This window comes from Phaethon aethereus, assembly GCF_964289735.1.
Source record: "Phaethon aethereus genome assembly, chromosome: 2".
NCBI classification, from domain to species: domain Eukaryota; kingdom Metazoa; phylum Chordata; class Aves; order Phaethontiformes; family Phaethontidae; genus Phaethon; species Phaethon aethereus.
The window spans coordinates 61,853,481-61,997,659 of NC_138582.1; the positions used below are offsets into that span (position 1 = coordinate 61,853,481).

General features: G+C 37.3%; 1 protein-coding gene across 1 annotated transcript; it reads right to left on the minus strand.

The window, feature by feature from the left end:
* Positions 1–27,166: 27,166 nt before the first annotated feature.
* On the minus strand, positions 27,167–69,149 carry LOC309417490 (cadherin-19-like; the record flags this gene model as incomplete). Its single annotated transcript, XM_082014998.1, has 11 exons — positions 27,167–28,048; positions 31,181–31,432; positions 33,412–33,529; positions 44,071–44,192; positions 51,129–51,265; positions 53,724–53,977; positions 55,140–55,324; positions 56,794–56,958; positions 57,612–57,731; positions 64,457–64,751; positions 68,952–69,149. 11 exons carry the CDS (start codon positions 69,147–69,149, stop codon positions 27,558–27,560), a joined length of 2,337 nt encoding a protein of 778 aa, XP_081871124.1. The 3' UTR covers positions 27,167–27,557.
* Between the last annotated feature and the right edge of the window lie 75,030 nt (positions 69,150–144,179).

Below are 144,179 nucleotides of genomic sequence, written 5' to 3' on the forward strand. Positions count from 1 at the left end.
TATAATTGGGTGAAAAAAAATTACTATGCAGAGTTAAAATCTTCTTGTTATTACTGTTATTATTTTCCAAAGGAACTGAATAAAAGGTATTAAATTATACAATTTTTTTTTTAATATATCTCTACTGAATATTGACCTATGCTGGACCTTTTCTTTTTCTTTTTTTTTTCAATACAATGCTATGGGACATTCCAGATATGAATAGACCTTGTTAATGAGCATCTTTCTTCTAATCTTTGTGGTAATTAGGGACTTTGACCCTCACTTCAGGAAAAGTGGGAACATGTAATTAACTCTGTTAAAGTGTGAACTCATGATGAATCAAGTAGCTGAATATGAGTTCTGTTAAATCATAAGAGATTGCTGAATCTCTCGTACTAGGCTTCATCTGCACTGTAAAGGATGTCTGTTTTGAAATTATCAAATGTGATTTCACCCACATGTCATGACTCCATATCAGCTGAGGGGATGATTATGTACTGTTCCTACATTTCTTTGCTATTAATTCCATTACCACACAAATAAAACATAGTTTCGACAACTTGTGGTGACCTATCTGTTTTCTGATAAATGAATGAAGAATGTGGGCTTTCTTGTTGTATGTGCCAAATAGAATAGTATAGTTACAGCTGTAGAAATTCAAACAGGCAAATCAGATGGAAAGAACAATCTGCCTGATCCTTTTGGGGGTAATGAACTGTTGCAAACATGATTTAATTTGAATTGTTTTTTTTCCTATCTGGTGTTTCAGGAAGACATTAATGTGGACAATAATTGTAGTTCTCTTGTTACCCCCATTCAGGTTGCTTTGCTCTGTGTATTTGCTTTGTTATCCTATGATTGTGACATATTGCTTACCTTAATCACATAGGTTAGAATTAATCTTCCTTAAATTTATTTGCCAAAAATTTTGTTGTAATGAAGACCATAGTGAATTTCTGAGTTGAATAAACACATTGCATTTGCATCATACAGGATGAAAGAGACTTCTATAAAAAACTTAGAAGATAGACCAGTTGAACGCAGAGGGTACTTTAAAAAATCAGTCAAAATACTTACTTTAGAGCTTTTCTAATATTTTGTGTGCTCCGTTTGATAGAAATAAACAATTTATTTGTTCAATTGACATACTTTTTATGAACACCTAATGGTCCTGAGAAATTCCTGGACTGTTTGTTAAGACTTTGTCAAGAACACTATCTTTGGGAAAGGGTGGTGGGGAGAGAAGGTGAGAGGCAGACTGCTGAGCTGACTGCTACGTTTCATGCATACAATTCCAGGATCTCAGACGTCTGCAGCAGAGTGCAGGGGGGTTCTCAAACACCTTGTACTATAGGAAAAAGACACCTGCATCTACTGTATCAGAAGTCATTTTATAAGTTTAGAGAAAGTCTGGTTAATTTGTAAATTTTCATAGGCTGGACACTACTTGAGCCAACCTTGGGGATATCTCATATAGGGTTTCCTTTTCTCAGAGTTATGATGTTCTGAGGTATTTTCCAGGTGCTAGTGTGTGGGAAAATCCCACATTTTTATCCAGTAGTGAAAGGAGTGTCATATGAAGTATTAGGCTTGTTCCAAGACTGAATCTTTATGGAGAAGACTAAGTTTGTTTCAGGTTCAGCTGGAGAGCAATTAATTTCAAATTACCAAACATTGTCTAAAATTTTTAGATGCCAATGTCTTTTAGCTACAAGATATTGCTTTAGCACATCTGAACTGAATGAAAGATATGTAGCCAAGAGCCTTTGATTAGTTAAAAAGTTTCATGTTATTATCTTGAATATTCACTATCACAATGTAGATTTTAATGAAGGCACCTAAGAGGTTATTTTGCAAATATCATTATAGCATAAAAATGCAAGAACACAGTGCAGCACTGGCACTTTAAATAATTTGTCGAAGGTCACCTAACAAGCCAGGAAGATGCAGAACCAAAAATCAAATCTGCTGACAAACCTGTGTTTCCTTTTCTAAGGGAGAGGGTTTTCTTCTGATGTCCTTTCCTAGTAAAGCAATATACTCCTCATTAATTTTAAATAAAAGATAAAATCTCTATGTCCCTTCACACTGAGGTACAAAAGAAAACACTAATAAAATACAATTTAGAAAGGAAACATAACATTAGAAGTAATGCTTCAGCCACAGGGCCTTTTTTGAACTGTAGCAAAATACTGAACATTAGATTAGCGTTCCTTCTAATCTTTTAATTTCCTTTTTTTTTTCCCCCCAGACTTTTTAAAATTCAAAATTCAAAGGGGCTGGGGACTTGGTCTCTTGAGTCCAACAAAGAGTTACAATTCTTTTAATAATACTATGCCGCTAGTCTTCTAATCAAAAACAATTTTAGTTTACATTTAAGTATTCCTACCAATAAATCACATCCATCTGATTTCCTCAGTTTTTATTCATTCACCCCCTAGAAAAAGAACATAAGCATATGCTAAACTTTAAAATAAATTCAGCGTTGGTTTGCTTGTTTGGTTGTTTTTCTGAGTCCTTTTTCTTTGCTTGCTTTTTTTTCCAGTGAAACTGATATCAGGGTGTTTTGTTGGAATACAATCTTAGACAAACTGCTACAATGGACACAAAATAGCACTTCTTATTAAAAGAAATGTTAAAAGTAATTGTCTTATTCCTAACTCTATTTGGAAAAAAAAGTCAATGGAAATTGAATGTAATGGAAAACCAGAAAAAAACTGTGTAACTATCACCTATTCAGCTGTACTTACCTCACCTATGGTCTGAATCTTCCATAGATTTTTGAAATATCCCCATATGTATCAATACTTTGTTTCTAAAGGCCAGATCTATGTTACCTTCAAGACTGTGCTTGAGGCCGACTTTACATTTACCCACACTGTCTGGACAGAAATAAGGATTAAGAGACAGACTTAAGGAAACATTCCAGCCACAGAGTACAGAACATGAAATGGTAATTTTATATAAAATCAAACACAACTTATTTTTCAGTCTGGCTAAATGATTCATACCTCATCACCATGGTTCAGTCATTATGCACCTATTATGTCTTTCAGCCTTGTTAGATCACCAGCTTCAGGCAGGAGGATCCCATAAAATTCCGATGTGTTTCTCAAGACACTATAGATCAGATGTGTGCAGGACATTATAGATTATGTTTACAACTCTGAGCTACAGGCAGCCTGATGTAGACACAAAGATTGCAAGCCTCAGTGGAAATTCTGTTCTCATTTCTTGACTAACTCCATTCAGGCTTGCAACTTATGTGCTAAGAAGCTTAGTTCCCAAATATTACATCATTTTGGAGACATGTGAGTAAGATTTCTGTCTTAACTAACAACTGATGACAAATCACCTTTTTTCCTAAAATCCGTGCTGATAATGTTCTGAAGTGCTCTTACAAGGTTGATGCTTTGCCATTTTTGTGTGACTGAAGTGTCTGAACAACACAGCATTTTAATCACAAAGAATGAGAAGGAGGCAAAGTGGCATCTCTACAAAGAGATGGAGCCTCTAAAATATCAGACAAAATTTTGGGAGTGTTGGTGCATAATCTGACTTGCAGAATAACCTCTATCAAAGAGAGTAGATCACTTTGCCTGGCTCAAGTCTCTAGCCCTTGTTCTCGTGGGGGACTTCAACTTGCCAGACATCTGCGGGAAATATAACACAGCAGAGGGGAAACAGTCTAGGAGGTTCCTGGAATGTGTGGAAGATAACTTCCTAACAACACAGCTGCTAAGTGAGCCCACCAGGGGAGGTGCCTGGCTTGACCTGCTGTTTACAAACAGAGAAGAACTGGTGGGAGATGTGGTGGTTGGAGGCCGTCTTGGGCTTAGTGACCATGAAATGATAGAATTCTCAATTTTTAGTGAAGTAAGGAGGGGGGTCAGCAGAACAACTACCACGGACTTCTGGAGGGCAGACTTTGGCCCATTCAGGTCACTGGCTGAGAAAGTCCCTTGGGAGACAGTCCTGAAGGACAAAAGGGTCCAGGAATGCTGCACATTCTTCAAGAAGGAAATCTTAAAGGCACAGGAGCAGGCGGTCCCCATGTGCCGTAAGACCAGCTAGTGGGGAAGACAACAAGCCTGGCTCAGCAGGGAGATTTTGCTGAGACTCAGGGAAAAAAGGAGAGTTTATCACCTTTGGAAGAAGGTGCAGGCAACTCAAGAAGAGTACAAGGATATCGATAGGTCAAGCAGAGAGAAAATTAGAAAGGCAAAAGCCCAGCTAGAACTCAATCTGGCCACGGTCGTAAAGGATAACAAAAAATATTTTTACAAATATATTAACAAAAAGAGAGCCAAGCAGAATCTCCATCCCTTATTGGATGTCAGGGGGAACATGTCACCAAGGCTGGGGTACTTAATGCCTTCTTTGCCTCAGTCTTTAATAGCCAGATGAGGTATCTGCAGGGCATTCAGCTCCCTGAGCTGGAAGAGAGGGATGGAGAGCAGAATAAACTCCCCATAATCCAGGAGGAAGCAATTAAGGACCTGTTAAGCCACCTGGACACTCACAAGTCTATGGGGCCTGATGGGATCCACCCAAGAGTGCTGAGGGAGCTGGCGGATAGACCAGTAGATGTGGCGCTTCGGGACATGGTTCAGTGGACACGGTGGTGTTGGGTTGATTGTTGGACTTGATGATCTTAAAGGTCTTTTCCAACCTTAACGATTTTGTGATTCTGTGATTCTGTGAAATGATTTTTTTTTTTCCCCCTTGGCTACTGGAACTTGGATAAAGAAAAAAACAGGTATTAATTCTATATCATTTATTTCTCTATCGGTTTGGAAAGCCTGAGTTCTCATGTGTACTAATCATGGTGAAAGCCAAATTTTCTGGGTTTTTTTGTAAACACTGCTTATTTTCATAAAGATGCACGTTCTCCTCTCAGTCTCTAAAGATGCACTACTGTATAAAAATGTCAGGAAGCAAGCCTGTACTACAAAATCATTAGCTCTTGCCTTGCTCCTGTTTTGCACCATTTCAGTTGTCCTCAAACTAAAATCTATACCTGAATCAAAGGACAAGACCACTCCTAACAGGGAAAATCACACAGAACCTATGTATAACATTTTGTCTCCTTGTTTCCTTGAAGGCCTTGTATGTACATAGCCAATGTTTGTTGGTGTTTTTTTAATGCTGTTAACATGGGAAGTCATTGAAGCAGACATTGCTGTTTGGGTCACAATTTCTTTACTACTAAGTGCAACAGGAACTCAGCCATGACTGGCCTCCTAGGAGGTATGATAATATGTTTAAAAGTACATTTATAAAATGGAAATTTATCTCTGCACATGTGTCTTACAACTGCTGTTACTGCTGCTGAGAACAAACTTAATTGCACATGAATTGAGAGCAGAACGTTGCAAGTAATGCCAAATGCAAATTAAAAGCTACAGCTCTGCAAATGCAACACATCTTTTTTTCTTGAAAAGAAAAAAAATTAGTATGTGTTCAAGTTTAATGTGGTAGGTATCAAGTAGCTGATTATGCAAATAAGAAGATAAACAGTTTTCCTAATTTTTTTTTTCACTACAAATATCACATCATCAGAATAAACACAATTTTAAAAATAGAGAATAGAAAGGTAGAAGTAGACTACCTGAGACAGGAATATCAAAAAAGAAAAGCAGCTTAAGCTGTTATTTATGGAAACCTTTCTCATTCTCTCATCTAGTCTTGCAAATATAATGTTTGAGGTAAATATGAACAACCAGAGAATCACAACTCAAGGACTGAAAAACAAGCAAAGCTGGAGAAAAAAAGGAGAAAATATTCTTTCAATTAAACTGTACTATAAGAACATGGCAATAACATTTTTAAAAAAAGGCACAGGAATTTTAACACAAAAATGCTGAACATGCTGAAGAGAAAACTGTAAATTTAGGTTTATTTTCATCACAATTTAACCTCAGGTTTTAAAAGTGTGACCTAGTGGAGACAATCAGTAGTAACTCAGAAAAGATAAACAGGTTAATGAGAAGTATATCAAATAATCTCTTTGACTTTACTAGTTTGTTTGCAATAGTGGTTATTATGGCTTTATTGGAGAGCTGTGTTCCCTCTCTAAAGTTCCTTACAGTGAACAAAAGAAGCAAAAACAGTGGGCAGAAATCCTTCAGTCAAAGAGGTACATATACTACTGAAAATGTACTGTCGTGGTTTAGCCCCAGCTGGCAACTAAGCACCACGCAGCCGCTCACTCACCGCTCTCCCGCAGTGGGACGGGGGAGAGAATTAGAAAAAAACCTTGTGGGTTGAGATAAACACGGTTTAATAGGACAGAAAGAGAGAAGGAAACAACAATGATAATACCAACAAAGGAATGTACAAGAACAAGTGATGCCCAATACAGAAATTGCTCACCACCCAGTGATCGACAGCCCGTCCCCGAGCAGCGATTTCCACCCCCCGGCCAACTCCAGTTTATGTACTGGGCATGACGTCGGATGGTAGGGAATATCCCTTTGGCCAGCCTGGGTCAGCTGTCCCGGCTGTGTCCCCTCCCAGCTCCCCGTGCACCCCCAGCCTGCTCGCTGGCCGGCCAGTGCAAGAAGCTGGACTGTCCGTGACTACTTAGCAACAACCCAAAACACCAGCACATTATCAACAGTTCCTCATCCCAAATCCAAAACACAGCCTCACACTGGCTTCTGTGAAGAAAACCAGCTCTATCCTGGCTGAAACCAGGACAGTACTAATGAGAGAAAACCAGTAGGCTTTTCACATTTTGCATAATTAGTTCTTGTGTAGCTACAGTGATGGTATAAAGAGCAAATTTTGGGTGGTGCAGCCTTTTTCATTGATATTAGAAGCCATTTCACACGTTCATGAAGATCTGAGTGATAAGGACACTAAACACTGACAGCAAAGTTGGCATTGTTGAGTTCCACATTCATTTTTTATCTGTGATCTCTGTATTAGATTTCTTCAGTCTCTGAGTCAGAAGGTTTTATTGTTTTTGCCTCCTCTAACCACCAAATACATATATGCCACCAGGCATATGAAATTCAAACTGTGTATTTTCTAACTTTTAAAAATTTCCAAAGACCATGCAGTAAACACGTAGCTGATGGTTTTGCCAACTATTATTCAAGCAGAACACAGTAATATTTTAAATAACTATGTTACTTTTTAAGTTGATGCTTAAAAAAGCCTTCTTTGATTTAGAAAATAACCTAAAAACTGCATAAAGTGACAAAAAAGGGAGGGAAGGAGAGGAAATGATACATGACAGTTTATTCCTCAAACATTTGTAGTATTAGCCATTGCATAGTAATTTTAGAGGTGCCAGTGAAGATATCTTTAGAGTAATAGATACTACTACTTACAAGTGTCAGATGCTATTTATTGGAAGCCAGCAGAGGAAAAAACACAACAAAGAACACCCACCACCCACCCACCCCCTGGAAAAAAACCCTCTCTCTGCCCTCATTATTTGTGATGGTGGATAAGCAAAAAAAGAATCGCTCCAAAATAAAAAAAATAATAGAAGCCAGTATTTGATATGAAAACTGCACACTAACAAGCCGTCCATCAAACTGATTATCTGAAATTTGTAAATAAATTACTGGAAAATGCCCAGCTTCTCTGTAGATTAGTGATGTCACTACTTGGTTCTCATGTTTAGAATTTGCTGCTAATGATTTATTGTCAACTTGAATTTGGAAGCTAGTCTATGAAATCAATGCCTTTATAAAATACTAGAAAAGCATTTCAATGAATGCCAAGTTAAAGCTAATTTTCTTTCTTTGAAATTATAGATAATTTTCCAGAATTTTGTTAAGCTTGGAATATGACACTTCTACAACCTAGAAGCTACAGAAAACTATATTCTAAATGTACCAAATTTTTTATATTTTGCACTTTTTAAACATATTCTAGGGTCAAATTGTATGATAAATTAATTGATGCAAGACTGATAAAGCTATTCTACTTGCTTAGATGTGCCAGGAGAAAGAAAAAAAAAAGGATTTTACAGAATATTTTTAATTCAGGAGCCAATTTTAAAGAAACATATTCTGTTCCATATGAAGCAATAATGTATTACTTAGCCTGTTTTATGGATAGGAAAATCTGTTTTGAGACAATCAGTCAAGATTATTTCAAAGTAACTAGCACTAGGGGATTTTACTGTGAGACTGGCATTTAAATACAGTAGAATGTAAAGCATAGACAAAAAGTAAAATCCTGGAATAACTAATTCTGGAAACCATGTCCAGGCACATGAAGGACAAGTATATGATAGAGAGTAGTCAGCAAGGTATCACAAAGGGGAAGCCATGCTTGAGCAGCCTATATAACTTTCTACAATGAAATGACGGGCTGGGTAGATGAGGGGAGAGTGTGGTTATTGCATACCTAGATTTCAGGAAGGCTTTTGGCTCTGTTTGCTGTAAGACCCTCATAGAGAAGCTGATGAAGTATGAGTTGGAGGAGCGGACAGCAAGGTGGATTGAAAACTAGCTGAGTGTCTGAGCCCAGAGCGTGGAAATCAGTGGCACAAAGTCTAGTTGGAGGCCAGTAACTAGTGTTGTATCCCAGGGTCAATACTGGGTCCAGTCCTGGTCAACACCTTCATTAATGATCTGGATCACGGGGCAGAGCCTACCCTCAGCAAGCCTGTGGATGTCACAAAGCTGGGAGGAGTGGTTGATATGCTGAAGGATTATGCTGCCATCCAGAGGGACCTCAACAGGATCGAGAAAATAGCTGACAGATACCTCATGAAGTTCAGTAAGGAGAAGTGCAAAGTCCAACACCCCGGGAGGAACAACCCATGCACCAAAATATTCTGGGGGCCAACCAGCTGGAAGACAACTTTGCAGAAAAGGACCTGTAGCTCCTGCTGAACACCAAATTGAACATGAGACAGCAATGTACCCTGGTGGCAAAAAAGCCTGATGTATCCTGAGCTGCATCAAGCGAAGTATTAACAGCAGGTCAAGGGAGGTGATCCTTCCTTCTCCTCTACTCAGCACTGATGAGGCCACACCCAGAGTGCTGGGTCCAGTTCTGGGGTCCCCAGTACAGGAGAGATATGGAGCTATGGGACAGAATCTAGCAAAGGGCCACTAAGAAGATGAAGGGACTAGAGCATCTCTCCTATGAGGACAGACCGTGAGCTGCGACTGTTTAGTCTGGAGAAGAGAAGACTCACGGGGATCTTATGAATGTATATAAATAGCTGAAGAGAGGTTGTAAAGAAGACAGACCCAGTCTCCTTTCGGTGGTGCCCAGTGACAGGGCAAGCGGCAATGGGCACATGTGGAAACACAGGAGGTTCCCTCAGAACATCAAGGAACAATTTTTTAGTGTGAGGATGACCGAGCACTGGCACAGGTTGCCTAGAGGGGTTGTGGAAATATTCAAAAGCCAACTGGACACTGTCCTGGGCAACCATCTCTGGGTGTTCCTGCTTCTCCAGGGGGATTGGACCAGATGACCTCGAGAGGTCCCTTCTGACTGCAACAATTATATGAGTCTCTAGAAATACAGCACTGTATGACAACCCATTTCAAATACCTATTTTGCAAAACAGAATGAGAGTGTTTTCAGCATTTCATCCAGACCTTTATAGGTGGCTTCTGGAGATCTCTAGGGGAAACTTAGAAGCTTTCCTCCTTACCAACACTAGATATGGTAGTGCAGATCAATGTCTAAATAATATGGATCTTATACGGAATGCTGTGCATAGTAATCATTCTTCTGAAAAAAAAATCATTCAAAGAAATAGTAGAAGAGTGAAAAATTATAACTGAAGTGTAAAAAAAAATGTTGCAAAATCTCAAAGTCAGAGAAACTTACTGAACTGAGACAAAAGTTTCAGAGGGAAAAGAATAAAGTATAGATATATGTTAAGACTCACACATAAGTAGAAAGAAAATAAAAACTTTTTTGTATTTTAAACTAATATTTTCCTGGAGGATTTTTTTCATATCTAGTGATACTTTCCCTGTTTTTCTTATCAAAACATTTTAAAAAACCCAACAGAAATACAAAAAATATTCAGTTATGTAATTTAAAATTTTAAAGTGTTTGAGCTTTCAATTGTTTAAATAAATAAATATTTAATCTCTTTTTAAAAAGAAAATCAAAATACTACTTTGACATCTGCTTCTTACAGATGCATGTTAATATATAACAGAACAAAAATACTAATGTCTTTTAAAAGCAATGCCAATTAAAATGATAAGACAGCAATCAAGGAGTAAGTTGGTATTGAAACCAGTGCTTGAAAACTTAGAATGAGTGGAACAGAAATGCACCAAAACAACCATTAACACAAAGACTGGCTTCCTCTTCTCTAGGCTCATGCTGTAATCCCATCATCCCTAACAAACTCAAATGAATGTCATGTCATTGTCTCAAATATTCACTAGGAAGACATACATATTATATATATATATGGAGCTCATATAACAGCTGTAAAACCTCTCACCCCAGAAACTTCTACTAAAAAAGAAGACTCATTTCAATGAAACTGAATGAGCAAGCACCATCAGCTGTGATAGCTGATGATAAAAATCCTGTCACATACTGAACAACCAGAATTTGTCATTCCTCCTTGGTGCCAACTGTCTGCCCTGGGATATCAGCCAAGCAACCTGATGGACTCAATGGACCCTTCATGTACAATTTTGCAAAACAGGTTAAGAGGAAAGGATGCCAACTGCATGGGAGCCTCTGTCAGAATTGCCTTACGTAGCATTTTGGAATATTTGGGATTTTTTTTTTTATTTCCCTTAGAGTACAGACAAAGCTTATCATGTTTTAGGGCAGTTCAGTCTGGAACCATGTTCCTTCTGGCTATCAATTTAACTTTTTGAGCACTAGGTTTTTTTGTTTTAGATCAGTCATCAAGCTTAACTTACTGTCATCCAGGTAAACCATTGTGTAGGCAGTGAGGTTTATTCAGAAAACCATGTAGTCTTCAGACAGCCTGAGGTCATTAGGCTAAATAACCTCTGGTTTTGTTCTCTAGCCTTTCTTAGCAGGCAAAACACTGTATGCAAAAACAAATCTCACACTCTGTCTTTGAGAAATAGCCCAAAACTTGTTCCTGTGGCGCTAGGAAACACAACCAAGGTTTTTCATATATAACACAGATGTAGAAATTTATCCCCATCATGCAGAAAGGGGTTTCTCCTCCCCTGCCCTCCCGACAAACAAGTGTCTTTAATTTATGAAGTATATCGCTGCAGTAGGATGAGTCTGACGAGTTGCTGCCGTGTGCCCCCTAGTGCTGTAGGAACGTGCAGCTGCATTCCCTATGGACGGCGCTGCTCAGAGCAAGGCGTTTAGCACAAGCTCTGACCTCATTACCAACAAAGAGGACGAGGTGGGTGCTGCTTGACACTCCTAAGCTCTGCCTCCTTTAAGGGGAAGCTGGTTATTTCATTTACAGTTCCCTTTCTCTGGCCTCTGGCTCTCCTACAGAAACCACTGCAGCACCCGATCAGGAGGAGGGCCACCATGGTGGAAAAACAAACTCAGTCCATAACCCCTTTTAATTCTTTCATTACGGTTTTTTTTTATTATTATAGGAATTCTTCCTCTATTATTTTTTCTTAGAAATAAGTAATGCTGTCTCTTTGTTTGATTTCTCAATTTATGCAGTATTTCAAAGTTCTTCAGTTATAGCAATAACATTCTCCATTGGCTGGGATTGCTTATTCTTCATTCTTTTTATTTATAACAATAATAATGACAAAACAAAACACGCATCTGCTCGACTGCAGTAAATTATATGGCTTTCCATGCTCTGTGCAGAGTAAAAATAGCTGAAGTTTATTTCATAGAGTGAATGTTTTCAGGCTATAGTCTGCCCAACATGAGTACTGCTCAAAGGCAGAATTTAACCTTTGTTCCTTCATGGATGATTTGAAGTGCCCAACTACTCTCTCATAATTTTCAGCAATTTCCAGCACTGAGTTTCTGTAAGTCTATATATGACCAATTAATTATAAAACAGAGCACCACTTGAAGAAACAAGTGATTTATAATGGAAGGTCCACTTCTGCAATTTGCAGTGTTATTGGATGCTGTTAGAATAGTTAACTCACAAAATACTAGTGCCTGTTCCCTTGAGAAGCTGCTCTTTTGAATTTGACCTCTAATAGTATAATAATCCTCAAAGAATAAGTCAGGGCTAGGCTAATATTAGAGAACCTCTCTGCAGAGAGGTATAGGCAGGCAGGTGTGGATATGTCATGGCAACCACATGTAAGTCAGTTATTATTCTGCAGCTGCATACTGGAGCTGGGTTTAGATCAAGTTAGCATACTTTCTTCCTAATAAGTGTTAATTTCTGTGCTTGAATAATGAATACAGTTTCTATATCTACAGCTAGCTCGCCCCTGGACAGCTTAGGGGATGATGGGAATATTCACATGGTACTCTGCACCTGTCTGTTTATTCATACATACATACATATGAACCAGGGTGACAGGAGTGGAACATCTCCTGTGCAGACTCCTACCTGCACCACACTGCTGTTGCCACCTTCCCAGTAGTGTCTCCTACATCAGAGCATACTACACGACTCCTTATGCTGCACTGGGTATCACTTTACTCAGCATTTTTGGTGAATTCATCAAGCCTTCCTGGTCCCTTGCACAGAAACCCTTATTGTCTGTGTATGCAGTAAGGTAAATAATTTTCAGCTATTGAAGGGTATGGATCAATATCGAGACTAACAATTTGTTTTATAGTTAGCTTTACTATGAGTATACTTTTAGTAATTGGAGGTGAAAGCAGCTTATGAGGCAGATAGATGTTGCACTTACAGTAGGATAGATGGGGAAAAAAAGAGGATATGAGTTTGAATATCAAACTGAATTGACAGGCATTTTTGAGACAAAATAACACAGCTTCTTGGAATGACATTGGATTATATATGAGGGCTTTTTTTACCCTATGAGGTTTAAACAAGGCCAAGTGCCAGGTCCTGCACTTGGGTCACAAATACGCCATGCAAATCTACAGGCTTGTGGCCAAGTGGCTGGAGAGCTGCCTGGCAGAAAAGGACCTGGGGGTGCTGATTGACAGCCGGCTGAACATGAGCCAGCAGTGTGCCCACGTGGCCACAAAGGCCAACAGCATCCTGGCCTGTATCAGAACTAGTGTGGCCAGCAGGAGCAGGGAAGTGATCGTGCCCCTGTACTCGGCACTGGTGAAGCCGCACCTCGAATCCTGTGTTATGTTTCGGGCCCCTCACTACAAGAAGGATGCTGAGGTGCTGGAGCGTGTCCAGAGGAGGACAATGAAGCTGGTGAGGAGTCTGGAGCACAAGTCTTATGAGGAGCGGCTGAGGGAACTGGGGTTGTTTAGTCTGGAGAAGAGGAGGCTGAGGGGAGACCTTATTGCTCTCTACAACTACCTGAAAGGGGGTTGTGGCGACGAGGGTGTTGGTCTCTTATCCCAAGTAACTAGTGATAGGACGAGAGCAAATGGCCTCACGTTGCCAGGGGAGATTTAGATTAGATATTAGGAAAAATTTCTTCCCTGACGGAGTGGTCAAACATTGGAACAGGCTCCCCAGGGAGATGGTGGTGTCTCCATCCCTAGAGTTGTTCAAGAAAGGTGTAGACGTGACACTCCAGGATATGGTTTAGTGGGCATGGTGCTGTTGGGTTGATGGTTGGACTTGATGATCTTGAAGGTCCTTTCCAACCTTAATAATTCTGTGATTCTGTGATTCTGTGATTCTGTGATATGGGCCTTAAAAACTCTACAATATTTCCATACCTTTTTAAAGAAGAGTATCACTGTAAAGCATCAAATACTTTAGCCTATCACATACAGAATACTATTAAAAATAAGAAATAAAACCAATATCTCATAGTCAGAGAGCAATCACTTTTTACAGACTCAGTGCTCCAGGCTGCTGTTTGGTGATGGCTGGTCAGCTTGGGATTCAAAAGTCAACCCTTAAAACTGTATCGGTAGACATTTTCTAAGCATGATAGTTCTTATTTCTCTAATGTCCCAAAGTCAATAGAAAGCTTTAAGCCTATAATTTCCCAAAGCTGTTACAAGATCTTTATTAACTTTTAGGTTCTTGTTGTTTACCATTTTTGTCCTCTCCTTCCCCAGCTGAACCCATATGCGTAAGCCACACACAAGTCTGATTTTCTTAACAGTGGATGCTACGTTAACAGTTATGTGTGATTCGACAAAAAAATCACTTGGAAAGGAAAATAACTGAAATATTAAAGTTTGAAATCCTTTTGTGAGTCTGTTTTGAAATTAATCCTTTAGGAAAGAATAAGAATTATTTGCAGAATTTGTTTATCAGAAGCTGAAAAAAAGAAAAATATGTAGAATAAAGACATTTCATATGACAACAGCGTTATTTCTAACGAAAGTGTTCAACTGATAACTGACATAAACTTATTAAAACCTAGAATTAAAAATCACATCCTGCTGCCACTGAAAAGTTAATCACAGTGTGAAGCTAATCCTGGATATCAGGATTTTCCCACCAATAAGCTCTGTGGTATATAAAGTAGACCATACACATCTATGCTTTACATGTTAAGACTTGAACCCATATGAACTATCTTAAGTTGAAAAAAAACAGGAAAAAGAAAGAAAGAAAATGAAAAAAGAACCACAATAATCAGCATTTAAGTTAATATAACAGCATGAAAGGATGTATATAATCATCTACTTAGTGGAAGATTCTTGTGCAGTAATTCTCAGCAAGCACTGGCTCTTCAGATCTCCTGTAAAGCAATAAACATTCATTACTTAAATAGATGAAAAATTATTTTCTGCAATCATCAGAAGCATAAATAAATAAATGAATGCAGCAGACTTACCTGTAGTTCATTAGGATTGTTTCAATACTTTGCAAAATAAGTTCAGCTGATGACAGCTTTCAACACTGCAAATTAGTTAGTCAATAGGACCCCCTGGGAAACTGCCCACAGGGACAAGGTAGCAGAACAGAGGTGGCAGACCTTTAAGGACACTTTCTCTAGAGCCCGAGAGCTCTCGATCCTCGGGTGTAAGAAATCAGGAAAGGAAGGCAAGAGGCTAGCACGGCTTAGTCGCGACCTGCTGGTCAAACTAAAGGGCAAGAAGGAAATGCACAGGTGGTGGAAGCAGGGACAGGTGTCCTGGGATGAGTACAGGGACACTGCCTGGCTGTGTAGGGATGGGGTCAGGAAGGCCAAGGAGCAGATGGAGCTGAACTTGGGAAGGGATGCAAAATATGATAAGAAGGACTTCTATCGATCAGTCCTTCTGTCAGCTAGAAAAGGAATGTCAAAGACAGCTTAATCCCCATCATGAGCAAGACTGGCAAACTGGTAACAACAGATGAAGAGAAAGCTAAGGTACTCATCTACTTCTTTGCTTCAGTCTTCACTTGCAGTCTCTCTTCCCACACCTCTCAAGGGGATGGACTGCAAGGCAGGGACTGGAGGAGCAAAGTCCTCCCGACTGTAAGAGAAGATCAGGTTCAACACCACCTGAGGAACCCGAATATACACAAGTCTATGGGACCTGACAAGATGCATCTGAGAGTCTTGTGGGAACTGGCTGATGTCATTGCCAAGCCACTATCCATGATCTTTGAAAAGTCCTGGCGGTCCGATGAATTCCCTGGAGACTGGAAAAAGATAAACATTGCACCGATCTTTAAAAAAGTTAGCAGGGAAGACCCTGGGAACTACTGACCCATCAGTCTCCCCTCTGTGCCTGAGAAGATCATGGAACAGATTGTCATAGAAGCTATGCTAAGGCACAGGGAGGACAGGGAGGTGATTCGAGACAGTCAACATGACTTCACCAAGGTCAAGTCCTTCCTGATCAACTTAGTGGCCCTTTATGAAGGAGTGACCACATCAGTGGATAAGGAAAGAGTTATGGATGTTGTCTATCTAGAATTCTGTAAGGCCTTTGACACAGTCCCCACAACATTCTTCTCTCTACATTGGAGAGACATGGATTTGATGGGTGGGCTATGGATGAGGAATTGGTTGGATGGTCGCACCCAGAGGGTAGTGGTCAATGGTTCAATGTGCAGAAGGAAGATGGTTGACAAGCGGTGTCCCTCAGGGGTCCATATTGGGACCAGCACTTTTTAATATCTTCATCAATGACATAGTTTGATCAAGTGCGCCCTCAGCAAGTTTGCAGATGACACCAAGCTGAGTGGTGTGGTTGACATGCCTAAGGGACAGGATGCCATCCAGAAGGTCCTGAACAAGCTCGAGAAGTGGGACTGTGTGCACCTCATGAGGTTCAAGAAGGCCAAGTTCAGTGTCCTGAACATGGGTCGGGGCAACCCCTGGTATCAGTACAGGCTGGGGGATGAATGGATTGAGAGCAGCCCTGCCAAGAAGGACTTGGGGGTACTGGTGGGTGAAAAGCTGGACATGAGCCAGCAATGTGCGCTTACAGTCCAGAAGGCCAAGCACAACCTGGGCTTTATCCAAAGAAGCGTGGCCAGCAGGTCAAGGGAGGTCATTCTGCCCCTCTACTCCACTCTGATGAGACCCTACCTGGAGCCCTCAGCATGGGAAAGACATGGACCTGTTGGAGTGGGTCCCGAGGAGGGCCACAAAAATGATCAGAGGTATGGGACACCTCTCCTCTGAAGAAAGGTTGAGAGAGTTGGATTTGTTCAGCCTGGAGAACTGAATGGGGAGACCTCATGGCAGCTTTCAGTACTTAAAGGAGACTTCTAAGAAAGATGGGGACAGACTTTTTAGCAGGGCCTGTAGCAATGGGACAAGGGGTGAAGGCTTTAAAGTGAAAGAGGGTAGATTTAGATTAGATGTAAGGGAGAAAGTTTTCACAATGACTGTGGTGAAACCCTGGCACAGGCTGCCCAGAGAGGTGGTAGATGCCCCATCCCTGGAAACAGTCAAGGTCAGGCTGGACTGGCCTCTGAGCAACCTGATCTAGTTGAGGATGTCCCTTCTCATTGCAGGGGTTGGACTAGATGACCGTAAAAGTCCCTTCCAACCGAAACTGTTCTATGATTCTATGATTATAAATAGCACGAAGACATATTAGAGTTGTGGTTCAAAAACCAATAGCTTAATTCTGCCGCTTTACTCAGATGTTTTGTAATGAGGTGCAGAAAACTAATAGGCAACTAATAAAGTTCTTAATATAGTTTTTAGGCTAGTCTGGCAATGCAGAATAACACTAATATAAAAGTGTTAGGCAATCATCTTCAGAATTTTTTCAGTAGTATAAATCTATAAAACTGCTCAATATTAAATCATATGATTATAGTTTTAATGAGCCCATGAGCTCCTACAGAAACTCAGAATTTCCAGCAGTGCAACTGTTTAGTGATTTTTTTTTTCCCATCCATTAGTCTAAGCAAACCTGCATGAAACATTACCACCGGTAAATAGCTCCATACTTTTAAAAAAATCACCATAAATATCCCCACAATGACATTATTTTAAGGACTTTTCTAATATGGTTTCTCACTGTATGTGTAATTGATTTCTCCAACCTGCGAATCCTGCCTCAGTAAAAAGAAAAATACCTTCTAAGAAAATCAGTAGGCACTTTTTTAGTTTCTACTTGTTTTGCATAGAATAGGGTTAAGTATGCACTGGGGCTTCAGCATATCAGTTTCAGATGGTAGGCATTTAGAACATGTGTTGTAAATTGGATAATTATCTTTTTTGATGAGGAAGCATGCACAGTAAAAAAAGGCATCTGAGGCCAGCAGAAGGAAGTTTTTGAAGGCTAAAGTGTCAAATTGATCTTGGCTGTTGCCTGGAACATGCTCAGACAGTAACTTAAAAAACTGAAGTGTAGATAGCATTGAAGAAAACAGTTGCTCTATCAGAAAAGTATGTTTTCGTATATTTACACTGTTTCCACATAGGTACTTTTGAAAGATCAGAGGATGGATCAGAGGCATAGCATCATTTTAAAACAGTCACAGAGGAAAGAAAATTGATATTTGTATCTCAGCTTCATCTCTAAAGCTTGCCTTTTAATGGCTTTTCAAGATGTCTAAAAGATTTTTTTGTTTATGTCCTTGCTTTTACTTTTTGTTATCAAAGATGCCTTGTGACTTCATTTCTGATTTTTGTTTTGAGTTGCATGACTTTTGTTTTCTTTCTTGTCCTCCCAAATTCTTCCCTAAGGTACAGAATGTAAGTGTTCCCTTCAGCAGCTACTATGAGAGAGAGTAGTAAGGAGATAGGAATAAAAAAATTCCTTCAGTTATACCTGGATTCAATCTAACTTCTTTAGGGTATGCCAACTTCTGAAAAATGGCAGGTAATATTAAATTTCCTGGAAGTCAGGCAATTCTTGTATGTTTTATTGCTTCTAACTGTGATCAAACAAAGAAATAAGCAAGAATTTTTAGGATGATGCTACTTATCTAAGAAAACAGAATTTGTATGCTTTCTCTACCTACATTTGCATATTACAGTGTCGGCAAAAAGTTGTTTGCACCTCTTAAATCACCAAAAAAACAAACAGAAAGCCTATACTTTGAGCTCATCTTTGTACTAACAGCTTTCCAGATAAGCAGATGGTTATGCTACTTATTGTGTACCTTTCCTTTCTCTCGGATAAACTATTTCTGTATGTAACTGTTACATTTGGAGAAAATTATCCCTAAAGTTAAATTGGCTAACACGTTGCTTTCCCTTCTGAGTTAGCTAAGCAAAAGATATGACGGTAAGTATCATATTAACATGTGAAACTCTGTGCTCAAACAGCTGCTACATCTTCCAGTTTACTAGTGGTATTCGGACACCTCTTGTTTTGGTTGTTGTTGGGTTTTTTACATAAATCTTAACAAACTCCTTCTATCTTTCATACAAATAAGTGACCCTTGTCAGAGTAGGACACCTATGAACAGTCCTAGAGTAAGGTTTCCCTAGCATTTCAGCATAGTGCTACCTGTGCCTCTAGCTTCATCAGGTGCCTTTTGAGGCACCCCTACCCTTCAATATATTGAATGTTCCTCCCAGTTTGGTGTTGCCCATGAACTTGCTGAAGGTGCACTCCCTACCATTTGCCAGGGAATTGTTGAAGGTGATAAGCAGTATTAACTCAGTAACAACCCCTAGAACACCTGGAACACCACTAGACTGGACACTGGTGAAGTATAGGCCACAACCCATTGAGACCAGTGATCTAGCCAGTTTCTCACCCATATTGTAGTCCACCCATGCAACCATATTGACCTTTTTCTACTTTAGGTAGAGTACCTCCTAGCTGGCCCATGGGATTAGTCCTGTAACCGGCCCATTCAATTTGTACATCAAACAGCTGTCACCTGGCATGCCAGAAACGCTGGGATTCCTTGCATCATACTGTGTTGCTCTTCCACCAGATATTGGGGTTGTTGAGGTCCACTATGAGAACCAATGGGACTTTGTCTTTTTCTTTTTTTTTCCTATGCAAACTGGCATCAAGAATTGGTTATCTTTTCCTTAAACAATTCCTGTGGACAAGTATTATCCATTTTTAAACATTTTTAAACCGTCAGACTTCAACTGTCAAATTATTTAAAATCATAACCTATATCTACCTGGCTATATCTTTCCCATTATCAAATCCCTAGTAAGGGTTACAAAATTCTTCCCGGCACACTATCATGAGCTTAAGAGCTACAGTAAAATATCTATAACATGCCACACTGAAAGAACAAGATGATGGAAAACATCTCTGATGTCCCAGGTCTCTTCAATAGCAGGAATGTTGTGAGGTGTTTACAAGGTATGTTGTGCCCTGCAACAGGAAAGTGCAGGTCCAAATTTTTCTTTTATTACAGCTTAAGTTGTATAACAGCAGAAGGCTGAGGAACTTTTCATCTGGGGGCAAGGATCTGTGAACAAAAACATGCAGTGAACAGTCAGGAATTTCATATTGCAAATGTTCCCTGAAGAAATAGCAAGGAAGAAAATGTTTCTAGCAATGGCTTACAAATTATGTTAGTTCTAATGTCGGTTACTTTTTCTCTGGTAACTCAGAACAGGAAGGTCAGGGTTATCCTCTCCTTCTTTCAGACTGTATTGGGTTTGCATGGCAAGGATTTGGTAGCAGGGGGCTACAGGGGTGGCTTCTGTGAGAAGTTTCCTCTGTGTCTGACAGAGCCAGCGCCAGCTGGCTCCAAGAAGTACCTGCCACTGGCCAAGGCTGAGCCCATCAGTGACAGTGGTAGCGCCTCTGGGGGAACATAGTTAAGAAGAGGGAAAAAAACGGCATGCAGCCATTTGCAGCCAAAAAATTAACCACAGTCCAGGGAGCTGGACGGTGGACTGAATATTTCAGGATCTACAACTTGTTTCCAGCTCAGGACCTGACCAGCTACATGAATCTTTTGACCTCCCTTGGCCTTGATATAATGTCTCTTTCTCTGCATTTCCTGAAATTTGTGATCGCAGAAGAGCTATCTCCACAAGGAGCTGATCTGGAAACCTTTAGCTGTTAGTAGAATACTATAGAGCAATAATAACTATTCAAGACTGACAGGAACTACTGTCAAAGAAAAATATTAATTAGGTTTTTAAAAATAAACCCAAATATTCGTGAAGGTAAGAAGACAAAGCAGAATCCTTATACACCTACCAGGTTGGGAAAAGCACATGAAGATTTGGGAGTGATTCATCAGTGGGTTAGAGTCCTCAGTGACATGAAGATGTATAAACAGGAGTTGTTTGCTGTGGAAGATCTACAATATCTAAGTCAGTCCATAAGGAAGGATGCCTCTCATTTTGTAGTTCTGGAGAGTGTCCAGCGTGCCTTGAACTTCTGGGATGTCTGAGGGAGTGGCAATACAGGATGGGAAGGAAATTGAATAATTTACACCAATTTTTAAGTGACTAAGGTTAAATGAGATGAACTGAAGTGGATGCAATTGCTTTTAGAAGCTAACTAAGATGTTCTTATATTCAGTGACGGCAAAAGCAGGGTAAGATTTTTGTGAGAATAAGCTGCTTTGATAACAAGAATCTGGGTAAGATATTACTAAAGTTACTATAATCTTTAAGAATTCTCATAAAATATTTGTAAAGTCATTGTAATGATATTTTGAATTCACAAGTGATGTAAGTAAATTGACATTTGCAACCAATGAAATAAGGTTCAACAAATATATTATGAAATGTGTGCATGTTGAATTAGACTGTTGAAATTCTAAAAGGAGATGTTTAAGGGTAACTTCTTTTATCACCTTTTTTACATCTGTTGAACACCTTCTGTGGCCTTGCCAAAGAGTTTGTAAGTATGGAATAAATAATAAATTGGTAACAAGATTTTGTCCTATGAAAATGCTTTAATAATAATTAATATTGGAAATACCTTTGGATTACTGTTTAAATGAATGTAACTTTCAGACAAAAATATTAGTATGGCTGGTCAGAGTCTGACAAAAGAGAATGAGTTGTCAAGTAATTAAACTGTTAGGTAATCTAATCTCAGTCCAGTTTCATGGTCAACATTTTCTTTTGTCTATTGTATTGTCTAGTACAGCTTTGGTTCATGTTTGATTTTTTCTGTTTTTTCTGGCCTTAATCATGTTGGCACTTCATAGTTACTTTAGCAGCTAGAATAATCTTGTCCTGTTTAATTACTCTGTGGGATAAGTGCCCAGTATAATAGTAGGTTATATTAAAAGAACTATTTCTATAGTGGATTATCTTTATTTTTGCCATTACATTTTATCCATTTTCTATTCTCCAGTCTTCAAGGCCATCCAGTTCTTGCTTATATCTCGGGTATTCTCACTATTAATAATGGGGGATATTTTTGACATTTGTAAGGCCAACACACAGAATGAGTGTGTAAAAAATTGTTGTTCCAGCTGTTAAGCTAGTAAAACAGTTTTATGTGATTTTATGTGATTAATTTACACATAACAATATCAGAAGGGATGCATCATATATTTGTGGGTGGGTTTGCATTCCTTTAATCTTGCAGTGATTTCTGTTGTATCCTTTTGGTCAGATATATGTATGCAGATGTTATTGTTTCTCTACAATCATATTTGAACCTCCACATGTGGAGTATTGTTTAAATTATAAACAATAATATTATTAAAGCATTACCTAAATCACAATTAAAATGTTTGGGGAATTAAGAGCCATTGATATCCTGTTCTGGTTTCTGCTATTGGAGAGTTTTGTGAAGTAGTGATGGTTTCTAATTATATTTATTAATATTTACTGTTAGTGCCACATATGACACTGCTTTTGCTAGCAGATATCCTCTTGAGTCTTATGCATGTTTCTGACTATTACTGTTATCTATCTGCCGTAGGCAAAGTCTTTCATACTGATCTAAGCAGTCTCTCTGTATGTATGTTTTATCCTTCTATACACTATAGTTAAACCTTGCTGTTCCTTGGACTCTGTGTACGAGACATAAGGTTGATACAGACCCATATATGAAGAATTTTTTTTCTGAATAAATATGAAAGCATCCAAATTACTGGTGTAAAATATGACGATTTTTATAGACATTAATCCACTCTATTTTTCTTTATAAGATATAGGTTTACCAATTTCCCGGTAGAGAAATTTTACAGACTTTACTAATAGCTACTGTTATGGTTTAGCCCCAGCAGGCAGCTAAGCACCACACAGCTGCTTGCTCATTCCCCAACGGTGGGATGGGGGAGAGAACTGGAAGAGTAAAAGTGAGGAAGTTCATGGTTTGAGATAAAGACAGTTTAACAGGTAAAGCAAAAGCTGCACACGCAAGCAGAGCAAAACAAGGAATCCATTCACCACTCCCCATGGGCAGGCAGGGGTTCAGCCATCTCCAGGGAAGCAGGGCTCCATCACACATAATGGTTACTTGGGAAGACAGACACCAACACTCTGAGTGTCCCTCCACCCCTTCTTTCTTCTTTGCCCCAGCTTTATATACTGAGCATGACATTATATGGTAGGGAATATCCCTTTGGCCAGCCTGGGTCAGCTGTCCCGGCCGTGTCCCCTCCCAGCTCCCCATGCACCCCCAGCCTGCTCACTGGCAGGCCAGCACGAGAAGCTGGACTGTCCTTGACTGCTCAACAACAACCCAAAACATCAGCACGTTATCAACATTTTCTTATCCCAAATCCAAAACATAGCCTTACACTAGCTTCTGTGAAGAAAATTATCTCTATCCTGGCTGAAACCAGGGCAGCTACTGATTTTTTTTTCATATATCTTCTATTCTATTGTTCATATTCTACATCAAGGGTAAAATGTATTCTTTGCCACAATGTAAAATCACATAATTTCCTTCAACTTCTACTCCTCAAGAGAGCATGTATTAGATCTGACTTTGAAGCATAAAATGCACACTGTCTTTTCAAAAATATTTTACTCTCATCTGACACAGTTGCCCCATATATTTAAGAATGAGTGTTAAAACTATCACATTTCCAATGCAAATTTTGAAAGCAAAGCTAGGAGTGTAATGGCAGTATCTATGAGAAAATGTGGTAGGAAAATTACATGAATTAAAGACTAAGATTATCCTCAGTGGCAAGCAGGGTTGATTCTCAGTGTTATGTTAATAAAACACCTACATGATGATATACAAAATGAAAATCAAATGAAAACATTTTATTTTGGGTGAATTGATAGACAAAATACCTTTTTCCATTCAAAACAATGAGTCTGAAGCTGCAATGTGCTATCAAGTGATTTTGTTCTTTTGTTTTTTAACTTTAAACATCTGAATGTTAAGCATTTATTAACATATGCATAATCTTCATTTCCTTGGCTTTTAAATAATAAAACCAATAACACAACAACCTGAATCCCTGAGGACTGAAACAGGAAGCCAGTCTTTTGTGAGGTATTTCACCAGTTCTTAACCTGTCTCATTACCGTGTTACAGAAAAAGAAATATACAGGAACATCTCTTCAAAACATTCATACAGAAAAGCAGTGCGTATGTTAATACTTCCTTTGACCAGTCAATAAGTCTTCCTTATATTCCCTCAGACAGGTCATGAAAAGCTGGTCATGGAAAAATATATTTACCATATGGTTCCATACTTGCACTCTTCACTTCAGCCAATAGCATAGCTAGTTCTAGCTACTAACAGTTTTTAAAAAATGAAGGTAACAGGGTTGTGTTGGGAAAACCATTCCACAGTTTAACAGATCTCGTCATCGGGAACTCTGGTTTATAACTTATCTTTTATTAATTTCACACTATTAATGACTGTGATATCTCTTCTGTGTTTAATTTTGCCTTCCTTGGAATGTTTACATCCTTCAAATAAGCAGACACTTCTACAAAACATTTTTATAGACATTGTTCAGCTAAATTAAGTACAGTATATTAAAAGTAGTGTGAAGTTACTAGGTCAGTTCAGTGATTCTTTTCTCACATGTGGAAATAAATGTTCAGATTTGACTTAGACTGAATACCAGGAACCTGGTAAGATGTGGCCAAGTAACAGCTAGGAGTAACTTCCTCCTTCAGAGCAAACCCCTCCCTTTTCTCTGCTGTGCAAACACAGACTTATGCCTTTTCAGCTAAAGATCTTGCTACAGGCTTGGGGAGGAGTGGCTGGAGAGCTGCCTGGCAGAAAAGGACCTGGGGTGCTGGTTGACAGCCGGCTGAACATGAGCCAACAGTGTGCCCAGGTGGCCAAGAAGGCCAACAGCGTCCTGGCCTGTATCAGAAATAGTGTGGCCAGCAGGAGGAGGGAAGTGATTGTGCCCCTGTACTCGGCACTGGTGAGGCCGCAGCTTGAATCCTGTGTTCAGTTTTGGGCCCCTCACTACAAGAAGGATGTTGAGGTGCTGGAGCGTGTCCAGAGAAGGGCAACGAAGCCGGTGAGGGGTCTGGAGCACAAGTCTGATGAGGAACAGCTGAGAGAACTGGGGTTGTTCAGTCTGGAGAAGAGGAGGCTGAGGGGAGACCTTATCGCTCTCTACAATTACCTGAAAGGGGGTTGTGGTGAGGTGGGAGTTGGTCTCTTCTCCCAAGTAACCAGCGATAGGATGAGAGGAAATGGCCTCAAGTTGTGGCAGGGGAGGTTTAGATTGGATATTAGGAAGAATTTCTTTCCTGAGAGAGTGGTCAAACATTGGAACAGGCTGCCCAGGGAGGTGGTGGAGTCACCATCTCTGGAAGTGTTCAAAAAAGGCTTAGACGTGTCTCTTTAGGACACGGTTTAGTGGGCATGATGGTGTTGGGTTGGTGGTTGGACTTGATGATCTTAAAGGTCTTTTCCAACCTTAATGATTCTGTGATTCTATCATTTAAGATCCATTGTAGGCCATTATTCTGTTTCATATAGAAGTTACTGACAATGGCACACATTGGTTACAAAAATTATATGACAATGGTATGAACTGGTTACAGAAATTATTTTTTGTTAAAGTTCCTTGTAGTAAAAAGAGGAAATTATAAGTGCAAATATGGTTGAGTGTTCAAGGTTATTTCCTCACATAAATGGACAAAATCTCTGGATTGAGAAAGGATCAGACACTTAATCCGTTTTCTACTAAATACAGTCTGAAAGCATGAGGAATTCTATTAATGCTACTGACACCATCTGTGGAATAAGGATTTGTTTAGGGTATAACTCACATAAATCTATAGACCTATTCCTAAAAATGTACTTTTCACTATCTCCAACACGCAGTGCATGTATAGTTGTTCTCTCTTTCTCTATTCCTCTCCATGGAGCAAATTACTAATATGAACAATATTATTTCAAATAAAAGTTATTTTGTCACTCTGAGAGGTATTGAACACAAATGTTAGATTCATTAATACAATGCTTTTACTTGTGCATCTTTTAGAGCTGTTTTGTAGCTGTTCATTCATACTGGCATCCTATGATGACTGGTGAGGACCAGTTTTTCCTTGTGAAGCAGATGCTGCTTCATATGCATCTGGTCAGATGGCCCCCCCCTGTATTTTTCCAGCTATGAATATCATGAATAATGTTTCCGCCCTTACCAGACCTCACATTGGAAATGTCTCCTCATTTTCAAACTCCTCCACATGTTTTATTTTTAGCTTACAGGAATTTAAACTCTGCACTGGCACCTTTCCACTAAACCTATATTGCCTTGGTTTTCTTCAGTGAACAGCAACTGTAGCAATCATTGCAGAGCTTTTATGTTACATGTCTGTTTTGGTTTTTTGTTTGTTTGTTTCTTCTTCCCTTTGCTTAAGTTTTGCCTTGCTCTCTGTAATTCAGTAGCAATTTCCTAAAATCTTACAAAAAAAAAAAAAAAAAAGAGGGGGAGAAACATGTTGCATAATTTTTTTCATCCTGGTAACAGCTTTTTGATGTGGAAATGTATTGGTTGATTATATTATGTAATTTCTGTAAAATAAGTACCTGATGGAAGAGAGGTGAATAAAAAACCAAGCAGGTTGTTTTTTCCAGACAGACTATTTTGAACATATCTGATGGCCCTCAGATCCAAAATTGCTGCCGGGTGGTGCCATAAGAAAAATTAAAAAAAAAATCCTGAGACAATTTTATATTTGTATGTAATGTTTGTAAAAAATATAGTGGGAAATTAATTTTGAGGTCTGACTTCAGTCTTGCAGAATAATTCAGGATCATTTTCAGAAGTGGATTAACATTAAAGCATTTTATTATCTTATTATCTAATGTTACACATAAAGTTTTATAACCAACAGCTTAGCATTTTAAAGATTCTTAATATTGTTATAATAAAACTGACTACTGCAGATAATTTTGTATTCCATAATAAAAAAATAAATCTGTGCTGGTAAATCAGTCATCCTTTAAACTCTTAATAAAAGGAAAAATGCCTGTATTTAGATAGCATTTTGTTCTAAGTACAGTAATATATAATGTGGTCGATTGCAGTATTTACGTTTAATATTGATTCTAACTTGAGCTGATTTCTTTTTTTCTGTCTTATTTGCTAAATTAAGTATTGGTTTATACATTTTGCAATAGCTCCATTAAAAGCTAAAATGGCAACAAATACTTGCTGATGTTGTAACTGGTCTTTATTTTTACACTGGTAGAAAAAGACATTTGTTTCAGTTTTATCATCCTAAGAATAATAAATAGGTTATTCCATGAGCGCTTCTGACAAATGTACTGGAATATCTAGGGTCTACTTTTTTACACAAGTATATTCATATAATGAAGCATTATACAAATATGCGTGTTTAACTTTGGTTAATTAATATATTCAACTGCAACAGCAAAAGTCTGTCTTAACTTTGGAAACAGTTTAAAGCTTATGGATGACAGAATATTTACAATATCCATTTATGGCTTCTACTCCTCCTTTTGTACTTGCAGGACCCAGGTTTCCAGTATCCAGAAAGGGGCCTAGGTATCCAAAGCAGCACAATTTGCATTTGGGTACCTAAATAGCCACCAGATTTTCAAACAGGAGCCTCCATCCCCTCACCTCATGACACGTCTGGTGTGATTTTTCAAAAGATCTCCACATCCAAGACTTTCCAGAAAAAAAAAAAACAAAAACCAAACAACAAACTTGGGCTTTTATTTTTCATGCTTAAATGTGGGATGATGTCCTTTTTAAAAATCCAGTTGGTTGTGGTTGCTGAGATTTAGGAAAATAAAACAAGAAACCAAAGAGTACCTAATCTCCTGCACTTCTGTGGGAAGTATACATGCCTGCAAGCTGTTTAAAGTGAGGTCCCCAGTCTGTAAGGTAGTCATAACTCTGATCCGCATCTGATGTGTTTGAACCTAAAGAGCTGAGGGATCCTGCCAAAGAGCCGTTCCCCTCAAACGCATAGGTCTGAAGTGAATCATATGGAGGAGCGCTAGGATCTATATTTGCTTCTTCAAGCTTTTCTGAAATGAATTGCCTGAAGACTGTGCTGTCAGGGCCAACCTGCAGAGACTGTCTGTAGAGGCTGTGGATTTCTGTGGTGACCTTCTTCCGAGGTTTGTGCGTTCTCATGACAGTGCGGGTCCTCAGTGCTGAAATATCAAAGGCTTCTGTGTCCTCCTCTCCACCTCCTTCATCATCATACCTGACAATATTTTCTCTGAATTCTTCAATTTTCTCTGAAAAGGGAGACTTCTTTCTCTGCTGCCTTATGGCTACAATTGCCAAAAAGAACACTGAACACAAGAAAAGAAGAAAAAAGAAAAAAAAAAAAAGAAAACAAAGAAACAGAAACAGAAAATTTGAATGTGCTTGGAAAGACTTTAAAAAATGGTAACGTTTCTTAGTATCAACGCAATTGCAAAGTGAGGCTATCTTAACAACTTTATAGAGTTGTAATTTTTATGGATTTTATGGTTTTGAGACGAGCATAGTATACAGTGGGAAAATAGCTACGAAGGGACTTATAAAATAGGTGAAAGAATGGAGCAATTATGTTGGTAGATGGGAGTTTGAAACTGATGGAAACACAGGTTATGCTTTTTGAAACTGCTTTGTTTTATCACATAATATATCAATTTCACATTCAGAATTTAAATTCTTAATCCCTCACACTCTGTCAGATCAAAGCCCCAGGAAGATCAAATGAAATAATGAGGCAATGAGCAAGATATCATCCTCAGACGGTTGAATCATTAAATTCCATAGACTATGCAGGTTGTGGTTCAATTATTTCTGTTATGCTGGTTTGGCAATTTGAAGACTATCACTAAATTTTGCATGATGTTGTAGCAGTACTTACCATGGCCTATGAATCAGAGCATCTTTTTTCTCTCATATATGAAAGCTTTTTAAAATTTTGTTTTAAAGCATTCTTTTTTAATCCTACCCCATTTCAATCTTAGCTGAATGGTCCCTTTGAAATAGTCTATGACTTTCACAGAGATTAATGATTACAGTTTTTAAATAAATCTTACTGCAGTTCTATTTAATAAGTAGTTTGTGAACTGTAATTTTATACTCAGGACATAACATGATACAACTACCAACAATGACAGGATTTTCCCTCACTTAGGGATATGAGGGATCTAAAGTAGTTCTTTATTTCCACATATTTACTGTATGCTCTTTCATTTGATTGGGAGATACCAACACAAAACTTAAAAGTATTCGAAAAAAGAATTTCTACAATGTTATTATATATTTACAAAACCCAGATAGTTTTGACTCTCCAAACCCTTTGCATGGTGAACTCTTGTAATGGTACACATGGTGATACTAGAAAATGGAAAAAAATTAAATTTCAGGTTTCAGATACAAGTGAGTTCTCACCAAGACATTCAGTCAGGAAATCAAAGGCCAAACAGGAAATAATTACAGTCAGTTTCTATCCCTTATGCTAAAGAAGATAAGTTATAAACTTGTGGACAGAATACAGAATATGGGTGATTTTTAACTTGTTAAATTTCTTTTCTCACTGTTGCAAAGTCAAAATAATTCCATTAGCTTTATTGGACTTGTCTTTCTTGTCCTCTATTGCTGCTATGGCAGATCAAAACACAGCATCAGAGTAGAGCTCCGAGCCTTCATTTTCAAGTCTCAGCTTTCTTATAGTTAATGATGATATGCTGTGTTGTATGCTGATATTTATAGACTAGTAGAAGTAGAGGTCATATTGGATAATGAGGATAGAAAAGAGAATGTTCTTTACCCAGATATCTTTCATATGGCAAAAAAAAAGGTTTACTTAAAATTGTGTGCATTTCAGTGATATAGGAGTTTAAAAATATTACTATTGTATTTGCTCTCATTAACAAATACATTGAGAGAATAATTTTCACTGAAAGTTTTTGTTTCTTAAGGCAATGTAATTTCTGTTATGATTACTTTTTTCTTGCTGGATGTTATATTTGTGTAGCTAGATATTATGCTGTGATTTTCCTGTTTTGATTCTGATTATATTTTTCCTTTTTTTTTTAGAATTTTATTGAAAAAAAAAATTATGCTAGGTTTTCACTATTTATAATGATGATTTAATATCACACTGCTTAGTGAAATCCTGATTCTATCTTCATTTTCTTACTTTGGAGTTGGTTGTTTGTAGTTTCATTAGTGAAAATATGTTTTTATTAACATAATCCATTGATTGTTTTGTGGTATTTTTGAATATGGCATTTTATGACATATACTGCTATATGGTATAATATGGATATGCCATATTATTACACAGGCAACAAGGATTTGGAAATTTCCCCCTGTTGCTTTATTGGCATCAGCTTGAATTTGGTCTTGAAGCCCATGACCACCATCAGTGACCAAGTTCTAAGGTCAACCATTTTGCCTTGGAAAGCAAACCTACCCATCTCTATCACTTGTCTTTCTTTCCTGGCCTCAGAAGCTACCATACCTTAGCTTCACTAAGAGAGGTACAGAGTTTCAGGATGGTTATTTAACCTTTAGGGAATGATTAGTGCAGTGTGTCTGCTATTATAATGTGTCAGTGTCATCAAATCACTCATTGAACGCTGCAGGAATATGCTTTTGCTGAAAAAAGGCAAATGCATTGTAGCGGCGATAGCTGCATGCTTCACCATCCCCGAGTGCTGTCACTCCAGTATGTCTTGCAGCAGCCATAGCCACATGCTGTGCAGGAACAACCAGCCTCGAGTGGTTGGTCTGATTTTGGAGGTCACTTGCCAGCTGTGCATGACCCTTTGCAGAGGTACAAGCACAACTCCTGTGCACTTAAAATACTCTCAAACCCACTTTTCACATCCACGAGCTCCCAAATGTAATAGGGGTTAGTTTGGTGCCTCCTGAGAGGAAAAAAGACATGTCCAACACTTGGAGAAAAGGCTGTCTGGAGATACGACCTTATTAATTGACAAACTCCCTGTTTGTTTCTGGAATTGCTTTCTGAGTATCAGATTCTCTTTTTCTATTATTTTTTATTCATCTTAGCTCTACATCTGGCATATGTAAGGCTGAATGAGTAGGGTACTGCTCCTTTTAATGTATTCTTATACTAGCCAATTTCTTTGTGTAATGTTGTCTTCAGCTTTGCCTGGGCTCAATACAGACTTTGGACTCCCAAATTTTTATTACTATCAATGCCAGGGGAGTAAGTAGAACCATGACTCAACTAGAGCCAACTTTTAGGACATTGTGTTAGAATTCAAATTTTACTGAAAATTGGAGGGGAGGGGGATACTATAGTTAAGGAAACAGAAAAGAAATGAAACATTTGCCTTATTACAATTTTTCACAACAGCACAGTACTTCCAGTCTTCCAGTCAAGGGAACATCTTTGTCACTTAACCAAGCCCACTGTAAAAGGAAACAAAGTCATTTCTCATACTCATACTTACCTAGGAGTATTAGTATGCAAGCCAAAACAGCAACTAAAGCTTCTGTGCTGAGCCCCAGGGAATACATGAAAGCTCCGTATCGACAGTAGAAGATGTTAACTTCGGTGTCACAGTCACAGACAGTGATGGTGAGAGTATTTGTGCTTGTCAGTGGTGGGGTTCCATTATCCAGAATTAAGATTGGCAAGTAGAAAGAAAACTGCTCTTGCCTCCTGAAGCCACTTTTTGCCGTGAAAATTCCAGCTGTGTTATCTAGAAGATAAATTATTATGCATGATGCACGTTTATCACTTTTTAACAACAACAATAAAACTCCACTAGCATCTGACTTATTTAAAAACAATGGTACTGTGCAAAGCAACATATTAAGGAAGTTACAAAAGTAAAACCAGGCACTGATATGTGGTGGGGTTTTTGTGTTAATGAATAAATTGCATTTATTTTGACATATGTATTCCAGGGGTAATAATAACATTTGACCTAGGAGCTCTGTTTTTAATGTTCAGAGCTAAAAAAATCCCAACGTGTTGAATACCTGACACCTGCTCAGACTAATTAATTGGTTCTTAAAATGGTTCCATGTAACCAGCTGCTAGCAATCCAGCAGTTCACAGATGAAATATAGACAGTTTACCAATCAAAACGCTTCAAAATGTGTCTGGCAGCACACAGAGAAAGCAGGTGGCAAGGGAATGAAGAGAAAGCAAGAAAAAGTCCATTAAAATAGTCCTTTATTTCTTTCCCTGACTCAAACACTGGAGCTAGCTGAGCTCCTACTATCAGCGAAAAGTGGGTAGAGGCTCTCGCCTTCCTTTGTATTTAACTATTAGTATTTAGAAATCAGTTCTGTATATAACCAGTAAGCAGCTTAAGTTCAGCTCCTGCTGCGTATCAACTAATTCAAATCTGAAACTTAGCTTGCTGCAAAACAAATTAACCCTTTCTAGATTTATATATAATGGAAAGAAGAAAAATTTGTGAATATTTACATGTCATAATTCTTTATCATGGCGGGGTAAATTACTGTGTATGCGCAAATATATACGTAGGAAAAAAAAAAGTGTGTTTCTACCATTATCTCTATAATACATCTATACAAACAGCCTACTGAAGTTAACTCCCTCTCATTTAAGTTCTTATAGGTTCTTGTCACAATTTGGAAAGTAGCTTCGAGATAAAATGTTCCAGATCTGTTGAGTCACTTTTGCTTTTGCCTAGGACTATTCACCCAGCCATTTCTATGAAATGCAGCAGAAAGGGAGAGATTAAGGGCTGATCATACCATATTTTAAAAGATATTTTTTCCCCATCAGTAGCCACCAAAAGGAACTGGACGTATTGCCTTGTGTGTGGCTTTGCTTGGGCTTTCTGCAGAATGAATAAAGGTGGGAAAGACTCATGTCTTGTACACAAATTTACCTTAATATAACAAGTTATCTCTCCTTGGCACTGAGAGGTTAATGAAGCTGGGAATTGAAATAGATATTCATACATTGACTTTAACTTTGGAGATATTGAGAGAAGTAACTTGCTGAACAGCAAGTTTAGCAAACATAGTCTGAACTTTCCAAAACTTATTTCCATTGTTTCATTCACCTAGCCAGAACATTCAAATAATAAGCAAACTCAGTAAGAACAATGTGTATTTTATCTGAGTCTGAAGAAGCTCCTCTTTGTAGTCTCAGCAGACTAGCTCAAAGTTCTGAATAACATTAAAATACATATAGAAGACATTTGTATGATGTCATCAGTAATCAGCATATGCAGTTTAAAGTGTATTAGGAAATAAGATTGCATTCCATTTATTTGTGTTTATAATTTTGGTCTTGTTTGAAGTGATGAAGTAACAGACATGTTAACAGCAATCTTCTATTTCTGAAGTGACATTGTTTCTTAGACAAATAGGTAATTTTAACAAGAAAGTTAGTATTTCTTACTATATCATACATTAAGAAAATAAATTTTAAGGAATACCAGTGTATTTTTCATCTCAGCATTTTATCTTTCCTTGAAATAAAAATGTCTTTTGCTGTTTATGTTACTCGTCTGAAAAAGGAAAATAAACTGGTATTATTGAATTATTCTCTTGAAATGCACCTCATGACATGGTCATATCTTATAACAACAATTTCTATTTAAGTGGAAATTTTATAAAATTAGTGATGTGAGGACCACTAGAAGCATGCCTCTTTCATTAGGAAGGTCTTAAAGAGCTACATGAATGACACTACCTTGATTATCTTTGACAATAAAATGTGAGTTGTTTGTGGCCTCCTGAGCCAATGAGAAGTAAAAATGGTGACGTTCTGCTGAGTCATCATGATCCACTGCACTGATGCTTTGAATTAGCTGGAAACACAGATAAAGAGAATTGTTTAAGAATAAAAGTATTTACTTATCATTTAAAACAATAAAAGGACATAGCAGGTATGTTAAGCTGTTGATGCTAGAAATGTGATCTGTGAATACGCATGAAGTACATTATGCATTGACAAATATACACCTTCTGTAACCAAACAGGCTTATTGAGACTCATATTCTGCAAATACTCTGCTTTGATTTTTCATTATTTTGAGGGAACATTAAAGTGAGAAGGCATTAAAATCTTGAGAAAGTGTAAAAGATTTTCTGGATCAAAAGACCAGCGGTAAATGAAGTTTCCATAAATGAAAACAGTAACTATATATAGTGTTTCATCCTTTTATTTTTTCAAGGTGAAAAGTATAGCATTCTACATTTAAACAAATCCCTGCATACAAAACCCATTTTCTTCCAGCCCACAAACACATTGACATCATTCAACTGATATATTGTAGCTCCACTAAGTGAGATAGTGAGATATAGTGGCAAGTTCAGATGCTGAATTGTTGGTTCTGGATATTATAATAGATTGATTATGATTCTTGTCTGCTTTTTCTCAAGAAAGCAAAAGAGCTTTCATTTCCAAATATGTCATACTAGATAGTCATTGCAAGATAAAATAAAAAATAACATTCATCATTCAAAATAATATCTTTCATCTCTGTAAATAAACCACTACAGTATAGTTAACATAATTAGCAATATTTCTGCTTAAAAGTAGCTTATATTTGTTACTTTTATCAATAAATATTTGATGACCTGAGCATCAGTATATATTAGTAAGTGAGTACCCTTGCTGATCAGGAAGAAGGCAATCTGATGCAAGCCCATAAACTTTCAGAAAAGATAGTATCCGGTTTGAACTTGAGTTCTATTTTATCAGTCATCTCATGCCTTGTACATATTTGTACCCAAGAGACTTGAATCCTCAACTTTCCCCAAACAAGAAAACACCTGAATACTACAAACAGTGTTTTGAAAGCAAACCAGTAAGTCAATGGAAGTGACTACAGCTTTCCATCTGTGCCTTTGAAAACTCTTTCCCGATTAAACCCTTTTTCAGCAAAGATCTAAGACTACAGCATACATTCTCTCTCTTTTCAAGCAAGCTAAGTTTGATGAAATAGTCACAGCAGAGTGCAAAATGTGGCTCATACCCCAGAAGCTTTGTATTCCTAGCACTCTGCCCTTTTTATATGTGAAATTTATTTCAAACCTATATATTCACCCTATGGAATAATGAAGACCCTTGAGATTTTTTTCTTGTCATTAATGAATGAGTGTTTAGTGGTATACCTGGTGACCATGTACAAAGGATGAAGCTTCTCGAGGAAATTTTTTCCCTTTCCTCAGAGCAAACAAAATAAATAGGGTGATGCAAATACATGTCTAGGCATGCAGGTCAAGAAATCAGTGAAGAACAATGACTGATCCCTAATATTACCTGAAAATAAATCATAGAATCATAGAATCTTTGGGTTGGAAGGAACCTTTGAAGGTCATCTAATACAACCATGCTGCAATGAGAAGGGACATCATCAACTAGATCAAGTTCCTCAGAGAGCCGTCCAACCTGATCTGGAATGGTTCCAGGGACGGAGCATCTACCACCTCTCTGGGCAACCTGTGCCGGTGTTTCACCACCCTCAGTGTGAAAAATTTCTTCCTTATATCTAGTCTGAATCTACCCTTTGGTTTAAAACCATTACCATTTGTCCTATCACAACAGGCCCTGCGAAAAAGTCTGTCCCCGCCTTTCTTATAATCCCCCTTTAAGTACTGGGTAGCTGCAATAAGGTCTCCCCAGAGCTTTCTCATCTCCAGGCTGAACAACCCCAACTCTCTCAGTCTGACCTCTGATCATTTCTGTGGCTCTTCTCTGGACCCTCTCCAACAGGTCCATGTCTTTCTTGTGCTCAGGGCTCCAGGGCTGGATGCAGGACTCCAGGTTGGGTCTCACCAAAGCAGAGTAGAGCAGCAGAATCACCTCCCTTGACCTGCTGACCATGCTTCTTTAGATGCAGCCCAGGATACAGTTGGCCTTCTGGGCTGCAAGTGCACACGGTTGGATCACATCCAGCTTTTCACCCACCAGAACCTCCAAGTCCTTCTCGTCAGGGCTGTTCTCAATCCCTTCATCCCACAGCCCCTGTATTGATACAGGGGCTTGCCCCAGCCCAGGTACCGCACCCTGCACGTGGCCTTTTTGAACCTTACGAGTGCTATGTCTACATGTTTTTTGAACACTTCCAGTGATGGTCACCCCACCACCTCCCTGGGCAGCCTGTTCCAGTGCTTGACCAATCTCTCAGTAAAGTCATTCTTCCTGGTATCTAGTCTAAACCTCCCCTGGTGTAACTTGAGGCCATTTCCTCTCATCCTATCACTAGTTACTTGGGAGAAGAGACCAACACCCACCTCACCACAACCCCCTTTCAGGTAGTTGTAGAGAGCGATGAGGTCTCCCCTCAGCCTTCTCTTCTCCAGACTGAACAACCCCAGTTCCCTCAGCTGCTCCTCATAACACTTGTGCTCCAGATCCCTCACCAGCTTCCTGGACACGCTCCAGCACCTCAATGTCCTTCTTGTAGTGAGGGGCCCAAAACTGAACAAAGTATTCGAGGTGCGGCCTCACCAGTGCTGAGTACAGGGGCACAATCACTTCCCTACTCCTGCTGGCCACACTATTTCTGATACAGGCCAGGACGCTGTTGGCCTTCTTGGCCACCTGGGCACACTGGTGGCTCATGTTCAGCCGGCTGTCACCCAGCACCCCCAGGTCCTTTTCTCCAGGCAATTTTACAGCCACTCCTCCCCAAGCCCGTAGTGTTGCATGGGGTTGTTGTGACCCAAGTGTAGGACCTGGCACTTGGCCCTTTTCAACCTCATACAGCTAGCCTCAGCCCATTGATCCAGCCTGTCCCAATCCCTTTGTAGAGCCCTCCTACCCTCCAGCAGATCAACACTCCCACCCAACTTGGTGTCATCTGCAAACTTCCCGAGGGAGCACCCAATCCCCTCAGATCATCGATAAAGATGTTAAACAAGACCGGCCCCAAAACTGAGCCCTGGGGAACACCGTTTGTGGCCAGCAGCCGAATGTGTTTAATTCCATTCATCACAACTCTCTGGGCTTGTCTGTCCAGACAGTTTTTACCCAGTGAAGAGTACACCTGTCTAAGCCACAAGCTGCCAGTTTCTCCAGGCGAATGCTGTGGGAGACGCTGTCAAAGGCTTTACTGAAGTCCAGGTAGACAACATCCACAGCCTTTCCCTCATCCACTAGGTGGGTCACCTGGTCATAGAAGGAGATCAAGTTAGTCAAGCCGGACCTGCCTTTCATGAACCCATGCTGGCTGGGCCTGATCCCTTGGTTGTCCTGCACATGCCCTGTGAGCGCTCTCAAGATGAACCTCTCCATAATCTTCCCCGGTACAGAGGTCAGGCTGACAGGCCTGTAGTTCCTGGGATCCTCCTTCCAGCCTTTCCTGCAGATGGGCATCACATTGGCAAACCTCCAGTTGTCTGGGACCTTCCCTGTTAACCAGGACTGCTGATAAATGATGGAGAGTAGCTTGGCAAGCTCCTCCACCAGCTCCCTCAGCACTCTGGGGTGGATCCCATCAGGCCCCATAGACTTGTGGGTGTCCCGGTGGTTTAACATGTCCTTAACTCCTTCCTGCTGGATTATGGGTGGGTTATTGTGTTCTCCATGCCCATCTTCCAGCTCAGGGAGTTGAATACCCTGCGGATACCTGGTCTGGTTATTAAAGACTGAGCCAAAAAAGAAGGCATTAAGTACCTCAGCCTTTTCCTCATTCTTAGTAACAATGTTCCCCCCCATATCATCTAAGGGATGGAGATTCTCCTTGGCTCTCTTTTGGTTGTTAATATATTTGTAAAAGCATTTTTTTTTAATCACTTATGACAGTGGCCGGATTAAGTTCTAGTTGTGCTTTGCCTTTCTAATTTTCTGTCTGCATGACCTATCGAGATCCTTGTACTCTTCTTGAGTTGCCTGCCCCTTCTTCCAAAGGTGATAAACTCTCCTTTTTTCCCCTGAGTCCCAACAAAAGCTCCCTATTCAGCCAGGTCGGTTGCATTCCTTGTCAACTCGTCTTACTGCACGTTGATACTGCCTGCTCCTGCACCTTTAAGACTTCCTTCTTGAAGAAAATATCCAGCCTTTAGTCACTTGGTAGAGAAGAATTTCCTACCTACTTACCAAGAAAAAAAAGCTTTATAGATGTGGATTTTGTACTTCCAGTTTTCATTCTGATTAATAATGATTTAACCAGGTATTAGCAGTGTCTTTGGAAAGTGTATTTTTAGGAGTTTATCATGTCTGAATATCATAAAATTATTGCAGTTGTGAATTAGATATTGTTTTGCTATTGCATTATTAACTTCTGTTAGTTTACATACAGAATGTATTTGCATGTGTAAATTTTTTCTCTATCTGATCCTATCAATATAATTCTGAGGAGCATGTTTCTAAGCTGAAAAAAAACCCCACAAACATCTTCCCTTGTTTTGATCTGTACTGTGTTCTTCTCCACAAACCTAAGACTCTCATGGTTATTCTAGGCATAGTCATATGCCTTTGAGGATTCACCTTAGAAGCTAGGGAATATTTGGAACATAAGGACAGGGCAAACCATTATAGTTTATTTCCTACTCTATCACTTCCACTAAGTTTCAGCAAAACCCAGATGAGTCTATAAAATATTCAGAGAGAAATAGGCAGCTCTGATTTTGCTGACTCTAAAGGAAAAATCACTCCGAGAGAAGGAAATTGTTTCTTTTTTTCTGGTTTCCTGGGCTTTTGTACATCTAGCCTAGGAGATTCTATTATTTCACCAGGGAAACACATCACAGACTGAAAAACTGCACTTATTGCTTGTGAGTCAAGATTTAAAAGAACTTTATAGTTCAGCAGGTAAACAAAGGAAACAGAGTGAATGATGTGTTGCTTCTGCAAGGTTATAACATTTGTTGTATTGATTAGGCTGAAATTTAATTGCTGTGAAACTTCTTGTTTCAAGTCTCATTAATCTAGAACCTTTAATAACACAGCAGTCCATTTGAAAATGTGCATTTCTCTAAAACTGAGATTAATTCACTAAACTTTTCTTGAAAAACTGATTTCAGGTCATGATGGGTGGCCTCATTTATTGTTTCTTTCCAAACAGAGTGACATCACTGCTGGGACAACAAGGGCTCCATTGATCAAATGTCACAAAAAGATGCAGCCTGCTATAGTCAACTTCCCCATCCGTCTGATTAGTGGGCACTTTCAAATAATAAACAGCATCAGTGGGGAAATTTAAGATATTTGTAACAGGTCTGATCTCTCATTGATTAATTATTCTGTATAGCAGGGAATTTCTGTCAACCATTCCAGACTGAATGTGTAGCTGAGTGTTGTTTGTCTTGCAAATAACAAGTTATGGAATATGAAGTAGTTGACTGCCTGGTAGTCTTGATGAAAATTCATTGAAAATTTATTTCCTCAACCCCGAGTAGTCTCACTGAATTGGAATTGGAGATGTCCAGAAGGAAGAAGAAAGCTTCTCTGTTACAGTCCTTTGCTTCTAAGGGCTTTCTCTCTACAAAGTTCAGCTTAAGGCATAACTGTCAATCTGAACAACCATCAGTACCATTGATTTTGATGCTAGAGTACTCTGAGTGTATGATTTGGAGTCCTTTGTGTGTGCTTCCATACTCAACTATAGTCTTACCATTCCCATTAGACAGATGGAAGGAAGTAGGAACGGATTTGCCACCTCTCCCTTTCTACTTTAGTTTCTTTTGTCTTGTTTTCCACCCAATGTCCTTCAGTAGGAGCTCTGCTGTGTTGTATAGGATGTAAGAGATCTGATCATCCCACCTGTTTTAGGAACACAGAGCTGATATTGTTCAAATTGTCAAAGGTCTTATAAGTAGTATGATTTTTCTCATTGCTTAATAATGTTTGATGACCATCAGAGTTTAGTGCAGGTAAAAGATTAAACATTCATTACTATAGTCACCTGCATTTTCCAGGTAGACATTCTACCTCAAGACTAAGGTTCTCCTTTTGGTTACTGCTATTTCTTTTTTGAAAAACAGATTGGCACAATATCAATCTGATCTCTCTGGGTCTACCGTAAGATATTTCTGCTCAGCTATAAAAAAAATTGTGTACATCTCAGCAAAGGAATATTATATTTTATATTTATAATTATAAAGCTCATAAGATGACACTTAGGTGCATTTTTATGTTTGTCTATGCTGATAAACTCTTCCTACTTATTCCATTCTGCTATGAAGTAATTTAGGCTGCTGCCTAAAACAGAGAAAGGAATTGTCCATGGACCACTGTACCCACTGTTTCAAAATGTCACAAGTTACACTCAGTGCATCTGCAGGGGTAGCTTAGAGTGAGGATCTGCTAGAATATACAGTGCTTACACAGCTTCACCACGTTTTTATACTCTAAGGGATGCCCTTATTGCTTTTTTTCCTTTTAACTTCTTATTTTCTTTTGACTACTGTTCAGATACTTTTTGTAAATAACGAAAAGAAAAGAACATAGCAAGGTAAAATAATAAACATTGGCTTACTAACCCATCACTTTCACTTCTCTGCTGTCAAAAATCATTTTACATCATTATTAGAAAGGATCTGTTTCAGCAAGCTTCTCATTTTTAATATTAATCATATACCCCTAGAATTTGGTTAAAGATTTCCCCTTTTTCCTTCTGTCAACATTTCATTTTGTAGAGAAGTAATATCAAGTGAATACTCTTAACTTTCACTGAAACTTATCTCTAACTCAAAGTGCTCTGCAAACATAGTAAATTCTTTGGATCTAATAAAAATTACCAAGCAATCTGCAACATCAAAGTCACTTCATACATGATCCCCAAATTATAGGAACTCAGAATTGACAGAATAAATATGCTTTAGAGAAGACAGCATTAATTCAGAATGTAGGTGTATTTAGTGCAGTTTGTCTTCAGCTGAAATCTGTTTCCTGCATGAAGAAAGACCAATATGCATAAAAAGGACTGAAATAACCATGCATACAATTCTGGATGGTCAGCTTGCTTGCGTATAATGTAAGACACTTGATATAGCTTACTTCAAACGTTCAAACTTCAGTTTCAGGCAAAGTTAATTTATTAATGTCTTGGAATTAAGGTTTATGGGTCAAATCCATTCTTTCTGGGATGTCTCTAGTGTTACCTTTGGGACAGATTTTGTCCATTTTGTGTCCTTATTATTTTTATAGAATATTACTACTAGAATTCAACAGTTGTAGTTACTGTACACACATATAAAAGTTAACTATAAAAAATTAATACCACATTGTGGTCATCATTTACCATGTCTACATACAGTTATAAACTCAAAAGATCAAATCAAAATGGGATCCTGGTTTTGGATGCCTTATTAATTTTGTTCTATTTGATCTGATACTAGATAAAGCTGTAGTAGGATAGAAGTCTATTTTACACAGCAACTGTTTGAGTTATTTTGAAAATAATGTATTTAACACTGGTGGTGTAGTGAAAGTGGTATTTCAATGTAGAAAAGAAAACTTTAGTTGTGGTTAGTATACAGCTAACTTGGATTATAAGACAGTACAGAACTAAAACATGAAATGGATAGTGAAAAATCCATTCCAAATGTCTGATAATCATGATGAATGGATTTAGAATGATGCCAAAAAGTACCTATCTTCTTTACTTCCATTTTTATTGTCAAATTTCAAATTATAGTTCCACAGACTGAAATGAAATATTTTTGCTTGAATGTCTTTCAGAGGCTAAGTTAAACATGTCTGTTACTCTCACAAAAACACCATACAGGGACATGAAGGTCAACACTCATGGAATAAAATCAGACAAAGAATTTTTTATAATCTTTCAGAAAATCCAAAAATTCAAAACAAGCATTCTTCTTTGGATTGGAGCTACCGTTAACTGCTTCTGAGTCTGGACAATTAGGACAACAATTAGTTTTATTCATGATTCTTTGTCATATTCACATTATTTACCATAACCTAGTATACTCTAAGGATATGTAAAAGTAAATTATTTGCCACATGACTCTACATTGCTTTTATTGTAACGCAGGCAGACACAAAAAAAAGTAATCAGAATTAGAATTTTTTTTTTGACAGTATCTTTCCCTCTGCAGTGCTTTTCCTTCCTTTCCCCCAAACACTATAAGCTGGGGGATTCAAATGTATTTCAGACTATTCCATGAAAGTAGACATAACTCAGTTGAGATCAGGGAAGCAAGTGAATTCCAGAGATTCAGAACATCTCTGAGACTATCTCTCAACGTATCGTTTCCAGCTAGATGGATAAAAATAGCTACTTTAGAAATTGAAACGTGATAGAATATCTGTACAAGCTTTGGTCTCAACTCATAACTGTTTGGAACTGATTGCAGAAATATGGCTAAGAGAAAAAGATTTGTAATGTCCTGATTAAGCCCTTCGACTGCTTAAGCTGATGTTTACTGAAATATGAATTTTGTTATTCAGTGGACAAGCAGAGTATCTATAAAATAATTTTTGAACCTTTTGTATTCTTGCTGATGAAAATAAAGAATCTTTTTTCTGTGAGTAAAAGGTCAAAAAAAGAATAATAGTACTGAAGGAGATATATCAGCTATCAATTCTCTTTTAAATCATAAACATTGATTAAAATACCATAAAATCTGACTGGCATAATTATGCATTTCAGTAGTAATTTCCTGTTGTTTTTCCTAAGATTATTTGTTAATAAGAAGATTATTTGACATTACTGTCATGGTCTCCAAAGGCTAAACTAAAGATGCCTGTGAGTCTTAAAAAACTATAACAATGGAAAAAAAAAAAAAATCTAGAGTATTATTTCGCCTGTCTGTAAAATTTTGACTGTCTGTAAAATGGGAAAAGTATCTTGCACATCCCTCATTCGGGTATTACAATGCTAAACTGGAATAGTTCTGTATCCTGTACTCAAGGAGTTTATTATTATTACTACTATTCTTTACAGTGCCATTTTCTCCAGTGTTTCTCAAAATATGTAATATATATATTCTTAATTTGTTATTAAAAAGTATCCATTAATGGACTAGCATACAGATGCTATTTAACAGTAAGCAACTATGGAATAATAAAAACCTTGGGAAATAAATCACCTGGGTTTTTATGTTGTAGACAAGTCCAAAACATGGATTATAAATATCCATTTTATAAGCTTCCATATTTAATCCATGGTGTCTTGAAGACAAGGAATATGAAGTGACATTTGCTGTGATGCCTATACTTTGATCTGTCAATGAGTTACCCGAAGACCAAAAGAAATGGCTTGTTCCACATACTTCTGAACTAGAGGCAGCCTTTGCAGACTGGAAAATTACTAAATGCAGAACAAACAAATCAACTGCTGATAGAGAAATATATAAATGGATGTAAAAAACTATAAAGAAATTACTTTTGCTGCAAAGAAAACTTTATTTAACCGCAGACTTATCAAGGTCAAAGTAAACCAAGCTGGTGTAAAAAGAAAGGCTCTGTGATTCAGAAATCAAAACAAAACAAAACGTTTGAATGGAACCATCACAGATATCCCAAAGATCTCTTTCATATGTCCAAAGAATGATTTAAAGGAGTAAAAAACCTTAAATTTTTCTGTCTATAGCTTTTTGTTGTTGCTTTTTTGTTGTTCATTTTGTACTTTTTTTTTTTAACTTTGAATATCTTACTTTTCTTTCTGCAGTTTTATTTTAGACTTCTCCATGGATCCTGGTGGCATGCTTATTGCACGGTTTGGGTCTTAGTCTGTAGACTGGGTCACTTAAAAAAAACAGTAAAGCTGTATAGGAAAGCGGGTGGAGGAAAATGGAGAGTCAGCAGTGTACCTGGAGGGCTAGGGCAGCTGACAGATGTGAACCCATTCTCCTGGGGAGTGAATAGGAAATGAAAAAAAATCTCCAGGGAAAGATGTTTAGTATGACAATCCCATAAGCTCCAGCTAGGGAAGGTGTTGCAAGGGCTGTGACTTAAACATCTTCAGATTTCCACTGAACTAGACATGGTTTGAATTTGGTTCACAATAAATTGTTTCTAACTGAAGAACACAATGAATCTGGTTTGAATCTTGTCTAAGTCTGGTTCTTACAGACTACAATATGCTGTTGCTGTAAATACCAGGCCTAGTTTTAACTTTGGTGACATGAATATGAATCAAATCTGTGTTTTATGCTGTTTGATTTTTCACAAGTTTCTGTCTGTATTTCTCTATTACCTGTTTTGGTAGACAAACAAGGAGATGTATCGATTTGTTTTAAAGGGGGAAAAATACACATCAGTTTTCTGAAATCTAAATTCTAAACTATACATATATCAGCAGAATTAATTTTGGAAATAGACAAAATACAGCCTGTACTCACAGTACTGAAATAATCAATATTAAAGGAAATAGTAAGACCTCAGACCAAATCTTCGTTGCAATGAGAAAACTGATGGCTAACTCCTTCATGCTCACCTGGCCAGAAACCGCATTTTCACAAACAAATGTTTCATAATATTTAGGGAATTCTGGTGCATGATCATTAACATCAAGAACTTGGATATACACATTTGCTTCTGAAATTTTTTCAGGATTTCCTAATGGTTAAAAAAAGACAGAAATCAAAAGTTATAAATAATATACTATATATTATAAAGTAATGTAAATGTTAGAAAACTTTATGTATATTCTGCAGAGAAGAAAATAGTCACTGAGACTTACGGACACATTTACACTAAAACTTTTTAATGAGTTCAAATATATCCTATACATCTAAAAAGGGCATTCTCTTTCTTTGCTGGCGCTCTATTTACAACAGGTGGTGGGGTTTTGATTTTGTTTTTTCACCAATCCGTGAAGATAAATTATAATAGTTTATTTTGAAATATGTAAGGATATGTCATGTGAAATTTTGGATTTGTTCACTCTTTCATTTACCAAGTCAGAAACTGATTTAAAAACTGAAATATGATTTGGAGAAATTAAATGAGGTTTTGCTCATGCAGAACAATTTACTGTACTAGTGATATGTAAGGGTATGTAGAAGGAGAGTGTCTGTTCCTCTAAGGGTATCTGGTCAAGTACCTTATTCAATGCAACAAGATTTAATAAGAAAAAAAGGAAGCCGTAAACAAGTACATACATGGACACAAACCTAAGAGACAAAGGATAAGGGAGGGGGTGATGAGAACCAAACCTGGTCAGACATACTAATTACTGGAGGTACGCAAGAGTGTGAGAATGTTTATTCCTATGAGGTTATCAGAGTGGGGACCTTGTCAATTGGGAAACTGAGGGACAAAACAGAAAGAAAACATACCAAGACACAGACCTGGCAAAGCAAACATGGAGACAATTACAAGAAACAAACCTCATGATAACTGACAGGTAATCCAGAATCCACAGGGTAACAATTCCAAGTAGATCAACCTGGGCTTTGCAACTGATAAGACTGTAAACCAGAGTGATCTCAGATCCAGAAGGGTGTGGGAAATGATGGAGCTGTACAGACCCACGGGGGATGTGGAGGGAGGAACAAAGAGGGAGCAGACAAAGGGGTATAAAAGGTGCTGGTCACATGTAAAATGGCTCTGGTCAGTACACTTCTCTGGTGGAGCCCTGCACCTGATCATCAGTCAGTCCTATAATCTTCTATCTTCTTATTAAATTTTTTCTTAGCTATCACTCTGCGTAATTTCACTCTCTATCGTTGGATGTGTATGTGTACTGCTACTGGTGAGACCTGCATATGTGTGAGTGAAAACTGGTGTCAGTTACTGGAGTCAGACAGGGGTGTGGGTGGCCCTGGCCCATGGTGCTAGCTGCTGGAGTGAATGGGGGCTGCAGGGGACAAGTGTCTGTATCTTCCCTAAACTGGGTGTGCATGGGGTGCGCGTGTGTTTTCACTAGCAAACTTTAAGCTGGACTCAACAGTGAGTAGGGGGTCCTTGAGTACAGGCCAGGTGCTCAGGGGGGTCCATGCTGGTATGCTCAGGGGGCACTTGTGAATGTGGGGTGCATGAGGGATGGGTGTGTGAGTGGTGTATGTTTGCCAGCAAACATTGGGATGGACCAGCTGGTAAGTCAAGGACCCATGAAGAGGAGGAGCTGGGAGCTGGGCTGACAGAGGGTCCATGCAGGCGCTGAAGGGATCCATGAGTGTGTGTGTTCTTGTGAACCTGGAGGGTGGGGTGTGTGTGTCTATGTGTGTGTGCCTGCATCAGTGACCTTCTGCCTCTGCCAGCAGAAGAGGAGGAGGGGACTCAGTTGTCTGTCCTAAAGGTTTATGAGACCCCTATAGGCAGGTGCTGCTGAAGGCAGCGCCTTGTCTGTGGCAGCCTGTGTGACTGGCTTGTGTCAGTGTCCTCTGTGTGTGTGTCTCTGGGATCTGCGCCCAGCTTCGCAAACAGGAAAGCATCAGCTGTGCCTTGAGCCGGGGCAAAGGCCTTGGGTCCCCATGCATTGGGCTGGGCTCCAGCAGCCACGCAGTAGGGTTCCTGGGTTTGAGCAGCTGGAGGGGGCAGATGCACTTTCTTATATCACTTAACATACCACTATGATATATTAATATCATCTATCATATCACAATACTTTAAGAAATTCTGTCACTCCTGCTTTCCTCTAGTATTTTGAAATTTTTAAGCTTTGGGAGAAAATTTCACCAAATTTCATGTAGTTTAAAAATATTTCTCCCACTGCTAGACACAGAGTAATTGGAGTGAACACTGATACCCAACCCTAGCCAAGGCAGAAAGCTGAGAATTTAAACTTGGAACAACAGATCTGTTCTATCCACTGGTCTCCAAACACATATTTGCAAAGAAGTTTGATTTTGCCCAGGCATGTCTAAGGCATTACTGCTGACAGACTTCATAGACTGAGCTTATAGATTTGTTCCAAGTATTTTTTGCACAACAGGTTTAATTCTTAGGCATTTTGTCTCACAGCAGCTGTACTGCTTCTGTTATACAAGAATGCTTTATCACTGCGGCTTTAGATATAAAAGCTATGTCAGTATGGCTTATTCCTCTGTGAAAAGGAAAATAAACTCAGCTAATATAAGGCACGTTTTCCCTGCATTTATTGCATTTACACAAGGTAATATTCCTATAATTACCTCAGACAAGGAAAACCCAGACCTAACTATACAAGTTTCATGGTACAAAAGTTGTGTATTGACTAGGATGAAAAAAATATTTTATGTAATGAAAATGTTTATAAACATGTTACCTGAAACCAAGGGAAGGAAGATCTACAGGTACAGCGTTCTCCTAGAGAAACTGGCTGCTCATGATTTGGATGGATGTACTTTTTGCTGTGTAAAAAGCTGGCTGGGTGGCCAGACCCAAAGAGTTGTGGCCAGACCTACCCAGGTCTCAGTACAGGGGCCAGTTCTGTTTAATATCTATCAATGATCTGGATGAGGGGATTGAGTGCTACCTCAGTACGTTTGCAGATGACACAAAGCTGGCTGGGAGTGTTTATCTGCTGGAGGGTAGGAGGGCTCTGCAGAGGGATCTGGACAAGCTGGATCAATGGGCTGAGGCTAGTTGTATGAGGTTGAACAGGGCCAAGTGCCAGGTCCTACACTTGGGTCACAACAACCCCATGCAACGCTACAGGCTTGGGGAGGAGTGGCTGTAAAACTGCCTGGCAGAAAAGAACCTGGGGGTGCTGGTTGACAGCTGGCTGAACATGAGCCAGTAGTGTGCCCAGGTGGCCAAGAAGGCCAACAGCGTCCTGGCCTGTATCAGAAATAGTGTGGCCAGCAGGAGCAGGGAAGTGATTGTGCCCCTGTACTCAGCACTGGTTAGGCTGCAGCTTGAATCCTGTGTTCAGTTTTGGGACCCTCACTACAGAAAAGACATTGAGGTGCTGGAGCGTGTCCAGAGAAGAGCAACGAAGCTGGTGGGGGGTCTAGAACATAGTCTTATGAGGAGCAGCTGAGGGAACTGGGGTTGTTTAGTCTGGGGAATCGAAGGTTGAGGAGAGACTTTATTGTACCTGAAAGGGGGTTGTGGCGAGGTGGGTGTTGGTCTCTTCTCCCAAGTAACTAGCAATAGAATGAGAGAAAATGGCCTCAAGTTGCACCAGGGGAGGTTTAGATTAGATATTAGGAAAAATTTCTTCACTGAAAGGGTTGTCAAGCACTGGAACAGGATGGTGGAGTCACCATCCCTGGAGGTATTTAAAAGACATGTAGATGTAGCGCTTAGTGACATGGTTTAGTGGTGGACTTGGCAGTGTTAGGTTAACGGTTGGACTTGATGATCTTAAAGGTCTTTTACAACCTAAATGATTCTAGGATTCCATGTTTCTATGATTCTATACTGAATACCTCTCGAAATTCCTTTGCCTATCAGCACATTGAATTCTCACTTACATGGCATATCTCTGAGAAATGTCTGCCTTCCCCACGATGTAATTTATTACTCTGATAGGAAAGAAGTTTCACTGCAACAGTAATGTTCACATTAACTTGGTCATATTGTTGGGTAAGGACCATAATGAACACATTTTTCCAGTGAAAAGAAATAATCTTAAGAGATTCCAGGAGTACTACTAATACAACCTAAAAGTCTATCAATATCTCAATCTGCTCTGTCTAAACTAGAAGGATGTCACTCACAGGAATATTCATTATAGTTATATGCCTCATGGTGGGTGCTACTGTTACTGCTTCTGACCTGTTCAGAAGTCCTTAAGGCATTTCCTTAAATTAGTCAACTGGACCTTTAAGAGAAAACCAAAATGTACTCCTTTCTGACTCACCTCAAATCCCTTATCCCTTGCATGGGGCAATAGTTGGCAGAATTTGAATACAGCTATTATACTCATATCCCACGTTAAGTAAAAAAATCTTTCAATAAACAGAAAATTTGTCATAATCTCCATGAGAGAGATCAGAACTTGAAAAACAAGGTCTGAGAGAACAGGATACCAAGTGCAATAGGCTGGATCAGTGTGACGAATGAAATTGGTGCATTACTTACTAAACATCAAAGTTGGTAACTTGCTTATTTTGGACCTGTGTGAAAAGAAAAGCCGTGACCATCTCTAGAGACAAAGTAGAACTCAATACTTGCAGGGGATTAAAGAAAGCTTGGCATTATCATCAGCCAATGAAAGGAAAGTTGCAGTAATAATAATAACAGTAATAACAATAATAACAATAACAACAGCAATAATAATAGTTGTTATAATTTAAGCTAAAGGAATCTTCCATACTTCCTAAAGAAAATGGACAAGAATTCTTTTTTTTTTAAAGGACTAAACAAAAAACTTAGAAGTCTGTCAACAAAAGTATATATGACCAAAGTGGGGTGACAATTGAATATTGAATTAATGATATGATCCATGACTGAAACCTTCAAAGAGATGTAAGTTCTGTAGTCATGTAGTAGGTCTGGAACCACTATGGAAGGACATCTGCAAGACCCAGATGGAAAACGTCTGTTGTGTCTTGTGGGTAAGTTTGCTTATGACTGGTACTGCACTTATCCAATGGACGTATAGAGAAATGAGGATCAAAGTAAGCTCAAGATAGTTGCCATCTCTGGGAATTTTTGTTGGTCATCTACAGTTCAACAGAGAGAAAGCTGAGGCAGATGTTCCTCTTTTAAATTAATTAATTGTCAGTCAATCATCATCTGACTCAGTAAATCAGTGTTAAGTAAAGCTGATGACTTGCTCTCATGCATAAGTAGAATGCTTCAGCCTTGTACTAGATGGAAGCTGATTACAACTAAGTAAATACTGATCAAAGGAAACGATTTCTCTTGAGCAAGAACCATATTAGACATAAAGTAGAGTAAGACTCAACAGATAGCAGGTTCCAACTGCTCGCGTTTAAGGTCCAATGAATTAAATCTACTTCTGGGTACCTTTAAAATGTGCTATCTCGATGGAGTGAAGATAGGATGATCCACACGACAAGTCTGCAATAACAAAGGCAAGATCTTCTTACTAAGCTTTGATCCCTGTCATTGCAATGGGGGCAAAAAGCTTGTGTCCTGTATGAATGCCAGGACACCAGCAGGCCCCTAGGGAGGTTGCTCTTGTAATGCAGTTTCAGTCTTAATGGAATTTTGTTTTGGTTTCAGTGGAGCCGAGCCACAATGTCATCCACCAATGTATCATACACACAATGTATGTTATGACTACATTTCAGGGAATAAAATACTACTAGTCCATAATATAACTCATTTCAGGTATGCCCAGACCCAGGTGACCTAACTTCAATGCTTTTGAATATGGTTATAGACAGTGACCTTAACATCATTAAAGAAATAAAGAAGAGGAAGATGAAGATAATGAGGGCTCGGTTTCTCTACAATAACTTTCATTACTGTGAAAGACTCGCTTTCTTTTGCTGCAGGGGACACCTATTCATTTGTAACATTTGGTTCTTTCCTATGTTATTGTTTAACTAAACAGAAAAGTCCAGACCAAAGTCATCCTGCTGTGTTTCCATAGCGCTATTCAAGACATGACAAAAATATGCCAGAGAGGAATTTTACCAACACCTGCCAGCTGCCCAACAACATGAGAAGTAAAATACATTCATGCTTAAACTTCACTGAGAAGATGAAAAGGAAGATAATACTATCAATTCCCAAACACAAATTAAAGACTTCAATGAAAATGGTTACTGACTATATTATATTAAACCTCTAGCAGTAATATTCTACATATATACATGGAATGCTCCCTTTTGGGAACAGTGTAATTTATGAAAACATGATTAAAGTAGTCTTAGCAATAAATAACATTTAATTGAGACTCAGGATTGAAAAAACATGCTAAAAATATTTGGCAAAATCTGATTTATTGATTAGATTCTAGTTTCTCATGGTTTTTCTCCTTCCTGAGGATGGATGCGATTAGTTTTTAAATAATACCCCAATAATCTTGTTAAACTGCCTTATAAATTGGTGGCTGTTAATTTTCTAGAGTCTTGTCCCAGAGTTAGGGCAATCAGATCACCAATAACACAAACTGAGGCAATTTGCATTTGACTTTCAAGCAAAAGTGACAGGTGAAATCTATATAAATCATTGAATCATAGAATGCTTCACAGATTTAATTGTCACTGAGGTCTAGCTGATTTAGGCCTTACACTCACAATTAATTTGAGCCACAGGTTTCTGACCAGTGTTAAATTAGACCCCAGCTAATTTCACACTAGTCAAATATTTGGTGTGAAATTAACTGGAGTCTAATTTAACATAAGATCTTGCACTGCAGGAGCAATTCATATGCTTCAGTGTAACTTGAAAGCATTACAGTCTTGATCCTATTACAATTTCCTTTCTTTTTTTATAAGGTCATCTTTTATGAAAAAGCACAGGATCTTGGAGCTCAAATACATTCCGCTTCTATTTAACTAATCATTTTAATAATGCTCCTTAATGTAGCAAACAGTAATATAATGAGAAAGAAGCATGTATTCTTCACTTAAAAGAAGGCATATTCAGAGGATAATTACAGTTCACAGTATATAAAACACAGCATTCCTTAAATTTCTTACTCACTTGTTTCTGTGGCTGTAACAGTTATGTTGTGCCAAGAAGCTATCTCTCGGTCCAGAGGTTTAGTAGTAATGATTGTTCCATTGTGTTCATTGATGCTGAACAATCTCTTTAAATGCATGCTGTGGACAATAGAGTACCTGCACCAAAAAAAAGTAGAGAGATCCCCTAATACTGAAATGTTCCATCAAAAGCAAGGACATAGAAAGCCATTGTCAGTTGAGAAAACAGAGCTATGCATATATACATACAAATGTGTGCTGCAACAAATCAGAAATTATGAAAAATGTACACTTCTAAGCATTTAAAATTCACTAGTGCCAAGATCAAAGCTCTTCTTCTTATAAAACTAAATAATTATCAGATCTATATTAATGTGAGCTGAATCTGAAATGCGTTATTCATTCTTACTTCTAAGTCAGACTCACAGCAGGTGAAACTTCATTGAAAAGAAACAGCAAAAGTGCCACTTATGAAATGAGTAACACTAACAGCTAAGTGGAGGTATAATGGCAAATCTATTTTATAATTTCTGACATGCTCTGATGCCAAGGGAACAGGCATTATAAAGACAGATGCATAACTATCTGTAATGAGGTAACACCTAGGCTGGGTACAAAATCCTAATGCAGGAGATAATTGCAAATGAGTCCAATGTTCCTGAATCTTCACTGAAAAGTCTCCGGATGCTATGTCCATATGTGGACATGCACATGCACATGTTCATACATACATACCATTCAAATTGTTAAAATCTAACCCCTGGTCACAAGCCAGAAGTGTACTGAAAAAGACACCAAAAGTATTGGTTCATATGAAAGGGTATTTACTAATATTTTTCATGACATATTAAAAAAAGATTGTATGTCACAGTTCCTAGTAGAGTCTATTTCATGGAAATAAAACTGTTTGAACAGTTGAAAGGTTCTTCCCACTCCAGTTTGGAATTCCTACATGCAACTATTCTCTTATTGTACCCTTAATTGCTTGACAAAGTCTTTCCATCTCCTGTGGTCATTTATAGTTACATTTTGTCTGTTTTGAAAATCAACGGTAAATCAAGGAACGAGCACAACATAGTCAGTGAAAATTCTTATAATTTGAGCCAAAGATTTGACATTTATAAGATTTTAACAATTTACAATTCAATTTCTTCTTTTTTTTTTTTTTTTTTTTTTTGGTTAGTGTTCCTCATCCTCTGTATCCAAAGCTTGTTTAGCATTTTCTGACATTGGTGTTTTGTTTTGGGTTTTTTTGGTAAGCTAATTCTTGATAGATAATTTTCAGAAAACCTATTTTGGATATTTTTAGTTATTTTTAATTATTAACGTGTGAGGTTTTGTTGCTTTTTTTTAAATTATTTTTCTTATTTGAAAACTGTGATCCACAAAGCAGCACAGCTGGTTTTCTATATTATAAGCAACTGCTATCATTTATGATAGCAATGATTTCAAAATTATAATAACATGCATGACAGACTAATAAACATATCTTTACATTAGAAGTGACATATTCTATTTTTAAAAAAATCGGTGATGCAATATACATAATTACACACCATAAATTATTTTGCGTCTCATCCATTTGTCCCTGTATCCTAGTTTGTCTAAATTGCACAATACACAGTGACATTAAGTAACTCAAGAATCTATTTTAATTATAAACCCCATGTTAAAGATTAATTACCAGTTTCCTCCCTTCAGGGACAGCAAAATTATTTTGCAAAATTGAAAATCTGGGACACTCTTTTTATGTAATATTTCTGTGGGTCATTTGTGGTAGATGTATGGAATTGGTAAATTTTTGGTCATGCTGAGCTGAACAGATGCCAGTGGAGCTGTTCTGCGTCTCCCTTGCAGCAATGAGTCCATCTCTCCATATCTCCAGAAGTTATTTGGAACAGGCTGGAACACCTCCAGGCACTTACAGGTTTGGCTGTGGTACCCTAGCTCTGCTGCTATGCACAGCCTTTTTCAGGCCATTTTTTAAAATATTACCCCATCTCAAAGTGATTGCAAAGATGCACAAAGAAAGCTCATTTATTTAGATTTTGGGCTAGGGGTCGGGATTTAACCTACTGTACTCGTTTTGCCTGGGATAGAGTTAATTTTTTTCAGAGTAGCTTGGATGAGGTTGTTTTGAATTTGGGATGAAAACAGTGTTGATCACAGAGGGATGTTTTCATTAATTGGTAACAGAGGGATGTTTCCATCACTGTTATGTGTGATGGAGCACTGCTTCCGTGGCAATGGCTGAACACCTCACTGCAATAAGAAGTGGTGAATGAATTCCTTGTTTTGCTTTGCTTGCATGCACAGCTTTACCTTTACCTGTTAAACTGTCTTTAGTTCAACACATGAGTTTTCTCACTTTTACTTTTCTGATTTTCTCAGTCATCCCAATGGGTGGGGGTGTGAGTGAGCAGCCCTGTGGTCCTTAGCTGCCTACCTGGGTTAAACCACAACACCTAGAATTACCTAGGCTATCAAAGAAAGCATGATTAACTGTAATCATGAGCCAAGGTAATGAACAGAAATAGCTTTTGGAAATCCCAACTACATTTATACTTGAGGTCTGTTCACATTTTAAATTAGGTACCTGACTGGGCAGTCATCATTGTCTGGATCTCTAGCAGTTACAACGCCCACCAGTGAGCCACTGACAGCCCCTTCAGCAATCTCCATCACATAGTTCTCCAAGGTGAAAACTGGAGGTTCATCAGCATCTTCCACATTGATTTTGACAATGGTTTTGTCTTCAAATGGTCCTTCTTTCAGAAATCGGTCATCAGTATACCTGTTTACAACTTTTGCTTGAATACTGTATCTCCTCTTGCTCTCATAATCCACTCTCTATTAAGATAGAAAGTGAGATGTAGAATATTTTTTAACATTTGAATTAAATACAGTTCAGTAAGTGGTGTGAGAGTAAAGAAAAAATAATTCTACCCTTCTGGGAATGTTTCAAAAATAGTTACTTCTAAGATTTCTTTTTTATGTTAAAAACATTTTAAAATTAAACTGTGCCATGCCATTGTTTGCTTTCACACGTAGGCTGGCTTTAATGTTACAGTTAAACAACACTAAGTCTCTTCCGGTAGAATGTCAGTCCTAAGAAAAACAACTCCTTGTATTGGTAGCTGTATTTCCAACACAGGTATAAACTTAGTGAACACTACTCTTTACACTTACATAAAAAATGCGAATCAGTTAATCTGTAGGGGTTAAGGTATGTTCAAATTTTTTCTCTAAAGGAAATAAATTCCCGAAGACAAAAATGAATACTTAATAAACACATAGTTATATAACTATTTTAGATAGTCATTATCTCCTGCAATTAAAAAGAGAAATATTAAATAAAGACCTTCCTGAATTGTAATAAATCCAAATTAAAAAAAAAGCAACACAAATTTATAGCATTCAGTTCTTCAGGCTCCTGGATTTCGCTAGACTACCAAACTCTATCATCACCTCAGATCATGACCCAGGCGACCCAGAAATCTTCCTATGTGATTTCAAAATACATCACACAGTATCAAAGCCTCTTAAATATCTTAATTCATAAGCTGGTATCTTTTTGAGTGTATTTAGTGTCTCTTCAAAGCTATGTTATAACAAAAACTCCAGTGTCTTGCTTCAGTTAAGTTTAACAGGAGGTGTTGGAAGTGAGGAAATATTGCGTATAATTTATTGATAAAGTTTTTACAGATGATGCACAGAAGAGAGACAACATTTTCTCACAATGGGACACACTGTGTTGCACAGATAGGAATAACATTGAGATACTTTGACTGTCACTGCCACTATTTTATTCAGCAGTAATGAGTCAAAAAAACTAAACAGTAAGAAAAGCGTGTTTCTTTTTATCCCCCTAATATCCCAAGCAAATCACAAAGCCTGAAGAAAAAAAAAATTAGTAGAATCCAAAGCAAAAGGGTTTTTTTAAACATCCAGCTTGCTTGAGGAGGTTCTTTCCAGTATTTAGAGATTTTTTAGAAGGTTTATGAGATCTCACCTTTTTTAATAAGATAATTCCTTCTTGAGTCTCATTGTTAGTAATGATGCCAAAAACATCTGAGCTATCTCCTTCAATGAAATAGTTCATGGCTGCATTCTCCCCTATGTCGCTGTCTTCTGCGAAGACTTTGCCTACAATAGTGCCCACGGGAGCCTCTTCAGAGATGCTCATATAGTAGAGTCCTAAAGAAACAAATGCTGTCACAGTTTAGTGATCTGCCATGGTTAATAGCTGCTGTAGCTATGATGGCCTGAGGCTCTTGGAAAGTTAGGGAAAAGCCCCCAGCTTTTATTAGAGCAATGGGTCTGATCCAGCAATAGATAGATCTTGGGGGCAAGGGATGACAATCTTTCCACTCCTGAGTCCTCCTCTCTCAGCCTCATGTCCTGGTTTCAGGACTAAGAGAATGGTATCTGTGTGTATATATTAAAAGAGAGGAAGAGTAATGATGAATAATTGGAATGTCCTGAAATGTATAGGACCTGGGCATGATGTAAATGGCATGGAATAAAGGGTGGATACTGCCCTGGTTTCAGCTGGGGTGGAGTTAATTTTCTTCACAGAAGCTGGTGTGAGGCTGTGTTTTGGATTTGGGATGAGAAAATTTTGATAACATACTGATGTTTTCAGCTGTTGCTAAGCAGTCAAAGAGTGTCTGTCTTTTCATGCTGGCCTGCCAGCGAGCAGGCTGGGGGTGCACGGGTGCTGGGAGGGGACACAGCCAGGACAGCTGACCCAGGCTGACCAAAGGGGATATTCCATACCATATGGCATCATGCTCGCTATATAAGGTTGGGACAAAGAAGAAGGAGAGGAAGAGAGGACATTCAGAGTGATGGCGTCTGTCTTCCCAAGAAACCATTACGCGTAATGGAGCCCAGTTTCCCTGGAGATGGCTGAACCCCTGCCTGGCCATGGGAAGCAGTGAATGGATTCCTTGTTTTGCTCTGCTTGCGTGCATGGCTTTTGCTTTACCTATTAAACATTCTTAATCTCAAACCATGAGTTTCCTGACTTTTACTCTTCCAGTTATCTCCCCCATCCCGCCGTGGGGGAGTGAGCGAGTGGCTGCGTGGTGCTTAGTTGCTGGCTGGGGTTAAAACATGGCACCTCACTTTAGCAGTAAATAAAGAGCTAAGGAGAACCAATAGAGTGAAAAAACAGGTGGGCAGCACTTCACAACTGCATTTCACTAGTTCTTTGTGACAGCCCAGCTAGCAGCTCCCATGTTTGCTAGAAACTCTCTGGAGAGAGGAGGTCATATCCTTTGCCAAAAAGTTTACAGTATCTGTCAGCAAAGAATGAGAAGAGGAGAGAAAAAAAGAAAATGAGTGAAAATGGTACTAAATATCCTGTTGCCCAAATTTAATCTTAGGTAGAGCAAACTATAAAGCCGTTCAGTAAGTCATTTGTCTCCAAAGCCTAGCAATAAAAACAGCAGGCCTGAGGTCTTCAGTAGTGATAGGTTTTCTTTTCCTCTTTGCTTTTGAACTTTTGTGTGGGATTTCTTTAAATTTTGTTTTTATTTAAATCTGTATGCTGAAGTCAAAGCACAGACCTGTTCTGAAAAGATCTACCAATGAACTTAACAGTGCTCCTGTAGATCTAAATTTCCTCACGATTTCAACTCTTGTATGTAACCTATACTTACGCTGTTGAAATTTGGGTGGATTGTCATTGATGTCAGAGAGGTTGATGGTAACAGTGGCTGTTGCTGAAAATGCCCCTGCTTGCCCAACCATATCTTTGGCTTGGATGATGACTAAATACTGATCTTTTGTTTCTCTATCCATTTGGGAAGCCATTCTGATGACCCCTGAAAATGAAAAGTCTAATATAATAGCATATAATATATGATTGTCCCATTTTTTTTCCCCAACATCTGACTGTATAGTATGGGTATAAAATACATCACTGGACACAGTTATGAATTTACATTCTAGACTGTACAGCAGAACTGTCCTAATACTGGGAATTAATATTCATGGCAACATCTATGCTGTAGGACATGAATTCTGCATACCTAGAGTTCTGGGGAGCAGAACAGACCATATATCTCATCTACCATATATACCCATCTTTCTTCTCCATAAATCAGGATTTTGGATGGATTTCATATATTTGTGGTTTCTCCAACATAGATAAAGGAATGTCAGATAATGAGTCATAGAGCTGTTAACCCTGAAGTATTCCTAGGTCCATTTGTTGGATGGGGTATTCAGAATCCAACTCTTTTGTTTAGCAAGATAATTTGCTAAATAAATTTTTAATTCTCCAGAGAAAAAGAATTTCACCTTCTTATGAGAAAGAAATAATTTATTTTTTTTAGATCTAGGAACTATGCAAAGATATACAAGTGTTGGGTGGTATCAGCTGATTTTTGTGTTGAAATGAAGAATGACATTTTTGCTTGCATCCAGTTTATGTTAGTTTATGAATGTTTTCAAGTTACAAGATCATTTGTAGTACCTGTCTTTGGCTCCACAGAGAAATAAGGCTGTCCCTGAATGAGACTGTAAAGCAGACGGGCACTATTCCCATAAGAAGGATCATCACCATCTGTAGCTGTTACCTGTGTAACTGAAGTACCTCAAGGAAAAAATAAAAGATTATGTTTACTTTCTTCTTGTATAAATTATCTCATAATTACAAAATATAAACTCCATAAAAAGCATTTAACATACCAGTTATATTAGCAAACAGTCCTGAAAATTTACAGGAGAAAATGGCACCTTCTAAAATTTATCATTAAAAAGGGAAAATATTACCTCAGCAACTATTCTTGTTGCATTCAGATTTTCAATTAAAATAAAAATAACGTATGACTTTTCAACACTATATTTATGTTGCTTAAAATGCTATATATCTTATATATTTTTCCCTAATTTCTGGTATGTGAATGGAATACAGCAAATTGTTTCTCCTCCCCCTGTATATTCTTCAAAGTATTTTATGGAAGCTTCCCATGGGAATAAGAAAACACGGCCACTTTATCACCCTTAAACCTGCTGGTGATAAAGAAATTAATTGTTAGCTAGTATAGCAGCCAATAAGTGTAACAAGGTTCTGATAACATTTTTTATCCTTGAGTCTTTAATGAGCCTGTTCCAGTGCAAGAATGATGGCAGAATCCCCAGTGCAAAAACACTGCAGAATCAATCTGCAGAGCTTGATTTCATCTCTGGCTGGAAGCTGGTTATATCCTAGATGCAAGGTTGACAGAAATCTCATGGCACCATCAGTGATGACTGTCGTTTAAAAGAAAATATTCACAGTAACAAAATTTTGTAAAATAATCACTATTTTTGTGGTTTTTCCTCACACAGGTTCTTCATAAGCATACAAATATCACTTCTCATGAGGAACAGCAAGAAATCAAGCTACTTTCTAAACCTTTCTGGCATACACTCACATGGTTGCACCTGCTTACTAATATAGCTATAATTATGCTGGAGGAGAAAAAAGAAATGATGGAGTGCAAGAAGTTAGACTAGAAACACCTTTTTTATGACAAAGTCAAAGTTGGTACTTATTCCCAATAAAAGAAATATATTAATTTGTGAGTTTTCTAGCAGTTCAATAGTTTTATGTTTAAACACAAATGAAGAAGACTTTCTTAGATAAATATATGCTGAATGAAATATTCTAATTATTTAAAGAAAAATTTTTGCATTTTCTCTCGTTTTATTCAGCAGAACTGGAAGTGATTCTGTAATGCATGTTATCTTTTCCTAGAGTGGAGGTACACTAAAATGTTATTAATTGCCACCAACTTTTGGGAGCTATATGTCCTTCAAAACATACCTACAATACCAAACTTCTGACATTTAGGTATGTATTATGTGTGGATATAGATGTATACGTATATATACATACTGCTCCTTATTGTTCTGGAGAAATGTTAAAATAAAATGGTAGATTAATATCTAATTGGGGCACATATATACTTCAGTATTCTTTAATAAGTCTGAAGGGTAAAGGAAATCTTCAGCTACACAACTGTTAACTTCACATCAACTGTGGTGACAAAACTGTGCTAGATAATACAGAAAATTCATCCTCTAAGACAATTTAGCATGACTAGAATGCAGTAGTTTTAAAATAAAAATAGAGTGTTAGTTGGGAAAGGATCAAGAACTAGGAATATTCCAGTAGATACAGACTGCTATAAATGCAATTTTCTACCAAATAAACCCAAGTGCCCACAACTATGTTTAGAAATGGACTTGTTTACAACACCATGTTTAATAAGTCAGGAATAAAATCCAGCATACATTGGACTGCAAAGTTATCATTACAGCTTTTGTGCATCTCACTCATTTAAAGGTAGATTTATTTTCTGCACAGTTTCTAACCATTAGAAAGAAATGTTAAATCTAAACCAGCATTTGCTGCTTCTCTGAGCCCCAGCCTACTTTTCTGCTTGCTTGTTGACTCTTCCAGAGTATAGCAGAAGGCAGAAGCATAGAATTTGCCCAGCTGGGCTTAGTGAGATGCAGCTGGTGGATATAATGGAAAGGTGAGCAGGCAAGGGGCATCTGGTAAGAGTGAGCTGATCTGGGGGGAAGTAACAACAGATCTCCTGCACTCTCAGGAGGAAGACCATTTCTAAACTCAGGTGGCAGAAGACCGTGTAAAGAGAGGACTATGGTTTCTCAGATTTTTTAGGACAAAGATTTAATGATCATTACATGAACCTCTACATTAATTATGGATTATGTAGTAAGCAGAAGGAAAATGTTATCCGGGGTTTAGAATACTTTTTCAGGTTTTAATTTTTCAATGCCATGAAGTCTGTATTTCTTTATACATTTAACCTGCAGGAAAAAACCTGAGCCATTTGCTGAACGGAATCACGTTGTATTTGAGTGATAGAAATTACAATGTTAATAATATGTACTCAAAAACTCCAAAGAGCCATTTTTTGTAACTCCACAGTTGGGAGAAGAATAATTGATCATGTACAAATAATATTTTTTTAAAACAATCAATTAACACAGAACCATCCCCACAAACAAACAAAGATAAAAACCCCAAACCCCACGTCTTGACATTGCAGCCATGACATGATACAATTGACAATTGTACTATGACATATTTTCACAACACATAGGTGAAAATGGATATCATGCCAGGGACAAATTAACTGAATATGGCTGTGGGCTTTCAAACATGTATTTTTGAATATTGGAGTCTGTGTGATGTTGATATAAAGTTTAGCCCCAGGCCTGTGTTTTATGTACACAGTAATGTCTTAAGCTGGATAGTAAACATGCTTACACGTTTTCTGCTTTCTATTAGCTATAGAGTATTTAAGGCAAACTACATTTTGCTGATTCCTATGTAAGATTTTTCTTTGTATTTCTGTGGTCTTGGTTTTACCCTTCTTGGGAAAAACGTAGTGCCATCTATATATTACAGCCCATTAGGTAAGCTATAGGGCCTTCATATGGCACATAGTTATTCATTTTTCTGAGTAGAACTTGAAATCTACAAAAACATTAAGTAGTGATATATTATTGCATCTGACTCAACCATTCCATCAGATATACTGCATTTATACAAGTTTAACAGCTATATGGAAGACACGTAATGTAAAATTGTACCAAATGCCCAAGGGAAAAAATACAGTTTTTTGTTCTCAGAAGACAGTCCATTAGCTGACATGTTTTTCATTTATTGTGACACTTGCATATAAAGTCCTAATAAAATTCAGTACTGGAGATAAAAGAGAGCTAAGAATGAAGTAAAATGTATTCTAATTTGTTGGCACATTAGTATATATATTGATATTTGTACCTAACTTTAGGCAAAATTATCTGTGCCTGTTTTCTGGTTTTCTGTGGTTCTCTGAGGCAAGTGGCCGGCTGTAAATTGTTCTCTCCTTTCTTTCTTAGTTCCACACAACATGTTCATTAACAGTAAACTGCTTTCCCAAGTCTTGACCACACTTGCTGAGTGTATTTTCTGTGAGGAAATCACTAGGAGATCCCAGGTCTAGTTGAATTGCTGCTAAAGAGCTCTGAAACAGAGCAAAGGCCAAGTCTCTCTATTGCGCTGTATCTTTTAAACTAATTCTGGTCTACATCCCTTATTATGCAAGAGAATATTCTATTTCGCTGGGAGAAAAACACTGATATAATGAACAATTATGGCATCAATGCTGTAAATTTTAGTTGTTTCTATCTACTGGGAGGTTAGAAATTTCCTTGTAAGGTTTAATGCTTTAGGATGCACACTGAAACAGGTTTCATCTCAGAAGTGCAGTCCCTACCCTTTGAGAAGCAGGGTAAGTGAGCCCAGAGAAGTCCTCATGGTGTGTGACTCAGCTGTTTCATGTGTTGGAGCCGACCACCATTAAGTTATATACTATTATATACTACACCACTTACATTCTGTATGCCAGATGTACACATTAGTATGCCAGTAGTGTAGTAGTGTCTACATGGAAGAAGTAGGTGAAAGAATGTTCTCTGAAGTAGCTATGGTACTAGTGCTGGAAAGACCAGACCTAGAAGAAGCAATATAGAAAATATTTAAAGATCCATAGGATTGACTTAGATTTACATATCATAAAATGGATGATTGAAAATCTGTGGGTTTACTATTTCAGGCTGTCTGTGTCTAAAGGAGGAGGCAAGCAGTGATCTTGTTTTATTTTTCACCCATTCTGATAAATGAGAGGTGAAGTTACTTCTAATGTTTAGTTGGGTTTTTTTTTTCATTTCATATATTTCTACATTTTACTGGAATCTTTTTTTTTATAATTTTATAAGAATTAAGATTTTTGCAGTTTTATTAATCTTTTGCAGAAGTTATATGATATTTTAGGAATTTACATATATAATGGATGACACAGGAGACTGGATAAAGACTGATAAGCTTTTCATTTTCAGGTAGTCAGTTTATAGCCACCTCAAGTCAATATAGATTTAAATTTCTCTGTCAACTGCTTGTTGACGGTTTCAAGTGAGAAATAGAGGTATACAGGGAAAGATTACTAGTGTTGCTTTTGACCATAAGTACCGCCCTACCTAATTTTTTTCTTTTTTTTCTGGATATCCATCACTAAGACAGGAGCTCATCATTAAGACAAGGCGATAAAATAGAAGAAATCCGTAAGTAAATTCATTATATACTTCTGTAAATAGTTACAGGTCTGTGTGAGTATAAATCAAGCCATACTAAATTATCAGCTATTTTAAAGCCATTTTCATAAAAGATCAAGTGCCTCATAAAGAATGCTTTACCACAGAGAAATAAAAAAGACAAAGAAAAAAGGGCATTGTCAAAGTCCTAAAACTGTGTAATGTTAGATAAAAATACTCAGATAACTCTAGACAATGAACTATGCCCGTTATTACTGTGAGCACATAAAAAAATGCAAAAGCCCTTGACAGGGCACCTGTCTTCTTGTTTCCAAACTTGAGTGAATGAGCAAGATGCAATGGCTCAAACTACCCCCTGAACAAACACCAAATTATGTTTGAAAAAGTTATTTGACCAAGAGCCCAGATGCAGAAATCTTGACACAAATAAATCTGTCTGTATGGAAGAAGGTGGCAGTGAAGAAATCATCACACCCCCAAAAGTGAAGGTAGACCTGGTAGAAGGTCATACAAGCAGGGTGACTAGGAAATAAGTTGATTAAATGGATGTCTTTTGTAGCTATTGCTGATAAGCGATGGTGAGCTGCTTCCCAGCAGAAATTAGGATACTAATCCCATGAGCTGTTTCCCGGCAGAAATTAGGATATTAACCCCACTTTTTATTAAACCCCAGGCGTGAATATCTTTTTCTTGCAACTGTTATCCAGGATGGCAGAAGATGACAAAGTTTACAGCTCCTTGTGAAAGCTTCACTGAATCCACTCTAAAAGTTGAACTGGTAACGTGGAATGAAACATAGTTTTTATTATCTTTTATGATCACTGATGCTATTAAGTTAATGACCTCATTAATTCATACAGTTTTAAGTAGCATAATATTTGAATTTCTTTTCAATATTGTTTGTAATAGAAATAACAAAAAGAGATAGGATTAGGAGTTTAAAAGATTACCGGGATTGTTTCTGTAACATTTAAAGAATGTTATTTTCCTTTCATTTTGAAGATAATTATTTGGAGACAGCAGTATTTATAACACGATTGTTTATGACAGCTGCATTCACGCTTTGTTTTTTTTAAAGGATTTAAATGTATGTTTATAGACATTATGTATGCATATGTGTATGTACATATGCATATGTATACATACACCTATATTTTTCAGATGTTAACTTTGCTTTGTATTTGTTGTATTAAGTTTCCAGATATGTGACAGATCCTACTACGAGCCTGTTTGATCGTGTGGAAGTGGGAAAGAAGAGGTGCAGGGGTTAAGTTGATCCTCTTGACAGGAAAATTACAATTCATGTGCTTAGGAAATCAGAAGACAGTCCTTCACTGCACAGTCCAAACACACAAAAGCTGACTGATGGGAAAGAGGCTTGGCAGTGCAAATAGGTAGGTATCATACATAGTGTGAGGATGGTCATCACATCAGCCCCACATCAACTTCATCGCATTCCTGTTCTGAAACCACTACTCATAGGAAGGAAACTATCCCTGTATTTGGGGGGAGAAATCGTGAGTGCCTGTGATGTGAATGTGATTCTTTTCCAGTTACAGTACAATATTATTTATACTACACAGGGTATAATAAAGACATATTGTTTAATTATTAAGCAGAATCAGAGTGGACTGAAGGATGCTGTTGAGTGCTTTTCAGTTCAACCAAGCTTATATTTATGTCAAAATAGTCAGCTGAGGTCACAGGACTTTAAAGTTTACATGCATACTACTTTTCTTTCAGATTGGTAGAAGCTTGAAGAGCTGAGAGGTTGTAACAATAATCATACACTGAACAATTTTCTGGAGACTAGGGTTCTATACTGATTTAAAACAGTGGTGAAATCTATCTTTGCAGTGTCAATTAGCTATAGTACTCTACCTATTTCAAACTGTAATGTTACATTTTTAAACAAGTACCAATTTCAAGGATGAATCAGTTATGGGAAAGACAACTCTCAATAGTCAATCTAAGCATATATCCAGATTCTGTAAAAGGACTTGGATACATGTAGGTACCTAAATATTTAAAGGCAAGGATGTTAAGTAGAGGTGTGCACAACCTTCAATTTAAGGATATACTTTTGCAAATTAACAAGCTTGTAAAATAGTTTCCTTCCTTCCCACTGAAAGACAGTCTATAAAGTATGCTATTAAGTTTTTATATCAACACATCTATCTAGGAAAAAATCACAGCATGTCATACCTTCAGGTGACATCTCTGGAACAGTGGCCACATAAGGTCCATCCAAGAACTGTGGTTCATGATCATTGACATCTCGAACCTTGATAATAAATTCTGATTCAGGTTCAACAGGAAGCTGGGTATTCCCATTAATTGCTTGTGCTCTTAGAGTGTAGAAGGATTTCTTTTCTCGATCCAGCTTTTGTGTCACGTAAATTTTGCCGTTATTTTCATCAATGATAAAAATGCTTCCAGCTCCCTCCCCTGTCAAAATGTATTTTAGGTTGCCATCTTGCTTGTCTAAATCTGATTTCAACTGCAAATACAAAACAGAAAAATAAGCCACATTTTGGGAGGAATAAAGTTTTGGAATATTTACTTTAGGCTTGCTTTGTTTTCATTCTACAGACAACCTTGTCACTAGTGAGCCATCTTGAATGTTAACATTTAAAAGAGGGTATGTCGTATTTTCAGCCAGTCATGGCTCATTTTTAAAGTATTTGATGTAACAGACATATAAATGCATGATAAATCTGAAAAAAGGTGCTTGAGCCACTTTGAAGTAAAGGGGTTGAATGTAAGTACCTACTTCAGATCATTGCTTTATCAGCTCCCATAGACTTCAGCTGAAAACAATGGAAAGGTCTTTAAACATTATCTAAATTGTTTATTATTATGAATGACAAGTGTACTTTGTATGTTTTATATATTTTTTGTACTCAACAATACTAAGTGTAAATATGAGAGACAATGCTGTTCTACTTCTGTTGAAATATTAAAGAGATGAAAAGCCATTCTGTGATATAAATCTGTATTATTTATTCTGAAACAAATTGATAGACATTTTCTGTTTCCTTCCAGGATGATCTGCATCCTCTGTCATCTTGCTAAGATGAACTTTATGATGATGAATCCTCTGATGAAGGTGAGCCCTGGAGACCATTTTGGTCCAGTGCATTTGTTCATGCCAGCAAAATAGTTCTGTTAATGTTAACAATATGTAACAGTAGTTTCTTAATAGCAATAATTTAATTCCTTAACATGTCAAGCATCCACATTTGAATTTTATGCGAACAACAATTTCTATTGTATCATTAGTTCTCTAATTTTTTCTTTATTTTTGGGGGGTTTAGAACAAAAGATGTCAAAATCTCTAAGAGCGTGGATAAGCATTGAAAAATCCAATGTAAAAAAGAAAAGTTTTATTCAACCTGCTTCTCCTACAAAGCAGCAGGTTTTAAATGTAAATAATATTTTTACCTGTTGAATTCAATAATCTCACTGTTTTGCTTCATGTTTATTGACCCTACAGCTCAGTGTAAGATGAGGCCACAGAGTGGGAAAGAAGTAACTATGGGGTGTAAAAGGCATATTTCCCTACTGGATCTGCTCAACATATTTTGTAATAGCTTCTGAAGTTGCAAAAATGATTTTAATTTTCTTTGGAACAATGCCCATGCCTTTTGAAGATTTTCATAGTACATAATTGTTTGCATGCATCAAATGCACAGGTTATTCAGAATGTGACTGGGACACTGCTCTGAGATACGAGGAACAGTTTTGAGTTCCTGCTCTGAGTTCTGTCAGAGTATTTAGACCTTAAATTATATATAGTTAATTCTCCTTGCCAGTACAAGAGAGAGAAATTTCAAGGCTAGGGAGTTTAAAGCCATTTAAAATATGAACAACTTACTTTTAAACTCAAATGTTGTCAACATACATAGTTGTGTGCAAAACATGGGGCAGGTTCACCCCTTTATGAGTGGTCTGGTTGAACTCATTTTAACATCATTCAAATTTGGCATTTGGCAAAGGAGCAGCACAGATTCTTTTTGATCTATAACTATTGGTTTCCTTGTCATGAACCCCAGGGCATGGGAAAGGTGATGAATATCTAGATCTTTAATGTAAGATGGGATTCAGATGTGATCACAGAGTGCATCTAACCCTTAGAGACTAGAAGCATGCCTTGGACTGGCTGTTTAGACATAACCTGTGTTGAATCACTTCACTCAGAATCATTTATCCCCAATGATATCCCCCCCTTCCAACCCAAAGATTCTAAGATTATATTACTCTGCTATAGACTGTTCAGTGGATGAGGAATTCATTGAATGGTCACATCCAGAAGGTAGTGGTCAATGGCTCAATGTCCGGATGCAGATCAGTGAGGAGTGGTGTCCCTCAGGGGTCCGTACTGGGACCAGTACTCTTTAATATCTTCATCAGTGACACAGACAGTGGGATTGAGTGCAGCCTCAGCAAGTTTGCAGACGACACCTAGCTGAGTGGTGCGATTGACACACCTCAGGGACAGGGTGCCATCCAGAAGGACCTGGACAAGCTCAAGGAATGGGCCTGCGTGAACCTCTTGAGGTTCAAGAAGGCCAAGTGCAGGGTGTTGCACCTGTGTCAGGCAAACCCCAGTATTCAGGCTGGGGGATGAAGGGATTGAAAACAGCCCTGCTGAGAAGGACTTGGCGGTACTGGTGGATGAAAAGCTGGACATGGGCCAGCAATGTGCGCTCACAGCCCACAAGGCCAGCTGTGTCCTGGGCTGCATCCAAAGCAGTGTGGCCAGCAGTCTAAGGGAGGTGATTCTGCCTCTCTGCTCCACTCTGGCGAGGCCCCATCTGGAGTCCTGCGTCCAGCCCTGGAGCCCTCAGTACAGGAAAGACATGGACCTGTTGGAGCAGGTCCAGAGGAGGACCACAAAATAGTTAATGGTTTTAAACTAAAAGAGAGTAGATTTAGATCTAAGGAAGAATTTTTTGCACAATGAGAGTGGTGAAACACTAGCACAGGTTGCCCGGAGAGGTTTCCATCCCTGGAAACATTCAAGATCAGGTCGGACGGGGCTCTGAACAACCTGATCTAGTTGAAGATGCCCCTGCTTATTGCAGGGGGTTGAACTAGATGACCTTTGAAGGTGCTTTCCAGCCCAAATATTCTATGTGTCTATAATTCTATGATTACAGATTACACTTGCTGAGAAGGCATACTGATGGTTCTCAGCTTACCTGTTTTATTAAGCTGTAAATGAGAAGTAGAACAAAGAATTTATGTACTTGCCTTTATACATCTGTCATTGCAGTGCTGATGGACACATTTCTTTTTCTTAAATATCATAATGGAAAAGGATTCATGAGTCTATGTTAAATGAAATTTGAAGACTGAGCTCTGAATCTGACTGAGAAAAGAAGTTGATATGGAATAGTGACTTAAAAACAAAGACTGTCTACCTTTGTATTTTCATTGATGCAGTTTTCTTCAGGGCCTTATTTACTAAAAATTCACGTGTTGATCATAGGCTGTCACTGCATTTACTGAAAGCAGAGCATATTTTACTCAATAAAAAGACACAAGTAAATATGTCTGACCAGGCAATGGTTAGTCTGCAATAAATTACCCATAATCTTCAATGAGATTTCCCTATAGTTTACCTGTGAGAAACAGAAAGGAAAGATTATGAAGTTTTTCTAAAACTGTATGAAAATACATTGCATTTATGAAGTTTCTTTTACAGGAAACTGTTTTCCAGTTGTGGGAAAAGTAATAATAATTAAAAAATGAGTATGTCTACACTTGTTCTTTTAGAAATGAGACATCACACTTCCATAGTAGTTACTTTGAAGGGGCTGTGAAAAAGTAATTAATGAATTTTGAGCACTTCACCCTTTGGGCCCAATTAAATTTTAGAGCTAGTTAATTAGTAGTTAAATTTATTTTCGTTCATTCATCTAGAGAGTGCCTTAAAGAAAAGAAAACTAAATCTCAAGATTACATTTACTTCTAGCACACAAAAATAAATAATAATATATAATAATAATCATCATCAGAGAGAGAAGAAAGATAGATAAAGTCTCATTAAGACAATTATCTTAAAGCACATTTTTAAAGAAGAGTGAAAAATAATTGCTCGTTGTGCTAAACCTACGTTAATCTAATGAACCATAGAGATTCCTGTAGTTTTCTCAGTGGTAAAAGGATTTAGTATTAATCTGCTTCATTAAAAATTAATGAGGGGTAAATCAGCTGCTACTTAGTGTAATAGAAAATCATGCTAAATACTGTTTGTAAACTACACTGCAGTATGGCTGCTTTGATGCAGTGCCAAAAATAGCACAAGCACATTGCCAGATGTTGATAAATGAGTCTTTAACTTTCATTCAGAAGAGAGAAAGGAACTTTTCAGCTTGATACCTTTGTCTGCTGTGTATGGAACTAGTTTTAGTAACAAAGTGAATGTGGAGTTTCTTTGACAGCAGACCTAGGTGAGAGAAAGTCCTTGGTACTGCCATGACCTCCAGCTCTTATTATTCTGTGACCTTAAGTCAGGTCACAGGAAAGAAGAGATGTTGCGCTGCCTAATTACAGCTCCCTGAGCTCTTCTTTCTACTTTTCTTGATATTTCCAGTTCACTCGAGAAGCTTGATCTTCCAAGACAAGGAAGTAAGTTGATAATCGGCACATTAAGTCTAACCTTGTACGGTCCTTGAATCATTACTTATCATACCTGTCCAACATACACAGGCACCATTGATGTCTGTTCCTCAGTTGCAAAAAGTGGCTCCCACACCCAGCCACGTTTCACTCTTCGAACTGGTGTGGAAGACTGATGTGTGTTTTCAGTGCTGCAGTTCTCCATGCTCATAGAGCAAGGCCAAAGTTGAACCAGTATCAGCACGAGAGATAGCAATATGGAGCAATTCATGCTGAACCCTTTTTTCAATCACTTTTCATCTGTGGAAGAGGAGAAAAAAAGAAAAAACTTTGACAAAGTGTCACTTTTGTCTTTCCACTTTTACATATTGATTCTGTGCTAATAGAAGAGCTGATTTGCAGTGTTAAAACATCCTCCGCTCCCTAAAACGAAAGAGCTGAAATAAAGTCTGTTTGTGATTAAAATAGGGATTCTTTTAGAGACTCCAGCATGAAAGTCAAGTGTTCAACTTTTCTTTATGAACACCCTATACAGGGACTTTCTATGCAAAAAAGGAAAATCATCCTTCAATTAATTCATCTTCCAAATTAAGCTGGGTAATTGTATTGTGCAGCTTAGGAATAATTTGATTGGAATAATTGTATGTTTCTGCTTAGACAGGGCTCATTTTGAGCTACAGTCACAGAACTGCCTGAAGGGTGAACATGTAGCCTTAGTGGCCCTGATGACTGACAGCTGAAACAGAGCAGTGCAGATATTTTTTTTTAACCTCTTCTTTCCCTCTTTCCCAACTCAGCAAAATGCCTGAAAAAATGCTGAAGGTGGTAGGGTACCATGAAGAAGCAGCAAAAATGTGCAACCTTCTCCTTTCTGGTCAATATATATTGTCTTAAATGATTTTACCACCGCTGACATTCTTGTCTTCAATTAAACAAAAGGCAAATGCATCTTGAAAGCTCTAGGTTTCTGCAGCTAGTTTCATTGGCACAAAGTATTCTTTCAGAAAATGAAGGCTTTGCACAAACTACATGCTATTATTGAATTTTTAGTGATTTTTAGTACAACAAATAAAAGTCTGAATTTTAAATGAAGTACAATGCTCAGTTAAGAATAGCCATCTTCTATGAGGCAAAAAAGAAAATTTTTAAAATCTTTACCACACACATTTCAAGTCTTAAAACCTTACTTGGTTCTGGCATTAGCCATTCTTTTCAAGGCTTGAAGCATGGCATTTCCTATGCATAAGCAGTCTGGTTTATGAATTTATCACATACAAGTCAGTTTGTATAACACACTGGAAAAAATATTTGGCTGCATCTACTTTAGGCCAGAAAAATCCATGAGCCTTTAACTTGTCAAGCATAAAAAATGAATTTATGTATTTTAAGATCATGGTTTAAATAATAATGTTCTAAATACTCAAAATTATGCAAAAGAAAATGCCATAATTGCTTAAAATGACAGACAGGTCATATAGACAACTATTTCTTTCCTTCCAGAAATTTTACATGATGTTGAACAATATTATTTTAAAATGTAATCTGTGTGTGTATATATATTTATTGAGAAAAAGATAAAGGAATTCTAATAGTAGAGCATATAGAATTGTAGGTGTTAAAATGTGGGTTCCAATTTCTTAACATTTTCTGGTTTTCAACTGTAAAGCTGTAACTGTGCAAGATGAGACTTGAATGGAAGGAATGTGTCTTGGGTACTCTCTCATTTCAGTGTTCTGTGGAAAATTGCTTCTTTATAAAGCTTCAAGAATAATATTTGTAACATGGAAGACAAAAAGGGTCTCTTTGTACTATGGGTGTATTTAACGCTAAGCAGTTACTTGCACAGAAACTAATCCTCAGAAAGAACATTCATTTTACTGCAGTACATAGCAAAGGACAGACAACTCAATTAAAACTGAATAGTCAAAGACACCTATCTGAGGAATCATAAAGAAAATTATTTCAATCACTATTTAAATGAGGAGACAGGTTTTCAGTCTAGGCCATAGCAAATGTTTCTGGCTATCCATTAGCTGATGTTTTAGCCACTTGTTCTGACCACCTTGTTCAACAAAGTGTTTCAGGCCTGTGGGGCAGTATTTCATGCAGAGGGAATGCCACACAGACACTCACTATCAAACTCATCTGACAGACACCGTGTATATGCATCAACATAGTGAGGGTACAGAATATGGCTATACTGGTTACTGTTGGCCACCTTTTATCAATGCACTCAGCAGTTAACCATCAGCAATGAACAGCTTAAAGAGAATAATTAATGGTTTTGGTCTGTTTCAGTGTCCCGTCTTTACCAATTGATGTTAATAGCCTATGATATATGGATTTAAGCATCACATATCCCACAAATTGTGGGAATAAACATTTTTAAATTTTGACATGTTGTACAATGTTATGTGTATAAAAATACTTTAACTTGAAAATACAGAGAGTAGGCAAATTACTGTAAAAAAGCATAAGGCTATGTAATGGAATTGAGTGTTATATGTATTTCTGGTTTTCTCTTCCCTGCTATATCAGGCATACTCAATTTACCTTTACTTTCAGGACCTTTCAAAGCATATTTGCTTCCAGCATCTTTCTACTCATTTGGCATTGAGACACTGCCTCCAGCCTCTGGCCAGCACATGTTGCCATTCTTTATATATCCAATTGTTCCCTTGTGAAACAATCACCTTCTTTCTGTTCCACAGACTGTAACTCACTCTCAGAAGTACCTCTTGTCAAATATCCAGAAGGTGATTTCTTATTCCCTACGCTATTTCTAGTCTTTCCTTAGAAAAACTAAATTTCAGTGTTACCTACTTAAAGGAAAAAAGTGTTCACAGTATTTAAGGTGATTCTGTGCTCAGACTGGTGCCTATCTCAATGACTAGTATTGTCTCGTTATTCCTTTGTACTTCTCTGTCTTTTCCTGTACATCAGCTGTCTCTTGTTTTGCAGTCAATTTGTAAGGTCGTTGTAAATGAAATGACCTTGTACTCTGTGTTATAATATGTAGCAGAAAGGAGGATTATTAGAAGCACAGAGCTTTTAGGTGCTGTAGCAATATGCACAAGTAGATACATTTTTAATAGAATAATCTCTTATTGAAAAAAAAGACAAATATATTTCCAGAGATGAGCAAATGAGCTATCACTAATAATTTCCCAGGGGAATGAGAGAAATGGGGATCACTGTTCTGCTCCTCTCCTATTCTTCAGGAAGTACAACTCCACTCTCTCTCACTTGCATTGGATTGCAATAATAAAGACTGATACTTTGAACAGAATAATAAGAATATCAATTGCAGTTGTAATAAGCAGGCTACAACATTTAAAGTAGTTATCTTCCTTTTATACCCAAGGAAAATCATGAGTTCCCTGTAGGCTAGGAACAGATTTACCTTCTTGGCACAAAGTTGCAGAGTCCTTTGTTAGGTTTATTCTAGAACCATCACGAAGTGACATCCTCTCTCCCCTTGAAACTGGATATTAGTTTTAGGTGTGCTGGTAGTCTGACTTGGTTCTGATTTCCCTTTGTTTTAATAATAGTAATTTATTTTAAATTATGACAATGTCATTATATCACAAAACACCTGTTACTGCCTAGCATTGCAAGAATAACAATAGGAAGAACAAGAGGTTTAACAAATACAGACTCTGGGATATGATGATGTTATATATTTGTTGGTGGAAAAAATAAAAGACTAAGGGCAGACAAAAGAACAGCCTTCTAAAGCATTAAAACCCCCCCAAAAAACAGATTGCGGTGAAAGTAAGGATAAATTCTGTTCCAGTTCTGTTAGCTGAAGAATAAGGAAAAAACAGCTTAATTTTGTAATAAACCCCCCATAACCTGATGTAAGTAAAACTTTTTAATTAAGATGTAGCAAAACACTGGAACATGTTAACAAGGCACATGGTAGATTCTCCTTAACTAGAGACATTAGGACCATCTTAAATATGTGCTTGATCCTACTTCACAACAGGACTTTGAAAGAGTGACTCCTGAGAAAAAAAAAGCTCTCTGTCCTTGAAAGTACTGAGCAGAACCAAAAATGCCAGACTGAAAGACATACCTTTTGAGGAATTTGGTGTTGTCTTCGTTAGCTTTAATAATACTAAGCAAACAACAAAGTGGAAAAAATAATGCAAACCAATCTAACTCATTAACATGCAGCTTCTGAAGCACATTTCTTATCACAGGCAGAGGCCTAACATGATGTTGTTTCAGTTTCAAGTTCTGTTTTGTGCATTGATGTTATGATTATAGTGAAAGTTGTCTCCCTTGTATGTTTCTATCTTTAATTTTCACTTAATAGGGTAAAGAAGAAAGGGCATTTGTAGCTAACACCTACATATGACTGTGTTAGAGAAAGCTTGAATGGATAAAAACCTTCATAGTCTCAACTATACATTTGTTCATTTGTACTGTGTTTACCGGCTATTCATCCTAGTTCATTTAATTTGGCTTATTACTGATAATCCTTGTGTGTTTTAGTGCTGCTACTCATTTTCCTTCTAGAAAAGGCTGTGTATGGACTCATTTTCATTGACCAGTTTGGATTACACACAATATGATAGAAACCTAGGCTATATTCCTTCTAGAATTCCCAAAGAATTAATCATATATGTATCATTAATGCATATACTTTGCAGTCTTTTTTTTTTTTAAATCGGTATGGAACAATGATAAAATCTTCCAGAGTGTGTGAAGTAGTGGACTTAATCCTATTCTTGTAACTTCTCACCATTGCTGAATTTCACATACAGGTAGATAGCAGTTTTTACAGGTTTGCTGTGTTAGAACCTCTTCATTACCATTTTCATTGATTTTTAGCTGTGATTTGATCTATAGCAATCAGTGCCATTTTTTAAAGTAAGGTTTCCATTCTTCATGTATGTTAAGTATTTTATTTGGACACACTAGAAAAAGGCATACTAAACCCCTAAGGAATAAATATAACATATTTAGCTCCAACTATGTTGGATTTGCTTTCTGGTTCCATTGATCACTACCATCATAGATGAACACAGAAGTCACTATTATGACAGTAATGTTTGACTGAGTTGATAAAAAGCAACAATGTGAAGAAAAAAATAAAATTTGTAGGAATTTATTTTGGTATTTGTACTTTATTTTTTACTGACTATCACAGTTGTCATATGTCACACATACATTTATTGATTGATTGATTGAATGATTTTTGTGAACGGGTAAATTTAATACCAGTCCTCCTGTAGCTCAGGTCACCTTTTCTATAATGCCTCTCATCTTATGTTTATCTATCTGCCTGACTTATTTTCTTTATAATTAGTTTAGTGTTTAATATTGCTTCAGTTTTATTGAATATAAATATATTAATTTAGTCTTTTTTGACTTTCTGGTTTTTCACACTTTTTTTTAATAAATTTGGACTGCTACATCTAACAAGTATGCTGAATTTAATTATACTGTGGCTGTCAGAACTAACATCTAAAATGTAATAATGTCTCCAGTCAATTAATTAAAGGTATATCAACAATAGTCTTGTTAGTTTGTTGCATGACTAGCTATTTTAAAAACTACTACTTAATCTTAAGAAGTGTTGTCTTCAATGCATGTCTTGATGTGACACTTGACCAAATTATATTGACTGGTAGTGCATATTAACACAGTATGGCTGCATGTGTCTCTACTAGTCACCCAGCACTTCATTTATGTTATGAATGTGATATACATTTCACTTCATTCTAATTGGTACATTATTTTCCTCATTATGTAAATATGCTCATTTTGTAAATATGTAAATGTGATATACATTTCACTTCATTCTAATTGGTACATTATTTTCCTCATTTTGTAAATATGCTATTGTACCCTTAGGGAAGGCCTTCAAATTATTATATAGAATTTCCAGAGTAATTATTTGTCAGTTATACATGGACAAAATAGGTTTAGAGAAATTAATTTGTTAGTTGATTAGTGCCTTTAAGTCTGTTGGATTTTAATCAGTGTAGAGCTGACTGACTAGAAATCCTGTCATTCCTATTGTTTTATAATGGTTTACTGACTATCTTTCCAGGTAGTATATTAACACATATTATCTGACCCCAGTATTTTACTAGAATATCTGTGACACCGTAGAAAAAAGCCCAGATGCCATTTTCAGATGAAAAACCCTGAATCTTCAAAACATGACAAACAGTATCCAGAAGTCTGTCCACCCTAAAGATTCAAAACATCTTTTACAGTATCAAATTGTGATGTTTATTTCTTCAAATCCTATGCCTCCCATAAAAAACAAGATATGTCACACTGACAAACACACAGAGCTCCAGCAGATTCCCCAGAGGTAATTAAATTTTGGGAATTAAACTCTTTTGGAAGTGTAGCTTTTTCAAATGTTATTAACTGAAGCATAGAAGTTATTTGGTGAATAGTTTCATAGACAAGAGACACAGATATTCCTACTGTATTTTTTTGTAAGAGGGAAAAAGAAAGGAAAAATGAAGTACGAATATCTGTGTCTCTTGCCTAAACACTGGTAAATTAGTTATTATATTTAGTTCTTTTTCATAGATTATTCTGCCATCCAGTTTCAGTCCAGATGCTTCCTAGCTAAAGAAAAATTGAAATGTTTACCTTAGGACTTAACTTTATGAAATATTATGTTAATTTTCTGAAATCATTCAATAGTTTCAGCAATTTAATTCCGCTGAAAAAATCTATTTAGTAAACAGATGCTGAGATGCTGAAAGATTCAGTTATGCCAGTAGTTCTTGTACATTGCAGTATCTACACTAAAAATAGGTAAAAGTTTAGTTTTAATTGTAGTTTTCCTTAAGTATGACTATTATTTATTTTTAAGATAGTTTGCACTATAGAAAATTATGACTAAACCCATTCCTTTTAGCATAAATATTTTGCTGATTAAAGAGACTAACACATGTACACAGTAAAAACAGAAATTCATGCCTTCTGGCATTTGCTTTTTATTGTGGAGAAGTAGCAAATCCAATTACAAGATGTTTGATTCACTGGGCAAATCCTACTGGAACATTTTTAGCTCTGCAGGATACCTCTCAGTACTGAAGAACCACTTGTCAGCATAACGATGTAAAGGACCACATTCTGTGATTCACACTTAAATCTGTTTGCCAAATGATTTTCAGGAAGGTACTTCATGAAATGCTCCAAAACTCTCCTTAGGATTCAGGTTCCTTTTTTTTGTTTTCATTCATAATTATTCTTTGCATACATTAAAACTAATAGCACAATGAATTCACCTTCCCCACAGTTTTTCAGGAGATTTAATTCCTCCGAACATCAAACATCCAAGGGTAAGAAGAAGCTTCAACATTTCAGTTAAACAGATGCTTTTTGCTATAATTTTACTTATTTTTAAACTGTTGGTTTTGGCTTTAGAGTCAAATTTCCACAGAAAATGAGGCAAATCAGAAACACCCTTAAATTAAATCATCCAGTCTTTGTCAATGGGAAACTGGACTGAAATCATATTCAAATGCTTATATTTCAGGAAATTTACCAGGAGTCATTTGTAAAGTAAATATATAATCATAAAAACAAACCCTTTACAAGCAGTTAAAGTAACCATACCTTCACATAAAAAAAAGGAAGGAAAGAAAAAAAAAAGGTAATTTTTAATTTTCATTAATTTACTTTGTGCTCTGTTTATTAATAAAACGCATTAAGGTAAATAAAACAGGGGACAATTACTTTTAATAGTATTAAAAGTTTTCATTATAAGCTAGAAAATTTGCTGTGATACATAATATAGTTTAAATATCCAATTTAAATTAATGCTGTTGGCTAGGATGCTGTTGGCCGCCTTGACCACCTGGGCACACTGCTGGCTCATGTTCAGCCAACTGTCAACCAGCACCCCCAGGTCCCTTTCTGCTGGGCTGCTCTCCAGCCACTCCTCCCCAAGCCTGTAGCGTTGCATGGGGTTGTTGGGCCAAAGTGCAGGACCTGGCACTTGGCCTTATTAAACCTCATACAGTTGACCTCAGCCCACCAATCCAGCCTGTCCAGATCCCGCTGCAGAACCCTCCTACCCTCCAGCAAATCAACACTCCCACCCAACTTGATGTCATCTGCAAACTTACTGAGGGAGCACTCGATCCCCTCATCCAGATCATCAATAAAGGTATTGAACAAGACTGGCCCCAGAACCGAGCCCTGGGGAACACCGCTTGTGACTGGCTGCCAGGTGGATTTAACACCTTTCATCACGACTCTCTGGGCTCAGCTGTCCAGCCAGTTCTTTACCCAGCGAAGAGTAAACCTGTCTAAGCCACGAGCCACCAGTTTCTCCAGGAGAATGGTGTGGAAGACGCTGTCAAAGGCCTTACTAAAGTCCAGGTAGACAACATCCACAGCCTTTCCCTCATTCACTAGGCGGGTCACCTGGTCATAGAAGGAGATCAGGTTGGTCAAGCAGGACCTGCCTTTCATGAACCCATGCTGACTATTCCTATGACATCTCAGAGCATAAATTTTGTCCATTACTTTCATGTTTATCCATAAAATAAAATTCCACTTTCTCCTACCGTTTTGCTACTTGGTACATGCAATATATCTCTTCCTGCAAAATGACGGCGCAAAATACTGTCTCTACTTCCATTATCATTCAATATAAATCAAGGTATCTTGGGACATTCTTATTAATTATAAATTCCTTTTTAAATAAAAATTGATTAATCAGAAAGTCAGGAACACCATTAGAAATTGTGTTGAAACTTGTCTTTCTAAAAGTCATTGTTCAGGTCGTACTGTGTTGTTGGGTGGTTTTTATAATGTGTTCCATATATGTTGGAAACAGCCTTTGAAAAATTCCTAGCTATTATTTGGTTCCTTGAACACCCACACACACTGCTGGTAAAATGCTGCCCTTTTAACACACTTTTTAGCTCAGATTCTTAAATTCTAGTCATTCTTCAAATGTACTACACTATTCTAGAGGGAAAAAGGGAAAAAAAAAAGGCAGTAAGAGCAGTGGAAAATTGGAAAAAAAATTCAAAATGGTTAAAGACTTCAAAGTAATCCCCCAAAATTCGTCTGATATTATTTCAGCTAACTTTTGTAGTTAGTTGATAAGATTACTTCTCTTCTGAATAAAAGGAAGACTCTTGATAGAAGGAAGCCAGACACTAGTTCTCTTTGAAGTCGGTACAATATTTTGCTATTTCTCCATATTTCCTGTTCTGTTTGGTTTTTTTATACTTTTCATTCATTTCATTCCTTTTTAAAACATTTTTTATGTTACCAGAACATGATTCTTCCTCTTCTTAGCCTACACTGAATTCTCCTTTCTCACTGAGAAGCTGAGGCACTGAGGGTCTCCTGCCCACTTTTTTCCCATTCTTCATCTAAAGTGTTTCTTAGAATCATAGAATCATAAAATAGTTTGGGTTGGAAGGGATTTTTAAAAGTCCAACCTTCAAGTCCAAACCCCCTTGCAATGAGCAAGGGGACATCCTGCTCATGATCATTCCATCGTTTTTGAAAAATCATGGAGAATGGGAGAGGTGCCTGAGGACTGGAGGAAAACCAGTGTCACCCCAGTCTTCAAAAAGGGCAAGAAGGAAGACCTGGGAAATTATAGACTGGTCAGCCTCACGTCCATCCCTGGGAACATGATGGAACAGCTCCTTCTGGAGGCCATCTCTAGGCACATGGATGAAAAGAAAGTTACCAGGACTAGTCAGCATGGATTCACCAAGGGGAGATTGTGATTGGCCAACCTGGTAGCCTTCTATAAGGGAGTGACTAGCTGGGTAGATGAAGGGAGAGCAGTGGATGTGGTTTACCTTGACTTCAGTAAGGCTTTTGACACTGTCTCCCATAACATCCTCATAGTGAAGCTCAGGAAGTATGGGTTGGATGAGTGGATTGTGAGATGCATCGAGAACTGGCTGAGCAACAGAGCTCAAAGGGTTGTGGTGAGTGGCACAGAGTCCAGTTGGAGGCCTGTAGCTGCTGGTGTTCCCCAGGGATCAGTCCTGCGTCTGGTTTTGTTCAACATCTTCATCAATGACCTAGATGAAGGGTTGGAATGTACCCTCAGCAAGTTTGCTGATGATACAAAACTGGGAGGAGTGGCTGATACACCAGGAGGCTGTGGCTGCCATTCAATGGGATCTGGACAGACTGGACAGTTGGACAGAGGAGAACCTCATGAAATTGAACAAGGACAAGTGTAGGGTTCTGCACCTGGGAAGGAACAACCCCATGCACCAGTACAGGTATAGGGGTTGACCTGCTGAAAAGGTCAAAAGGGAGAAGGACCTCGGAGTCCTGGTAGACAAATGGTTATCCATGGGACAGCAATGTGCCCTGGTGGCCAAGAAGGTCAATGGTATCCTGGGATGCATTAAGAAGAGTGTGACCAGCAGGTCGAGAGAGGTTATCCTTCCCCTCTAGTATGCGCTGGTGAGGCCTCATCTGGAGTATTGTGTCCAGTTCTGGGCTCCCCAGTTCAAGAGAGACAGGGAACTTTTGAGGATAGCCCAACAGAGGGCTACGAGGATGATTAAGGAACTGGAACATCTCTCGTATGAGGAAAGGTTGACAGACCTGGGGCTGTTTAGTCTGGAGAAGAGAAGGCTGAGAGGGGACCTTATCAATGTCTATAAATACCTGAAGGGTGTCTGTCAGGAGGATGGAGCCAGTCTCTTTTCAGTAGTGCTCAGTGATAGGACGAGGGACAATGGGCATAAAGTGCAGCACAGGAAGTTCCACCTTAACATGAGCAAAAACTTCTTTATTGTGAGGGTGATGGAGCACTGCAACAGGCTGCCCAGAGAGGTTGTGGAGTCTCCTTCTCTGGAGACCTTCAAAATCTGACTGGATGCATTCCTGTGCAACCTGCCCTAGGTGATCCTGCTTTAGCAGGGGGGTTGGACCAGATGATCTTCAGAGGTCCCTTCCAACCCCTACCATTCTGTGATTCTGTGATTCTGTGATTCTGTGATTCTGTGACATCTTCAACTAGACTAGGTTGCTCAGAGTCTCCTCCAACCTGACCTTGAATGTTTCCAGGGATGGGGCATCTACCACCTCTCTGGGCAACCTGTGCCAGCATTTCACAACCCTCATTGTGAAAAATTTCTTCCTTAGATCTAAATCTGCCCTCTTTTAGTTTAAAACTACAACCCCTTGTCTTATCGCAACAGCCCCTGCTAAAAAGTCTGTCCCCTTGAAGTACAGGAAGGCTACAGTAAGGTCTTCCTGGAGCCTTCTCTTCTCCAGGCTGAACAACCCCAATTCTTTCAGCGTTTCTTCATAGGAGAGGCATTCATCCTTCTGATCATTTTTGTTTGCACCTAAGATTGATGAACTACCTAATCATCCATCTGTTCTGTCCCCACCACTGTAATTCATCTGTAATAGCAGTTTATTGCATCTTTATCCAAGTTTTTTACCTCTCTCTAATCTTTGTGTGTCATTATCTCCTCATTACCTGTGTGAAGCTCTGTTCAACTCTCAATCAGACCTCTCTGTACAGATTTCTTTTGGTATGTCACTTCACAGAAACCTATTTTAAAAAATAAACTGTGCTTTATTATATTTTTGAGCCAGAGTCCCTGTGAGTCATTCAGAGGGTAATTTTGCCTATTTCAAGAGCACTTATGTACTTTGTAGCCTTAGCTTTTGTATCTCCAACTGAACAGGTATCCTTAGTACTTTATGTATTACTGGGGTGTTAAATGCACAGTCAAACTCAACATTTTTAAACTTCATCACTTACTTTTTCTTTCAGTCAAAGAAGCTTCTTAAGCCAAGAAGCAAGTGGAGGATAGAGGCAGAATTAGGAATAGTTCACACTAAAAGTCAGTTCTGGCTAGGATGACTTTAATAGGGTAGGAATCATGGTGAGCGGTGACACAAAGTGAGAGACTAGAAGAGCCTGCAAGACATTATTTTTATGCAGAAAGAAAGAAGTTAGACATGGAGTCACACACCAAGTGTGCTGGGCCAGGGGCCTTTCAGTCCACGGGAGACATTCACAGGATGAATTGCCTCCTTGTCTTTGTGCATTGCCATAGAGCAGGGCCATGAAAACCAAAAGGTAGGTCTTTTGCATGTTTTGATTTTCTCCTCAGTTTTAAAAGTCAGACTTAGCTAAAATCTATAGATAGATCCAGTTTAGCTCAATTCATAAATATTACTTCAGAAATGGTTTTGTGTCCTCTCAACTGAAAATTGTAGGAGTTGGAAAAATTTGATACAAGAACCACATGTCTGATAGAAAACAGCAGAGCACTCTGTTAAGTATTAAGTACTCTCAGTTGTTTCAAAAGACTGGTGTTGGTGCTGTGATGTTAGTACATTGCATTGCATTGTCAAAGTAGTTTCTCCAGAACAAAGGAGGTAAGAGAATGGATTAAGAAAATTGTAGAAGTTATTGTTATCAGACCGTGATGATGAAACTCCACAACACGTACTACCAAAAGAAGTTCTGCAGTCAAAAAAGGAGCACAGTTTATGGAAGGCAGAAGTGTTCTGAGAAAATTTCAAAGATCCATGAAGAACTGTGTTGAAAAGCAGGAAACAGAAGGCTTGGGAGTTGAACTAAGGAAGACAGTTGAGGGCTTTGCAAACAGCAAACTTATCAACAGATGATGCATATCTGAAGGGCTAAGAGTTACAGGATTTCTGTGTTTCTTTTAAATAAGAATGTATAAAGGTGAAATATTAATTTTTTGAATAAATTTTCTGAATAAAGAAACAAACTAACAAGGTAAAGTTAAAAACAAAAAAAAGCCAAACCAAATGAAAACCAAACACCAGTTTGGTGTTTTTTGAACACCAAACTAAATGAAACTTGAAAGTAATTTAGGGGTAAAATTGACATTCTACAACTAATTTCATACCATTGTCTGTATTAATTTTCTTAAATATAAGAAACTATATAATCACCAATATTTAATCTTGGAAACTCACCTATAAAAATTAAAGACTTGTGAGATTTAGTTGGAAAAATATAACCAGATCAATTTCTGTTATGACCATTTCAGTAATTTTTATTACTGGTAACTTTCATATGTGTCTGTAAATTCAGTTAAGAACTTATGAGTCAAGCAGAAAAAAGAAGCATGAATTGTATTTCCCATCCATCACTGTATTAATTACTATCTTTGTGAGAGGAATGGGGGAGCTTCCTCTAGAAATTACTATTTTAAGGAAATCCCAGACTAGGAGACTGTTCTAGTTTCAGCCAGGATAGAGATAATTTTCTTCACAGAAGCTAGTGTGAGGCTATATTTTGGATTTAGGATGAGAAAATGTTGATAACGTGCTGATGTTTTGAGCTGTTGCTGAGCAGTCAAGGACAGTCCAGCTTCTCGTGCTGCCCTGCCAGCAAGCAGGCTGGGGGTGCACGGGTGCTGGGAGGGGACACAGCCAGGACAGCTGACCCAGGCTGGCCAAAGGCATATTCCATACCATATGGCGTCGTGCTCAATATATAAAGCTGGGATGAAGAAGAAGGAAGAGGTGGAGGGACATTTGGAGTTACAGCATCTCTCTTCCCAAGTAACCATTACGCATGATGGAGCCCTGCTTCCCTGGAGATGGCTGAACCCCTGCCTGCCCATGGGGAGTGGTGAATGAATTCCTTGTTTTGCTTTGCTTGCGTGCGCGGCTTTTGCTTTACCTATTAAACTGTCTTTATCTCAAACCATGAGTTTCCTCACTTTTACTCTTCCGATTCTCTCCCCCGTCCCACCGTGGGGGAGTGAGCAAGTGGCTGCTTGGTGCTTAGTTACCGGTTGGGGCTAAACCATGACAGAGATAGGAGACTTCTTCATGAAGATAGGCATATTTTTTTGTGAAATTGATATGTAAGATTTTGGATACTTCTTTTAAGGTTCATCCTTTCACAGTGGCTGATGAAAATTTGTAGTGAAGAAATAGGACTTCAAAGTCCGTTGCAATGAGTGGATATTTTTCAAGCCACTTCTTGTCCTTGGACCTGGCTGTCCGCAAGCCTGCTCTGTAGACATTTCCTTTCTTTCATCAGACTTGAGAGCATTCTCTGGTTCCTATGCAGCCAAGTGGATAACTTCAATGCATATAAACATATGAATATGCATGAGCTCTCAAAATTTGCCCCCAAAATAAGTTCTTAGAAAAGAATTTACTGAAATAACTTATTTAAAGCTAGTTTCTTCCACATAATTCTCCTCTTTTCAGGAGTCTGTCAGAGTTTCTGACTGTTTAATTCATTGCAAGCCAGCTGAAACTGGGAAGGCCATAAAGTTACCATAGTAACTGAATGGACAAAGACTTAATTCACTAGTTTATATAAACTAGAACTCATATCCTGCAGATTGTAATGGTCTTAGATTATTTAGACCTACAAAGTCCACTCTTAATGGGTTATACATATATTTTATAAATAAGTGTCAGTTCCTTAGTTAATGAAAAATAGGCTTTGATTGCCCCATGCTATCTCAAAAGTAGTTGTATGTTGGATAGTAAGCCAATCAAAAAGTCAAGGGGAATGAAAAGAAACATGAAACCAGGGTATGGTAACAGTAGTGCTTTCCGTGTTAAGACAGGCTATGAGTTGTTATTAATTTATTAAGTTTATTTTGAAAATCTTCCCCAAACTGAGCTGTTGAACTCCGTAAAAACCATGTGGATTTAACAGTAACAGAGGACACCATGCTTTGAATTTTGCAATCTAGTGAAAAAAACATGACTGGGGTCAGTTGTTATTGTTCCCAGTCCACAGGTCTAATTTGCAGTGACACTGCTCAGGTCACAAGAAAGATGTGAAAGAGCAAGACTGAAGGTGAAGTCTCTTGAATAATGTGTTATGAATCACATCACTTTGTCATGGGCAGCATGATTTATTTAGGGGCACTGCATTCTGTTGGATTAAAGAAGAGTGTGGCATAGTCAACTGTTATGCTGGGTGGTGTCAAGATGGATGTGACAAAATTAAGTAATAAAAAATGATTATATATTTGCTTAGTTCAGACAATTCCCTGTTTCTCAACTCCTTGTTCAAGAACTGAAAATTTTTTACTTTGAATTGATTTGAGATCACCCACTAACTCTGAGAACAATAACAGTTTTCTTTTTCTGTCTGCTTAATTTTGCCCTCCTTCCCCACATCTTCTGCTTTATGGAACATTTGGCACTTGGGCAGATTAAAATTGTAAACCAAGCCTGCTGCACTGCAACTTTCTTAAATAGCATTGGTAAATACTATAAATATCATATATATTTTTGGGGAACTTTTCACTAGTAAACGGATAGGGACATTTTAACTATTGAATCTACCTATAACTTGGGACATTTTAATCATCAAATCTGTTTACAACTTTAATGACTTAGAGAACCAATTCTATATAACTTAATTCTCTAGATTAATGAATTCTGTACCTCTTTTTCATGAGATTCTGGAGTACATCAGTGATTAATTTTAATTCTGCAAGTATGAAAAGAACTGCCCAGATGGGAATTGCCACTACAGCTTTATTGTATTTTACGTTGCTTTGTTTCATTCTTTTCTTGCATTTTAATTATAGTGCCAGCTTTCAGCAGGATGCTGAACCTGAAAGTTTCCCCTGCATATTTAATTCAAATGACACCTATATTTCTCCCTGGGTGGAATTCCACTGCTCGTCATGCTACCAGACTTTATCACTACATTTGCATTTTGTGTCATGCCAGGTATCTCTCCTATCATTCCACGTGGCTTGGGTTCTTTTATAGATTCTTGCCTGGGACTTGTAAATAGTGGATAAATGGCAAGAGAGGCAACAGGATGTGGAAAACTATTCGGAGAAATAAAAAGAAGATTGTTAACAAAAGTGAAAGAAAACAGTGGTTAGATATGTCACAATTGTAAATTTTTTTTTTGTTGTCTCATACAATAATAGAAGGGTTGAGATGTTTTTGTAATTTTAGTTAAGTTTTGCTTTGTTCAGGAAGCTCCCGTGATCTGTGAGATAACAGAGGCAACAGCCTTAATGACAGGTTTCCTCTCATATCCCTTCACCAATCTCCACTACTCTTCATTACATTTTATCTTTTTAAGAGGTCTCTTGTGGAATATGTTTTTTTTATTAGAAGATTTCCTAGAATTCAGGATTTCTGATACAAAACAAACTAGTTTTTATGGGTTTTTTTTTTATTCTCCCCCCCCGCAAAGGCTCTTACAAAAACATATGAACTTTGTATTGTGCATACTACAATCTATTTAGCCTTCAACAGTAAGCATTAATTTTAAAGAAAATATATGTCCTCTGGACACTCAGAATTAAAAGGCCACTCTGAAAATCAGTGCCTAAATCCCAGAAATATATTTAACTGCTTTCACAAAAGGTGTCATATGCCAGCGTAATAAATGGAAATGTATTTTCCTATACAGGATATTTGCAAAATACAGAGATGTTATTGATTACCTTGGGTTGAAACTTCATTCAGTGGTACATCATAATTTCACTAGTCCTTTGTTTAAGAAACTTAAGATTAAAATATTTAGACAACTGGCTGAAAATTCATGTAGAAGTAAACTGGGATTACTCCCTGGTCTGATGTTTTTGCTGTAGAGAAGAAAGTAAAAAAGAGCACTATAAATATATTAGTCCTGAGTTCTTGCTGTTACTACTAACAACTGTCAGCCAGGAAAGTAAATTCTGTACATTTTCCCTCTCATTTTGCTTCAAATTACTTTTGTGACCTCCTTGCCCTTAGCTGAAATATGAGTCAAAATGTACATTGCTAATGCTGATTATGTTATTGTACTATTTCACCCTTGCAGCCATGTGGTAACAAAGGAGTAGAAAAAGGGACAAGGTATTGGCATGGTGGTATTAAATCTTAAGCATGGCACAGAAATCCTCCTCTCTGGGAATGGGCCAAGGCTCTTATCCATGCTAAAAGCACTAGCATAGCAATGTGAAAACAAAAAAAAAATCTCCACTGGATAGAAAGTATAATTTTCCTAACAAATAAATACAAGGCTTTCAAGCTTTCTTAGTAGGACATGAAAATAAGCTCTACTCTGTAGAGTAACCAATAAATCTAAATGTGTTGACTCTACTTGCTGCTGGTGTCAAGAAGGATTAAGTAACACTAAAAGAAACAAATGTATGAAACATTCACACATAAACTCCAAAAGAAAAGAGGTAACATGCCAACTAGAACAGGGAGTAGATAGATTTTAGATCTTCTGAATTTGCCTTTTGGGATGTCTTGCCATTTTCTCTACTTAAAACTCTACAGGTGAGTTTTACAGAATATGCACGGCAATATTTAAAATAAATAAATAGAACAGTACTACTGCTTAAAATTGCAATTTGCTTGAAAAAAAATTTTACTTTAAGCAAATGTTTGAACCTTGAGCTGTTGCAAAGTTGAAAAATTCCGAGCTGATCAAATTCTCTGAACTGCTTCAAAGGAATATCTTTCTCTGTTAAAGAGAATTAGGAGGAAAAAATAGTTATCTCATACAAATCCAGTTGGTTCATGCAAACAAGAAAAGAGGGCATATTTATCCATGGATCACATCACTTGATTTTTTTTTTTAATATTGATATCAGACTTGATGGTGAACTATTTGCAGCTAGAATCAAATAGAGTCAAAGGAGGCTTTGTGAAAAAGCAATCTTAAAGCAAAATGTGTTCTATTATCAAGGTTCTTGCAATTCAATCTCTTTGGATTTACAATGCCATTTTTGTGGAAACAGGCCACATACTTCATCTCCAATGAAAGCACTTCACCTTGAAGAGCATTTCCTCCACTGTCTCTCAGTAGAACATTGTTCTGTATTAAAAATTTAGTTCTTTATGTGCTAAGTAGTAAATATATTATAAGAAGTCCCCTTTTTACCCCCTCAGAGGTAAAAAGTACCTTGCTCTTCTACAATGCTCTTAAAGGATCGTTTATAGTTTATAGCGTATGGTTTAACATAGATTTTTTCAGTAGCATCATGACTTTACGCTGCCTTTTCCCTCTCTTTTAACACCAGCCACTTCTGCTGCCCCTGGTCAGCCCCTGTTGTTTGTTGTACAAACAGAGAAATAGTATGCTCTGACTTGAACAAACTAAAAAACCCAAACAAACCAACATGGTTTCTTGCCAGGTTATTTCCCCCTTGCACAATAGAGGAGAAGGTTTGAAGGGACAAAATGCCTGATGAGGGAAGAGAGTAACTGGGATGCTTACAGTATGTTTATGGCTTCAGCTCCTTAGTAAAGGTGGTACTGTTTCTTTTCAAGGCTAAGGTTAATCTCTTCATGTCACAGGGCTTTTTCTTGTAGAGTGTTCAGTTTGTTAAGCATCTTAATACAATATCTAAGTCCTATTTCCAGCCTCACTACCTCTAAATCCAAATGCTTGTTCCTCTTCGAAATGCTTAGATAATATCCCCCACAAAATATGGGGGGTTTTTTCTGTCTAGAAGAGGAAGGATGAAAAGAATTTAAAGCAAATTAGTATTTCAAGATAATGAGTTTTGATAAGATTTTATCAGAATTTCCTAGCTGATACATAAATATCATAAAGATTGGCTCAATATAAGAACCAGTACAAAATAGAAACTACTTGGAGCTTAAGCACTTTATCCATCCGATAATCAAGATTCTTCCTGCCTTTCTCATTCTTTATAGAAAGAGGTCTTTGACTGGGTTGATTTTCGTGGAGTAAATTGAACTCTGTACATTTTGTTTAAGGTTTACAGCAAATGGCAAATTAATCTCAAAACATGGTAAAAGATTCCCTTGCTATAATTGTAACCTGCAAGAAGATTACAAGGGAAAGACATTATAATTATTTTTGTTTTATCACAGATTTAGAAATGGGAGAGTTAGAGGGCATTATGAACATTGAAAAGCAAAATATAAACTAAATATATATACAGTTACTGCATTTTCAGAAGTATTTCAGAAGTTCAAAGCCGGGGGGTGGCAATTGCTGTTCAGGGACAGGCTATTGATCACCGAGTGGTGAGCAATTGCTGTATTGGGCATCACTTGTTCTTGTACATCCCTTTGTCAGTATTATTATTGTTGTTATCATTGTTGTGTCCTTCTCTCCTGCTGTCCTATTAAACTGTTTTTATCTCAACCCATGAGTTTTTTTCCAGTTCTCTCCCCCGTCCCACTGTGGGAGGGGGAGTGAGTGAGTGGCTGCGTGGTGCTTAGTTGCCGGCTGGGGCTAAACCACGACAGTCCTTTTTCTAACTTTTTCTAGTCCTTTTTCTAATAATATCCAACACTAAAAAGGATGTTTTTTTGACACACCATTAGTGTCACTGGCGGACTATTGCTGTACAGACAGGTTGTGGCCTTGTAAATGATCAAAAACCAACCCCAACTTACGTTTGCAAATTAAGGAGCTTATATGTGATCTAATGAACATGTTATCAATTTTTTTCCTTTTTTTATAAGTAGTTTATTTTTTAAATAAATGGTAAATAGTGGTAAATGCACAGACCTTTATGCAAATTTACCAATATATATCTATAGCTAGCTACCTAATGGAGAAGTCCTGAAGATCTAAAGCAATTACTGTTGAGGTATGCCCTCTATAAATCTTTAAGTCATTGTGACTTCAGTGCAAAATACTTGAATGAAAATTAAAAAAAAAAAAACAATAAAAAATTGTTTCTGTGGTACTTTATGACCACTGTTTATAAAGATGTTGATGATTAAAGATAAAAACAGTGGGTTTTGCATGTGAAAACCAGTTTAACATCTTAGTTTTTCAAACTTGAAAAGGATTGTTTGTTTTCTTTAAATTAATGTCCTCTCTTGATAGAAGGATGTGAGAATATATAACTTCAAAAATTTTTTAACTGATTTTTAACTAATTGTGATCTAATTTCAAACCAACTTTTAACTAACCGTTAGCTTCATGAAGCAATATAAGGCAAGATGGAGCAGGCTGTGACAAATGAACCTCCCGTGATTTGTCAGCAGTGCAGCTGCAGCCTGCACGCCTGAGCTTGCTGCTGCTACTGGCAGCGGGGCTGGGCTGGCTCAGCATCCCCTGGTTATCTCCTTCCTCCAGATGCAGGAGGCAGTAAACCATCAGAGCCTGCTGAGGCTGTCACCTATGGACCTCCCTGGCATCAAACAATCGATGTGTCCGATGGGCAAATACCTTACATTGTCTTTTACACAGATGAACTTGCTGCCAACCTTTTACACCTATTGAGGAAGGAAACAATAATGCTGTCCTATTCTCTCCAGGGTTTTCTATACACTACCTCTGACTGTGTCCTAAATGAATCAAGAAATCAATTTACAGCCTCTCTTCCTCAGTTAAATCAAACTTATTCACAGTTTCTGCTGAGTAAAAAACATCCAGTGCTTCTCCACTGGTACTGACTCATTTTGACAAGATATATCAGAGCCTTGGACAAAGTTACAATGTCCAAAATGTTTAATTTTTCTTTATTTTTTAGTTTTACTTGTTACTTTTTTACTATTTTATTACATTACCTTTACTAGTACTATTTATGTGAATTAATTCTACTTCTAGAATCATTGCCTGCTAAATACAACTGCTAAATGAGGTAGGAAAATTAATTTTATTACCAGAAGAACAGAACATAATATGGAATAAAATTTCTTTTTATTGAAAAATTGTGACTACAAGATGAAATATTACAGTGTTTATCGTAGACTCGTAGATATGACAGGCCTGCTAATAACCTGAATTTATCTACTATTTTTTTCCATGCCTGTGAATGAGTATTCTTTACGGCATGGGTAGCATTTTTGTTTTAATAGTACAAAACCTGAGGCTGCCATATTTTCTTAAGACTGTTATCTATCTATTTAAGCACCTGAAAGTTAAAAACTTAATGTAATGTGCCTATGCAGGCTCTCTCAATAGTCAATGGAAAGAGAAAGGCATCTGTGTTTTACTGCATTGTAAGAAAGGTAACTAGCATGAAGTCTAAATCACCCTCTTTCTGTCTAGAAAGAATCTTGACAATTAACCTAAGCTAATAAATTACCTAGAAGACATCTACAAACAGGGCAGATGAACTGCATTCTTAATCTTATTGTCATCCCTGCAGAAATATTCTATTTTTGAGCAGATTCTTTCACGTCTGAGTTCATATTAATACTAGCAAAGATCAAGGTACATCTTGTTAAATATGTTAGTACCGGTTTACACTTAGGAGTATAAATCAAAGTTCCTCTGTTAGATGTGTTTTCCACTTTAGGTAGAGATAGATGACTCCAGTAAAGGAAATTGGACCAGAACAAAGATGTTTCATAGATTAAAATAATATTTGAAATTCTTATAAAACACACTATTTATCTTCTTGGTACAAGTTACTTTGAATTATAATATAAGCACATTTTAGGAACTATTTGTCTCTAGATTGAACAGGAATAAAGTTATCCAAAAGAGTTGACAATTCTGCATGTTTTCCAGTATATTAAAAAAAAAGCCCCACATGTTCAGGAAACTTTTTCTCACACTTTTTGAATCCCTACTTAATACAGCTGATCACCAGAATGCTTTCCTTCCATATGATTACTAAGATTTATGATCGATAAGATTACTATTATAATGTCATACTACTACAGTATCATACTGTCAGGTGTAAATCATAAATATTATGTCATACTGTAGAAAGAAAATAAACATGTTTCTTTTGGATGTGAAAAAACAACAAAGCAAAACTAAGTTTTCTTTAGTTCCTCACTTTATATTTTCTGTGATTTTTTCACATAGATATTAAAATTCTCACATTTTTCAGTCTTTTACTGATATCAATTCATTTTCCAATAGGTTCTGCTATGTGAGCTTGTAGGCTCATCTCACTTTCCTGGTTTAGGTATAGAGAGCAATGCTCCAACATACCTGGACTTAAAAAAAGAAGGCCTACACACAACAATTACAACTTTCTAGAAATCTAAAGTTGTTGTCTGTAAAAGGCCACTGAAATTTTTTCAGCACAGTTTATCTTCAGATACCCTAGTGAAATAGTATACTTTTTACTCTCTCTGGCATTTATGATTAGTAATACGCAGGAATACAGTCTATCTATCATTTTTATGATGCAACAGTTTTTGCTGTGCTGCCTTGTTTTCATTTGAAACAAAATGGACTGAATCACGTTATAGTAGCTCAGACTTAAAAAGTGTTTCTCCACTTGGAAATCAGCTATATATTTTGGAGAGACTATCAGAAAAAAGAAAAAAAAGTAAAATAAGGCAAACCATGCAACAAAAAACCTGATGGACAGAAAAGTAAAAATCCCTGATTTATAACAACTTACCAGTTATTCATATCTTTGAATTATTTACATTTCCAGTTTGTATAATATATCTGGAAAATGTCATTATAAATTTATATTTCAGAGTTTCTTTGAATGCTTCAAGAATGCGATAAACACATGCCTGTAGACATTATGTTTAGAGGTAAGTTCTTGTTTTAAGGTTTTTTTTTCTTTTGAGAGAATAGTTTCATTTGTGGGAACTAAACAATATTATCTACTAAGCAATTTTTTTTAATGTAACTTAGATTTAAGGACTTAGTGTAACAGGAAATTTTTGTTTTGTTTTGTTAATGCTAGCTTGTTAAGAGCAGGCAATTACTTTTCTGGGTTGTTCAGATGTTGGTTGGAGAACTAACTAGCTCTGCCCATCAAGAGAGGACGTTTCAGGATTTTGCGTTGGGTTAGCACCTGAGGGGGGCTCCGGCTCCCATTGCACACAGCTTGCAGTGCTGCCCTGTGTTAGCTGCTCCTACTGGTGTATCTTTTGAGAAATTTCCTACTTGTCCGTATGTGCATAGCTGGGCCTGGCAGTGCTATGATGTGAAGCCCACCGTGCAGGGTAGCAGCTCTGTCACCAGAACAGCGAAGCACCTTGGATGCAGTCAGCTTCTCCATGGCTGTGGGAGCCACCAGAAGAGGAGAAAAGCCCAGAGGGGTCTGCCCACAGCCACATCCATGGGCTGGTGTGTGTTGCTGAAGGGATTCGAACGGGGTATCCCAGTCAGATATTGCCTGTGGAAGCAGTAACTGATGGGGTTGGGGTCACTCAGGGACACTACCCCAGAGGTACATGGGGGAGGGATCCCAGGTCTATGTGAGGTGCGAACCTATATGGGTGGGAGGACTGTACGAGGGAACCAGAGAGACCCCAGGGACCTCCACAGCCCCACCACAGACTGTGCAGCAGATGGTGGTAACTGCTGCGCTGACCTGCCTGATCTTCCTCCTGGAGGGCACCATCTAATCCCCCACAGGTCAGGAGAGTTGTGTCACTTGTAAACATTTCAATGTGATTAAAATGTTCAGCCCCTATAGTCTCCATACTGTCAAATTGGTCTTAAACAATGAGGTTTTGAGTCTGGGTTCCATTTTCCCATAATCTTTAAGTGGGAAAAATCTTTTCATAAGATGACCACTTAAAAAAATAGCTGAGATAAGGAATTGAGTAGAATAATATTACATGTAAGGCTCCAGAAAATGCATTTAATTTTATAACATTTGCACACTTCTGAAAGCGCACATATGAAAAGCCGAGAAATCAGAACAGTTTATTTCTATGTGACATTTCCAAATGCTATTTATACATTTCACGGGTCAGTCTTTTATGAAAATAGCCATGTACGCCAGCTATCTAATGATCTGGCATTTGAAACCAATTCAATTTATATGTTAACTTTGATGTTAGGGGAAAACCAATACACTTACCACATTTTCGTTCCGTAAGTTTGGTTGTCATCTTAATTTGTCTGGAAAAGTCTTTTTATTTTCCAGGGGTACCTCATGGGATATAAAGTAACATAAATCATTCTAGCTCATCTACCATTGGGAATTACTGTTAAGGGTAAATTTTGACCCAGCCAATATATATCACAGTGATACATAAAATGAGCACCAGCAATGCCCTTAATCTTCACCGACAGCTATCTGCATCTCCTTGAGACAGACAGAGTGAGAGATCAGCCATTTGAAGACAAACAGGGCAGTAATTGAAACTAGCACTGTTTCCCAATTTGCTAGCAAAGACAGGGAGGGTGTAGTTTGCACACATCCTCCTCTCCCTTCATCTTTTCCCTCCAGTTTTCTGCATGCTCCATGGGAAGCTGAGGTGCCTGGAAGGACACTGTGAGCATGACCCACTATTGTGGCTCACAGACTCTTGGATAATAGTCTCTTTTTGTGTTCTTCATCAGAAGGATGAAAGAGAGAAGGAATTTGTACCATTTAGAGAAAAAAATCCCATTTCATATCACCTCAAATGTCACGGATAAGTCGAAAGACAATCAAATTTAGGAGTATTCCTAGTCTGTGTCCATCTTCTCAAAAATACATGCAAATGCATCAGGGCACTTGGGAGCTTCTGTAGCAGTCGGCACATTCGTACTCCTCATGCCAACATATAACACACAGCATGGTTCTCTATGTGGGCATGTGTGCTTGTATGACTGTTTTCAGTAAATTTAAAAAAATATTCAGAAAATGTTTAGAGTGTTTTGGATTATGTAAATTCTTACATGTTGTGGTGTTATGATTTTATTTATGAAGTTTGTTGGCAGTTTTCTTGAAATTTCCAAAGTACTTCCAATCATCCAGAAATCACAGAATAATGATTTAACAAAGGTTCACATCTTTTCAGTTTTTGGCTCCCATGTTTAGTCACCATGGGTAAAACTCCTAGGAAGTGAGCTCTGTTCACTTGTGACCACATCCAGTGAACCACAATCTCTTTGCAAAGCAGTATAAGACATAGCTCCTTGTTACCTCCTGATAAATTCTGTTTCGGATATCTAGGTATCATTTAACAATTTCAAATTGTTAAAGAGACACTAAACAAATACGGTCTTTTGATCCTGGTTTTTTTCTGACCAGTTTTGACAGATGGCATTATCCCACTTCAACTAATGTACTGCAGGAGGGAAAAGGTTACCATGTTGCTATGTATGTAAACTGTTCCTCATTCTACATACCCTGTTCACCATTCTGAAAAGGTTCTCTATAGGGAAAGGAATGTGTAACCATAGTCTCTTTACAATTTGCCAAGCATTGTCTCTTTAAATCCCTTTTAATTTTTGTATTTAAAGAAAACTCATCAGTTTGGCTACACCATCAGAATGCTAAAAATGAAGAGCCACAAACCTTCTTTATGCTGCAGGAGAATGAGGGTGGGGCATTTTAAATATGTGTTCATATAACAACAATATATAATATTGCTTAATACAGTTGTAAGAACAGTTTTAAACAGAAAATTTTCAAGCAAAAGAAAACTTCAAGAACTTCAAATTGCTATTTTATTTACCTATGTTGTTTACCACTGACTTGAAGATCTGTAAAATATTGAAAAAAGTTTATTTTGCAGAGAGATTTTATCCTCACTAGATTTGAAGCAGGATAAATGCATAAAGACAGTGCTTAGTCATACTGAATTCAGTTATTCTTTTGTTATTTTTATTTTAATTTTTATATATTTTATTTTATTTCTTATTTATTTATTTTACTATTTACTCTAACAGGATTTGTTTTGGCTTCCAATGTGTCATAATTCCATGTAGAAAGTAAAACAAGAAACGTTAAGTGACCGCTTACACTTCCTGTAATGTTTAGTTTACAATTTTAAGGTTGCAACAACTGTCATTTAGAAGTTGGGGAAAAAAAAAATAGCGCCAATGCAAAAAAGAGTTTGCAAACTTAACATTGCATCAGAAATATAAACTTTACAGTTCTTCCTTGAGATATCCTTAGTAATCTTATTTCAGGTATTATCATGATTTTAGCTCCAGTGTTATATTTGGAGACCCAAAGTCTTTTACTGAAGTTTTACTTCTTTCTTTTTTCTTTTTTTTTCCCAGCTGAATATTTTTTATAATGTTGTTTATTTGAATGTTTCTAATTTTGTTGTCTCAAAAGGAGTCTGATTTAACAGTTAGGTCAGTGACCTGAGAATGAGGGATTCTAATTTAATATCACCTTCCATTTACAAGGTCTTCACTATGTTTGTGTCCCTGTTAGAAAGCCTGGGAGCAATGTCCTTTTGCAAACATTGTTAACAGTCGCAGCCTGTTAGCAGCAGCAATTGCAATTCCTTTTATTCTACAGGCAATGCAGCTGCGGAGAGAAGACCTGGATCTGTGTATCCAAAGCACAATGATGTTCCCAGGTCTGTCCCATGTGGTCTTGACATTGCTCAAACCTCATCAACTTCCTCTGTAATGTATATGTACCTTGTCTACTTAGCAGGATCTGGAATGAAACCTCCCACAATATTCAGTATAGCCAGGATAGCTGAGGCTACCATACACACGCTCTGGACGCTCGATTCATTCATCTTCAGAAACAAGTATTTTGCTGGGTTAAGAAGACTGAAAGGATGGATAAGGAACACATTCTGTTACACCTTTATTCATTTAGCATCATGTAGTCTCAAAAGGGCTTGGGAATATAGTTGAAATAGAGAAAAAATTAAGGGACTGTGGTGGAACCCATTTCTACTGCTTGTGGTAGCAATCAAGACTGTGACTTGCAAAGTAAAATGAGAATAATGGTTTTCACTTATAATAGAACTAATTCTTTAATTTGGTATTATCTATTGTATTGTTCGATCTGTTGGCAAAATTACCTGTTTTAAATTAAAATGATTTAAGAAATAACCAAACCTTTCTGATTAAGCTAAACAAGAAGTTTCCAAGTACATTCAGAGTGAACCTGATGCAAAGATTACACAATGGAAATTTCACTCCAAAGAGTTATAAAATATCAAAACAAATAAAACAAAGGGCAATGATGAAAAACAACAGGTAGCTTAAACCCTGGGCACCATTAAAATCTGGCTGTATAGCATATCACATATTGCTTTCTTATTTCAATATCAAAATGTGCTGATATTGTCTGATATTTACTTCAGGTTAGTAATTGTAAAGCATCCTGAAACAGAGGCGCAACATATTGAGTTAATTTTTAAAATATTCTATATTTTAGCAGTTCTGAATGTAAAATATGCATTATATTTTCATAAATTACCTAACAGTAGGTTAAAATAGTTACATTTTTTGTCCTAAAAATGCGTGGCTTTCCATAGTAGATTTGTAATTTTGTTTTTAATTTTTTAAGCTACTTTTAGCGTATTTTGTGGGCAAGTCCCTCTTTCTTTCTGCCTCCTTTACCTAAAAATAATTCCTACAATGGATTTTCATTGTCTGCTAGCTCTTACACTAATGCGTTTTTTAGTTTATAAAAGTGCAGAAAGTCTGAACCCCAGACACAGCCCTATATTCATTTTATGTAAGTGCTTGGTTCAACACTTCTAACACAAAAATACTGAACATTGAAATGTATCATTATAACTCAAAAAATTGAATCCACAGATTAATTTTTGCACCTTAGTGCAAATTTTTCCTGGTATAAATTAAAAGTAGTTTATCTGGAGTGCTTTTGCAAACACAACCAATTCTAAATTACAATCTACTAAAAAATAATTATATAATCAAAATCCATGTAATTTCTACCAGTTTTATACCAAAATAATTTGTAGAAATGAACAAGCTGACAGACGTTCAGCATTTTAATAATCAATCAACAGCTATTAAATATCTCTGGGCTATATTCTACTGTCTATTTCTTGACTATAGTCTAATCAGAGAGTTTGAACATAAAAAAGAAATTGTAGCTATACCTTCTAATAGGAAGCTTATGAAAGAAACATGCAATACAAATATTTTGATAGTATATATACTGCATTCCTCTATGAACATCTTATTTATTAACAAATTGACATTTTACACTTGAGATCCAACAAAACTAGAGGTAATCGTTTTTTGTAGTCTGAAAGACTTTGCAGTTGCTAGGTGCGGGATTATAAAGAGACATGGGAAGAGAAATGTGAATGTAAAACCAAGACAAAATTAAAAAAAAATTATTATTGTTACAGTAGAACGGACAGTAGCAAGCCAGGGAGTATTTTTAAGTGTTCCTATAAAACTTTTCACACTTCTTGATGTCACCCTTAGAAATTGTAAGCACATTTTATTGACAATCACTTGAATGAGTGTAGATGAAGCAATCATAGACAGTCTGTCAGAGATGGGGGTCTTGCAAAAACAGATTGATAATTAGCATGAAAATTTTAAGAAGCAAGTTGAACACAAAACAGGTATATTATGTATTTCATCTGGTAAATCCAATTTAGAAAGTTGGATTTCCACAGCTATATAAGTTAGTTGATGGTCTCTGGGGAAACAACAAAAGCAGATTTCTAGACTCCTAGAAGTTTTGAGTGGCTTCTGGGTTTATCTTTGTCTGTTGTGGTTTTTGTCATTGGAGATGCCCAGATAAATATTTTAAATTTGAATTTTGAAGATAATAAAGAAAAAATAGATAAAGATCTTACCTGTGTAACCTCAGGGCCTTCGAGGTTTAAAGAAATGGGTATTGTAAATGTTGAATTAAAAATCTGATTCAGAGAAGTAAGCGGTGCTCTTTTACTTCACAGATCCTTGGATAGCTTTAGGAGTTACAGCTTCCTGCCAGTATAAGTCACTTCTGCTTTTAGTTTCGAAAACTCACAGTATGACACTGCTTACTGCATGCTATTTTGGGTGCCCTGAGTAAAACTATGAACACAGGCACTTTTGTGCAAAACATCATAAGGCCTCTCTGATGTTCATTCAGAGTTCAGAATTAAAATGCAGAAGGCTCTAGCAAGCAAAATACAAGCTGATTTTCTTTTTCCTAGTGGAAAAATAAAGTGTTCCCTGGCAAGTAACCAAGGTGGTGGGAAGGTAATTCATTTTGTGTGAGACTATTTTGCAAGTGAAAAGGATATGCCCTCTGTTTAGAGATTAGTCAGGGAAACAAGTGATCAATTTAGACTAGTCACAAAAGTTAGTCAAAGAAAGTTTCTACAGCCTGTTTTTTGCCCTCCAGCCTTTTACTTCCTCCAAATAATTTAGTTTCAAGAATCATAAAATCTTCACACCGAGAAAAGAACAGATATCCAAGGTATTGGTTTATGTCCTTACATATTTTCAGACACCTATGAAATAAATCCTTTTACTTTTCTTGCAACTGTCTACAAAAGTTAATTTTTGTCTACTAGCTAGTGTTGGGTTTTTACAGTCAGGTGAAAAATATAATAAAAATAATATAATCCTCGTTAAAAAAAAAAGAAAAATACCCTCAAAATCTTGTGCAATAATTATGCATCAGGTTATATATTTTTCATACATATTAAGTTTTATCTTAAGTCAATTTAGGAAATTTTGATCAACAATTCAAATCTTCATTGTGCATTGTTTGTGCTCAAAAAAAAAGGATATTTTGGGAATAAACAAAAATTGTAGATTACAATAACACTTCTGTAATGATTATGGAAGACATTTATGGTGAGATAATTTAGAGCTTAGAGCTACATCAACATTAGCTCCAGACCAAGAAGATTTCTGAGAAATCTTAACAACAAACATGACATTTTATCAGACTTAATATATCCTGTTAATGATAAAACTAAAAAAGAAAAAAAAAACCAACACTTCTAAAACAATTTTAGATTTTCCACTACGAAATTTATTAAGGAATATATATGCCTTCAGTTGACAGATTTTTTTTTCTCCTCTAAATTGCCTCCTTTAAACATAACATTCTGACATCTCAACGGAAGTTACATCTCCCTCTTTCTTCTTCCTCATCCAGTCTAAGAAAATTTCGCAACTATGTGGATATTGAAAAACTCTTGTCTCTACTTTTGTCAAGTATTTTTAATGCATTTTCCTCTGGAAAAGAAGGAAAGTAACTTCTCACCATCCTTGCAGATCTTACTCAGACGTTCAAGAATCTCATGGCCAGAACACAAAATATGGCAAATGAGGAAATGTGATTCTTCAGCATACGTAACACTGTAAGAAAACATGACTAGACAGTGTTGCCAGGTCAGAAAAGAACAGCAGAGCAGAACATGGTCTGCAAAGGGAACAGATCTGATTGATGCATATGAGAGCTCTGGTACCTTGGTTAACAATGAATCACTGTTTATGGTATTTATGTATAGATGTCAGGGGCAAATCAGATGGATCCCAAAAAATACAAAGCCCTTTAATATCACAGACCTTAAAACTTGAACTGAATGGGCTTGAAGTAACACAGGAAAACAGTCCATCCATTATGTCCATCTTGACACAGCCAGAAAGCCTTATAATCTCTAGAAAAGTATTATGTACACTATTTGAGCAGCTGTATTTTTGTTAGATTATTCAGAATTCCTTCTCAGTCTTTTGAAGGTGATCTCCTGATCACTTCTGAAGGATTATCTCCTCCTAATTACTTCAGTATAAGTAATACAGTTTCTGTACCAGACTGGAAACGAATACAGAATTTATCAAATTATATGCAGTTTCAGTTTTAAGAAGTAGATAGATTGGCTAGTATTTTTTTCTCAAATCAGAGCAAACATGGTAATATCATACAGCTTAAGGTTCTTTGATAATACTGTGTTCTTAGTGATAGTTATTTAATTATTTATGAAATTAGGTATCAAAAACAAGCTGACAAAGGTTTCTCACTGGTGCTCTTACCTCAAGTGCGTTTGCCTGTGCTAGCAAAACCTGATTTCTTTGTCTAAAACTTGATGTTAGATTTGAGTGAGGGAATCAGCATAAACTAAGATCACATTTTCATATCTTCTGCACTTTTTATCATGCTTGCTTGCTTGCTTGTTTGTTTAAGAAACAGGAATGTTTGGGGAGAGCTGCTATTTAGTAAGAACGGTTGCAACCAACTATTTGTTTATGGTCTGATATCAGCTCTGCACAGGGTGAGGTAAGGAGGATGCAAAATAGAAGAATGGAAGAGGATAAGGACACTCTCCTAAGATCTGTGGAAACTGAGGAACTGTAATTGGAATTCAGTGATATGTTACTATTTACCACCTGGAAAAACAGCTTTTTTACAGACACTGTTTCTCGCTGATTTTCTAGCAATACCAAAGAGGTGATGTTTCATTCAACAAGCCAGAGTTAACTAGACATAGGTGTAAGAAAAGGATAAAACCATTGCTGACAGTTGGCAAACAAGATATGCTCATTTTCTGAGAATGCTGAACCTTGTCAAAGGACGTAATCTAAGTAAGATGTGTCATGTGAAGGGAAGAGAAATAAGCAGTAGGAAACAAATACAAATGTAAGTTTCTTGGAAATGTTTGTTGAAGAACTGATAAGACAAACTGGACAGAACAGGAGGGACTTTTGGCAAGGTACAGAGAGTATGCAGCAATAAGGAAAAAAGGAAATTAGTTGTGTAGTCTGCACCTTAAAAAAAAGAAGTCAAATAAGAATGCTAATTCACAAAATTATGAGAAAACATTTCTCAGCTGAGAAGAAAACATGTATTTATTCCCAGTGGAGTGTTCTCATGTGAGAAACAGTCTCCGCTTCTCTGTCTGGGCACCTGTTAGTGTCAGGTAGACTATTTGATATTAACATTGAAAAGAGATAATTTGGACTGTCACATATTAAGGAAAACAGTTACCCTGTTAGCTCTTTCCTGATCTCAAAGACCATGCTATTTCCTGCAGAGAAGGATCTCAGTAATATGGTAGCTTTCAGATGTCACTGTCACCTTGACTGTTGTCACAGCTTCCCTCCAAGGTATGTTAAAAGCTTAACACCATCTTGCTCCACAAGGGAGACCCATTGCTTCCTGACAGCAGAATTAGGAGCATGATCAACATGAATGGGCAACCCAGTTCTGATGGAACACATGAGGAGCTCTATTCATCACCTGAACAAAAACTTACTGGAGGTTAGGAAGAGTTGAGTGAACTTTATTTTACCTAAATAAATAAATGAGTTGTCATATAGACACTGGGGACTGAGAGAGAAACTTCAGAATTCCAGTTAAATTGTTTGGAGTCTTTTCCTTTCATTATATCTATTGTGATTAAAAATAGGAATTTTATCTGTCCAAAAGTCATATCTTAAATCAGGTGTTTGCTTGGGGGCAAAAACGTGATAATAAAATTAGAATTAAAATGTCTATACAATTTAAAAGTTGATTACTGATCAGTCATTTGTGACACGATATCTATTACTTTATTTTAAAGTTAAATTTCTGTTCAAATATAATGACCAATCTTATTTTGTGGATATATATGTATGTGCTATAATGACTTGAAGAATCACAGAATCACAACTAAGTTTAGAAAAGACCTTCAAGATCATCAAGTCCAACCATTAATCCAGCGCCACCGTGTCCCCTAAACCATGTCCTGAAGCGCCACATCCACAGGTTTTTTGAACACTTCCAGAGATGGCGACTCCACCACCTCCCTGGGCAGCCTGTTCCAATGTTTGACCGTTCTCTTGGTGAAGAAATTTTTCCTAATATCCAATCTAATCCTCCCCTGGAGGGATACTCTAAGAATTTAAAGAATAAAGACAGTCCTAAGAATTCAGTAGAATGAATTCTCTTTTTTTAAGGAAAATCTATTCCATTTTTCCAGAAAATAAAGAAAAAATGAAGATAGGAAACCCTAGGATGACTGTTTATTTTTAAACAGGATAAAAAATTCTGTATTAAAAAAAAAGGGTTAAAAAGCAGTTGAAACCAAAAGCAGTTGGTTTCATTCAAGGAGATGAATGAGATTTTATCCTCATCTTTGACACTTAGGTAATTGGACTGATCTCAGAAGATTTCACTCTTTTGGGTTCACTCAGTGGGACTACAGGTAAACTGTTCTTCTCTTAATCACTTTCCAGTATGAAGAGGATTCAAAATACAGACAGATCCTCTGGCAAGGGAAAAATGTTTTTTTGAAAAATCTTGGAAAACCCAATGGGGAGACAAAGAAATCAAAACCAAAACAAACAAACAAAAAAAAAAAAGGGGGAAAAAAAAGAACATACTTCTTTTCTTACTAGATAATGTATTTATTGTTTAATTAATCTTCCACCATGTTTGTGGGCTCTATTTACCCAATGTAGTGTTTTAAAGGAAATTCAGTTCTATCCTCCTGAGGGGGGATTACTTTTGTAAAACACAGGGAGGAAAAAATGCCCTTTATAACCAAAGCAAGACTAGATATTTTGCTTTGAAGAGATTTTTCTCTAGAAGGTGAAAAACAAATGAATAAATTGCATGTATATTAGTTTCCAGAGAATAAGAAACCATGGCTTTATCTACAAATAAAAGTGATTATTTGTAATGGTTTAACACCAGACAGCAACTAAGCACCAGACAGCAGCTTGCTCAGTCCACCCCCCCCCTGAAATGGGTTGGGGGAGAGAAATCAAGGGAAAAAAGTAAAACTCATGGGCTGAGATAAAGAGGGTTTAATGGTACAGAAAGGGAAGGGAAAAAATATCATCATTATTAAATAATAATAATAATGATTATGATAATAATAATTAATAATAATAATATATGCAAAACAAGTAATGCACAGTACAATTGCTCACCACCTGCTGACTGATGCCCATCTAGTTCCCGAGCTGTGGTCACTGTCCCTTGACCAACGCCCCCCAGTTTATATACTGAGCATGATGTTATATGGTATGGGATATCTCGTTGGCCAGTTTGGGTCAGGTATCCTGGCTGTGCCCCCTCCCACTGGCACCTCCTCACTGGCAGCGCATGGGAAGCTGAGGAGTCTTTGACTTAGTGTAAGCATTGCTTAGCAACAATGAACACATCAATGTGTTATCAACATCATTCTCATGCTAAATGCAAAACACAGCACTATACCGGCTACTAGGAAGAAAGTTAACTCTATGCCAGCCAAAACCAGGACATTTTTTTAAAAGAAAGTAGTTTAAAAAGCTTCATATTTTGGAAAAACTTAAATGAAGTTAGTCAAATGTCTGCCAAGCTTTATGGCAAGCTGCTATATAAGAGCAACATATGTAAAAACCTAACTAGTAAATCCTGTCCTTGGTTTTGCATAGGAATACACTGATCCTGCGAACTAAAACTGGGGGAAGGAGAGGTGTTCATCTCCATATTTGGTGTCTGAATATCATACAGGTTATGATGTTTTTACACTTTTATAGACCATTGGCATGAAATATGATAAGAGCAAAGAATCATAATTCTTTGATTATTTTTGTTTTATATATAGTATTTCCAACATCCAAGTAATAGAATATAACCTTTGCAAATATATCATAGAGAAAATGAGGTAGGTTATGCAAATATTGATATCATATCAGAGTAAGCTGAGTTTACTCAGTGACAGACAGGGATGGAGAAGGGCAGAATTCAAGCTTTCAAGGGGGATGATTCTCCCAAATCACGTATACTGAAATCATCCCTTTTTTGTTTGGAATAAGCATTTGGAATTTGCATCAAGCTAAGCAGAATTATTCCAGGGTGGGTGAGCAGCCAGCTCAACACTGCTTAAAGGTGTAGAAAGTGCTATGAAAATAACAGCAGCGGGGAATGAACAAAAGCAATGAGAGCGTTCATCTCTGGGGACTCAATACTGAATTTTGGGGATTTGTGTTGGGTTGTTTCTTTATTGTTGGTCTCTTTGCCATTTCTGGATGGACTTTTTATGGGGATTCAGATTTGCAGCTTTTCCCAAAGTTAGTCTTGCCTATTACCACTTAAGGGAGGCATAGCTCTGAGAGAAGCCAAGTGGAAACAAGAGAGGAAGGAGAAATGCGGCTCAGAGGGCTGCATAGCATGAAATGCAATATTATTTTGCATTCCTGAGCAATATCTTGTCACTATACAGAATAAATATACTACACCAAATGAAAGCATTTTGTTTAATTAAGGGGGATCGGGGGGAGTGTTTCTTCCACTTCTTTAATAACTCCACTGCAACTAAAATTCAGTTCCCACTAAAATCTGTTATAAATCACAGCTTCTGGAACAGAAGGTAGAAGCTACACAAGAGGCAGTGTAAACACAAAAATTGATGGATTAATCTACAATACCAGTGAGACTCTTTTTCATGGAATTATTTGAAATAAGTTTCAAAATCTCTGTCTTATTTGTTTCAATCTTTAAAGATCATCTTGTGTGTTTTTTCATTTTTCCCACATGATTCTGTGCTTTATGTGTTAGCAGATCTTTTTTTTTCTTTCTTTTTTTCCTTCTTTTTTCTTTTCCAGCGGAGAAAAAAGTTTAATGAATTGTAACAAAGTATAATTACTTAAGATAAGTGTGTACTTAGTAGTATGTGTGGAAAGTGTGTGGAAATGGTGCATAACCTTCTTAATTAAAAGAATCTGAATATCACACTGTAATCAGACTTTTCCAAAGATGATTCCTTTCTCCTTTACTTTACTTTCCCCTTTCCTTTTCTCAGTAAATAATGTTATGATAGAATGCATCGTGTTTGGAAAATAATATGCAGACACCTTATTATCTTTTCCTGTTTATATTCCCATCAAAAGACACAATCAATAGGAGCAAATTCAGAGCAGGAAAATGATCCCCTGTTACACACTGTTTAGATACAGATTGGATGAAATTGGGGATGTTGTCTCATCTCTGTCTTTTGCCCAAGGTCTCATGCTGATGACCACATCCTAAGAAGAGCCTGAATTCAGCTGATTTCTGTAAGTAACTAGTTCATATTCTTCCACCTGTCTCCTGCACAGGACAACAGCTCCTATTAGATACAGGTTATACATAGTGCAAGTCAGAATTCAGTCATGAATTACAAAATGTGTTGAAGAATAAAAAGACAAAAATTTCTTTCCATTTGGTTAGTCTTTAACTCTCATACTTTTTCACACACATGTTCTGTCTGCTACAAAAGTTAGAAGGTTTTTCTGCCTCTGTGGGAGGTAATGAAGTAAGTATTAGTATACCCATTTACATGCAGAAAAAAATGAAGCATGAAGGTAGAATGAATATTAGAAATATTAAATGCAAGTTCATTAAGATCTAATCTACAGCTGTCAGCCCAGTGTTCTACTGCATTATAACTTCTCAGTATAAAAACTGGTGTAGATACTAGTACAAAAACTGGTATAAAGATTACATGGCCGGGTCACCCTAATTTGGAAAAGACCTTTATGCACAAATTTCAGTGGCAGAAAAATAACCCTGTTGGATTAGTTCAACAAAATTAAATGAAATATTCCAGTTTCAGAAATGTCAATGTGTGTTTGTGGTTTTTTTTTCTTTTAATTAATCCCCATGACATTTCCATGCCAAAAATGAATGAAATTAAATAGAACAAAGTAAAATAAATTCATAAAATCATAGATTAGTTTGGGTTGGAAGGGACCTTTTAAGGTCATCTAGTCCAACCCCTCTGCAATGAGCAGGGACATCTGCAACTAGACCAGGTTGCTCAGAGTCCTGTCCAACCTGACCTTGAATGTTTCCAGGGATGGGGCATCTACCTGTGCCAGGGTTTCACCACCCTCATTGTCAAAAATTTCTTCCTTAGTTCTAGTCTAAATCAGCCCTCTTTTAGTTTAAAACCATTACCTTCTGCAACAGGCCCTGACAAAAGTCTGCCCCCATCTTTCTTCTAAGCCCTCTTGAAGTACTGGAAGGCTACAGTAAGGTCTCCCCAGAGCCTTCTCTTCTCCAGGCTGAACAACCCCAACTGTCTCAAATGAAAGATTCCTGTCTGAAGGATTTCATAATGTCAACATTTCATCCCATGTCCCACCAGCAAAGACTAAATAATATCTTGGAAGACAATTATGAAAGTGAAAAGCATTTGTGATGAGCTGCTGGATAAGGAAAAGATCCAAATCTCATCCCTCCTGTCAAGAGGGAGAGGAAGCAGAAGACCAATTTTTTTTTTTTCCTTTCTGTTAATGGGTGCTAAGATGACATAGGAGGAGGTGCCCTCACTCTATGCTCCATGGACCACCCTCCATCTCTACATTTCTTTTCATATTTCTAGATACAGGATGGAGGAAAACAGTAAGGCAATTATTTTGAGCTTTCTAATTTTCTGGAATGAAAATATTGGGCTTTTCAGCTACACCCTGAAATTAAGTCTTTCAGCCAGTAAAAGTTAAATTAGAAGAACTTTGCTTCGTTTGACACTAATTCCTCCCCCCCCCTTTTTTTTTAAGGAATTCCCTTCTCTTTTCATTTGTTGTTATAATTCAGAGGGGAAAATGTTGCAGGAAAAAAATTTTCCTTTCTTTGCAATTTGTGTTTTGCATTGAGATTCAGAGGTAAACTCAAGAGAATTTAATACAGAGTTTACATTTGCATTCTGGGCCCAACAATTAAACCTTAACTGCCATAATCATGACACTAATCCTAACTTGTTTCCTTTTGTTTTTACCTGGAAGGTATGTGATTACTTGCACCATATTAATACCTATCACAGACTGAAAGTATCGCTAGATTAGTTAAATAAAATAATTACTTAAAAAAAAGAAAAAAAAAATCTGAGTTTAAAGCATTTAACCCTCCCCAAAAGAGGGCCAAATTAATAACTACAGATGAAATAATTCCCTTTATCTTCTGTAAAATATCTGAAATCAAACTTATAGTGTGATTAAATTTTTTTTATTTCTCACTTTATTGTCCACAGTGAGACTCTCCTATTTAATATCTGTGTATAACTGTAAGTATTAACAGCATTTTCTGTCTAAAAAACAGTTTGAAGTTGCACTAAAATTACTGGAAACCCTGAAACAACCAGCAGATCAGTTTATGTGGGCTAAACATCAGAAACTTGAATTGTTCATATACAATATCAATTTTTATGTTTTTTTTTTAATGTTACTATAGCTGTTATTAAAGAGTTAATATAGCATTGCCTAACACAGATTTATAGCTGGTATAACGTAAGTCCATCCTACCTTTATATGTCAAAGACAGGTCAGATAGTACTGAGTAACTGCTGCTTGTAAAATGCTCCTATTTGATCTGCAAGCAGGATGGGCAGATGTAAACTTCATTGGCTTCATTGACTGCTGTGTAGGCTACGCCAGTCAGACCAACGAAGACCCTGACATGAATGCTACATAAGTAACAGCGTGGAAATGCATTGACCCCTAAAATTCAGAGGCACAGTCAACCAACAAACAAGACTGTGTGTAGTAAAATCTAGGAGAAATACCAGCCTAGTCACACTGAAATATTTTATAGTAAACTAAAAATATTCACAGAGGTTCTTCCTTTTAAAATCATCATCTGTTTATGTGTTTTACCGTTTGGTACCAAGGATGTAAGATGTTCATATGGAATTAATGTTTATGACTGTGTGTTGTTAAAGGACTTTACCCACCGGAGACATAGGAAGGATTATATATGTATAGATGATAGTGGTGTACTATCATCTATAGTGTCCTTTTTAGGACAATGAAAATACAGAAAAATATAAAATAAAGATTTTAAGCTGTTCTATTGGGGGCATTGGTTGTTTTTACAAAGCAGCAGAGAATAAACAGGAAATCTGTGTAAAGACTGAGAAGTGATCTTGTGAGTGATAATTTCATAATATTTAGGAAACTTCCTGTAAGCTACTGGAGAATAGAAAAGAAGCAAAGGACAAAAAAAAAACAGAGAGAGGTTGAGAAAGAAAGGGAGAAACAGCCAGATCTCCCTCCACAATTATGCAGAAATCTATCCAAAATTAAATATGTTGTAGATGCTATAATTAGGCTGGGGAGAGAGGGTAGGGATAGACTGACTATTCTAAATTAAGAACATGCAGTTCCTCTTTCCAAGAATAAACCAGAGGGATTGGATTGGCTTGGACACTAGCCAGATGGAAGACCAGTTTTTCTGGCAGTCAGGAGAAGGGGAGAGCATTCTATAAGAAGCACAGCAAGGTCCCAGACAGATGAAAATGTGGGTAGCCCAGGAGCAAGGTCAGCCCTGCCTTGGGTGCTGGCCAGCTCACCTGCAGCCAGATGGAGAACAGCTCATGCAGCAGTCAGGGCACTGCCTTCAGGAGCCATCCCACCCCATGCAAACAGCAAGGCTGTGGGGTTTCACACAAGGAAGGAGGCTTATAGGAGAAGGAACCATCATTGCCACTGGATGACTCTACTCTTTAGAAAGGGTTTAGGGATTCAGGAAGCTAAATCTAGCAAGGATGCAACAGAGGCACTTGAATTCTGTTTTTGGTACGAAACACTGAAGCTCTACTTTTTATTTTTTGACCTTGGCCAACTACCTTGCCTCCTGAAGTGCGAAAGAAATGCAATATTATTTACTCAAATTGCCCAGTGTTATCAAAATCACTGTTAACATTTATTATAAAATAATAAATGTCTCAAGTTTGCTCCTTAGAGAACTTAAAAGTAGCATTCATATTATTATTACTATTAAACTAATTAAAATGTTTGATCTTTATTTTACAGGGAAAAAAATGAAACATTTTCCAGTGCTCACTTAAGATAAAAAGTCTGGCATAACTTTCATTAGCATAGTGCTGTAATTTATTGCTGTTACTGTTGTTTTCATTCCAATATGACAAATTGAAATAATGCTTAAATTGCAGTCCCAAAATAGTACATTTTGCCATTAGGAAAAACTTTTCTCCGTGACTTGTTTTTTTATATGTGAATATTTTATAAGCTGTAAAGGTTAAATCTTCCTTTCCCGTCAACAGAAATGCCATGTAAAACGCACGGTTTGTCTGCCTGGTGATACTTCTGATCTTATGTGATTGTATGCACCCTCATAAAGGGTACGTACACTGAATGGAGGTTGTAGCAAGGCTGTCAGTCTCTTCTCTCAGATAACAAATGATAGGAAAAGAGGAAATGGCCTCAAATTGTGCCAGGGGAGGTTTTGATTAGATATTAGGAAAAATTTCTTCACTGAAAGGGTGTCAAGCATTGGAACAGGCTGCCCAGGGAAGTGGCTGAGTCACCATCCCTGGAGGTGTTTAGAAGACATGTAGATGTGGTGCTTAAGGACATGGTTTAGTGGTGGACTTGGCAGTGTTAGTTGTGTGGTTGGACTTAATGATCTTAAAGGTCTTTTCCACCCTAAATGATTCTATTATTCTATGATTCTATGAAAATTGATCTACTTTGCAATAAAATGACAGACTTTGGACTAGTGACAAATATAGCTCTTTATCTTATCCCTCACCTTGATCTCAGTGATGAGTGCTGTATGTGCTAGAAAGCTAAACATGCCCTGGTATGCAGGGCCCCTGTATGCTGTGGAGGATTCTCTAATAATTGTTGGAGTATGGAAGATCACTGAAAGTGGTATGAAGAGGAATATCAGAGCTAAATTAAAAAGTGTACCCACAGCTATATAGTTCTGCACTACATGAACTTGCCAGCTTGGTTTCTTCCAGCATTGGTATCTCCATTTTACCATCTCTGTAGAATCGTCGTTTCACAGTGAAGTAAATTCTAAATCCAAATATAGCTTCAGATCCGGGCATGAGGCAGCAATGTGTGCTCACAGCCCAGAAGGCCAATCATATTCTGGTCTGCATCAAAAGAAGCATAGTCAGCAGGTCAAGGGAGGTGATTCTGCCCCTCTACTCTGCTCTAGGTGAGACCCCACCTGCACTACTGTGTCCAGCTCTGGAGCTCTCAGCACAGGAAAGACATGGACCTGTTGCAGCAGGTCCAGAGGAGGGACACAAAAATGATCAGAGTATCGGAGAACACATTTCCTGTGAAGAAAGGCTGAAAGAGTTGGGATTGTTCAGCTTAGAGAAGGCTCCAGGGAGACACCTTACTGCAGTCTTTTAGTACCTGAAGGGTCCTTATAAGAGAGATGGGGAAGGACTTTTAGCAGGGCCTGTAGTGATAGGACAAGGGGTAATGGTTTTAAACTAAAAAAGGGTAGGTTTTGAGTAGATCTAAGGAAGGTGGTGAAACACTGGTACATGTTGCACAGAGACATGGTAGATGCCCCATCCCTGGAAACACTCAAGGTCAGGTCGAACAGGACTCTAAGCAACCTGATCTAGTTGATATACCTTCTCATTGCAGGGGGTTTAGACTACATGACTTTTAAAGGTTCCTTCCAATCCAAAGATTCTATGATTCTATGATTCTATGATCTTTGCTACCATCAATCTGGACTGTATTTGTTATTAAGAAGGTAGCAATTTCAAGATTTTCAGCTTGATAGTTTCAACTATGTTAAAAAAAAAGATCAAATGGCATATGACATTGTAAATTCTCTGTTAAAAATATGCTCCCAGCCTGTCCCTTCAGTTATCCAATGTCCTGATTTTATCTTTGTTTAGCTTTGTAAAATTGTGTAACTATGTATACAAAGGCATATGTGTTTGTGTGTATAGCTATATACGTTTAGGTGGATGCTTGATATTCATATTCATCAGCTTTTTGCTGTAGAATGAACTATCTATGATCCTGGAGTGAAATGCTGCATAGAGGAGGGAAGGCATAAGATAAGACCAGAGGCATTAAAATTATGGGCATAAGATGGTATCAGAGAAGAGATACCGCTGTTTATGAAAAGAATGAAACCTGATAACCTGGGTAAACATGTAAATCATACCATATATAGTGCATTTGGATGTGACAAGGTCGTGAAGACCAATGAAGAAAGAACAATGTACTACAAACGTTAAAAAAAATTGCCTCAGAGAGTGAGAGGGAGGATGCTATCCACATCAACATTTAGCTCCTTCCACTGAAGGCGAGGGCAAAGTTTTAGTGTACAATTTCCCTCAATACACTCTGAAGTTATTGACCTCAGCGCCCCCCAGGACACTAGAGGAGTTGAACTCTTCAACAAAGAAAAAGGGAGCATGCTAGGAGATTTGAGCATATTAATTTTAATTGTATGTATTTTGAGCTACAACTTCTTAAGATGGTAATTGGGCTAATAATAATTATTATTTCATTAGACTTTAACTAGACTAAAAAATTCTTGATTTTGAAAGTAACATGTGTTTGTTGTCTTTTCTTCATAACAAGATTTAGGAATAATTAATTCAGAGGAAACCAAGCAACCTACTCTACAACTTTAATGCACTAAACTGGTAGCACAAGTATGCATGTACCACAGTCATTCAGAATTTGATATTCTTTGTTCATCAGATGAGTTAATGTTTGCCCTATAGCAGGAATTTTTTGACATTTTCGAGCAAAAAAGTAAATGCTTATGAGTAGTTATTTATATGGCTTTGTTCAGAATTTTGAACAAAACAAAAAATGATTTAGCATACATACAACCATACACAATATAGATAATAGATGAAAAAGAGATTGTAGTCTTCTCATTTCAGTTAAGAGATTCAAGTAGAAAATTTAAGAAGATATTAGTAGCTTCAGTTTTGCAATCTCTTCCTACATTAAAGCATATACCCTGCATGTTCAAATGTTAGAAGAAAAAAGTAAGCTTCATCAATTTAGTAAACTTTAATCTCATTATTACAAGCAATAAACTTAATTCCCCCAAAATGGGATGAAAACAATGTATCACATCAAGTAAAAATTGTTATTTTCTCTCGGTCCATGAAACTTTCTGGAACCTACATGGTAGGAACATTAAAATTCAAATATTTCTTCTTTACCACAGTAAATAAATTCAACTTGCAGTTTAGTAATGATATTTCCAGTAAATTTAGATGATTTTGTCCCTAAATGTCCAAAGAATCTCTGATGCAAACATCACTTTTTTCTCAATTAATTTATCTGACTAACCAGCTACAGTGGGTATGCAAAGTATTATATGAAAGTAGGATTATTTCAAAAAGACCAGCTTCAACAAAAGCAGAAACAGTGCTCAGAATAATATCCTAAGATTCATCAGTCAAGGTAGTAAGACTTTCTCATTTTCTGTTTTTAATGTCACATAACACAAAATTTACACATTATAGCTTAGTACTTTTTCAACCTAAAATTTTACAATAATTCTTAAAATAAGCAATATAGAAAAGGAATGAAGAACTGTTCAAAAATAATTTGTAAGTAATAAAATTAACATTTCATCTTACAAGGAATCATAGTGATTCTCTAGAAGTCAATGATATGATATTTCAGTTTTAGTTGTATCTGACTTTCTGCCCTTTTTGCTTCTAAGGCCAATACATCATCACAAATCAACTCACTCTTTCATATTACATCTTTACCACTTGATTTTATTTCATAAATCCTTCAAACTACTAGAAATGTAATTCTGTAAAAATTAAGGGCACAGCTCAAGAAATAAATTCATTCTGAAGTGCTATCCCACTAGAGTAAAAATAATATTATTTTTTCATATTATGTGCAGTAATGTCTAGGAGACTAACAAATAGCATTTTCATTGTGTTAGGTACTGTACATACAAAAAGTAAGTCCCTTCACCCATAAAATACGTAATCTAAGTATTTAAATAAAAGATGAGAGGTTCTGCTGCTCTTTTTAAAGGTTGTCTGATATTCATAAATTTTTAAAAAAATAATCTATCATCTGTATATGATCTGTTCATTTTAAACATAATCAGGAAAATATCAGAAAATGGATTTTTCTATCGACAGTAAAAATAAAGCTTGCAAAAATTTGTATGTTCAGACCAGAGCACTTCCAGTGCAATGAACTTGCCATTGAATGGTCCGGTATCTGTGAGTCTGAAAAGCTGGAGATTTTCCAAGAGCATATGTTTGTACAGGATTTTGAACATTCCACTTGGTGACTCTGACAGATCAGAAACAGGAAAAAAAAGTCTGTGATCTTAGCTTCTGTGTCTTGCCGTTCAGGAAATGTATCTATAAGTATAAATGAAAATTAGAAGTTTAGATTTTCACAGAAAGTTTTAAAAGTAACAATTTCTGTATCTATGTTTACTTTGTATTCAGTTCTTGATTAATTCAAATTGTTTTCCTTATCTATAAGAAAATAAAAAAGTTATCTAGACCTGTTATATACATAAAATTAATTTTGACTGTATTTGACTGCATTTCTACTATATTGGTCACTTACATAGGGTTAAAAGCTATGTTATTCAAAACTTAATGTAATTACCAGCCTTCTTTATCTAACTGTAAGGAACTTCACAGGGATAACCACTTACAACCATCTCTAAAGGTATTTGTGCATGACCATGACTTCCTCTGAGAATGTTTATGGCCATTACTTTCAAGGTTGCTTATGTTCAGCAGAAAATTGGAATAGATCCAGTACCAGTACGGAAGTCATGGCAGAAAAATTGGAACAGCCACACTAGATGAGGTCAATGTCTAGCTAGAATAAAAGCCTGTCTTTAACAGTTGCTGATGTTAACCTCGTCCAGGAAGATATAAAAACATCGTAATAATAAGTGATTGTGGGAAAACACGATTGCAATTTTTCTGAACTATCCATATCAAGAGCCTGATCAAATCCTTAGGTGGTTTCAGGTTTCTTCAACCTTATCTTGAAGAAAAAGAAAAGCAAAAAATGTTTCCTATGGAGTAGGGTAAATCTGGAAGAGAGCTCAAGTTTTTCAAATGGTGGCAGTACTGCACATTGGCCTGAATATCTGAAGCCTTTCCACAGAACGGCTAAGTTGAAAGCATGTGTCGTGATACCCAGTACAGGGGGTGAGGGACTCTGCTTGGGTTCAAGGACTGATTAGGCTGCACTTCTTGAAGAAATGGAAAGTAAGTTAGGATCTGAGCAAAAAACTTCATCAAATTTCTAATATATAAAAAAAGATAACTCAAAATTTAATATCTGAACCATAAGATTCAAGATTCGGTTTCAGAATTGTTCTATTTCTTGGTTTTGGAACAGGTGCATTAACAGTGCAGCATTATCCCTCCAGGGGCTGGAGGGATTTCCAAGCCCGATGTAAAGAAAGTATCATAAAGGTGCCTTGCTTTATACTGAAAATCTTTTTATTGTAAAAGGCTAAAAACACATAGTTTTTGAAAGTATAGCTAAAAAAAAATTAAAAAAAATAACAAAAGGAATACTCAGCTCTGTGTGGAAGAGCAGTCACTAGGAAAGTACCGATATCTCCAAATTCTGTTAGATCCATATTCCTGTTCAGGATAATGTGGTAATATGTCATGATTGTTTGTTTCTTTTTTGCTAGGCTTGAAAGTTGTCAGTGGAAGCAGATAATAAGGAGTACTATTCACTCCATTAAATTTATTCAGGGTGAGAGAAATAGTAATCTGTTATAAGCTAAGAATCAACTATACAATAAAAAACCCCAAATCAGCTACCTAGTAAAACACAATTATATGAAATATAACTTGATATTAAATTGGAAGGCTGTAAATGGGTAATTATTTTTAAATATGGCACCAAATTAAGGAACAGTTGGTATTTGCAAAGAACAGATGTTAGAGATCATTATTATAACCACTGGCAATATTGTATGTTATAATAAGCAATATATTAGCACAAAATAGTGTGAGAGCAAAAGGAAACCTATGTTGAAAATACTCAGTTTTACGGGCAAAAAAATGTCTTGATTAATGTTAACTCAGATCTTAAAATCTAGTACATACCTTAAATAATTTAATGAATTCACGCTTTGCTCTTTAAAAGAGAAAGTAGAAATAAAGTTCACCAAACTCTCTGAATAAAGAAAGAAGCATCAAGAACTGTGAGAGTGACACCTTAATATGTAGTGCTGTGTGGGAAAGAGCCTCTCACATCTGCAATGGAGCAGATGACAAACATCATTATTGTGAGCATCAATATCAGCATGTATGTTATACACAAATTTGAACAGTGCAAAGGTACTACCCCCAGTGGGAGATGTTACTGCCTGATGTTAGCCAACCAAGGAAAAGAATGTTTCCTGTACCGTTGTAAATATACTGGTTTGGAATCAATGGGCCATTCAATGGACACATTAAAGGAAAGATATGAAAATTTAAACCAGTGAAGTATCTAGCTCGCAGCAAAGGTAGCTAATATATGAAATAGGAAGAATTTACTTGCCAGAAAATAAACACAAACAAAAATTCTGGAACAGTTTCCAGAAAAAAAAAAAACCTGTTTAAACACAAAATGTGTCCAGGCTCAATAACTCTTGGGGAGATCCAAGAAGGTGGGAGGGAGTTGTTTGGTTTGGGGTTTTGTTTTTTTTTTTTTTGAACATTTTTTTTCCTAGAGTTAAGGACTGCCAGAAGCTGGAAGACTGGATAAGCCTTGAGAAAGAAGTTCTGAGAATGTTCTACCTGGATCCTTCCTCTTCTGTCTTTCTGTTTGTTTTTGTTGTTTTTTTTCCCCACCACTAGTTTACAAAAGAATACATTATCTTGAGAAAGTATGCACCTACTTTAAGTACACAGATTAGGAAGACAAATAAAAGGCCTGGGATTACAAATTTCAAAACAATAGGCTACTGTTTGGAAAAAGAAATCTCCATGTAAATTAGAATAAAGGTATTGGAGTTTTCCCAGTTTACATGGGAGAATCTGGCTTACTTGTACCTTTGTGCAAGGTTTTGGACCATTTTTTTTCAGGCACTTAAAATATCTTCTACAGCTTGAACTTGACTTGGTAGTCCCAAGTTTGTGTTTTAATATTGCTGCTTATTATACTTATATTTTATTTGTTCCTTTCCTACTTTCTAATAAAGAAATTGAATCTGCAAGGATAAAAAAGACAGGAGGGAAAGACTTACATAATGTAATTCATACAGAAGTGCTGTAAGCGGCTCATTTCAATACAGTTTTGACATATGGGCTAAATTAAGACTTTAAATAGTGCAATACATCTTTTAATGTAAAATAAAGAGTATAAATGGGACTCAATTAATGAGCGGAAAAAGTAAAAGACATTCTGGAAAAGCTATAAATTGCTTACTAAAATAAACCAGCAAAATTAATAGATAATGACTCTTGCAGCTCACTGTCATGTCCTCTTAACCACAACATCCATCAGAAAAAACATGCTTACACCCAGTTATTTTACTCATTGAAGTTGCATGGGTGAACACTCTGATGAGGATAATTGAAAGTCTCTTAAATTGCCAACACAGAAGTGAATCAGGACTTTGGATTACAAAAAAATGTTAATCCTTCCAGCTCCATGTGTTCATGCATGGATCCCTGTTTCTGAAGTAACAGAGAGGTGTCTCTCAGCAAGCTCTTGAATCCTCGAGGTGAGGGCATGGATTCTGGTCCCTCCTCCTGCTCCAGGGAGGTTCCGCCTGCCTCCCAGGTTGCTCCTCCTACAGATGGATGGTGGAGCAATGTCATAGCAGGTAGCCCTGCAGGAAAGGGAAAAGTGCAGAGAGGTGGGGAAGGGGCGAGTCTCTGCCCCAATTCACTGGCACTGGTGTGACAGTTTTTGTTGCCCAGTGGCACAAGGCAGCAGGACACATTGCTGTGGCTTTAGCCACAAAAGGATTAAGACAACAGAAAGTTCTATTTCCTTTCCTATAACTGTTGCTGCTACCACAATTACCATCTTGTCAGATAAAGAACTCACTTCAGGCTTCAGTAATTTTATTTCACGCTTGCAGAGGAAAAACTGATGACTTGTTGTGATTTTTTTATATTACTGTTTGTGAACAGTGACTCTAGCACTACCATCCTAAACCAATGTATAGTTCTGCTTTACATGGTGCAAGAGCTACATGTGATAATTACCATCTCATCTTTTATTAGTGAACTACCATTTAGTGACTCAAAAGAACAGCAAATTTCTTTTTTTCTTTCTTCTTTTTTTTTTTTTCTAGACAGGCATGTATAATGTAAAACATTATTTCTGTTCTCTCATCTAATTCTGTGAAGATTTTTTCTTGTTGCAGTATTTTTACTTACTTCTAAGGCAACATAGCCAAGCATACATCTAATGTTCTACCACTCTTAACAGTGCCTTAGATCTCAATAAACCTTTTTGTGTTTTTATTTATTTTATCTGGTTTCTGCCTTAACTACAGTTCCAGGGTGGTTTTTTTTCTCCTATTTTCCTTCTTGATGCTTATACACATGGTACTTTCTGACGATCATTCTATATGTCATTTACTGTAACACTGTTTCCAAGGTTGCCAGGGTGCTCTTGTTTGTTGTCTACACAGTAGCTTCTCTGTGTCTTCAAGCATTTCTGACATCTTTTCCCCATTAATCCTTTTCCCAGTTCTGTTTCACACACTGTTGGAAATGACCATGCACTGATATTTCAAAGAGGGACAGGAGAAGACAGAAATTACATCAAAAGAACTAAAATATGCACAATGTTCCCTACCTTCAGACTGCAAATTATGATCCAAAGGGTCCTTAGCCCGAAACTCAGCAAATAATAGAGGAAGCCTCTTTGGAGAGGAAATGTAGGCTCTGGACTTCAGTAAGCTTCCAATGACAATAAACATTGATATCTTTCTTCAAAGCATTTCAGAATTTGGAAAACTCATCTTTTCACTAAATTTCTCCTAAGCAGAAATGTTCACGTCATTTCTAGTCATTTTATAAGCCTTGTCATTCAGCTGCAGTGGGTGGTGGTGTTTTGAAGTGACGGTGTCTGGCAGGGAATGCAAGGGATGTTGTGGGGAAGGTGGGGGAGCAATACTTCTACAGGAATATCAGAGTAAGTTTACAAATTTAGAGAGAAACATGGCAAATTATAAGTCTGTGCTGACATTCTTGGATATATCATCACCTGGAGACAGAACTATCAGAAATTAAGCTGCTCATGATAAGCTTACAGAAACATGGACACGTGGAGGTCTTTATGTGCACATATTGTTTCTATGTGTTATAGATATCTGTGTTTTCTCTTTTTTTTTTTTCCCTGTACATTTTTCTCCAGAGAAAAGACTGAGAAACATGGCCACTTTGGAATATTTGCTTTCTTACAACTTCACACATCCACAGGCCTGAACCTTTCTATCTGTAGTTTATAATAACCTGTTTAATTGTGTTACTTTGCTTTAGTTACAGTTTAATAATTTTACAGAGAAAGCAAATATGCATTTCTTTGTTCTGGGAGCTTCAGGCAACTAGATAATAGCAATATAAAGTTTGGTCATTTACACAGTCCCAGGGATAAACAAAGAAATTATTTAGATATAGGTTGGCAGTGTGGTAAAATGTGATTGAGAGCAAATATTGGAATCAGACTCTTGAATGTAGAGGAAAAGCAAGCTGTTTTAAAGGAAATTAAAATATCTCAATGAAGGTAACATTTCAAGAAAATGGATAGAGATCGATAAAGAACATTACATCTGAATGTTGTTGAGCCACTCAGATCATGTTATAGATAGGACAATTGTGCCAGCAAACTGACAAAAAGCACATCATGTAGAATGTTTTGAAAGACCTACTCAGTTATTGTGGTGTTTAGTAAAGAACAGCTTAATCATGATAGGACAGAGAGTATATGATTTTTTTTTTTATATGCTGAAATCTGCTAAGAACACAGGGAGAAAGGAAACAAAAAACATGAAGGAATAGGATAAAGTATTCACTGTGAGGTAAGACAAAAAAATAATGAATGTCATTCTAAGCCAGAGAGCATGAGGATAGATATCAGGGGAAAAATTCTAACAGTAAGAATAGATAAGTGTTATTTCTTAGTTATAAAATAATAGGTATTTATATAAGGGTGATTTATAGAGGAGTTTACAATGTTATGTAGCAAGAAAAAGTTTGAGGGTGATAGAGGTCTAGATACAGGAGGGAAGTTGTGTAATAATATTTGGCTTTTAGACCAGACTATTGAAACACCTGTCAGCAATATTTTAAGTTCATCTGATTCTGCTTTTGGGTAAAGGAATGATCTAATGATACCTTAAGGTCCATTCCAGTTTTATTTTGTACGATTCCAGGGTTCTGGGATAGGAGGTCATCTTAACATGACGTCTTTTAATATCAGAATGTTGCCAGAACAATGTGTTCCGAAAGTCAGTTTTCAACAATGTAATAATTTTCCTTATCCAATCCTTCTACCTCTTATCCATCACTTAGAGATTGATTTACACTGCACGGATGAGGACATTTTCAGTCTTCAGTAATTCTTAAATCCATTGAATTAAATGTGGAAGGAAACACCCTTTTTAAAAAAAAAAACTTCATCTCTTTTAAACTTTAAACTTTATCTCTAACTTTATCTTTTAAATGTTCTTATGACATTGGCCTCAGAATGTGCTTTTTTCTGTTCCCATTCTTGTGCCTTTGTAAGATTTCATCAACATCACATAGCCTGGCATCAAAACTAGTAAGGAGAGAGATTTTGATCTGCACTAGTGACTACAGCAGCCAGACCTCATTTGAAACTCTGGCCCCATTCTGAGCTGTTTATAAGATCTGTAAAAACATAATGCTTTCTGTCCTTTCTAGATCATGAAGTCAGTTTAGCAAGGGCTAACGTCAACTTTTATGTTTATATCCAACCTTTGTTTTTAAAAAATTAGTGAAATAGAACAATCAATAGTTTTTCTCCCTTCAGATAAATTATTTCACTTCTGGATTAGGATTAATTTAAATACATTCCTGAGTATTCAGACCCTGGTCAGATGGAAATTGCAGTTTTAGGAACCAGTCAATGAATGCATTATTCACTCCTACACAGAATTAAATAACTATGTCAAGTCAACCAAATAACAGAACAAGCCAGGAAGTTTGTTTCACATATTCACAAAAATACATGTACATCTTTGAGAATAGAGTACTGATGCCAGAGCATTAGGTTTATTTTTAATATGCAGGTTTATCTATTTTAAATAACAGACCTTGCACAACTCCCAGATGCTTTTTTTTGCTCGAAGATAAATAGCCTAATGGCACTTATGGAATAATCCTAAAGTGCTTTACATCAACAAAAGTTACTATCACAGGTATTTGAGTGAATTTTTACTTCACATTGGATTATTATTTATGTCATGTCTGCAGATATATGACTCCTCTACAACATTTTGTCATTAAGGTTTAATAGGTTATTCCTAATGACTTGGCTTCTTTCTTTCTTTGCAGTTTTTTCCCGTAGTAGCACTTGTTACTAGCTAAAATCATATTTTTAAAATAGTGTACCTCAGTGACATTTTGTAGTGGAGAGTGTGTTTCTGATCTGTGAGCAGAGCAATACGTAGGAGATAATATCTTATAAAGGTTGGAGTACTCTCTATTTTTCATGTGGTAGTATAATAAGAAACAACATGACAGGCTGGAAGGAAGAACCTTGAAGTTGCAGCTACCTGTGCAGAAGTGAAAAATGGAGGGAAAGAAGTTGAGTGACCTCGCTCTGTCATATGTGTGTCATACTCCCAGAATCAATGATCAATTCTAGCGGGACACAGGCACTCGCCTTAGTGACCTCAACTTGCTGTTGCTGGTGGCTGTCAGTTACTGCTGTAAAGAATAAAAAGAAGAGTCGGACTGATGGTAAACAGAAGAGAATGGAGGAAAGAAAAAAGGAAGACAGTTGGACAGAAATCTCCTGACAATATGAATCCTTGGAGAAGGACTGTTGGCCTAGTGACTGTTACATTTGTTGAGGTTTTGGGTTTTTTTTTTTGGTGTGTGTGTATGTGCAATTTCATGAAGCTTCATTCTCATGCCAAAAACTATACATCATGTTTATGTACAGCCTACCACACTTTCTGAATTGTAAAAATAAGAATGATTCTGATGAAAGAATAATTGAATTCGGCACCTACCCTTCTTGAACACAGAAGTAAAACAAAGAAATAGCTTAGCAATGCACGGCAATGCTCTGCAAAGAAAAGGAAACTTACTTTGCTAAGTGGCTAAAGATCATATCAGATACAAGATTAAATAGCCAAACTGTTTAATTCTGGGTTTCAGTAGATTGTTGGTTTTTTTTGAACTCCAGCATTGTCAGTATTGTCAAATGAGTGAATAACTAGCTTTGTCCCAAGTTTCTTCATTGTCTAATCAGTTGTGGTTTTGATCCACACCAGAAACCCTGTAATTGACATAATTTTTATCTGCATTCCATTTTAAAACCAAAACAACAACCAAAGAACAACTCAAGGTGTGAATATTTAACTGCTGCTTCTGTGTAAATTGAAAGTACTCCCAAAATGAGTGATCTAGCTTAATGAAGTATACAGTGATGATAAAATATGTTAAAAAATGCAATGATACAGACATAAAGATTAAAGATAAGAAGATAAAGATATAAAGATATCAAGATATAAATATATAAAAGAAACTCCACATTTCTTCTATAGCAGAGAATTTTCACCTCCCATGTTTACCCACGGGAATCTCATGGGGCAGTTCAGAAGAACTCACCAGTCACTACTAAACTGTAGTTTAACGTCCAAGACAGGTTCTAATGTTAAGATTCTAAAATCCTTTATATTTTCAGCCTGCTTTAACTTTAGTCTCCAACGTCTGTCTGGCTTTTCACTTTCTTGAACATGATGCACAAAAAGAATATTTTATTTCAGCATAAAGAAAAGCTTCCTACTTGAATGCTTTATATTGAACAAAATACTTATCCATGTAATTCCACTTGCTGGATATAATCATAAAGCACTGTACATGCTTGTTGGGTTTCTCTAATTGAGCAAATATGAATTAGCATGAGCAAGTGCTACAGTCTGGATCTAAAATGTTCTTATGGGTGATTTGCACATTATATTCTTGACTCTCACTTGCTCTTCTCTCTAGAGGTTATTCCTTCTTTTTCTGCACTCATTGGGTACAGGAAGCCTCATGTAACACCGGGATATTATGCCCTTTGCCAAGCAGCATGTCTCTGCCCTGGAGGCTGCTGAATAGTGCACTTGAGCCAGTTAGGAGGACAGATCAAAATCTATGCTCTCACTGGGTTGCCAAGGGTACTTACACCATCACCAAGCAGACAAAGACTCTTTCTGTGCCTGTGAGAGGTACAGCTATATCATGTTCTGCATTCACTTTTGTGGCAGAGCTGTGTTTAGGCTATATAAATAAGAGTTACGGAAATAAAGTAAGTGCTAAGACTTTGGAAATGTATAGACCCACACAAATACACACCCATGTACATATACATATGCACACCTATTTGCATCCAAAATCAATACTGCCAAGCTTTATTATTTCCTCCTGAAAGGAGGAAAACAGAACTTCACAGGGATTATCTTGAACATGGCAAAGATCAGTTAGCCAAAAATATGGTTTAAACGCTAAGACATATGAATCATATGGAAGTTGACTGCCTTTATCATAAAAGGGTACTGGTATGAATGCAAGCAGGCATCTGGCTGTAGTCACTTTGATTTACTCTGGTGGGCTTTTATACAGATGTAAAACCATTTTACCAAGACAAATGGAGTGGTAAATATAGTAAATGCTCATTGTATGAGAAAAGAATCGGTGTCAAGATCTTGCTGAAGAAGGAAAAGCCCCATAAGATAAAGCTTTAATCTCTCTTAAAAGATAGACTCCAAAGACCAAAGAAAAAATAAAAGCCTTTCTGCATAAAAAGAAACAGCGACAAAGGTGCAGTGATGGGGGAGAGGGCCAGCCCTGCTGGGGTGAAGGTTTATTTTCCCCCTCACAAAAAGCAGCTCAACAAACCGTGGCAGATGTCACCCTGACAGGGGAAGTGGCAAGCGGCCATCTCAGCTCTGCTTGTAACTTCTTTCACAAGAGTCAAGCTGCTTTTTCCACTCCATTCAGCATGTTTGTGAGTGCTGGGTTTGTTCAGAAGACAAAAAAGGGCAAGAGCTCTAGAATTCAATAGAAGGTCAGAATGGCAATCTTTTTTGCCGGGTCGGGCTTCCTTTTATACTGTGACATCTGGCGCCATTACCAGAACAAATTAGAGCAATTCAAACCACCAGCAGGGGAAAGTGGGTTTTCTGTTTTTCGTACAGCAGAGCTACAAATTTAAGAACAGGAACTGGGGCTCCTGACGATTCAGCATAGCAATAGATTTGCTACACTTGTTTTACAGATTCATACGGCAACAAATGTGATCAGTGATTAAGTTAAAGATGTCCATCCCTCAGTACAGCCTCCACAAAAGGAAGAGAAGAAATAATTACACTGATGAGTTTGCACTTCATTTTCAGCTTGTTACAGCATGAAGCACTAACCGTTCCAAGGAGGCACACTGCAGAATACATAGCGCGCCTCCCCTTCCCTGTCTGGCATTTTAATATCTGCGGCTAATGTAATTGCCTTTTGTTCTGTATTCCAGTAAGTAATAACACATATTTTACTTATAGATAAGGGTGTAGCCTCTTTAGACTATTTGGAACATTAAGTCAGTTACTGATATTAAACATTTTTGAATATTTGTCCATTTTTAAGCTTTAGTGTTCATATCCTTTTCCTCCTATACTTAAACAGAACTAAATTCTTTCTACTGCCTGCAAACAGGAGAGCTGCACAGTTAATACATCTTCTAGGTACATTAGCTGCAGGCAAAACCGGGTCTTACACATGTAATCTATACTTGTTAGTGGGACTCTGTTCAACAAACAGTAAAACAATTTATTGTGTCAAATTGGACTGAATCACACTTTCAGGAGACTTTTACAGCTTTTATTGTTAAAATCTTTCCTCTGTAAGAATTCAATTTTCATTTTGATTGTATAAGCTTTCTTTACAAAATATACCTTGCCGTGATCTTTCATTCAAGCAGAAAAAATGGGTTTTGATGAAGCTGAGCAGAATTGTATGTGCGATACCAAGGTCCCTGCTCCATTAATAGGAAATATCACCTTCTTCATATCACAGACATTGTGCTGTCTTCTGTTAACTCAAGATTTGTAAAAATATCCCCTTCAGGCATAATTCTCACCTTCAGCCTGAGAGCCTATTCTGACACATCTCTGACACCTTGCTATTGGGCTGATGGCTGACAGATGATGCCTTTCACTCTAGTGCTGAGTTACGTGGACTTCACATCCCTTGAACTGTTTCTCTCAGACTGCAGATCGTTTGACTGACTATTATGCACTTATAGAGGGCCCCTAAATAGATTTATAATATAAAAAATAAGCTCTTGAAAAACAGATCTTTAAGAATACCATGGGTACCCTTTAAACAGAGGTGAGCCGTTTGTTCATGCTTTGATATGGCAGAACTGCATTCAATGCAGACTGAGTAGGATTGAAGGACCTAAAAGTTGAGTTCCAGTGACACTGCAAAATTAATCCTTCACTAATCATGGAGTAACTGTCCTAACTCTATCAATAATAGGAACCTCTTTTTTTTCTTTTCTTTTCTTTCTTTTATATCCTCAATTGCAATTTTTAATTTTCTAGAATTGTGATCTCATGAAAATAACGGGTGCTACTGACTTAATTCATAAGGGCATGGTGCGAAGTTTTCACCCTGCTGTATATTAGCTCTTATCTGCCAGTGTTTTCCCATTACATCATCTGCAAGCAGACATGATGCTGTTTTCTCAACACAACCCTTGGTACTGAAAGACATCAGTCATTAAACAGATCAACAGCATTTTAAAAAGCTGTTAGGAGACTCATAAATGCTTCCCCATCATCTAGATTGTTAGGAAAAAAACATCTTTCATTACTATTTATCCAGAAGACTTCAAATATGCTTTTAAGATCAAGAGCTCATTATGTAGAGATTATTGCTTGTATAACCTGTAAGTTGAATCATCATAACTAGTTTTTTGTTCTGTTTTGTTTGTTTATTTTTTGTGGAGCTGGACACAATCTCTAGAAAGATGAATGCAAGCCTATTTTGGTGGAATTTTACTGTAAGTCTGCCCACTTTATACCACTATTTTAGGTACTAATCCATAAAACTGCTGATATGTGAGACCCAGTTAACAGAGATTGCATCACTTCTTTTCTCACAAAAATAGTAGCGATAAAGATAAACCAAGACTTCCACCATTAACTATATGCCAGAATAAGTAAGGCTGAGCATACACTTGCAAATACAGAGAACAAAACTGAACTTTCCCAGATATGATCTGTTTATCCATTCATCCAATGCAAAGGGTCACGCTACCAAGAGTACTTTACAAGGTGGTATATGGCTGCATTTGGCCCTTGACAACACATGGGATTAGTATAATGAACCACCTGCATTATCAGCAAAAGTCTGTAAATATTGTTTATTCAGAATTTGGCAGGCACTAATGGATTAGTGGATTTTAAAAGGGCATTATGACTTCTAGCTAGGTAAAATAGTTACCAGGTTGAGGAATTTGCATTTTATTTAGTACAAGCGGTACCGTAATATATTTATAATAACCAAAAGTCTTAATTTCAAATGATGTCTAAAAGTAATTGCTATGTCATCTAATGGTCAGCTCAATCTAAGAAAAAACATCTTAACATAGTGGATGTATTGCATTAATTTATTAACATATATCTTACCTCCTTGGAAGTACTTGTGTAATCTCAGTTTATGATCAGTGTCAGCACAAGCATATATAGGGCTTTAAGAGATTTGCATTTCACAGAGCATATTTTTACCTAGAGGCATTTACTTAATAGAACTATTTATTTCAGAGTCAATATTCCTCATCTTTATTGTTCCATTGGAATATACAGATTCCTGCAGATAATTAATGTCAGTGAGCCCTGAGGAGAGGAGAAAAACTATCTAGGGTCTCCTTTAAGATAAATCATATAATGACTTTTGACAAAGACAACTTCCTTAGAGAAATGATGTTTTAGGATACTTCTTTTACATATTTATTTCCCTTGAAAATGACATTAATTTTACTTTTTTGCTACAAAGAAACCTATCACTTCCTGAACATGCTGACAGAATGTGAATCATATTCAAGGTTGATAACACTCCATATTGTTCAAAATGTATGTCAACCAAGATAACACTTTATTAAGTTCTTTCATCTAGCTTTCCTCCCAGCAATTTCCCTTTAAATAGATGCCTTTTTAATGCTCTGTAATTGATGTTAAACTGGTCTGGTTAGAGCAGAGGAAGAGGTCCTGACATGATCTATATCACAACACTCTTTTCTCCAGCGCTGAATCAAATGACCTGTAAAAACTATTTTCTACTCTCTATTTTTGTAGGCTTACACCTTCAGATCTGAAGACAGTCAGCAGAAAGTGTAACCTGGAAATGAAACAAAATGGCCTGTCCATCAATATTCAAAACTAAAATTACCAACCTGGGTAGTTATTACAACCAGTAAGACAGAAATACAGCTCAACAGATGAATCACATTCAGATGTTAATGCTAAAATGCAGGGATTGAAAGTAATGCCTTTAATTAATTAAAATAAAATATTGTGAATGAACTTTTATATTAATCTTTTACTTATTCTTACTAGAATACTGTACTGCAAAACTTGCTGAGATGTGGGATCATAAAACATTTTCAGGTATATAATTACTCTCATTGTTTATTACTAGATATATTTCTAAAAGTGTTTTGTTCTCTCAGGGAAAAACAAAACTATGTGCTTTAACCTGAAGAAACATTTTTCTTATTCACTATGATGGATAGCCAGGATTACTGTGCAGGTAAATGTAAAAGCTTGTAAAAAACCAAGGCAGAAAGTCTCAGCTCAGATATTCAGGGGCAGGTCACCCTTCCAAGGGTAGGAATAACTCTCCTTTCACCCTCAGGACACAGACAGTCAAGGTTTCCCTTCTCTAGTACATGAGAAACACACCTGCCTGAACACGAGATTTTTCAATTGTTTTGTTGTAGAAAATTACAATAATTGTCATTAAGCTGACTTTCACAGAGAAGAAAAAAAAAAATCTGTAATTCTTTGTTTTGTATGTGGAGAGTACCAGTCATACACTGTCCTCATAACAGTCGACTAGCACAAAACCAGCCTAGTTTCTCTGTGGGCTTACAGCCAAACATTTTGTGCAGGCTAACAATAGAAAATGATTTCATAGGCACAGGGTCTGCCCTGAGCTCACCCAGAGGCTTGAAGTCATTCATGCCAGCTCCCTGTTCCACTCTGTCCTTTCCCCCTTCTGCCCTTCATTGACATCCAGAACACAAACCTTCTTGACTAAATTCAATATTTCTATGAAGCTCTCTCTTGCCTGCAACTGACAGATTTCCAGGGTCTTTAAGTACTTCACTAAAACCTCAGTGTGAAAAATTAGAATTCTGAGACCCAACATAATCAACATAATACACATTTTCCAAATAGGATAAACATATGGCAGCATCTTCAAAATGGACAAATTAATTTTCTGTGTTCAAGGGCATACTAGTTTTAAAAGAGGTTTAGCCTTTGGATTGCAGGTGAATGTAGTGAAGGTCTTGGGTGCCGTGAAGAACCCCCCTAAAATTTCAGTTCTCACAACACATGAACATGGATGCAGTGGTGAGTCACACAGGTCACACTTCTCAGACCTAACCAGGGGGTTTTACTGAAAAAGACTTACTTTCCTCGCTCCAGGAAAAGTAACATGAAAAGTGGGATTTTCCAGCACTAGCCAAGGACTCAAGCACTTGTGATACTGATAGAAACTGCCTTTTTCGTGTGTCACATAGCCCTTCTCTCACCTCTCCCTAACTCTCCAGGAGCTGTGCACTGCCTAGCTGGAGTGACAGCTCTGAGGGAAACTTCTTATGGATATCTTTGGGATCCAGCCAGCCACTCATATGTAGCAGGTTCAGACCTCTACTGGAAAAGGACAATGTTGTTCCATCATGGTCCTTTACAAATTAATTTACCTATTTGAATTTTGTGTGTCAGGAGTGGAGAAGTAGCGAACAAAGTATGTTTTACACAGCCAATGTTAAAGTGAAAACGTCAAATGCTTAAAAAGGGGGCAATGCAAACATTTTAAAGATTGGCTATCAGACGCAAGGGGAACCTAATAAAGCTTTTCTTCAAAGCTTTGTGTTGTTGGGAATTTGTTTGCTTGCTTTGGGTGGTTTTAGTTTGGTTTTGGTTTAAATCTGCCTATTAACAACGAACCTGGAAAATCCTCAAGCATGACAGCTTGCCCTTTAAGGGACAATTTCAGCCTCCCCAAATAGTTCTGTTTTTAGCAGATAAGGGTATCATTTTTATAATAATATTTCATAGATACTATTTTCTTCCTGATGCAATTTCTTTGGCTGAATCTATAAAAGCAAGGAACAGTTAGCAATAAACTCTGTCCCAGCATGTCACAGCTATATTGTTTCCTACCTGGCTTGGTGAGAAAGACAGACTGGAACCATGACTAGGTATCTTAAATGTATTCCTAACACAGATTTGAGATTAGTCTTAATAAATGTGTATGTTTTATCTCCCCAGATTTTTAGAAGTAACCTGTAAGGCTTAGTGGGAGAGTTTTGTGTACTCTCCCTTCCCTTTTTCCTTATCTTTCCGTTAAAGGAAGGAAAAAGTAAACTTGCATCGCAAATTAGCTTTTCCTTTGTAAGTTTTCCTTTTACCATGCTGCTTGTTTTTCTTTTGTCTGCATTTCCATTATTTATTTAACTTCACCTCAGTGAGAGGATGTTAACTTCAAGGGGCAGAAATGGATGGGTAAACTAGTGATTTTTTTGCATACCAAAAGTGTTCCTCTGTTTTGAACTATCCAGCATGATTTTTGCATATTCATAGTGACTTTTACACAGCATTGGTACAGTAATACAAACACATTTGTAATGTACCCCACAGCATTTTCAGCAACCACTGCAATTTATAGCAACAGGTCATGCTAAGTCTTTGGAATTACTGTGAAACAAAAATGTTGTGATTTTCAAATATTACTTGGAACAATGGTGATTTTCCATGGAAACTGGAACATTTAAATATGTTTTCAGATATGATGTCCCAGTTTCCTCATTCATATTGAACACTATCAGGAGGGATCCATGATGAACATATAGAGTGGAAAGCAAAAACTGTACTAATTTGCTTTATGGACTGAGAAATAGTCCTTAAAGTTGTAGAATCATGGCTGTGGTGTTTCTCAGAGGGAAAAAGGTTAGATTGCAAGGAAAGTGAAAAAGGAGAGATACATGTAGGTGTTCCTTTTTACACCCGTGTAATGCATATGGTGAAAAAATAAAGAATGTATATGTTTTAATTATATTTACAAACAGAACATACATTTCATTTGAATGCATTTTATATGAAATTTTTGTTTAAAATAAATTCTCATCTGTGAATGTGCTAAGCTTGGCACAGGAAAGAAAATATGTCATAGATTTAATTGAGCATCCTTGCTTGAACACTACAGGACTGTTGTGAGAGCTTTTATAGACTATGAATCCCATAAGTTGTGAGTTTTCTGGTGCTGTATATGTACATGCTCTGTCCCTGTCTGAGGTACATAAGATATGAGGTTCCCCCAGCGACTCTGATAATCCTTTGGCACCAAAGTGCCCAGACCCCCTAGGTCTTATAAATGAGGTTTGCTTTCCCCAGTCATCTCCAGCAGCTCTGGTTGAAGATGAAATCCTTTTAGCTTTACATTTAATGATTTCAAGAATTTGTGGCAGGTATGAGCATTACACATACGGGCACTTTGCTCATACTTGAAAGCAAATTGCTGCCAGACTACATGTCAGACTACGTGAGAAGTATTAGACAAAAACAATAAACAACAAAACACTCTTCCCTGCCTTGGTGGTCTCATTGCTCTGAAATGGTCTGTGATACTTCTGGGAGTATCTCTTATGTATCCTCTGCATTCCAAGAATTCTGTAAAATCAAATATCATCTGTACTTGTACCCTTTCTCTTGTGGTGCCTGGTCCTATAATTAAGCCAGAGTAGCATTCTATCTCCTCTCTACTTCAAGACCATAATTTCCCAAATACATGAAACCAATCATTTTCCTTTCCTTTACAAAGCTTTCTCTGTGTGTTTGTAGATTTTACCCATTTTGTCTTATTTCCCCAGTAACGTGTTTTTGCTATTCTGTGTCTTACAAATTTTCACTGCCCCACAAAAGTTATATTCCTGCTGAGACAGATATTGTAACAAACCCTCTGAGAGCAAACTGACTCTCAAGGGCATCACCAGTGCCTGATGAGAACACAAGCATGATGATCTCTTTGTTCATATCCCAAGAAAGGTTTGTTTCAACTTTTCTTTGCCAAAAGGAGCTTCCACATTTGCTGAAATGTTCAATAATACAACAGGTAAAAAGAAAATGAATGGTACTTCAGAGCCAGTATCTGACTTCATAAACTGTGCTGGCTTGGTTTGGTTTGCTGTGGAAGTAGGGAGAGAGTTGAAGTTTTGATTGCTACATGTTTCAGGCTCTTAGATGTTTAGGTTGCATGGAATTCCACGGCTCAAAATATGCCCTCCTGGTACATCTCATTCCTGGCCATTCAAAGCATAAATTTTGCAGACAGATTTTTTTTTTGTTTAAGGGAGTTTCAGTATTTTCCTGCTTATCATAAAATCCACAAGCTAGAAGAGGAAACTTTATGCTAGAAATCAGTTTCATTTTTTACACTGACAATAATTAAACACTGAAATCCTGTAATCAATGTGCTGTTGAACTGTCTCTGCAAAACTAAGTAAAGACTATGAACATTTCTAAAAGACATGTTATAATTCCACCAGATGTTATCTATGCTCACATGCTACAATACTAAGTAACAACATAAAGCCTTAAGACGGATGTGACAATTATAGGAGGAAATATGTCACCCTTACAATTCAAAAGGTTAGATGAAGTAACCAGTAAATCTAATCCAGTGGCTGGAAACTGAGTACAGAATGAAGATATCTTGCCATCTCTTTTTAACCTGGTCAGTCTTACCTTTGAAGAGAGCTGTAAAAGGAACTGCAAGAAGATGCCCTCCACACCATGAAAATAAGCCTTTATTTGGAGAGAATCTGAGCTGCTACTGCGATTGAGCTTAAAGCAGTTTTTCAACAAGAGTGAATAACTGCAATCCTGAGATGTCATTACTGAAAATGTAGTATATGTAAGAAGGAATATTTTAAATGTTCTGTAGGACCTTCATCATGGTCCCCAACAACATCCTTCTCTCTACATTGGAGAGAGATGGATTTGATGGGTGGACTATTCAGTGGATGAGGAATTGGTTAAATGTTCACATCCAGAAGGTAGTGGTCAATGGCGATAGAGATGGAGATAGGTGACAAGCGGTGTCCCTCAGGGGTCCATACTGAGACCAGCAGCTTTTAATATCTTCAGCAATGACATAGACAGGGGGATCGAGGTTCCCCTCAGCAAGTTTGCAGATGACACCAAGCTGAGTGGTGCAGTTGACATGCCTGAGGGATGGGATGCCATCCACAGGGACCTGGAGAAGCTCGAGGTATGGGCCCATGTGAACCTCGTGAGGTTCAACAAGGCCAAGCGCAGGGTCCTGCACCTGGGTTAGGGCAACCTCAGGTATCAATACAGGCTGAGGGATGAATGGATCGAGAGCAGTCCTGCCGAGGAGGACTTGGGATTAGTGGTGGATGAAAAGCTGGACATGAGCTGTCAATGTGTGCTTACAACCCAGAAGGCCAACCATATCCTGGGCTGCATCTAAAGAATTGTGACCAGCACAGGTTAAGGGAGGTGATGCTGCCTGTCTACACAGCTCTGGTGATATTCCACCTGGAGTCCTGCGTCCAGCTCTGGAGCTCTCAGCATGGGAAAGACATGGACCTGTTGGAGTGGGTCCAGAGGAGGGCCAGAAAAATGATCAGAGGAACGGAACACCTCTCCTGTGAGGACAGGCTGAGAGAGTTGGGGTTGTTCAGCCTGCAGAAGAGAAGGCTCCAGGGAGACCTTATTGCAGCCTGCCAGTACTTAAAGGGGGTTTATAAGGAAGATGGGGACAGACATTTTAGCAGGGCCTGTAGTGATAGGAGAAGGGGTAATGGTTTTAAACTAAAAGAGGGCAGATTTAGTCTAGAAATAAGGAATAAATTTTTGACAATGAGGGTGGTAAAACACTGGCACAAGTTGCCCAGAGAGGTGTAGCTGCCCCATCTGTGGAAACATAGAAGATCAGGTCTGACAGGACTCTGAGCAACCTGATCTAGTTGCAGATGTCCCTGCTCATTGCAGGTGGTTGGACTAGATGACCTTAAATGTCCCTTCGAACCCAAAGACTCTGCAATTCTATGAAATTCATCCAGCTTTCTTCTCTTTCTTCTATTGATTTTTTTTTAGTTGTATAAATTTATTTTTGTCCTGCCTGACTTCCAGGTATCACAGTCTTCTTTGTCTATGTGTGTTTATGCTTAACCGAGAGTCTCATGCAAGAGCAACTATGAAATTCCTTTCTGAATTAGAAATTGTATGCAAGAGAAAATACCTTTACAATGGAAGAAAAGATCAAAATTGTACTCAGCTCCCCTATCAGTGCTTCTGCTGTTCATTTTAACAATGAGGGAATCTTGGCTTTTTCTCTATGTGAAGGATAGAGGACCCCTAAAGGATTCCAGGCAATCATTTAACTGCAGCAGACCTCTTAGGAATACAGACATCCCTAAACTTGAGGAAATCAATTGATAAGGTGAATGTTGCCCTTCAGGAGAGTCAAAGAAAAATTTTTGGATGTACATGATCTATATGTTATGAATGGCTAGTCTTTAGGAACAACATGGTACCTGGCAAACTGGTATCATGATGTTTGAGAAATGTTGTTTAGAGAGTGGAACGTAGTTCATTTGAAATCTAATTCTTGACTCTGAGTTTGTTGCCTATCATTCATCTGCTGCTGCTTCAATACAAAATCCAAACATTGCAGCTCAAATAATGACACAAAGTATATTAGGAAAATACTGTACACTTTTATATGCATGTATTTTAAAAAATGCAAAATATCCTTATGATGAGTTAGTATTATTACCAAGATTAAACAAGTAAAAGGGAAAAATGAGAGAGCAGCAGATGCAGTTGCAATGCTGTCAAAGGAGAATGCGAATCTGCTTCTTATATTACTAATTTATTTTGTATTTAGGATTTAAAATTTACTGATGAATCTTTTTGTCACATCATCTATCACAGCCTGTCACTAGAAAAAAGGAAGATAGAAAAATTAAAAACCTGCTTGTTACTGTAAACTAAAGATCATGAACAACATCCATCAGATAGACGGAAGAAAAAAATGTGTTAGTCAGAGCCAAGTGATCTATGCTGATTTTCTTTTAAACATTCATTAAAAAACTCTAAATGCAGATTTGCTTTCTTTTGCTAAATATTTATTATTTCTTTTGCCATGGACTGGAAACTGCAAACAGTGATAAATTAATTATAAAGGTCGGTAATTTTACTCTTGCTTTTATAATACATTTACATCTTCTGTTGAAATTTTATATTTTAACTCCGAATTAGCAGAGGTACATCCCATATCAGCTGTTAAGAAAAATGCTCTTTCCTTTCTTTGCTAAGAGAGTCACAGGACAAGGCATCTGTCAATAGTGGTGGACAGATACTGTACAAGGAACCTGATACAAAGCTAGCTGCTGCCAGTGGAAGTCTTTTCGTTGATTCAGTAGGCTTTAGATCAAGCTAGAGATCAACTCCTACGTACCCTCAAACTATAAATATCTGAGCTTTTACTTACAAACAAATACGGCTACTTACTTCTTAAGAGGTAGTCTGAAAGCCAGTCTATTTCAAAACTGGAGCTAATGCAACCATACCCTCGGATTATGCAGTATCAAAATATATACCAGAAAAACTTGTCTTTATAGATAAAATCACAAGATGTAACATTTATGATAGCAGTGCTACTGGGCCTTAGACAGGCAGTGCAATGAAGGGGTAAGAGTGTAAAGACTGTGCGCTGACACAGAATGCACAGTGGGAAATCCCTAACAAAGGAAACACAAGTGTACAAAAAACAAAATCCAAAGGGCCTTGCTGAGAGGCAACTCAAGTAGCTCTACCCAGCAATTGCACCGACAAAGCTGAAGGGAATGGAGAAGACCACTTTTGGCTACAGAGGAAAGAATAAAGAAGTGTTTTTGAGGAGCTTCACAACTAACGTAGAGAAGTAAAAAAGGAGGTTTGAGAAGGATGAGTTGAAGTCACAGAAAGTGTCATGAGCTTAGCACATGTGCATGTTAATGAAAGGGGGACTATGTGAAAATAAAAATGAAGAGAACACTAGGAAATTATATTTATTGTAGTCTAGAGCAATGTGATGCACCTACCAAGGAGGAAAAAAAATCCATATAAAGTAATAGATTTAGAATTAGTTTTAACCTACCAGCAAAAAGATCTATGTATCAACACAGGCAGTATGTTGAACTTGGATTCTCAATGCAAAGAAGTGGTCAGAAAAGCTAATAATATTCCTTTCCAATACGGGATGGTAGAGAATAATATGAGAAAGTGTGTTATTATAAGTTTATCCTCATTTTTAGTACAAGACTGATTTGTACTATGTTATTCCAGTTTTGTGTCAGCAAAACTCTGTTAAAATCCTATACTACCACAGAATATACATAGCCAGCTGGCTGCATTACATTTTTTTGGAGAAAAATTGTTCATCTCTCAGAAAAGCATATTGGTTGCTGGCATAGCATTCTGTGTAAGATACTCCTACCTTTGCAGTTGTCTGTTCCACAGGGTCAAAAATAATCCCTTCAGCTTCTTCATAGACTACAAAACATGGGCCCTGTGAGAAACTTCAAGATCCCTGTTTCTGCACTGGGCCCTCAGGGTTGTGCTCTTAGGTTCGGTACTAAGTGTTGAATCATCCTCTGAGAAACCTGTTAACATATTTAGAGGCAAGGCTCCATTTTCATGCACCTAAGGTAGATGTAGAAAGTTAGACCTTAAGTTAGGTCTGTATGTGGCACTGCCACATCAAATTCCCCTGTTACTCTTATCCATACTATCATAGCCTAGTGGTACAGTTATACAAGAAACTGAGATGACTTAATAGCTTGCTACATCCAAACAGGAGATAGCAATATCCTATTCCCTTACCTCTGTTGCTTCCAAGTTTCTCCCTGTACAACCATGCCAAACCTTGAGCCATCTCAAGCACTGTCTGTGCAGTAGATCAATTCAGTAAACTAAATCTGTCAGGAAAAAAAAAACCAAACCAAAACAAAACAAAATCAGAAGCAAATAATTTTGTGTTGTTATGGCAAGTTGAATGGCTTTATTGACCCCTTGCTTTCACAGACTCTGGTGCGCATTTACCTTCAAGAGCAGACATGTCAGACCAGACACAAGAGAAGTAGTATTGCTACACATAGACAAGAACAGGTATGAATTGAGAAGGGAGGAGTTGGAGGGGAGAAAGGGAGGATTAGGGGAGGAAGAAGAGGCAGATACTTCAACCCCTTACAGTAGCAGAGAGCAGTTAGGTTGTAGCTGTTTTTTCACTGAACTGCATCCAGAGAAGGGATTAACTCTTCTTTTATGTCATAGCCAATGACTGTATTTTCTCTCACTTTCAGATTTTAATATGGGGTAATTTTGGTTAAATAACCACACAGGTAACACATGTTATTTACTATGTAAGTTACCATTTCCCAATTTTTAAAACACTTATCTATGAACAGAAGGAAGTCTGAACTGTGTTTATGTTTAGTCACTAATTCCAAACAACAGAACTTAAAGGTAAATATCTCCAGTGCATCCCAAAATGAATGGCATTTGCTAGTTTTCCTGAGAACTGAGTTTTATTTTAGTTGTGCTGCTAGTGCTAGAGGAACTACACTGCAGTAACAGATACCTAACCATAGAATCACAGAATCATTAAGGTTGGAAAAGACCTTTAAGATCACCAAGTCCAACCATCAACCCAACACCACCATGCCCACTAAACCATGTGCCATGTCTACAGGTTTTTTGAATACTTCCAGTGATGTACCTTCCCGACCAGCCTGTTCCAATGCTTGACCACTCTTTCAGTAAAGAGATTTTTCCTAATAACCAGTCTAATCCTCCCGTGGTGCAACTTGAGGCCATTTCCTCTAGTCCTAACCAAACAAGACTGACACAGATAGAAGCCTGTAGCAAACATATTCAAATACCAATAAAATAGAAGAACTCTTCTCTTTTTCTCTACCTAAACATGCTTCCTTTCACTGTGTGAGATTTGTTTTCCTCATTTCCCTTGTAACTCTAAGTATAAACAACAACAACAAAGTGTGCCTCTTTTTCTACTGAAGTGTGAACTCAGGCTTTAGCTTCCCTTTTGTTCTTAACTTCATGCATATTCACAGGTGGTGACTTCTCACTAAAGTTAATGAGCACCTTCAGTTTGAGCTAGCTGGCCCATGTGATGTTCTGGGTTCGAAATCAAGATCTTGGGTGTTGTGTGCTGTTATTGCGATCACTCTGCAGTGACTTTACAAACGAGTTCGCTTAACTGTTGAAAACTTTAGTTAACATCAATCTGAGAACAAACCAAGAGCTTGGATAAAGGACTAATGTTGAGGTTACTCTAAACTGTACCAGCTGCTGTGGGCAATAACCAAAGATCAGTAAAGACCTTCACCAAAATGCCTCAATGCAGACTTAAGACTAACTCCAGAAGAAAATTGTCTTTTCTAATGCATTTAATTCTCCTCTGCTTTGATATAGTTCCCAAACAATGCCAGTTCTGGCATTTCTGCCATCAGGATGGATTTCCTGATGGAAACTTGCCTTCCAGGAAATGAGCTGTTACAATCACTGCAGTCATTTTACATGTGCTATAGAAGAGCTTCTGGACTTTGAAAAGTGTATCTCTTGATCTCAGTTAGACAGGGATCAATGAACTACAGCCAAGTGACATTTTCAGTCCAGAAAAATTAAGTTTGTTTTAAAAAATCACTAACATATTTAGACCACAGTTTATTCTGCAAATACATTTCAGAAGACTAGGTAATGAGTTCCTATATTGCATGCAACTAGTAACTTCTTTTCTATTTGCTTCATAAGTTGAAGGATAAAAATCTGTGTACAATGCGAACCAGATATCAGACAGTTCACTGTTTATGGTTTTAACTGACTTGGTTATGCAGTTAGAAATGTAGATCTAACAGCTGAGAAAACATATTCCTGCTTTAAAATATTGTCATGAATATTTGATGAAAAGGTAAAATGTACGTGCATGACTACAGATCATTCTTTGAATTTCAAGAGGTGAATCAAAATTGAGCTTTCCAGTTTATGAAAGGAACCGATACATGTTGGTGACAGATTTAGAATCTGAAGAACATTTTATAGCATTAAGGATCTAGGAGTAAATAGAAAAGTGGAGCATAGCTCACATAGAAGATAATAAAGCCATAGAACAAGGTTCAAGGAAATAAGAATAAAGGAAAGAGTATAAATGAGTTCAAGAGATTCCTAGGATACAATTGTTTCTCAACGAGGAAGAGATTGATGGATATGATGAAAAGGTGAGAAGATAAACCTAAGGGGAAAAAAAAATATACATGCTGTGCTGCTTGGGCACTTTGTATTTCAAAACTGTCTCCTGTTCACTAACCTCTGATACAATTCTTTATCAGTTTGATTTGATCATACTGCAGGGTGCACTGTGGCAGACTTTTGCCACAGCTGCCCATTGCTTCAATGAGAGCTGTTAGCTAGAAAGTGTGATGCTGTCTTTAATTATTTCCCTTGAAATATGGAGCCCTATTGTGTGTATTGCGTATTATTTTTAAATAAGATTCAAGGCTTCAAGAAAGCCACATGTGCCCAAGTTTTGCTGAGGCAGTCCTAGGTTTTTGTATGTTATTTTAGGGAACATTTTCTCTTTTTCTTTTTACAGGAAGCTTAATGTGGCTTGATTTTCATTTTGACAATCAAGATGTCCAGGATGTAGCAACTATTACATGTTTGTTCAAGTCATATAATCACCCTGGAAAAACAGTGTTGCACAGCCCATTTTCACCATCAGTGTGTAGTTGCTGTGACAGCTACTGTTTGAAGACAAACTTGTGGGTTTGCTATTAACCCAATGGGTTGACAACCTGGCCTAAAAATAATAAAGAGAAGAAAAATTGGTGCAAAAACTTCCTTGCTGCCCATCAAGAATAGTTGAATGGTGGAAGTGTACACATGGTTTATTCTTTTTCTTCTCACTTCCTTCACTTTTTGAAAGCAAATAAGTATGGTTTCTCTGTCTTCCTTCAGCAGACTCCAGTGCTCTAACCAGGTCTGCTCTACACTGGTGAGAGCTAAAGAAAGTTCAAAACTTGCATACCAAATGACATACTATGCTGAGAAGCACAGCCTTGTTTTTTAATTTTTGAAATATTCTTTGTTTCCTAAGCTCACTTCCTGTTGTCTTCAGCTGGAATAGCAGCAGGCCCATAAGAATGTCACTTACATCTAATTATATAGACTGTATTGTCTGGTTTCAATTGACATGTACTCTGTGAGTGTATTCATACACTCTTAAACTTAGATACTTCTTGTTCTTTTCAGTTAGAGAAGTAATAGAAGCCACAGCTAAAATCAAGAGAGAAATTTGGCAATGGAAATAGGGAACACTGCTTGCTTGTGTTTCTACTATTTCACTTGGTTTCTTCTGCTTTATCTATATGCCTGTCCATATTCAGTCATTATGTTAAATGAATATATGAATATCTGAACCTGGGAAAGTCAAAGAGCATTGTCTGTCTGTTTGTTTGTTTGTCTGAACACAAGCATCCCAAGGTTTATAAATCATCCCACCCTTCTGAGCCTATTCAGTCTGGTAATCACGTGAACTCTCTTTCCTGAAAGGAACTTTGTATGTATTTTTTGAGATCTCTCTGGAAACACAGAGAGGAAAATGTTCCTCTCAGGTTGGATTTGCATTCACCCAGTGCTGAGCACTGTGGCTGTGATCCAGCAAAGCATTTAAGGTTAGTTGGTCTTTAAGAATAATCCCATTGAAGTTAGTGGCATGATCCATGTACTTAAATTTAAACTCACAGCTGAGTGTTTTGCTGGATCACAGCCAGAGTATTCAGTACCTTACAGGATTGAACTCCCCCTCTTCTTTGACACGGCCTAAGGCAAGATATATAGAGATATGTGGATATATGTTTTTTTATATTATAGAAGTTAAATACAGTATTATTCTCAGGATTATTTCATATTCCATCCAATAAAAGACATTTTCCAGTTTCTTAAAACTCTTGCCAGTTGTACTGAAAGTGAGGGCATTAAAATTCCAAAAGAGTCTAACCTACCCTGTCACTCTCCTTTCTTCTTTTTGATCATGCTGAACTTTATAACTCAGGAGATTTAGTCGGTGTTCTGAATGAAGGTAATTTGTTAACACATGTTTAAATCTCTGCAATGTTCTGCTGACAAAGGCTAACTTAATTTGCAATGTATTCAACACATCTCTAGTCCTGGCATACATTTTAAATGAACGTGCATTTTACAGTTTGGACCAACTTCAGCCATTTGTTTGAATGTCAAGTGCTTCAGGCAGCCAAAGCTAAATATCCCTGTACCTGTACAAGTTTGCACACGGCTGGTTTGCATAGTAAGCCCTACTGTTCCTCTGAAAATATGGATATGCTTTGAACATTTCTACATCAGAAAATATGTAATCTGCTATAGAAACAATAGTTGACATCTGTTGAGGTGTGTTATTGTTTCTATAGTGGATATATACTCTGTGGAATATTCATAGCTGTAAGAATTATGAAATTAATTCAATTAGATAAGGAGAAAATTGCTCAGAGTTTGAGCAAAATCTGTGGAGTCTGGGGGTTTTGGGTTTTTTTTTTGTGTTTGTATGGGGTTTTTTAATTTTCAAACATATGTCAAAAGGTACATAGTGCACCATCTCCCTTAGATTAAACCAACTATAATGCCTATAAATTAAATTAATTTATTACTGAAAATAACTTTTTTTAATTGGCTGTATCATAAAATATTTATAGGTTATCTCAAATCAGCCTGATGTGAATAAGTTTGTCTGTAAATGTGGATTAACTTGAGAAGTGTTTTTCTCCTCCTTTGTGTTTTCTATTTTTTCCCCTCTTAAGTATCCTTTTCAAAAGTCCATATTCCTTATGTGAATATTAGCCAATCAGACTTTTTATCTGCACAGACTAATCATACATTCCAAGTGCTATTTACTTGATTATAAAGACTGGTTTGATACAATACAATCACTTTTTTGTTCTCAATGGCCCCCTGAATGATGACATTAGTCAGAATTCCATTTAGATGATGCAAATGACCTAATCGGCTTGTCTTCTGCCATGGCAATAACTGAACTCAAATGTCAAAGCAACCTTAGTAAACAAAATCTCCCTTTTATGCAACAGAAATTATGCTTTGGGAAGCTTGGGAATGAAACTGAAGCTTAGCTATGAAACTGTTTTTTTTCTTTCACTTCCATGACATAGGTATACACATCCATACTCATTTTATACACTGGTGTTTCAGGATTTGGTATTCCAAGCGAAAAAGAAAGAAAAAAACAAAAAAGCAAAGTGACACTAAATTAAAACCAGAGCCTTTATTCAAAATTTGGGCAAAGTTTCAATGAAGTAAATACTTTTCTGTTGCTTGTTCCTGTGCTGATCATAGTTGCACTGTTTCCTCTATTTCTTTTTCTACCTTTATAAAAAGCCTGAGTCAAGCAAGCTATGAATTAGCATCAGTATGGTATTAGAAATAACCACGGTAGCTCATGGTTATTTGTATCACACAGGGTCATATGGGTCACACAGCTCCCTCAAAAATAGCTTTAAACTGTATGGCTTGGTAGCGGTTTAGTTTTGACAACATTGAGATTCTGGGAAACACTATCTGTTTCTGCTTATGAGGCCTGTGTACCTATCACCGAGGTTGCTGTTTTAGGTACTTTTTCCAATGTTCAAGGTATCTAGTGAACAATGGACAAATAATAATTACATGTCCTGCTCTCATAAGGAATCAGAATCATAGAACCTTTAGGTTGGAAGGAACAATTAAGGTCATGTAGCCCAACCATCTGCAGTGAGTAAGGACATTTTCCACTAGACCAAGTTGCTCAGAGCCTCATCCAACCTGACCTTGAATGTTTCCAGGGATAAGGCATCTACCACCTCTCTGGGCAACCTGTGCCAGGGTTTTACCACCGTCATTGTCAAAAATTTATTCCTTATTTCTAGTCTAAAACTGCCCTCTTTTAGTTTAAAATCATTACCCCTTGTCCTATCACTACAGGCCCTGCTAAAAGTCTGTCCCCATCTTTCTCATATGGATCCTTGAGTTACTGAAAGGCTGCAGTAAGGTGTCTCCCTGGAACCTTCTCTTCTCCAGGCTCAACAAGCGCAACTCTTTCAGTCTTTCCTCACAGGAGAGGTGTTCTCCAATCCTCTGATCATTTTTGTGGCCCTCCTCTGGGCCTGCTCCAGCAGGTCCATGTCTTTCCTGTGCACACTGCTGGCTCATGTTCAGCTTTTCATCTGCCACTAACCCCAAGACCTTCTCGGCAGGGCTGCTCTCAATCCCTGCATCCCTCAGCCTGTATTGATACCAGGGGTTGCCCCGATCCAGATGCAGGACTTGTTGAAGGCCATACTTGGCCTTGTTGAACCTCATGAGGTTCAAATGGGCCCATGCCTCGAGCTTGTCCAGGTCCCTCTGGATGGCATCCTGTCCCTCAGGCATGTCAACTGCACCACTCAGCTTGGTGTCAGCTGCATATCAAATCCATCTCTCTCCAATGTAGAGAGAAGGATGTTGTGGGGGACCAAGTCAAAGGCCTTACAGAAGTCCAGACAGACAAAGTCCGTAGCTCTTCCCTTGTCCTCTGATGTGGTCACTCCTTCACAGAAGGCCACTAGGTTGGTCAGGCAGGACTTGCCCTGTGTGAAGTCATGCTGACTGTCTTGAATCACCTCCTTGTTCTCCATGTGCCTTAGCCTAGCTTCTAGGAGGATCTGTTCCATGATCTTCCCAGGCACGGAGGTAAGGGTGACAGATCTGTAGTTGACAGGGTCCTCCTTCCTAGACTTTTTAAAAGATAGGTGCACTGTTTCCCTTTTTCCAGTCTCCAGGGACTTCACCTGACTGCTAGGACTTTTCAAAGATCATGGAGAGTGGCTTGGCAACTACATTAGCCAACTCCCTCAGGACTCTGGGATGCATCTTGTCAGGTCCTATAGCCTTGCACATTTTCATGTTCCTCAAGTGGTCTTGAACCTGATCGTCTCTTACAGTGGGAGGGACTTTGCTCCTCCGGTTCCCATCTTGCAGTCCATCCCCTTGAGAGGTGTGGAAAGAGAAGACTGTGGCAAGGAAGTCATTGAGTACCTCAACCATTTCCTCATCCATTGTTACCAGTCTGCCAGTCTTACTCATCAAGGATGGTGTGCTTTCTTTGTCCTTCCTTTTCTGGATGACATACCTGTAGAAGCCCTTTTTATTATTCTATGTGTCCCTTGACATGCTCAGCTCCAGCCGCACCTTGGCCATCCCTACACAACCGGGCAGCATCCCTGTAATTTCCCCAGGATACCTGTCCCTGCTTCCACTGCCTGTGCTTTTCCTTCTTGCCCTTTAGTTTGACCAGCAGGTCTCAAAGGCCGGCTTCTTGCCTTCCTTTCCTAATTTCTTACACATGGGAATCGATAGCTCTTGCACTCTATGAAAAGTGTTCTTAATGATCTGCCATCTCTGTTCTTCTCCCTTGTCCCTGAGGGCAGTTTCCCAGGGGGTCCTATTGACTTAACTCCTTGAAAAGCTGGAAATTTTCTTTCCTAAAATTCAGAGCTGTGACTTTACTCTCACTTGCGCCCTATGTCTCAGGACTGTCGACTCCACCAGTGCACGCTGATCATTGCAGCCCACGCTGCGTCCAATTTTGCCGTAACCATATTTTGGTTACAATACAGGCGTCCACAAAATTATCACTTAAAAAGGTGGGCATAATCTTCTAGATTGTCTCAAATACACAGATGTGTTTTTCTTATTGTCAGCTAGATTTACCCACTATTTGACTTTGTTCTCAATATCTTTCTTAGCTAATAGTAAATGAAACTTTGTTGTTTTGAGGTATTTCTTACGCTGAGGCAATGCTAATTATTGTATTTCTGCAAAAGTGAGAAATGAAAGTAGCTATCAGTGTCAGTAGTGATTCATCACAAGTGATCCCACCTTCCAGGTTGTCTGTACTTTTGGTTTTAGGCAGATTCACATGTGCCAGAAGACATAATGCTCTTTCCATAGTAAGATAATGTTCCTGACATATTATGTATCTACTTTTAAGCCAAAGATCAAGACTGAAGTTTGGTGATCTGGAACAGAAATCATACTTGAGATTCCTTGGGGGAAATCAAGAATACTTGGTCCATTAAATTTATGGCATTGGTGTGGTAGATATTTTTCTTCTTTTTCAGATACTAAACCTACAGATTCCAGTGTGTGTAAGAAATATAGATTTCTTGTTGAAAACACTCACTGTTGGAGAGTCTGTGGCTTGGTGTTGCAGTGCTCTCTTACTTTATGTCAGTGAACCTGAAGTCATTTTTCCCTAAGCAATGCCTGCCACAGTGAGATTCTTATGGACATCATATTATCTACTATACCCAAGCATATGAATCTAACATGGAAATAGAAGTTTCAAATTTTATTTCATATCCTTTCTTCAGTCAGTTCAATGAACCGGTTAGGAACAGGTGTGAAAGTTTGATTTTTAAATTTGCCAAAGTTTGAGATGTTCTTCAATAGTGAATATGACACCAATTAATGAGGAATAAATATTGAATATAGGGAACCCAAATAAAATTTGAGCTATGTTACCTTTGCCTTTTTTTTACATCACAACAGTGATTTTAAAACTCAGTTTTTCATAATTATTAAAATCAAATATTAAAGATGAAAAGATTAATAGACTGATGCATTATTTTGCTATAAAAGCTATGCCCCAGAAATATATGAAAATATTTCCTGTACTGTGGAATTATTCCATAATTTTAGAAGTTGCATACTAACCTAAGGGCTGTATTTATACCTTTGGTCTGACCATGTCTTCCAGTTACTGTTGTCAGTCCCGTTTATTAACTACTACTTATGGTCAGCAGCCCAAGTTCATAAAGTATATTTTTGTGTTATGTGTATATATATGTGTTTATGTACACACACATATATGAAATAATATTAGTTACCTTTAGAATAAAAAAACACCCAGAAACATTCTGAAACTTTCAAAGCACAATAAAATCTATTAAATACATTTCACTTAAAATGCACTGTACAATTTAAAGATGAACATCAGCCTCATAATTTTTTATTGCATCTATGGTTTTCTAACATATTTTTGTTATTTCCTGCCCCCTTTTCTCTCACTTTTATCTGAAATAGGAGTAATTAATTTTAAGATCCCGGCAAGTCAACTACAACAACCTTGGGAATCAGATAATAAATGGTCTACAACAGACAATCTGTGTCATCAACGTTATTTTGCTGCAACTTGATGCTCTTTTTGCTATAAAGATCACTGTGTTTCACTCAAAAAACACCATATTGACAATGTCCTACATGCTCCAACTTTTTTCCTCCACTTTTTCCTCCATCTGTGATACACTTTCATGCCTTCTGTCAGATATTCTATGGTTCTTTGGTGTTGTTTTTAAAGGAATAAAAATTCAGACAAAATACAGAAAGAAACAGTGTCTAACGAATCAATTAGCTTTTGTGGTTGGATTTTCAACAGCTTTAATAGTAACTTCATGAATGTTTGGACTCAATCTCTG